The sequence below is a fragment of the Cyprinus carpio genome, chromosome B17 (genome assembly GCF_018340385.1).
Source record: "Cyprinus carpio isolate SPL01 chromosome B17, ASM1834038v1, whole genome shotgun sequence".
Classification (NCBI taxonomy): Eukaryota; Metazoa; Chordata; class Actinopteri; order Cypriniformes; family Cyprinidae; genus Cyprinus; species Cyprinus carpio.
Genome location: NC_056613.1, coordinates 13,458,783 through 13,561,774, shown reverse-complemented (window position 1 = coordinate 13,561,774; position 102,992 = coordinate 13,458,783). Strand labels below are relative to the sequence as shown.

The 102,992-nt window shown below is 37.0% G+C and overlaps 6 protein-coding genes across 16 annotated transcripts; 3 read left to right on the top strand and 3 right to left on the bottom strand.

The window, feature by feature from the left end:
• The first annotated feature begins 2,272 nt into the window (after nt 1-2,272).
• calm1a (calmodulin 1a) lies at nt 2,273-10,311 on the top strand. The gene is made up of 6 exons (XM_042742376.1): nt 2,273-2,411; nt 7,521-7,551; nt 7,752-7,895; nt 9,449-9,555; nt 9,880-10,015; nt 10,249-10,311. The coding sequence occupies exons 1-6, from the start codon at nt 2,409-2,411 to the stop codon at nt 10,275-10,277; spliced, it is 450 nt and encodes a 149-aa protein (XP_042598310.1). The 5' UTR covers nt 2,273-2,408; the 3' UTR covers nt 10,278-10,311.
• Nucleotides 10,312-20,707: 10,396 nt separating this feature from the next.
• Nucleotides 20,708-60,306, bottom strand: ttc7b (tetratricopeptide repeat domain 7B). 3 transcript variants are annotated; one of them, XM_042742369.1, is made up of 22 exons: nt 60,113-60,306; nt 58,421-58,575; nt 57,315-57,483; nt 52,632-52,765; nt 51,867-51,988; nt 48,872-48,950; nt 48,129-48,301; nt 46,373-46,436; nt 45,593-45,730; nt 44,213-44,296; nt 43,952-44,056; nt 43,686-43,803; nt 42,417-42,474; nt 42,266-42,338; nt 41,311-41,471; nt 38,860-38,976; nt 36,003-36,100; nt 34,691-34,852; nt 30,727-30,777; nt 25,862-26,002; nt 23,794-23,996; nt 20,708-22,229 (listed from the first exon to the last, which is right to left on the bottom strand). In XM_042742369.1, the coding sequence occupies exons 1-22, from the start codon at nt 60,231-60,233 to the stop codon at nt 22,008-22,010; spliced, it is 2,748 nt and encodes a 915-aa protein (XP_042598303.1). In that variant the 5' UTR covers nt 60,234-60,306; the 3' UTR covers nt 20,708-22,007. The 3 variants fall into 3 exon arrangements, with proteins under 3 accessions (XP_042598303.1, XP_042598304.1, XP_042598305.1); XM_042742370.1 differs by lacking the exon at nt 34,691-34,852; XM_042742371.1 differs by lacking the exons at nt 30,727-30,777; nt 34,691-34,852 and having other exon boundaries at nt 60,113-60,305.
• Nucleotides 60,307-61,079: 773 nt separating this feature from the next.
• Nucleotides 61,080-62,607, top strand: mrpl57 (mitochondrial ribosomal protein L57). Of its 4 annotated transcripts, none has more exons than XR_002012657.2 (2): nt 61,080-61,220; nt 62,116-62,607. XR_002012657.2 is itself a non-coding variant. In XM_042742373.1 (2 exons), exon 2 carries the CDS (start codon nt 62,148-62,150, stop codon nt 62,457-62,459), a length of 312 nt encoding a protein of 103 aa, XP_042598307.1. In that variant the 5' UTR covers nt 61,317-61,334; nt 62,116-62,147; the 3' UTR covers nt 62,460-62,607. The 4 variants fall into 4 exon arrangements, 3 of the variants coding, with proteins under 3 accessions (XP_042598307.1, XP_018932595.1, XP_042598306.1); XM_042742373.1 differs by lacking the exon at nt 61,080-61,220 and adding an exon at nt 61,317-61,334; XM_019077050.2 differs by lacking the exon at nt 61,080-61,220 and adding an exon at nt 61,523-61,649.
• A 633-nt stretch (nt 62,608-63,240) lies between these two features.
• Nucleotides 63,241-75,049, top strand: fam149b1 (family with sequence similarity 149 member B1). Its single transcript, XM_042742374.1, has 16 exons — nt 63,241-63,719; nt 64,122-64,241; nt 64,381-64,528; nt 64,672-64,814; nt 65,136-65,249; nt 65,342-65,500; nt 65,605-65,783; nt 67,144-67,286; nt 68,230-68,298; nt 68,753-68,910; nt 69,957-70,157; nt 70,257-70,380; nt 71,072-71,197; nt 71,304-71,385; nt 71,477-71,614; nt 73,031-75,049. The coding sequence occupies exons 1-16, from the start codon at nt 63,673-63,675 to the stop codon at nt 73,096-73,098; spliced, it is 2,019 nt and encodes a 672-aa protein (XP_042598308.1). The 5' UTR covers nt 63,241-63,672; the 3' UTR covers nt 73,099-75,049.
• Nucleotides 75,050-76,089: 1,040 nt separating this feature from the next.
• ndnfl (neuron-derived neurotrophic factor, like) lies at nt 76,090-86,980 on the bottom strand. Of its 2 annotated transcripts, none has more exons than XM_042742367.1 (4): nt 86,598-86,980; nt 82,500-82,703; nt 79,536-79,660; nt 76,090-78,130 (listed from the first exon to the last, which is right to left on the bottom strand). In XM_042742367.1, exons 2-4 carry the CDS (start codon nt 82,670-82,672, stop codon nt 76,704-76,706), a joined length of 1,725 nt encoding a protein of 574 aa, XP_042598301.1. In that variant the 5' UTR covers nt 82,673-82,703; nt 86,598-86,980; the 3' UTR covers nt 76,090-76,703. The 2 variants fall into 2 exon arrangements, with proteins under 2 accessions (XP_042598301.1, XP_042598302.1); XM_042742368.1 differs by lacking the exon at nt 86,598-86,980 and adding an exon at nt 83,936-84,627.
• Nucleotides 86,981-93,760: 6,780 nt separating this feature from the next.
• Nucleotides 93,761-100,005, bottom strand: LOC109057493 (SPARC-like protein 1). 5 transcript variants are annotated; one of them, XM_019074737.2, is made up of 9 exons: nt 99,890-100,005; nt 98,983-99,067; nt 97,599-97,671; nt 97,362-97,473; nt 96,194-96,312; nt 95,922-96,076; nt 94,650-94,762; nt 94,157-94,251; nt 93,761-94,043 (listed from the first exon to the last, which is right to left on the bottom strand). In XM_019074737.2, the coding sequence occupies exons 2-9, from the start codon at nt 99,040-99,042 to the stop codon at nt 93,991-93,993; spliced, it is 780 nt and encodes a 259-aa protein (XP_018930282.1). In that variant the 5' UTR covers nt 99,043-99,067; nt 99,890-100,005; the 3' UTR covers nt 93,761-93,990. The 5 variants fall into 5 exon arrangements, with proteins under 5 accessions (XP_018930282.1, XP_018930278.1, XP_018930277.1 ...); XM_019074733.2 differs by lacking the exon at nt 99,890-100,005 and adding an exon at nt 99,798-99,880; XM_019074732.2 differs by lacking the exon at nt 99,890-100,005 and adding an exon at nt 99,699-99,770.
• Nucleotides 100,006-102,992: the final 2,987 nt, after the last annotated feature.

Sequence of the window (102,992 nt, the reverse complement as noted above, 5' to 3'; positions counted from 1 at the left end):
AGGGAACATTTCATTTAAAAGTCCGTGAAAGTGATTTTGTGCTTCTTTGGGAAGGAACAATAAAGCGACGTTCACTTGCAGAACGGAAGCTCCTGGGGGGCATATATAAGGGGTGCAGAGCCAGTGGTGATTTTGTACAACTTACTAATATAAGTTAATAATAATTAAATTAATAATAATTAATAATACAATTTGCAAACAATACTAAAGTTAATCTTTTAGCTCAAATAAGTTTTAGCATCTTTAAACCAGCTCTATTTCTTATGCGTGTTGATAAAAATATCATAACTGCTTCAGTTCACCGCGTGAGAGAATCGTTAAACTTTTCAAACTGCTTCAGCCGATTTATTTAAAGGATTTTAGGCATGACCCGTACATGAATCTAGTGTAGTTAAGACCGCTCAGGGAAAATAGTGCGAAAAAAAAATATTTTTCCTTGGCGATTAAGACATTTTAAGAATTTTTATCAAGAAGAAAGAAGTTCATCAAAAGTTAATATATTATAGTAATAGTTTTGCAAAAGTTTAGTGCATATATTTAACAAAGGATTGGTCCTAGTAAGTGAAATCTTTCATTATCACAACATCGATATACACAGTATTTGTATTTATTTATTTCACTGTTTGAAATGTTATTTATTTTTAAATCTGCGAATGTGTCCAATTGGCTTTATGTAAGACAAAGCACAGCACTTTGTGCTTACCATTGTTTTCTAGAAAACTCAATTAAACCTTAACTTTCTGGATGTGAAGGAGTCTCACGGTGAGTGTATAATATAAGATCTGATCCCGGGAGAGAAATTTAATCAGCCCTGTCCTGATCCGGGACACACTGAGCGCAATGGCTTGACGCATTGCAGGTCTAACGTAACCAATCAGAGACGCTGTTACAATCACGAGCGGATTGCAGGTCTCAGCTGGCAAATCATAAAAGCTGTGACATGCTGAGCCGAAATCTCTCTAGCGTCAACAAAGACAGAGGGCTTGATGCAATAAGTAATATTCCGACGAAAGAAACTAGTGCCTTCTAGAGAAGTAGTCCCTCAAGATGTAAAATGTTCTTAGACTACTTTTAGTACTGTGACCCTGAAAAATTATTTTACTGGATTTCGATTTGTCCTTTATTTTTATATATAGATTCTGTTATCTTAAACTAATAACTGACTTTTTAATTTGTATCTTATATTTCTAAAATGCATTCAAAAACATGTTAATCCAAATTGGTGAACAATTTGAAATAAAAAGAACTAAACGTCATGTATAATATTATATTAAAACAATTATTTTCACGTTTTATTTAATTGTTAGTGAGTTTTCAGTTTCAGAATAATTATTTTCATGTTTTATTTAATTGTTAGTGAGTTTTCAGTTTCAGAATCAAATTTAACTTTGTTCACTGGGAATTATTTGGTTAATTACGAGATCAGTGGAATGGATTTTTCTCTGTGACAAATGACTTAATTCACAATAAGGCTCAGAGTTTTTTTATACAAATGTTAAATATTTTTATTATAATCTTTCTGTACATTTAGCCATAACATTGGCACATATGCACAACAGTATTTGCTTATCACTTTTATTGTTTTAATAGTCTTATCAGGCCCCTAAATGAATTGACTTTAGATTTTGCAAAACATATTAACTGGTCGTTTGCGAGAAGAATTAGAAGTATTAGAAGAATTAGAAGTATCCCATGTTTTTATCTGTAAAATATCTTTGTATGTTTTCTTACAAAAATGAAGTGAAAATTAAAATACCGGACACATGAATTTCAGTGATTTTAATGCAATTTTTATTACAGTGTGCGCATTACATATACTGCATGTTAGTAGAACAAGTACATTGTTCATCTGTACTGCTTCATATATTGAAATTATTTAATAAGAAAATACTAATTAGGGCACTTAACTCTCATTATTAATACATAACATAACTCTTCATAAATAATATTAAACCTGTAAGTTTACATATAAAACATTTACATGCAGTATACTGTAAATATACTGTGTTTGTTCCAACCAGTGATGGAAACATTATATAGACCTACCAGAAAATATCAGATTTCATATACTTGAGCACATTTTACACATACTTGTACATGTTACATATGCATATTGCATACTACATATTATACATAATATTTCGCTAATAGCCTATATTTTTCATAAATACTTTTCCTTCTCGGGACTGAGATGGTTATGATAAGTAGGTGGGCGGGGCTTCTGACTGCTCTATGCGGAAGTGAGTGATAGGTGTCCGTACGGCGGAGGAATACAGTATTGTATATAGTACCGGATCACCTTCAATACTCTGCGAGCGACAGTCGCACGGTGGAGCTTTAAGTGAGAGCGGAGCATCGCTGCAGTCTAGTGTAGATTAACAAACCTCGTCCACTCTCCACTCTCCGATATGGTACGTATAAGCTTTTATCATGCACTACTCATTCATGAACGTGTTCATATTTTATGCATTTAACGCATTGCGGTTAATATATAGACATGACTAACCACCTGCATGCCTCTTCTGCGTTTGCGCTCGTGCAACAGCAAATTTTATTTGAAATGAATTAGACTCGGTTCTGTATTTCATTGCACCTCGCAAACGAAGGTTGCGTCTAATTATTATTTTGAACGTGTTGCAGTATTATTGATGTCATATTGCGGCAGGAAATGTTACATACGCGGTTTATTGCGGTGTAATGTGCTGGACAGATCAGTGCCCACGTTCTATTTAATAAGAAAACATTGTGCTAGCCCTTGTAATTGATATGTTTGAGACAATATTTGTTTTACTTTAGCGAATGATTTTGCTATAGACATCACTGACAGCCAATGTAGAAAATCAGGCCAGTCTGAATAAAGAGTAAAGAAAGACCTTAAAGAAAGAATTCACACAGAAAATGTCGATTCTGTCATCATTTACTCACCCCTACGTCGTTACCAATATGTAGGACTTTTTTTCTTACCTGAAGAACAATTCAAGATGTTATGACAGCCTCAGTCACCATTTACTTTAATTGTATGGAAAAAGATGCAGTGAAAGTGAACGGTCAGTCCCCTTTTTTGATTCACAGAAGAAAGATAAATATAAAAAAAAGATAAAAATGATAACAGATGTTCAATATTTGATCGAAATATTTCCTGAAATGTTCAGACTGAGATGTTGAGATGTAGGTTGTCTTGGCTATTGTTGACCATTGTTTAATTTTTGTAGAAAAAATGTTATTACATGTATTTATGACCATGTTATTTATCTTCGCTGCTCTTTTATTAGGCTTTTTAAAATTACAATCTGCATAACTGACAAATCTGTCAAAACTAAGCAGAATTAGGACCGTAAGTTAGCATTATTACTGCTTTAGGTTGGCACAAACATCATTTTGGGCTCTGTTGACTTGTTGTGAAAGTAACTGGTCTGTTTGTTGTCTGGGCTCTGGGCTTGAATGTTTCCCCTCATAAGAGCACGAAACAGAGTTCATAAATCCTACAGCTGGATAGGATACCCAATGAGAAAATAAACAAACCTTTGTTTAAATGGTGCATTTTAGCTCAAGAAAGCAAACATTGTTCGTGAAGCATGGAAAGAATGTCCTGAGTGAGTTCAACAAAGTCAATGCCGACTTAGCGAGTCCATACAAACACTTCTGCTTCAGCTTTTCCACAGCACAATGCCAGAAGGCTCAGTATAAATCATTTTTTATGGATGTTATTTAAGCCTGTGCTGTTTGGTGAGAATTATCTCAGTTCCGTGATGAACTATGAATGGCTAGTTGCTGTATGAGGTGTCTGTTTCCTCCCTCAAGTTACATCTTCAGGACCTTCCTGGCCATGTTGCAGCTCTAGTTTCGTTGTCCTGCCTGTACGGGTTATATGCCATGGGAATCAGTGAGGAAAATAATGTTTTTTCCACCCATCATGTAGAACTGTCTAGAAACAGTCTGCACTTCTTCATACGGGCCTTTCTGGAAGCTTCTCTGAAATGACAAGTCATGGTAAACCGCTTGAATGCTACTACAATAACTACACGCATATATAAGAGAGAATTTATTGGGTAACCTGGTTGCTAAATTGGCCAGATTAGCCATCAACAAATGGCTATTTCAGGTCTTGCTGTCTTCACGGTACACAGTTGGTTTGGTTCACAAGGAAGCTGCCTTCACAGTTGTGGTCATGAGTTTATATTCAGACATCTTCCTGTCTTAGGTGCTAAGTTGTGGGTATATTGGTGTTCATTTTGTGAAGAGAGACAGTTACTGGAACTAGACTCTGTAGTGTTTGCATCTGTCAGCATGTTGGTTAAGGACCTTAGGGACTCCCTGTTAACATGGTGTGAAAGTGGCAATACCACATTCATTATCGTACACTGGGCATCCCGAGCGCCTTCTCTCAGCTGCTCCTGCCGCTTGATGAGTCCTAAATCAAGGCCAGATTCCAGGCAACACTGCGCAGCGTTTTCAGATCCAGGCCAAATTCCTGGCAGTGGTGTGCGATGTTTGAAGCTTTGCTGGATGGCAAATAGCCTGGAAGGCTTCCAGTAGAGGTCCAGGATCCTGTTCTCCCCCATCAGCTGGAGAGAAGAAATTATCCTTTATGGATGGGGTCCATGGGGAATCTGCAGACGGTGCATTTTCCACATTGATTTTTTTGGGGGGAAAGAAGCTGAAATGTTTATTTAATGAACACACATTTGGATATTGTTACAGATTTTTGATTCACTTTGATTAGATTTGCTTCAACATGATTCCAATTCTGATTCAGTTTGACTCTGATTAACTTAGATGTATTTCAGGTAAAATGTCTAGTCTCTCTCTAACAATGCTGTAAATTATACAGGGCAGTGTTTCAGAGTGAGTCAGACCAGCAACTATTCATTAATTATTAAAGTCACTATAAAATCCAAATTGAAATTCTAATTTCTTATGAAATCTTGAATTGTTTATTGAAAATGATTTAGCCATGCACCTTATTATACATGCATATTATTTCAAAAAGTAAACTTTAATCAGAAACATTAATGTGTCCAACCAGGTCAGTTTTAATCCCTCCCCTCCAGCAACCTGTGACTACATGAAACTCTTTCAGCAGTTAGCAAACGACAGAGATGCAAATAAATTCCGAATGGACAAAATCAAGTTCTGCCCAACATTATTTTCTCATTCAAGAAGTAGTTTCAGTCAGATATATGTCACAATAAAGAAGAAAAGACAATTCCAATTTTCCCTTTCATGCTGCCTCTAAGAGTAATTTATTTTGGAAAAGTAAGTTACCAGAGTTCTGCGGGCACATACGGGATACTGCTGGTGCAACAGTGGATAGATGCGTCATCACTCTTGAATATCATGTAAACACTTTAGACAACAAATTTTAATGTTGAAGTCATCATAAAATGGAATTTCAACCTATCTATGTACGATATGCATGTTATTGATCTTACTATGAACGATTCATGCATGAATGCATTTGTTTCTTTTTATAAATTTTTTTTTTCATCAGAATGTCATAACTCAGTCTTCCAGTGAAACAACAGACTCCTCCGGTGACATATGCCAAACATTTCGTCCTCATACACCCTGCCCCTTTCTTATAATTGACTGCAAATTCGCATTCAGGTCTGCCTTCTTTCAATCATCCACGAAGTGGATATTTAATAATATGATTCACTCTGATGTATGTGACAATATGGATCTGTAGCGACTTTAAAAACCAGAGACTTGAATAAAGGTAAGGGACATATATTCATATTTAGGTTACATTTCAAGGGAGTTATGGACAGTATGCTAATTGGAACAACATGTGCCGAGATGCCTTACACAACACCATAGTCATAATTGTTCAGGATGGGACCTTTGTAACTCTCCAGGTTATATTTTGTCCCTATCTAGATTTAAACTCACAATCTTTATGCAAGCAGCCCTGATCTTTAATCCTCAGGCTAACAGGACCCCTAGGGAGGGACAGGCAGAAAAAAATAAACTAGATCACAAGAACAGCGAGACAGGTGAGATAATGCATCCACGCAGAGAAAGGTAAAACCTGCCATTGTGTTCGGATACGGAGAGAGGTGTTTGCACAATTAGCAGAGACGAGATGCCACTCAGATGATCAAAGAGATAGAGATATAAATGCAAACCCACGGCTGGCTGTAAACTGAGATGACCGCAGGAGCAGGTAAAGTGATGGGTCATTTTATTTAGACAGACAGACCTTAATACCTTCCTTTGATTTAGCTGTCACTCTGTGTACCTGCCGATCGACCTCTGAATACATCCTACTTTGCTTGAGTGACCTGATGGGATGCCCATTTGACTAATTTCAAATAATGGAAACGATCCCTGACCCTCAGCTTTGTAACCGTAGTGAGCTGCTGACGTTAAGCTTCTCAAAAATCGTCCTAATATCGTGCTGAGCGATACCCAATGCGGCCTGGGAGGTTGGTACAGTAACATTGGCCTGAAGGGTCAGGTGAGCTCTCTCGGGCTCCGTTGTTCATCAGCCAGACTCGCCTCTACGTGCTTCAGGTAACGTCTACTCACAAAGACCAGAATGCCTCCAAAGAGACCTGTCATCTACCCTGAGGAGGACTCTGTGTCATTATCCATGGTCTACGATCTCCTTGACCAGCAGCAGTTCTTTTATAAAGAGCTGATTGAGCTACAAGAGAGAAACTACAAGTCCTTCCTGCAGATGCTGGTGGACTCCACCAACAGCCGCATTGACAGCATGGTGCGAGATGTCCAGGATTTAAAAAACTGTCTGAAGTACTGCCGGACTGAGCTTGGGGATGTCAGGCGGCAAGGCATCCAAAACGCCAAGCGGGCCGAGTGCCTGGCAGAAGGTCTGGTGATGGTCCAAGGAGCGGTGGATGGCCTGACCTCAATGAAAAGCCCCACTGCTGAGGTCAAACCCAGGAAAGCACCAGTTAAAATGGACAGGCAAGATGTAAAGAAGACTGATGGCTGGGACAGTGAACCCAAGGCAAAGAGGCTGGTGGCTGATCTGACCGACATTCAGTTTGATGGGATAAAGGTTGCGTTATCAAGAACTTAGTTTTTTGTGTGTCTTTGAATACATGTAGCTGTTCATTGTGGCCTTTAAGGGGATGTTCATTCATTATTTTATGAATTGGAGGTCAAAGTGGTATTTTGACTTGCTTGCTGGCATTGATCAGGTTTCTTGAGTTTTCAAGCAAAAGCTTGAGTGTCAGTATCAGGAAGTGATGAATAGGGCAAATAAAGTAGACATTTTTGCTTTTGCTTTTTAAGAAAGCTTTATGAAGAACATTTAGTTTATTTTGTATATTTATTTTATGGTTAAGCTCTTCTATTCATATTTTTTTACGTTTTAGACTCTGGGTGTGCAAGTGGTTTGATCTTGATTTTGTGTTTATTGTTTCCTTCCTGACAGGACATCTGTGGTATTTTGGTTTGTTCAGTTTGTAAAGTGCTTCGCACAATAAAACAATGTGTTATAAATGTTTATGACACTCATTTACTCATCACTTTTTTTCCTCCTCCATTTCCAGGCTGACCAACTCACCGAGGAGCAAATTGCTGGTAAGCCAATCTGAGTGTGTTTGTGGTGTAAACATGCCCTGAATTAACTTAATTGTGAAGGATGAATGTCACATATTAACTACTTCCAATCAGTACACCTTCCCTTCATTCAGTCAGATGATTCAGGAAAATGGATCTTGTGAAAATTAAGTTTTATATATGTGAGGTTTTAATGCTATTTCTCGTCTGTTACCTCACAGAGTTTAAGGAGGCTTTCTCCTTGTTTGATAAGGATGGTGACGGTACCATCACAACCAAAGAGCTGGGCACAGTGATGCGCTCACTTGGGCAGAACCCCACGGAGGCTGAACTGCAGGACATGATCAACGAGGTGGATGCTGATGGTGAGTTGGATTCAGTTCAGGCTTCAGAAAGGCAACCAACAGTAATGTTATCCATCATGATATGCTATCTACACTATACTAACCTTAAGGTTAGGGTTAGGTGTTAGTATTTGTTTCAGTGTAGTGTAGGCAGTCAGCACTGTGATTCTTTAGAATCAGATACAGGGTGGGTAACTTTTTTCACACCTGCTTATATACCCCTGAAGACATAACTAACATTCTCATTTTTTAAAATGAAATATTATGTTCTTTTCATTTTATTTTTGACTATTGATATTATGCTAGGGACACCTTCCTATCCAGAACTGTTGTTCTCTGTGATTAAACGGTTATCTTGTTTTGTAATTAGCTTGTGTGCAAGCAAGCAAGCTTTCAGATAACACCAAAATGTAATACGCCTGGGAAGCTTCTCCTGTTACAGAGCTGATGTAATTAGTGTTTAGAATGCAATGGTGTCTTTACAGAGTGTCCTTTAACGTTAGTTCCATTTTAACATGTTGTTAGATCATGCAGAGTGCGCTGGGTTTCTGATATACTGATTATTTACAGATGGGATTGTGTGGTGTGGTATGGAGTCATTTTTGTAGGTCAGACAGCAGTAAAGCCGTTGAATAACAGCAGGTAATAAAGACCTCATGGAATCCTTTACATAATCCACTTTGGCAGTGGTGGCGATGGAATCAAGAGAGTGTTTGTGAAGAGCTCCAGTGAGAAGAACATGCAATGTGAAGAAAACACACACACACACACACACACACACACACGCAAGCACTTGTCTACACCCACATTGTCAGATTACACACGCAGTGTGAGCCCTGTGGGAATGGCTGTAGTAATCATTTTCACACACGCATGTACACAGGAGGATGTCATATTTGTCCCATGTAATGGAAATATCCCACCTCAGCTTGGTTAAACCTCAACGGAATGAGAAACACATTTCAGCCTGAAAAACCCAGAACAGTCAACATTCTTGTTTAGAATCAAATTAGAAATGGAAAAAAAGATAAATGGCTAATATTAAATTCTTCACTGTTGTGTCTTAATGAATTAAATATGAAAGTCTAAAAGCTAAAATGTACATTGCAACATTACAAACATTGCAACATTTACAGCATGAAAAATGCATTTTCATTTTAAGATTGCTAAAGATTACATTGAACTTTTATTATATTACTAGTGTTATAAAAACTAAACAATTACATATAAAAAAATACATATTAAAAACTCTATTACTGATATGTTTTGTGTCCCTAATTCAATTTGTTTTATCTCGCAATATAAGAAATTAAACATGACGTTCGTTCCTGTGAGCTTTCCTGTAGAGTGTTTACGGTGCATCCTGGAGAGTGTTTGCCGTGACTCTCTCAAATACTGTAGGACTAATCTAGTTCAATTAGATGACACTCAGACACACTAAATATGTGTTATTAGACCTTATTACTCCTCATTATGTTGCATTGACTGCCCTGCATTCTACGTCCTGGATAGTTCATCCGAGTTGTCGGAACATCCCGGACCAGATCTGTTTATTCTTTCTCAATTTCTTTCAGGTAATGGAACCATTGACTTTCCCGAGTTTCTGACAATGATGGCCCGGAAAATGAAAGACACAGACAGTGAGGAGGAGATCCGCGAGGCTTTCAGAGTGTTTGACAAGGTCAGTGAAGAAAAGAGAGCATTGTGGGAAGATGAAGTTTGTGAGGAGGCAGGAAAAAACAAACCAATCGTTGGAAAACTAAATAACCAGCCCTTGTTCCACAGATTCATGCCAACAGTCATTTCCACATTCAGATATCTCTCCCTGCAGGTTTACTGGGGCATAGGAAAAATCATCCTTGAACTCTGCTGCCGCCCCTTTTATCTGCATTACGCTTCCACTATACGTCATTACTGTTTTCAAAGTCACCTTCTTTGGATTTTGTGGTTTAATATTTTAACAGCATGACACGGCTGACTTTTTGATCCTGTCTGTCTGTGGCAGGATGGGAACGGCTACATCAGCGCAGCAGAGCTTCGCCACGTCATGACAAACCTGGGTGAGAAGCTAACGGATGAAGAGGTGGATGAAATGATCAGAGAAGCTGACATCGACGGCGACGGTCAGGTCAATTACGAAGGTACGATGCAGCTGTGTGCTGAGATTACCCAGAAAGGGTCACCGTTTATGCAGATTAAACATTACTTTTATAAATTGCCACTTCAATTACAATAATGTAGTTTGGATTTGGATAATGCAAGGTTATTTGCGTGTACATACAAAAAGGGAGCAGTCTGGAAACTAGTAGGCTTTGTGCTTTGTTTTGATCTTGAGCGTCATGTCTGATGTGTCCTTCTCTCTTTCTGTCCACAGAATTTGTACAAATGATGACGGCAAAGTGAAGCTCTTCTATTCTCTCCTGACCTCTTTAGAAGACAAAAAAAATCAGTCAAATGTTTTACTTACCTCTTACGCAAAAATATTCATTTATTCATACTGTTTCTGTATAGAAAAAAACTGAATGTTAAAAAAGGAAAATGTCCATATATAGAAAAAATATATATAAAAAAATAAAACAAACAAAAATGACTAAAACATAAATGACCTGCATGTACTGGTTAGTGGTCCTGTTCCCAAAGAACTGCTTAGACATCTACAAAAAGATCAATCAATTAATCCTGATATCAAACCTTCAGAAACTAAAGTAAAAGCATCTGGTGAACTGCTTAACTGGTTCCATTTGCTAGTGGCGATGTTTGGGCTGGCCAATCATCTTCTACTTCCTGTTTCTGTTCTACATGCATGCAGCTTGAGTTCAGAGCCGCTATCGGGGCGGAAACCTCAGCGATGTCTGTCGGAGCGTTCTGGGGGTGAATCTAAAAGAGGTTTGAATATGGTTTGGGGGGCGGGGCGGGATTTCGGAATCTGCATAAAGGACGAATGAATGGGACCTTTGCAGTTTGCTTCAATAACTAAATAAAGAGATATTTTTAAGAAAAATGAGCAGTTAAGAGATTTTAAACTATGTTTGGCATGTCAGGATATTCAGAGTTTTGTTTCTTTGTGCATTGTGCCCGATAGTAGGGGCGTTTAGCGGGAGGGAGTGGCTTGGGAGTTTCAGGGCGTGACCTTTCACCTTACGTGGAAGCGTTTTTCGGGTAAGGGCAATGGTGACCGTAACCATAAATGTTTTTATCTTTAGTTCTTCTCTGGGCTCTGACCGTGAGCATGTCGATTTTCTCTGGAGAGTGCAAACGAGGGCTTTCGGCCGCCAGGGGCTTGTTTCGACTGCCCACCTTCAGTTCTGTTTATGTTCATTCCAAGTTGTACATGCTCGTCTTTTGATTTTTTTTCCAATAAAAGAACATGAACTCGAAGCTCTCAACCTTGTTTGTCCTTTTTGTCATCCTCTACTGAAACGAACATTTCGGGAAGCTTTTGCAGCCAACCTACAGAAATCACCATGGCAACCGCTCTCTTTCTGTACGTCTCGGTATATATGTGTCATGTTGCATGAGCGCTGATCCATCCGAGCGCAGGCTTGAGCGCATCTGCCTTTGGGGATTTTATGGGTTGCCTGGCAACCTGGATCTGTGGCTCTGGTGGATGAGGGGGATATCAAAAACCATGTGGGAGCTGGAGAAGAGACTCTGGAGAGATGGAGAGCGTGTGTTTGCGTGTGTGTGTATGTGTGAAAATCTACAGCTGATTAGATCCACCTCCTGTAGTCAGGCAGAGTTTATCCCTACAGCAGATCTACAGTATGTTCCTTTCTTACTGGAATTATTCACTCACATTTCTCCAGTTGAAGCTTTACCATCCGATTTAACATGAGACTTTTGCAATCAATTTTCAGACTTGTTCTTAATTTACAGCTATTTAAAGCCCGAGCTCAGTGACAATGTGCTTGGGGGGTGTGGAGATGATTGTGCATCTACTATGTGCTCAGCAGTGAGAAACAGGATACAGTGACAGGCGTGTGGGAGGAGAGAGAGAGAGTGCTAACAGACCACGTCTCTCTGCCCTTCTGACTGATGAGCTGCACGTGGCCAAGCGTGTGTGTGTGTGTGTGTATTAAATGCATTACTTCATCAAAGAATGGCTGAAGGCTTCAGAAAATGTTTGGCTGAATATGTAAATTATTCTGATCGTTCGCTGCCTCTGAGATATGTCAGAATGTCTTTTCATGGTTTGGTTGCAGGCACTGGTTGGTCACACTCTCTCTGTCCTCTCAGGCTTTATGGGAAGAATCTCGGAGCTAGAACAGATAAAATGTCTCACATAAATATAGCATGTTTATCATGGCTGAATGGCACCACATAGATACAACACACACGTAGGGGGTTCATAAAGTCTGAGACCACATTGCAAATCTGGGATTTTTTAATAAACCCTAGAAATATGTTTTCAATTAAAAAAAAAAAGTATATTTAAAAATATTTCATATTTAACACTTTAGAATATCTTGAATATTAATATTCTTATATATTATTTAATATACTACAATATTTCTAGGTCACTAACGAAACGTTAATTTAAAAAAAAAAAACTTGCACTCCAATTGTTATTGTTAATTTGCAAGATTTATTTTCAAAATAGAAATACTTAAAAGATAAGCTTGCTTAATTTGCATTTTTAATCTAACAATTTTTGGGGCATTTTTAAATATTTTTTTCTGTGAAAGTCAAGCAGTTCAATCAAATCATTAATTTAAGAAATTGATTTAAAAATATTTAAAACTTAAGAATATATTTAATTGTTCAATTCAATTTATATGCTGATATAAAAAATCATAAGATAAGCATGTTCAGTGGTGTTTTTTTTTTTTTTGGCATGTTTAATCTAACCATTTTCTCAATTTGTGTAAAAGTCAAACATTGGCAGTTCAATCAAATAGTTAAAAAAGATATAATAAAAATTGCAGCTGATGTAACGTCTGCTTTGTTCATCCATTACATAATGGGATGTCAAATTAAGTCCTTAACAATGTGGGATATAATGAGCTGATAATAGTGTAACAAGTCATCCAAGTGTTTTATGCATATAAAAAATGTTAATACCGGACACAGTATCCATGAATAGACATCTATGGAAGTGCAAAACATTTATAAAGAGCTTGTTTTGGAAACAGATGAAATGTAGTACTCCAACACATCCCATTGATTCCCTATCCTCCGAATGCACAGTGAGTGGCCTGCTGTGACCTCAACTGAACACAGACAGCAAGACACACACATATATACTTAATTAGGACATATAATGCAGATCTATGTAGATCTGAGAAGTTATAGATTCAAAATCCGCAGTAATGCTGAAATGACACGCTGCAGCTTTAACTGCTCCAGGGGTCTAGTGCTGTGGCATATTCTATTCCAAACACAAGCTTACTCATGCTTGGTCGAACAGATTCTGTCAAATGCTTTTACTTCTTAGGACCCGGACCCCTCCTCCCCAGCAGTACTGAATATACGGTCTCTATCTAGTGTGTTGCTTCAAAGCACACACATGGACGACATTGTAAAGCCCTGTCGTTCATTCATTAACTCTGTATTCACACAATGCCAATAAGGTCATCTTATCCCAACGGCTCCCTCCCGACCCCTGAGCTGGCAAATCATCCGGCAGAGTATTTTTAATTTATACCTGACCGAGAGTTCAGCACCTCCTCTACAACATTAAAAGCACATGCAGCGTTCCTGCAGCCCTCCAGCTGGGCAGAGGGACGGGCTTGAGAGACTATGTGTCATGCGCTTGTATAGAACAGCTCACATTGCAACCAGGCATGTAATGTATTAGGAGCTTTTGTCATCTGTTAACACCCTGACCTGCTCAGATGAAAAGAGAGGGATCTCAACCAGGGGTACATGATGGAGGTACCGCAGGGTGTTCAATTATATAACAAGATAACCAAACGGGAGGTTTATATCTCAGTTTAACCATTAAAGTCACAATGTAATGGAAGCAGCGACAAATGTTGTGTTGTGTGACATCCCAGAACAATTATTCTATTGTTGAATAGAAAAATTGATTGATGCTTTTCTTTCTTCTAATACAATAAAATGATTTTAACTACAAATCTATATATCCTTTCAATTAATTTATATATTTTGTTTATTCACAATGTAATAAGTGGGATGATGTCAGCCAGTCATTATCAAAATAAACCATTTGATGCAAGATGCCTCTGCTTCACGTAAGAGTCCTTGATCACCTTGTCAGACTTTGAAAATGTGCTTAAAATGTACTCGCCCTCAGCCCATCCAAGATGTAGATGAGTTTGATTCTTCATTGGAACATATTTGGAGAAATTTAGCATTACATCACTTTCTCACCAATGGATCCTCTGCCGTGAATGGGTGCCGTCAGAATGATAAAACCAACCCAATGATCCACAAGTAATTCATACAACTCCAGTCCATCAATTAACATCTTGTGAAGTAAAAAAGCTATTTTTGTAAGAAACAAATCCATCGAGGCATTTTAATTTTAACTGGAGTAAGCAATATTATGTATAGAAGACTCATATTTTAGCCGGAAGCAATGATTTCAAGTTTTTTAGTTAATTTATGGACTAGTCGACTACATCGTCTGTGATGTTTTTATCAGCTGTTTGAACTCTCATTCTGATGGCACCCATTCACTGCAAAGGATCCATTGGTGAGTAAGTAATGTAATAAAAGAAACTCATCTCCAGTTTGGATGGTCTGAGGTTGAGTAGATTTTCATTTTTGGGCCTAACTATTTATTTTAAACCTTCCTAAAATCTATCCATGTTTGTCATGTTTACAACAATCTCTCAAACCCATAATTTATGATAATTAATTTTCTTTGTGTCCACTATGTTCGCTTTTCTTTATCAGTCTCATCAGTTGAGTTTCCACTGAGCACTACTGTATGCGCATTTGGCACAACTCCAGAGTGGTCTGGGAAAGACTCAAAGCTGTGTGTGTGTGTGTTTGTGTGTGTGAGAGAGAGGTGGGGAAGCCCATATGGTGGAAGAAAAATGCACAGCGGGGGGAATGAGATATGAGTGCATAACGAGTGGGCTGTTTAATATTGCAGCCATCAGCGTTTGAACTGTGTTTGTGAGGGAGTCCCTGCTGCAGTGGAACAGAGTGAGGTCATCCTACAGAAGAGGCGGGGCTTATTGATTGACAGGCTGCTCTGTGGGGTTAAATGATGCTGAAGTGAAACGCTGCATTAATATTTCACAGCACACACACATACACGCTGCGGGGCAGCAACACACTGGCCACTGAAAGATAACAGGCCTGCATTACAGTAACACGAGAAAACGAAAACATCCTCGTAAATCCTCGTAAAAGAAGAGTTTGCAGTTCACGCTTCACACACACACACATGGAGAGTAAAGGCTTTGTTGATTGATTTTGTAAAACACATCCACATTTAGAACAGGTCACACTGAACAGCATTGTTTTAAGATCTCAAAATAACTTGGATGGGGTGAGACACAGGGTATGCCATGACTGATCTATAGCTCCAGTCCTTACTCAGCCTTTGAAGGGATATTTTTTAATATTCACTCAAAATGAACATTCTGTCAATATTTACTCACCATCACATGTACCGAGTGAAAAGGAAATGGGTGTGGCTGCTGTCGAGCTCCAGAAATGACAAAAAAATACCACAAAACTACTTCAAATTATTTGTGTACTACAGTTTTATCTCCTGAAGCCATATAAGGCAAATATTTACTAATTAGTAAAACTAAAAATTGTCTCTATCACTCTAAAAACGTCATTTGTGTTGCGATCAGTTCGTGCCAGGGTTTTTTTTTGCCATTTGACATCATTTATGGAGACCCCATCCACATTTTCTATCAATGTATATTTAATTTAATTTAATTTAATCTGACAAATATTAAGATTGCACAACTATGTGCAAAAAGTGGTCTTGGGCAAATAAATAAATAAATAAATGTGACCCTGGACCACAAAACCAGTCATAAGTCGCACGGGTATATTTCTGGAAATGTATGATAGTAATTTGTATGGGTAAATCGTATGGGTCAAAATTATTGATTTTATTTTTATAAAAAAATCATTAGGATATTAAGTAAAGATATATATTTTGTAAATTTCTCACTGTAAATATATCAAAAATTCACTTTTATTAGTAATATGCATAGCTAAGAACTTCATTTGGACAACTTTAAAAGCGATTTTATCAATATTTAGATTTTTTTTGCACCCCCAGATTCCAAATATAGTTGTATCTCGGGCACATATTGTCCTATCATAACAAACCATACATCAATGGAAACCTTATTTATTCAGCCTTCAGATGATGTATAAATCTCATTTTCAAAAAACTGACCCTTATGACTGGTTTTGTGGTCCGTGGTCACAAATAAATAAATAAATACTGACAAATTCAGTGTCACACAAAATTATTATTAGGTAACATGACAGGGATGTTTATTTTATGCCTTAAATAACACCAATTAAATCACATTTGTCTTTTTTTTTTTTTTTTTATTACAAAGATTAATATGATTCATTTTCTATAGCCACACTCTATTTTGTGCATTTATTTACTCAGCTAACCAATCCCAATACTCCCTTATGTTTTGAAATGTATTTTGGTTATTAGAAAGTTTATTGATTATTCACCTCTCTGAAATTCAGTGAAAACCCTAGCAAAGACCGGTCAGATGAATTTTCCCTGGAGTCTGTCCTTCAGTGTCTCTTTGATCTATTCTCTCCATTTTCCTCTCAAGCGGTCCTTGCCAGGATGTATTCTCGTGTCAGTCTAAGTGCATTTCTTTGCTTGGTTGCTCACTTGGGCCTTTAGTTCTGCCACTTTGTAAAGCTGCTTGGAGACAATCGCCACTGTTATGCGTGCTATAAATAAAGTTAATTAACTTGAATTGAATTTTCTTTCTTTTCTTTTTTTTTAACAGAGTACAGCGAGTCCTTCCCGTAATCCCCTCTCCCTCTCTCTCTCACTGGGTGTTCCTGCTATGTCCGTCTTTTTCCCCAGTCTCCATCTGTTCCTTCTCCTCCCACGTTTCCATCCGAGGGATGGATGGATGAGGAGATTGTGAGGGTTTTGATATGTGTATGTTTGTGTTGTGTGTAGGAGGGAGGTGCTGATAGGACAGTCATCTGCTGTAACAGTTTGCTACAGACTGGACACCTCTGTGGGAAATGCATAATTTGTACCACCTTGTGTCAGCAGTCTTGAGTAGCTTCAGAGAGGAACAGCTGTAAGAATTAGTGTGTGTGTGTGTTTTGTGTTTGTTAATTTGTATTAATTAGAGAAGTTACACAATTCTTAGAGGGTAGAAGAACTTTTAGAGGAAAACAGATGCATTAATTATTTTGTTTGTAAGGAGTTACTAATATTCCTTAGAGGAAAAGTTAACTCATCAAAGCATGTGATTAATTAAACATGAAATTTTTATATTACATAGTGTGATTGCTATGTATATAATGTGTACTTAAAGTTACATTTATATATAATAATAAAATAGTAATTGAATATATGCAGTTTGTTTGGTCATTTTTAAATTAATATATGGGTGACCAAAGAAAAATAAGCAATTGTAAGACAATAAAGTACCAAAATTAGTCATTAAAAATGATAAATAAATATAAAATGCAGTTTTAAATGTATTTAATTATTAAAATCGTGTAGCTGCTGTTAAAGCATTTAATTAAATGTTTTTTAAATTGTAAGCAGCAAAAAAAGTAAATATTAATAAATTAATATGAATAAAACACAGTTCTGTGTATGTGTAGGTGTGTGTGTATTTGTGTGTTCCAGTAAAAGTAGGCTTGTGCTTATGTTTGGGTTTAAAAGATTTTATCTTTTGTGTTACCTTAAGGTTTTTGAGATTTTTTATTTTGTTTGAATCCTCATTATGAGAGAGACATTCAGTTAGGCACAGCTGGATAAAAGGCACAATACTGATCCAAATGGTAATGTAAGACTGTAAAGACCACAGATCCCATGAACTGAGCGAAGGGTCACGACCCCTGAGAATGCCCAGTGTGTGACACTGACACCAAGACTGTCACGCTTCAAAACAATGAACACCAGTTGTATGTCTCTCTCTCTCTCACATGCTCACTAATCTGCTGGTGATAGATGACACATTGCTATCATCACTCTATGTAGGGGTCACGGCTAGAGGAGTCACCATACCTTGTTTCACCGGCTCACAAACTTTCATTAAGACATGCTTTCTCTACATGTCCCAAAGCCAGTGCAAACCATGGGTGCATTATATGCTCAGCTAATGCTGTCGGGACAAATGACAGTAAATGTCCTTGAGCAATGTCAACACCCCTCACTGGGATAATCGCCAGAGAGCATGTGGACGGGCATGTGAGGAGAGAGCATATGGATCCATGAGCAATCACTATAGAGATCTTCTGGAGAAATAACTTTGTGTTAGAAAAATTTACAATAAAATGAGGTGGTATTAATTTGGTGGGGTTTGAAACATGACAGAACTTCCTTTTTTGATATACTATCTCTTTAATGACTCTAAAGGTTCTGTAAAGGTTTTGACAGGATATCAGACTCCCTGGAGTCTCTTGTATTGATTCGCTGCTCTCTGATGTGAGAACTGAGCTGGGCTGCCAATCAATGACAGGAGAAGGGCAATAATACCAATGGAACATGAGCCAATGTCCAGAGAAAGACCTCTACAGGGAAAGCTTTTTCCATATTATATACATTTATTTATGATCATATTTTATGATCACTTTCACTGAACATTTCCATTGCTTTTTACCTTACATTAAATCAATGACATTTACTGAATGTTACATTACAAACGTGACTGATTCTTGTCCGTGCAAAAGTTGCCTCATCCACTCTAGAATGTTCTGGGTGGTCACCAGGGTGTTACCATGGAGTTGCTAAGGTCTTCTGAGAGGATTTTATCCAAAGTGTTTGATAAGTGTTTGTCAGGGTGTTTTGGGTGGTTGCCAGTGTCTTGCTAAGTTTTCGGGCATTGCTAAGTGTTTGATAGGATGTTCTGTGTGGTTCCTAAGGCATTCCTAAGGTATTTTGGGTGGTTTCCAAAGTGTTAGGGTATTGTTTTGCTAAGTGTGTTTACTAGGAAAAACTGCTAAGTGTTTGTGGATTTTGTATTTTGAATGATTGCTAGGGTGTTGCTAGGGTTATGCTTAGTGTTTGTTAGTGTTTGTTATATTTGAATGATTGCTAGGGTGTTGCTAAGTGTTTGATAGGATGTCATTGGTGGATGCTATGGTGTTACTAAGTGTTAGTGTATTTTGAATGATTGCTAGGGTTATGCTTAGTGTTTGTTAGGGTCCTGTGTGTGGTTGCTAGGGTGTTGCCAAGTGTTAGTGTATTTTGAATAATTGCCAGGATGTTGCTAATTGTTTGTTAGGGTGTTGTGGGTGGTTTCCAGGGCATTACATTGGTAAGGGTATTTTGCTAAGTGGTTGTTAGAGAGCAGTCACACATTGAAGTTTAATATTTAGGGTTAGGGATGCGAATAAACCCCTAACCACAAGTATGCACACTAATAATAGTGACTGTTGCCTTAGTAAGCATCATGAATCCAGTGTCTTGTTTGGGGGTTTGATGTACAATCAGGTACCACACTGTACAATGGTCAGTGAAATCCAGCTAACACCTCTCAGCCATCTTTCAGACCTCGCTGAGGCTCTACAAGCGAAGATGATCAAAGGAAACCCCTCAGAGATACTAGCCTGTAGTGTTTACAGAAGCCAGAGGAATAATGCAGTCACTGAGGGCTCATTAGGGTTCAACATGCTCCTGACCCAGATCAAAGACCCAGCGTGTGGCTGTACTGAGCTGTTTACAATCTTCGGCTCTTTACAGCGGGAATGAGTCAAAGAAGAGGTCTCAGGAGGCGTAAACACTCTGGCAGACACTAAAATGCACCTCTTTAATAACGTCCAAACTCTTACTGCAGCTCTTTGTACGTGCCAGAATCCTCCTGGGAGTGCGGCCTGTCCCATAATGCAGCAAGCAGCAAGCGCTCATTAGTTTAAGGCAGGCCTGTAAGTGCATTAAATAATTCACTTCCTACATTTCCCACCTCACATCCTTCTTTCTCCCTGACTCCTTTTTATTAGGTCATGTCATTCATTTGCTTTTCAGAGGCGGCTGACTTCGTCCTTTCTTATTTTTCTCTGCTTGTGAGCTTTTGGACCTTCATCAATCTTTGAGAGCTTTTTAAAAGGTATTCATTCAACCACGAGTCAGGGAAACAGTGGGCTCATCTAACATACATGAACTGAGGTGAGCAGGGCATGTAAGGAAACGTGTGCAAGTGAAAAGTATGGCCAAAACATATAATTTAGTTCAATTTCATGTCATTGTGCTTTGAAATTAATTGTTTTAGAGTGCAATTCATAATGCAACAGAAGTTTGCACTATATTCCACAAAAACTGCCACAAGTAATGCTATAGGATAATTAGGACAAATGGTACTTTTGTTGGGTGATTTTTAAGGTAAGTTAATGTAAGTTATGACAGAGCTAGAGTTAAGGTGCGAGATTTCCCAAAAGATTTTGCATCGGGTTCAGTTGGCCATACAAATTTGCCACTTTGACAAACACTCTTGTTTGGTTTGAAAGTTTTTTGCCTGAGTTAATATTTTTAAAACTTGTTAGCTAAATATTACATACAGTATGGTTGCACAGACATGAAATTATCTGTATTGCCCCCTTGAGAACAAACTACGAAAAAGTCACAATTAGGAGAAAATTCTAAATTAGCCATACTACTATATTAGCAATATTATCTGTCCTCAAAAATGACTTGAAATACATGACAAAATAAGGAATAACAAACAAAAACAGATTTTTCACAATCGATCATTTATTGACATCATAAAACATTTCCAGTTGTGTTTGGCCCTGTGATTGACACTGCTAAGACTTTCAATACACACATAAAAGCTTCCTCTTTCTCGTACATAAATGAAATCACTGTGACCATTATGAATATAGTTTGCGTATCTGAGGTTTTAAAACGTCCATCTGTAACAGTCCCTCATGTTCACACACCACACACACACACACACACACACACACACACACACGGAATACATATATGTCTTCACCTGTCTAGCACACAGCCACTGGGATAAATGAACATCTAATATAACACGGCTCTGATAAATCAACAATATAAATCTCGACCTCTGAATCATGATAAATGTGGAAAAATAAACCATTGAACAAAACGAAATGTCCAAAACTAGATTTATCTTCTCTTTTAATGAGAACCAAGATAAAATATTTGCTTTTAGAGTACTTGTTCTTTTGGCATCCGTTCCATTTGCTCTAGGCGATTCTTTTGTACATACAGAATATAAACAATACAGTGTTTGATCAGAGGGGGACGTAATGTTTCTCTAGGAGTCATAACACGGTTGACACACCTGTCCTCAGGAACAACAGCCTGGAAACACAACCTTTATTACGTGTGTTTGTGTAACAGGGATCCACTGTAACAGCGTGTCAAGTATTCCATTCAAAATAAACACCCATGCACACGCCACATAGGAAGGGATATCCTGGATACCAGCACATGTAAAGGACACATGCACTCTGACCGTCCATTTAACTCACAAACACACACGGCACACATATACACACTTTTGACTGTCTCTGCACCAGTGTTATTACTGGTTCGTATGACACACAGCTACTAGAATCTCAAGATTGTATGTTTCGGGAAGCACCGTGGTTTGATGAAACCGCGGCATCAAGCACCCGCTTCACTGTGACAGCAGCTTGAAAAGGTTTCTCACTGGTCCACTTGTACTGTGGTATGAAACTGACCAATTGGAGTGCTGGAGGGGGCGGGGTTTTAGGGTGAGTGGCACCACTACTATACAGAAGCCGGTGGAAATTCTAGCACAGAAAGAAGGAAGGAATAGGAAGGGAAAAACAAAGCGAGTGAAGCAGTGTGGAGACGTGATAAACGTGTTGATTAGAGTTCGGCAGATCCACGTCTGAGAACCGATAAAAAGGTCAGAGGGGGCGGGAAAGGCATTCCAGGACAGAAGAAGAGTTTCGGTGTGTGTTTAAGGGCTGTGGTTCATGCATGACTCACGGACAGAGGTTTTGTCGGTGGTGAGCGCTCGGAGTGTCTCAGAGGGTGCGGGGAATGATGGTGAAAGGTAAGATGGGACAGCTGGCCTCCAGCTCCAGGGCAGTGAGGAAGCATTCGGTCGCGGCGGCGTCATTGCCCTGCGCTTGCAGCACTTCTCCCAGACTGTTCCACACGTCATGGGCCGTGCTGTTCACCTGCACCGCATCACGCAAAATCTTCTCCGCAAGACTGTACCTTTGCAGCTGATGCAATATCAGACCCTGAAAAAAAACAGACAAATCAAAAGAGAAAAAATACAGATGCCAGGAATTATAAGACTGAGTTCTGGATGAATTTTAATCTTCCTACTGATTTAAGAAATTGCAAATCAAATCGGACTCAAATAAAAAAATTATTTTAAGTTTATTAATTAGGTCCCTTTAAGCAATGGTATAATTACATTTTATGGTATAATAACATTATATTGTATAGTTATAAAAGAATGATCAAAATATAGATTAGTAATGACTGATCTATAATAGACAATACATAATAGATATAAAATATAATAGATATAGATCAGTGTTTGGTAACAATTTGTATAGAAAAACTGAAAAAACATACAAAAAAGTGTTCTGTCTGTTGATTTTGATACAAATGTACTATAATTAATTATATTATTTATATATTACAATATGAATAATATAATATTATTAATTATAGTTTACATAATCAGTGGTTTTTTATATTTTGTGTTTTTTTTAATGTATTATTTTTTATTATAGTTTACATATATATACATTATTAGAATGATTCCTAAAGGATGATGTAACACTGAAGACTAGTGTAATGGGTATTGGCTACTGAAAATTCAGTTTTACTATCACAGGAATGAATTACTATTATTAAATAAGTTTTAAATATATTAAACTGAAAAAAATAAAAAAATAAAATAAAATAAATAAATAATTACTATTATTAAATAAGTTTTAAATATATTAAACTGAAAAAAATAAAATAAAAAAATAAAATATTATTAAATAAGTTTTAAATATATTAAACTGAAAAAAATATTAATGTATTTTAAATTAAATGTATATTTAATTATAATTAATTTTATATATATATTTTTTTTTTTTTACGGTTTCTGTACTGTAAATACGCATTGTTCTTCATATTTGGTTTGTCAAATGTGTCAAAATGATCACAGACCTCTGTATTTCCATAAAACAATTCTATAAGAATACAGTTATCTGTTGTGTTTGTTTTGACAATGTCATAAAATTTGGTCTGAATGCACAACGTGGTATTTCTAACATATTCTTTATAGTACACAGACGGTTAATGTAGTGTGAACAGCTCTGAGAGTTCAGATGCTGTCCACTGTCCTGCTGTTACAACAGTGTCAGACACATAAACAGACACGCACACACACAAAAGAAGGTCAGAGAGGGAGAGATTTGACAGAGACAGGGGCAATACTCCCTCCTGCTGCTGTCTACTACAGGGGAGCTCCTTTATAAGACATGACATTTCTGCTTACTATTAAGACACACACAGCCGGAGACAGCAGCACTCACACTCACAGACACACACAACACACACACACACACACACTTCCTCTGACAAGTCTCCACATCCTGGATTCATTGTCTGCTAAATACTGACATGGGACGAGATCTCGCCTCCTCTCTAAATTTCAGCGTGAAGATCACACAAACACACAACCAAACGTTCCCACAAGAAGAGTAAAACCTGAAATCAACTGCATTGCTGGGAGCAATAACCATGAAAGTGTAAAACTGCAAAAGGGTTTGAGTTAGTGGATAAACAGCATGTGCTCACCAGTCTCTGCATGGTCTTGACGTGGGTGGGGCTGATGGACAGCGCCTCCTCGTACCAGCGCTTGGCCTCGTCCACATTCCCCCGCAGCTCCGCCACCTGACCCTTCATAAACAACACGTTATGGGACATGGGGAACAGGTTGGCTGCTTCCTGCGTACACGCTGTTGCCTCCGCTGCCTTTCCCATTCCAATATACACCTCCGCTGTGGAAAGACAGAGAGAGAGAAAATAAGTGATAAAGAGAAAACAGTGGAAGAAGCATTGCTGGGGTTTATTTCTTATCTGGAGTCACACAGAAAATGTGATTCTCAGACAGGCTGTTAGCTACTTCATCAGCCTTCAAACCATTTCATAGGAGACAGAGAGACTGATGGGAGACTACCGTCAGCCAACAAACTCCAGGGAAAGTGACTACTAAGCATGTTTACTCTTGACACCTTTTTCACCCTGCCAAGTCCTGCTAAGGTTCCCTCACTTGGCTCAGTGACAGTCAAGCTGTTTAAAGAATAATTAGTCTTAGTAACGGAGTTGATTGTCTTTTTCTGAGACAACAAATGAAAGGATTTTTGCAATTTTTAGCTTTTCCAATTTTACTACCAAAATGTTGTGTAATTTTATTATCATTTATATACCATTATAGTGTTTATTAATATTTTGACTTTTTAATTTATTTATATTCGCAGTTTATTTCTATTTAAATTTTTAGTTAATTTTTTATTTTTTTTTATTTTAGTAATTTAGTACTTCAACTTTAACTTTTATTTCATTTAATTTAGTTCACTTTTATTTTAGGGTCTTTCTAATTTCAATCATTTCTAACATTTCAAATGTTTTTATCAAATATTTAAATATTTCCGGTATTTATTTTAATTAACAAAAATGTTATTTTTAATAGTTTTAATATTAGTTAACAATAACATTTGTTACTGAACTAATCTGCATTTCTAAACTAATTGTTTGAATGAATGATTCAATGATCAATTCATAAAGACAGTGACCTGCTATATTTTTAATAGTTTTAGCTAACAACAGTAACACTGTTACTGTTACTGAACAAATAAGCCGTTTTGAACAAATCGATTGAGTGAGTGATTCAGTGACTTGTTCATTAAGACAGTTCAGGTTTTATATTTAAAGTATCATTTCTTTTTCAAAATGATTTAATATTTAAATATTCTAAATTGTATTTTAACACAGTAATCTCATTCTATTATTTAGGCAGTTGTACTTGCAGCGTAAATGCATTCAGGCCACCTCTGAACTGCATTAAATGGTGTAAATACAACATGCAGCTTCTGTGTCACACTGGCAGAGAACAGATGACTTGTGTTGATCCTGGTTTCATTTGATTACTAACAGCCCTATGGTGTCTAATTATTCTAATTAACTTTAGTCTTTAAAACAAATTTGACATTAAAGCATACCATTTAAAAAATTGCCCTTATAAAAGGTAAAAATACCCCTGGAAATCAATGTAAGGGGGCAAATATTGCCTCTTGATGAAAAAGATCATTTCTGTCACTGCTATGTTCTAACAACACTGCTTTTGAAAACTTGTGGAGTCAGCTATCCATGACAGGCCTAAACCAACCATGGTACCAGCAGAAAAACACTCACACACCCCTATTTACTGTGCATTCATGCTGTTCTTATCAGTACTTATTTGGCCTGGGGATCAGACCCATGACCTTGGAGCTGCTAGCAGAACTTTCCTAAACTTCAATGCATTTAATTCAGCCACATTCACAAGTAACCACAATTGCTTGTCTATTCGTAAATGCTGATTATAGACAAAGCCTCCAGATGGGAAATTTGATCCTGCTGGATATGGTTTTCCTAATGTATTTTCTTGGACAAAGGATGCTATTAATAACAAAGAGTGAGGGATAAGCTGTCCATATTTAAACGTGGTGTTCTATTACAGTTTGTTTAGAACTTAAGCTGTATTTTATTGCAAGATTACAGAATATGCCGTTTATTAAACCCAGACCCGAACAATGTAACAACAGAATGTGGGCATGACTTATGTTAAAATGATGCAAATTAGGGCTGTGGGTGAGGTTTGTACCTGCATGCAGCCAGATCTGGGCAAGGGTCATCCAAGGGTGGAGGGGTCCCTGTTTCGGAGCACTGCTCTGAAGGGAAGAGGCCACCTCAGAGAGTGCCTGCTCCACCCGTGACGCTGCTATGGAGGTTGCGTGGACGGAACCTGCAGTGGAAACATAGACAGTCAGCAAAGACTCGTACATAGGAGCTTCTCTACATATATCCACAACACTGCAGATATTAGAAGTGAAAACTTTGAAATAGAATTTTGTTCATATACACATGAAGGCCAAATAGCAGTTGATCACAGCTAGTCCCTGTTCTCAATGGTGCTATTATTGTTAACTAAAAGTAGTATTAAAACCAAAACTTTTAGAAATTGTTAATTAAATTAAAGCTGTAATAAAATGAAATATAAATATTTGATGAAAATTTATCAAAATTAACTGTTGCCTTGGCAACAAAGCAAAATAAAATAACATGCTAAATTTACTAAACCAGAAACTGAAATCAAAATAGTTTAAAGCTAAAAAATTAAAACTAATAAAAAACTATCAAGCACAACAAAATTACTACAAAAATTTGGCGCTGATAGCTTTGTAAACAAAATTACTTTGAGGTTCGAAATCAAACGCCTTGACTCAAGGAAAACCCATTAAATTTGTTAAAACTGGAAAAAAAAAATTAAAAAGCTACACAAAATTAAAACTGGAAAAAATATTAAACTAAACTCAAAAATTCTTATATATTTAACACTTGTTCTCTATATGAATTAAAACTGGAAAAAAAAAATGCTAAAGCTACAAAAATTCTAAATATTATTGTAAATTTGTTATTTTTTGTTTAACAATTTAATGTGAGACAATTTTAGGAAATGCAAGGATAAAGAAACAACATGACATGATCCAAAAATCTGTAGTCAACTCTTATTAGAATTTCCAAAAGGTGAACAATACTTTAACAAGCACACTTACACACCATTTAAACACAAACAGCATAAGATTATTAAGAGTGAATAAATTAAGCTTTGCACAAAGTGCTGGCTGCAACATGTACAGTAAATCAATTTCATATCAGAGCATCTGATCAACGCAAATGAGGCTGTGTTTTCCTGTCTGCTCAACTTGGATAAGAGTGCATTCAATTAAAAGGATAATTCACCCAAAATTACATTCTGGTTCTCATTTACAATCAATTTAAAATCGCAAATCTTTTCAAATAATACATAAAAATGATCAGATTTAAAAGAGCAATTTATTCACAAAGTGAATATTCATAATTTTCAGGGAATAACAACTATTTAGTAAAAACAGTAATACTGTGAAATGTTATTACCAAAATAAGAGTTATCCATTTGAATATATTTTAAAATGTATTTGACTCCTGCAATGAAAATTCTGAATTTTTAGCAGCCAGAAGCAAATGACTTCCTGTAGTAGAAGTAATTTGGGTTTGTAAATGTCCGAACCTTCAATTCTGGGTGAGCTATTCCTTTACCAGTTTTACCAATAAATTCCAGATTTGGCCTAAGGTCCTTTTCAATTTGCTAGACTCAGGAGATGAACTGCAGAGAATGAACTGCAGACACCACATCAGTTTCCTGAACTGGGTGAACTGAAATGAAATTGCCCCCTGCAGTTCAGCGATCACAGAGTCCCTATTTGTCTGGACGTGTGGCTGCCCGGCAGAGCTGTGGTCAGGGCATCAGTGTGGTCATTAAAGTCTCTGTCGGGGTTCAGAGGAACATACAAGGATCCTCAAGAGCCTCTATGAGTCATAGGCTGGACTTTATCGACCAGACCAGCGGGACATAAAACACATTCGGACTGAAATCGATCCCTGTACATCTCAGTTTCTTTCTCTTTAGCAATGAGCCTGTTGAGTATCCATAGCTGCTGCTCCTATGTTTAGCATTTCTATGGCGACAGTGAACAAAACCGTGGATCACAGGACCAAACACTGAGAATCTGACCCTTATCTGTACTGAATTTAAAAGGCTTCCAGGGGATCTCTTCATGAATGTCCTATACCAAGCATTTAAAAAAAAACAATCATGGAGGCCACAAGAACAACTTTAAACTGTGAAACAGAACATTAAATACACAATCAAACAGTTATTTATGGCTGTTTTAGGTTTTACCAATTTAACAATAATCTATATTTAAAGGTGGACAGTTGAAAATAGTCATGTTTCTTATTCTCATGTCGTTTTGAACCTTCATGACCTTCAGTTCTCATTTTAATCGCACTTCCTGAGACAACATGTTGTTGCATGCATTAATATACCACCGTTTAAAAGTTTGGGGTCAGTAAGAATTATGCTTTTTGAAATAAATTAACACTTTTATGTAAGGAATAATTGACGACGGGCCGTTGAATTATTAGAAAAATAATGCACCCCAGGGTGGTGATGCGGCCACGACGGGGGGTAAAAAATTCTATTATATGGCTTTAGAAAACTTGGATTTAAGCTCAAAAGTCAAATATATCCTTTTATGGTGCTTGGCAACATATGTCTGGAAGAGCAGCTTGGACATCTTGCTCAATTTCAGTTTTACAAAAGAAAGTCATACAGATTGGAACAACATGAGCAAAAGATCCTGAATTATTCATTTAAGTGTGAACTATCTGTAAGTCTCTATTAGGGCTGGACGATATGACCTAAAATCAAAATCTTGATTAATTGAACATTTTACCTCGATTATGATTAATGAACGATTATTTTATTTATTAACTTGTTTGCCCTCATAGTTCACTGCCAAGGTTTGTACTGTAAAAATACTTAACTATTAAAGGGGGGATATTCTTTCTAATGAAAGAGTGCATTTCTTTGTGGTTTGAAAATAACTGAAGGAAACAAACTATTTATGGTTATTTATTGAATATTTCGAACAATTGAATTTAAAGCACACATCTCTTGAAATGAAAACATCTTATGAAAAAAAGTCACATTTCAGTTTATATGTAAAAAAAGGGGGAAACTCTTTTTTGCATAACAATCAGGCTTGTTTTGTTTTGCAGACCTGGCAACCCTGGGGAAAGATTGAAAAATGAAATAACCGATGTGAAGAAATTATATCGGGTACAGGTTTTGAATTTCGGTTTTGATTACTTTTCGATGAATCGTCCAGCCCTAGTCGCTATTTTATTTTGAAGTAGGGGAAGCCATCAGGCCATTGAGGGGTCAAAGAGCTGCAATCACTCTGTAGGGTTAAGGTTGATGACAAGAACTTTCTAAAGGGTCAACAGCTTCACATCTCTTTTAAGCACATGCGTGTGCACACACAAACTCAGACTCCCATGATGCATCAGACCAGCCTGCAGAAAGAGCGTGACCATGGAGCTCCATGCTAGGAGTGGGAAAGCATCATCACACGCAATCACACACACAAAAAAAGCAATATGTGTTTTTAAAGAGACAGTACTTTCTTCACCAGAACCTGCTGTAAATATACAGAAAGTCTTTGGTTTGTAATGCAACTCCCCTTTTTGGCATTCCTAGAAGCTTGAGATAACAGCACGTCAGTTTTTTTTCTGCAAACAGGCACATTTAAGTTCATAATTAAGTTCAGAATCATTTACCACTATTCATTTATTTCTATTAAATGCAGGGCACATAATTTCCCAGTTACTTTCCATTGATTTTTTACAAGCTATGACTGTTTCCAGATACTGTTTCCATTGCAATTTGCAGTAAGTGAGCACCTCTCAGCACGATCATGACACCAGCGATCCCGTCCTCTTAAACGTTTCATCGCTCTGTTAACAGAGCTTGGACTTTAGAAACAGCTGCTAAATGTGAGACACTAAAGGAAATTAGAGCTTGTGCTTTACGGTCCAGAGACCTGGGTGCTATTCCATCAGATACCACACACTCAATTTATATCAAGTGACCCTAATGACAAATAATCAATATTTAAATAAAAACTTTTAAAATAATTACAGGATCAGTAAAAGTCCCTCTAAATGTGCCTGATTTCACTCATGTTTCAAATAAAATGAAACAATAATCTTAAACTGGGATTAAACTATGGACTGTCAAATGGAATTAAAAGAGCTTAAGTCTAATTTTGGATTAATGGTTAAAAATTAGAGCACATTTTAGACAAGGTCTTTGCTCTCCTGAGGCACCAAATGATTTAGATTCATTTTTAATCACAGAACACTTTTATAGGACTTGTGATAACAAGAAACAGGTAGCATGTATATTTACATACACACTACTGTTCATAAGTTTGGGGTCAGTAAGATTTTTTTGATGAAGAAATAATTTTTTTGTTCTGAAAGGATGCATTAAATTCATCAAAAGTAACAGTCGACACATTTATCAAGACTTAATGTTCATCAAAGAATCCTGAAAACAATGTGTCACAGCTTCCACAAAAATCTTACTGACCCCAAACTTTTAGACAGTAGTGTAAATAATAAACAAATGTATATAATTTGCAATACCATTAATAATAATAACAACGAATTGTATCATTAAAACTGATAAGAAGTTAGAATCCAAACACTGCTAAAAGTACCCATAAATATTTGGCTTTAAGCAGCAGTATGCGTTAAACCCTGTTTGAAAGGCCTGGAGGAACAATACTGTCTCTTTAATTATTAAGAACCGAGGCCAAATGAGTGCATTTACGTCTCTCTCCAGCACAAAGAGGCCTGGGACACAAAACGCCAGGAGAGGACACAATAAGAGGGCAAAACAAAAGGTAAGAGGCAACGAGTCCATTGAACACATTATGCTGGAGTGTGTCGGAGTGTCTTAACAGACAGGTGGTAGGTGCACTCTGCCAAGGGGGAGAAGGCCAGCGGGGCAATAAAGCAGGTGTGTGTGTGTGTGTGTTTGTGTATAGAGGCAAAGGAGTAACAGCAAGAACTACTTACAAACCCCAATAAAGGAGTCAAAACCATGAAAGAAGGCATCTGGAAGGTTGCCTTGGAAACCAAAAAGAACAACAAAAAGTGGGCAATTACTCATAAAATAATTGGAACAAAAACAACAACAACAACAACAACAACAACTACCACAACAACAGAAAGTTTACAAAAACACAGAAATATAATAGAAAATTTTTTTGATTCTGTCTGACTTTCTGTAATACCACAAACCAAAGTGTCAGGAGTCCTCCTTATGCCCTGTAAACCCTGTGTCTGTTATTCTCACGCCCTGCGGACACAGACTGGAAGGTGCACAGGTGTGTGACACTGTGTTTGGGGCTGTAAGAGTGTAAATGCAATGGTCTGGATGCACAAACACTGCACAGTGAGAAAAGTAACAGCAGAAACTGTGAATCACATGCACAGCATTACAGAAGACAGACAGAGAGGAAGACAGACGCTGTTTACACCTGGTGTTCATATCCGTCTCGGGTGGTCTGATCATTAGGGTTGGGAATCGTTAGAAATTTTCCGGTTCAGGTTCAGCCTAACGGTTCCGGTTCCATTTAAAAAACAGTGGTAAGGAAAAATGCACAATACTCAACTACTCAATGCTCAATACTGTTTATTACTTACTGTCAACATAATTTAAAGGTTGGCAATGTCAAAATTGAACATATATATTACAGTATACAAATTTTCCGGTTCCGATTCCATTTAAATGAATTATTTTTATGTTTTTTTTTTTTACCTTTTTACCTTCTTTGAATGTAGTGTTGCTGGAAGGTAGTAAGTAATGTGGAGTAAAGCTTGTCCATCAATCAGCATGTGCTTCAAAGTTGATGTTTTTTACATTATCAGTAAGATTTTGCTTTTCAAGCAGGAATAAGATGGTTGGCCAAATAGTCCCTTGAGGGCTAAGACCCTTGTTCATTTCCCTAAATTGATGAAATATAAACTGTTAAACTTATATATATATATATACACACACACACCATAAAGCCCCTATTTTACAAATAATAATGCAGTCAGGAGATGGGGTGATGCAATGAGTGGTTTCCACATTTTTAAACATTTAAAATGCATGAAAATACATATTTTCTATCACTTTGTTTATCACTCTTGAAATGACCTGTACACTAAATAATCTAACCCTCATACTTGCATAACAATAGCAGTCTATTTATTTAATGGTCCAAGTTGAAGTCAGTATGTATATTAATGTGTATATGGGACAAATATAATGTAATTTAGTGTTGGAGTGTGTTTTTAGATGTGTTTTGTTTTTAATTTTGTCAAATCGACGTGCACAGTTATCAAAGGCGCGAGTGCGTGTACAGTCGTGGGAAACATGTGTTTGGCAGTTAAAGACAAGACGCGATGCACGCGTCTGTGGAGTGCGCGTTATTAGAAACAACGTGCTCAGTAATTAAAGAGGCAGGGCAGCGTTTCTGTTATTTGGTTTATGACATCCTTTACGGGAAACGCCGAATCGTCAGAACACCTGCGCAAGGCTTCTCACAGTGCTTGGTCACGTGTCACACCAGAACCGTTTTTGGAACCGAAACTTAGAAATTAATCACGGTTCCGGTTCTTTTCAAAAAACAGAACCGGTTCCGAATAAGAACCGGTTCTCGGTTTCCAACCCTACTGATCATATGTGGACAGTGCTAAATTAAGATTCAAGTGGAGTCCAAAAACGAGAGTTTTGTAATCCTATTTGCAGTGGAAGCATTAATGCATCCTTATGTGTGTCAGACAACAGGGAAGGACCGCCTACTCACCTGTCAGTCATCCGCTGGACTACAACATTTAAACTTCGCTGGATAATTTTGACTATAAAATAACCATTTGTTGGCGGTTATGTCTGACCCCACTGTCTATTTTTCCAGTCTGACAGACTTTAGTGGACATCACTTACTATGTCAGTTAATGTTTAAAAATTCGGGGTTGATTCGGGGGTTGTTTATGAGGTTATACGTTTTATAGGACGCTATGAAATTTGTATTTTTTCCAAATTAATTTTTTACAAGCTCTTGGTGCATAAATAAAATCTGTAAAGTTGCAAAGACTAAAGTCTCAAATCCAAAGAGATATTCTTTATAAAAGTTAAGGGTCAACCACACCCCACTAAAATGGCTCTTTCTAACATTCCCCCACGTCTACATCATGATGTGGGAAGATTTGCATAATGCCGTCCAAATGTTCACGCAAAGAATGAAGGCGGAATGTTTATTCTCTCTGTTGCCGCAACTGCCATGTTGTGAAGACGCTGTGTGTTTCGTTGAAGTGAAACTTTGTTTGGCCTTCCAAAAGAGGACATGACTAGAAATCAGTGGTTAAGTTGTATTTCAACACTGTTCCAGAACAGTTCAACCCAAATATTCTGATGTGTGCTGCGCATGTTATGGAGGATGAAGACTGTTTCCTGAACCAGTAGCTTGCAATGCCTCTGTGGCACAGCGGCTGTTTCTATAAAGTTGGGCAGTTCAAACTTTGAAAGGACAGTCTGGCACTTCTGATTCACAGCCTGTAGGTACATTTTTTATATTTAAATAATTTGCCAATGATAAGTCAAACGCGAGTTCTGAGCAGTAGAGTAGGTTTGTTGTTTGTTGTTTCTCCGATCACAAATGTAGACAAGGTTTTATGTTTATGCAGTGCACGAGCAGAGCAGCTGGACTGAGTCTCGTGCTGCTGGCCTGAAAGACAGTATTGTATTGTTTGTTGGGGTGAGTTTTATTTCTGTATCTTGAGGCATTCGGCCAATCACAACGCACTGAATAGCTGGCCAATCAGACCACACCTCGTTTTTCAGAACGATGAGCTTTGTAAAAATCGACACGTTTCAGAAGGCGGGGCATAGAGGAGACACAATAATGAACATTATATGAAAAATAATGTGTTTTTTGAACCTTAAACCACATAAACACATTGCATTACACCAAATACACAAAATAATGTTCTTTTTAGCAGCATCATATGACTAAATAAAATAATTATGATAATAAAATGTGGTTTTAAATAAAATAAGGTTTTAATAATTTTGTTAGTCAATTTAATGCATCCTTGCTGAATAAAAGAATTAACAAACCCACTGAACGATACTGTATACGTCACAAAACCAGAGGCTCTCCCATAAAAATCTGATCACAAATAGCCACAGGAAATGCATGTAAATACCAGACAATCCGACCGTTTCACCCGAGACCGATGTTTGTACAATGTGTAAACAGGGCCAGAGGGAGAAAGTACCTTAGATAAAGAGAAAGGTGACAAAAGCGCAGTATGAGTGAGTTTGAGTAACACAGGATATCTACTGATGAACTCTCTCTCTCTCTCTCTCTCTTTGAAGATACGAGTGTGGATATGATCCCAGGTCTTAAACGGCTGATAAGCAAGTGTCACAGCTTCTCTGTCTTTCGTTTCCCCAGGAGCCTTTCAGTGGAGATTAAGAGCTTAGCGTCAGTCTTATGGGCCACTGGATCCCTGAACCCACACCATCACATCATCCTGCCAGCGGCATTTACAGTCTTACAACAGCCATGTACTCAACTAATGTCCTTTTACAGCTGATGCAAGCCATGACTGGACATACCATAAAAGTAGGGCGAACTCCTCTACACTTATACTCTACAAAAATACTAAATCACTTATTCACAGAATTTCTGCATCTAAGATTTTTCTCTTCACTGTACTATAAACAAGAAAAAACTAGTGCCTGATAGTATTCAAAGACGGAAGTCTACAAAAAGAGGTCTTTAAAACCCAAACACAGATTCAGTACCAATCCAAACTGCAGCAGGAAACAAGTCACTAAACACACTTAACCAACCTCCAAATGAACTGCGCTGGGAGGCAGGGTTATGCAGGCAGAGCAGTGCGGTTAGAGGCAGGGGATTGGCTAGTGAGAGGAGACTCATGCCAGGCTATTGGCTGAAAAACACACACAAGGTGCACAGTCAATTACTGGTGGAGGAGAAGCGTCGGCGGGGGGCGTGGTCACAGAAAGCATGGCTACTGCGCCTCTGGGTGGATTCGGTCTTGGGTGGAGATGAAGAATAGAAGGATGAAAGAGGAAAAAGAGTAGATACAGGTTCTGACCCCGAGAAGGAGGAAGAGGCATGAGAGGCTAGGAATAAAAAAAAAATGAGATAGTAAAAAGGATGTGATATAAAAAAAAAGAAAAAAAAAAAATATTGGGAAAACAGAGTATTGAGAAAAAAAAATCAATGGCAGTGAATACATAATGAAAAAGACATAATAATTAGGGCTGTCATAGGGAAGTGTTAATTTAACATGAAAAAAGTAAAAAAAAAAGCCTTTTTAACTCCTGACCTGTATGTAAATTCTAGAAAGTTAAATAAAATGAAGTTACAAAGTAAATAAAAATACATTGTAACACATTGATAGCCATAGAAATAATGAAAAAAGTAATAAATAAATAAAAATACAAAAAATAACCAGAACTGAACAGCTGGAACAGAAAGATAAGGTTGTAAAGAAAATGGGTAACTGCTGAATCACAGAAGCAAGATGACGTTTACTGTCTGCATACACAGCACAGAAACCATCCACTATCACTGCTGTGCAAACACAGCAAATCAACACCTGCACTCATCTCAGCCCTCTTTATCTAATTACTCTATTCGCTGCACAAAATACTGGGAAAATTCATGTAAATTTAGCTGTAACAGAAATGAGACAAAGCAGTTTTTCATTCAAGGCCCATTGTTATTTTAGGAATTAAAGGGGTTAAACCACAATCTTTTCTTACGTTGAGGAATAATAGCATCCTTTCCTTCTAAATCACCTTACCAGGACTTGGCAGTTGCTTAACACCAAATAGTGTTTTGACGTCATAAACCCAAGCTTTTGCAGCTAAGTTTCAACTAATGTTCTTTTTGGACTGCAAAAAGAAGAGCTCTAAAGTATAAATAAAGTATGTATTCATAGAAAAAAAAAATTCATGATATGACCCATCTACAAGAATAACAGCAATAGAAATACAAAAAATAAAAGTATATAACAAAGTGCATTAACCCATCATCTTATTAGGCCATTCACTCGAAATCAAATCTGTGAGTTTGAGAGAGAAAGAGAGAGATACATATGCAGGAAATACAGATAAAATGACAGCAAAGCTGATGTCCGTTGTCACTGTAATGCAAACTCACCAAAAAGGGTAGGGCAAAAAAGCTGTTACCACCACAATTATACAGATATAGATATGTGGAGCTTAATTTATGTGTGTGTGTGTGTGTGTGTGTGTGCGCGCTCACCTGTCTCTGCATCACTGAAGTCTGGTAGTGTCATGGCGTTCAGCTGGCGACGGTCAGCAACAGCTCTGTCTAACAGACTGCTCCCCCTCCCAGAATCACTACACACACACACACAGAGAGAAGACGAGAAGCAAGTGGCAATTAAGACGTTAAAATTAGAGAATGAGTTAAGCACTCAGACAGGCGACGTGATACTTGCACATCAATACACACAGAATGATGAAACCCTCAGAAATTTCACTCAGCATCTCATGGCACACTGCTATTGCACACATAACCACAATGCTTCTGCAACACTATTCATCTGAAAAGGAGTATAGAAATAACTGCAAGTATGCAAGAGAGAATTTTAGAAGAAAATTTGAGGAGACTTGGTGCCCAGATGCAAGGGTGTTACAGGGGGTTGTCAGGACATCACTAGGTGGTTGCTTGCATGTTGTGAATGGCTGCTAGAGTTGCTTTTTGGTCCAAATCAAAAGATCCCAAACCTAAGTCTCAATGATATGATTCATAGAAATGCCTTGGGTGTAAGTAATGTAAGTATAATGAAATTTCACACATTTTATTGTTAACCAGGTTAACCAAAAAAAAAAAAAAAAAACTCTATAGGGTCCAAAAAGTTGACATCTGTTTGTTTGTTGCCATACCAGCTCCTGTGGCTATTTTCATGGCGAGAAAATTTAGGACTAAATTATATCAGATTTTTAGAATTTATTTTCACTGAAAACTCTAAGGGCCCTATTTTAACGATCTAAACGCAAAGTGTAAAGCGCATGGCGCAGATGCACTCAGGGCGTGTCCAAATCCACTTTTGGTATTTTAACGATGCAAAAACGGTTGGCGCACCCGGGCGCATGGTCTAAACGGGTTGTCCCTATTCTGATACATGCGATGACTATCCATTATGACATGTAGGCATTTTTATATTTATATTTAATTAGCCTACAAAAAATTCTTATGCATTGCAAACCTTTAATTTTTAATATTTGGCATGTTTGTGTGCGGCTGTGCGTCCCTGTGTTTAGTAAGCAGCGCGTACGCGCGTTGTGGACCCGCCTATAATAACGCGCTCTTTAAATAACAAAGAAAAAACATTGCGCCAGACTTTAGACCAGGTTTGAGTTGGTCTATGGCGCAGTCTATTTTCAGCTCCTTAAAATAGCAATGCACCAGCAACGCGCCTGAATACACCTCTTTTTTAGACCAGCACGCCCATGGGTGCACAAATGGGCGCAAATGCATTTCCTAATTAAACGATGGCGCTGGACGGGAAAATGCGAACGGCGGCGGACTGAAACTAGCAAACACACTTGCGCTGTGCCTTGCGTCGCATTGCGCCAGATGTATGATAGGGCCCTATAACTGTATTTGGCTTATCTCTGTTAATAATTTCATCAAAAGAGTTGAAAAATTGACGTAGATGTGGACCAAAGTTGTTTTAATAGAAGTCAGTTCACTCAGTGGCCACTAGGGCTGGGAAAATAAATTGATGCATCGCGAATCGAGAAATGATTCAGCATCGATTCTGAGATTTTCCGATGCATCGCGATTCTTTCTTGAATCGATTGTGAGCTTAGTTTTGAATAGCAAATGGCACTGCATGCTTTAGAAACAGCCGTACTCTGCTTGTTTCCAAATCCTTCCAAACACACACTTGAACCTGCTGTTAAAATCTAAGCTCACAATCAATTCCAGAGGAATCGCGATGCATTCTGAAAATCTGCATCGATTTATTGTCCCAGCCCTAGTGGCCACCTTGGAAACAACAGGAATTATGTTCATTACAGATAAGCGATAATTATTTTCATGTAACATGTTATTGCTGAAAACCGATTAACGGCTATACTATTTTGTCCAAATAAAAAAAAATAAAACTAAAAAACAAAATTTAATATTTTAAATACTACAAGTGAATCGAGGCATCACTTTTTTTTTCTTTTTTAATTGAAGTTTATTGGGGTTTAAGGGTTATTATTGATATAAACAGAACAAAAAACTGAAAAAGATATAGTACGGTTTACATAAATTATTTGTGTTTTTACAGATTAACTTCAGGGTTAGATGATAGCAAAGGTAATCTAAATGAAAGAATATAAAAAATGATGCACAATTAAATATCTAATACTGATAAAAATAAAACCCAAATATCCTCTGATAATAGATATGGTACTAATACTTTGTGCATCCCTAATACCTTCTATGTAGGAATACAGTTTTTATCCATTTTAGTGTGAAAAGACTGACATTTTTCCAAAAGTGCAAGGGTAAACTTGCGTTCCAACAACATTTTAAATGGAATAAGAATCAGTTCAAATCATGTGGTCTGTCTCCGTGTCCTCATACTGTCTCTGGAGGGTACCCCAAAACCTTTGATGGAGTGGCAGCTGTTCGGGGTTCGAGGACGACTTTGCACAGAGGTTTAGGGAGGACGAGCTCCAGTGGTCCAGACACAGAGGCTCTACCCAGGGTTTGGAGGAAGGGACTCGGAATATGTGGCAGTGGCAGAGTTTGGATACAGTGTCCAGGTGCTAATTGGTCTCTGGTGGATTGTCACCAGGTACTGAGTTCAGGACAGTTTGACAGGAAGAGCTGGTGTATTCTGACAGCGGGGGGCTGGTATTCCAGCCATTAGAACGAGAGAGCGAGCGAAAGAAAGCAGGACTGAATCACAGTATGCAGCAGTGGTATGAGCCATGCTTTTATTTATTTTTAATGAAGGTGTGGTGAGCTCCTCGCAGTCAGAGAGACATGCTGTGCTGTCTTATGTGTGATGGTGTGTGCCGACACTTGAGCTTCTAGCATTCATGTGTCAACAGCTGGAGTGTGTGTGTGTGTGTGTGTGTGTGTGTGTATATACCTGGGGTTGGTGAGGTTGTAACAGGACTTCCAAATCTGCAGCATGCGTTTACAGGAGAGTAACGCCTCCTCTGGACCTCGACACAACGTCTCCAACTTCACCTTTGTGAATAATAGACTAGAGACAAAAAAAAGTTTTTATAATCACTTTCCGTTCATCAGAACATCTAATGAAGTGTTTAATAAACAGAGGAGTGTTTACTGAACACAGATAGAGATGAATAAGTCTCTTCTGCAAGCCCTTTTAAATAATTTTTTTTAAACCAAAGTCAAGATGACTCAGCCCTTTCTGCTGGAATAACTTCAAATAAACATCAACAGAGCAGATCAATCACTTGATAATACAATAAACTGAACAAGGAAAATACATCCATGAATACTGTGTTCAACTGTACAGCAATATTGCACGTGGTATGGTCTAAAACACAATTCTCTTATGTGAAGCACCTGGCCCCTGGTGTGTCCACATAGTCGAATCTGGCCCCCTTTAAAAAAGTTTGGCCACCCCTGGTCTATTGTGAATGTATGATGTATTGTATATTGCGTATTTGCGTTATATTGAGTGTTGTGTTGTGTTGTGTTGTATATTGTGCATATGTGTTGTGAAGTATAATAAACGGATAAGCCAATCATTCTTTTCATGTAATGACCATTAATGAATAAATAGCTGATTTTAGTTATTTAAATACATTTAAAATGAAACACTAAAATTCAAATCAATCATTTAAATGCTATAAGCATCAAATGCTACCTTACCTTTGGGGTCAAGAAGTACGAAATGAAATACTTTTATTCAGCAAGGATGCATTAAACTGATCAAAAGTGACAGCAAAGACATTTAAAATGTTTTAAAAGACTTCTATTTCAAATATGTGCTGTCATTTTGAACTTTCTATTCATCAAAAAGCTCCTAAAAATATATCAATATTTTCATAGAAATTGGGTTCTTCTTGAGAAGAACCAAATAAACTTCTTAGAATGATTTCTGAAGGATCACGTGACACTGAAGACTGGAGTATTAGCTGCTGAGAATTCAGTTTTATCAACATTTATAAACAAACATAATTTATAATAAATTGCAATAATATTTCACAATATTACGGTTTTTACTGTATTTTTGATCAAATAAATGCAGCCTTGGAGAGCATAAGAGACTACTTTCAAGAAGCTTAACTTGAAATGAGCACAGAATCAAATGTAATTTAAATGTAAATATAGAGAAAATGCACAATTAAATGTCAAATATTAACTAATATATTTAAAATCATTCAAATTATGTTTTGTATTATATTGAGTGCTGTTTTGTATATTTTGCATATGTGAATGGATGTTTGTGATGTATTTTATCTTGTCTAGTGTTGTTAATAAGTGCACACAGAATCCCTTAATAACACCTGTATTTCACACACATTTCTGCAGACAGCAGATCTGCTCACGTTGAGTGAAAGTCCCACCATCGAGAGTGCAGATGGGCATTTCTATAATCAGATATGGCAGCATGTGAAGAGATCTAGCTGGTGTGTGTGTGAAACAGATACCATATATAGAGACTGCTCTTCAACAGCTCACTGTCTTTACAGCTGTTAGACTCGAACTGAACCGAGATCGGTTAGAGTTTTAAACACGCGCTGCGGTCTCTGAAGGACACACTGATGGCACATTCTCATCAGCCACGCTTTCATCTCTGCTGTATTTGCACGCTACACTGCTAGGACGCCCACACAACCGCTGAATTAATCCTGTCGCGTGTGTCTGTGTGTGTGTGTGTGTGTGTGTGTGTGTGTGTGGAATAAGGAGGGCTGGATGTTCTGGTGCATTTCCTTTCAAGGCAATGAAGCAAAATGCATAGAAACACACACACAAACTGGACAAACACACAAAACCCTGCAGGGAAAACAGGGTGAAAAAGAGGGCCACAGGATTGGAGGGAAAAAAAAGCTGTTGTATTTTTTTTCTATGATGTAAGTGGCTGAAGCACACAGCCAGAAGGGCGACAACACACACACAAATACAGAGATGGAGGGGACTCCGATCAAATCGAATTAGAAGGGAATTTGTGTGGGGACTGCCCAGTGCTTCAAACATCGAACACACACACACACACATACTTCTAACTCGTCTAATTGAAGATGCCACCAGCTGATATGTACCCATCTATCCCAGCTGCTACAGCAAACACAAACATTCTCATTAGAGTGGGCACTGTGGCATGCCTCTAAATGTCTAAACACTGCCTGCCACTGTTTATGTGTGTGTACGTGTGTGTGAATGCTGTGCAAAAGAACACTGAATCATCTGACTGGTTCTCTGATCCAAGAATAACTCCTTGTCATTCTCTGATTGGCTGCTGACAACTATATCAACTCAGTGTAGTCAAAAAACACAGCTACATCTAACTACAAGCTCGAGAGGTTAGATAAAGTGTGACAGTGACTGTGAGTGTTAGACTCACATGAAGTTCTCGGGGTATTCGCTGAGGGCCATCTCGATGATGTTGAGAGCATCGTGGTAGTGTTTTTGAGCTGACAGCAGCAGGGCCAGCAGGTGCAGCGAATGAACATCATCGCCCTGCAGCTGTAACGCCTGTCGTACATAACCGAGAGCCTCTGGAATCTGACATATACACACACACACACAAGATGCTTTTATAAGCTGATTGTTTAAACGGACCGAGAGAGAAATGAGAAGGAAAAAGAACAGACTGACATCCGGGGAGAGAGACAGACTGAGAGGGACATAAAGGCAAAATAAAGTTCCCGTATTAAAAAGAATAGTGTGGCTAGGGTTGGGTGATAAATCAGTATTGATATTTATTGAACAAATATTTATTGATAATTAATTAATTAATTTGATACAACCAAGATATTTTTTTCATCCATACAATAAAAAAAGTTCTGTTCTGTTTTGCTTTAAATTAATTGTTATATTTGTATTTGACTGGTATATTTTAATTTGATTACATTAAAAAAAAAAGTTTTATTAGAATTCATTTCATTAGACTTCATTTTAATAAATTTTTATGAAATCATAAAACAGAACTCTGGGGAAAAAAGAAAACAAAATTTAGGGAAAATTAAAATAGGGCCCTAAATGAAAAGGCAGCTTAATATGTAGAATTTAGTAGTAAACCAGGAGAAGCTTTGATTACAATCATTCCTGAGGTCGAACAAACATGAGGAGTGCATGTTTTTCCTCATAAATGGTATAAAAAGAATATTGTGATAAATATCAATATCGAATGATATAGAAAAAATATTTTGATAATATTTTTGGCCTTATTGCCTGTCCTAGATGTGGCTTGAAGCAGATGAAATTAGCCACATGCAAATGCTTACAGGCATCATCTGAGAGTGAGATGTTTTCATTCTCACTACCTGTGTGCAAGCAGCAGATGTTGATTCTCCTACCTGTCGAGATACAGCCAGCTGCAGCGCCAGATAGAAAACAGCTAGGTGATCAGTGGGGGACAGACTCTGTGCCCTGAGAGAGACAGAAACAGTGTTTCATCAGTGTGCACAGTATGTGAGAGAGAGAAATTTAGGACAGTCTGAAAATCACCTCTGGAAAGCGCTCAGTGCTTTTTTCTGATACTCTTCTTGCATTCCTCGAAGAGATGCTGTAAAGACAGACGGCAGATGTGAGAAGATGGTAAGGACAAGATATCGCAAGATTTCAGATACCTTTATGTTAGAGAAAGGGCATCGCAGGATTATAGAGTGTATAACAGAGGGAAGACAACATATAGAGCATTACAGAGTGATCATTAAATTATATAATTGTCATTACATAGTGTGTTAAATAAAAAATGAGATAGATTATAAAGTATACATATATAAAAAGGTATAGAGCATGTTATAGAATGTAGAGAAAGCATATAAAGCTCTATAAAGGCATTGCATTGAAGTGTGTTATATAAGAGCAGAGACAAATCAATTACAGAAACGGTACAGAACAGTGTGGTTCCTCACATGGGCCATAGTATGAATAAAATTATTAAATTATATTTGTAAAAATGTATGAAAACTTGCTCTCCCCAAAATGCTCCCCATTAAAAAAAAACTGAAATAATAATTATTCCCCAGTAACTAATATTTTTATAGAAAAACATGCAGAATCTTGAATCTCACAGAATTTCAAAATGAATTGTGTTTAATTCATTTAATATATAAAAAAAGCAGAATTGTCATAATTACAGCAGAAATACCAGAGGAAGTATCTCGAGGGGGGCTTTGAATAATGCTAGACAATCAAAAAGGCTGACAACCATCCTCTTCATAAAATATGGAGGAACAAATAAAGCATTATAAAAGATTAAAAGTATCAGTAAAAAATAGTACATTTTGTTATAAAGGACAGAAGATGGGTAAAGAGTACTTTACACAATTATAATAATTATACAGAGGTACTGAGCAAATTTTAAAGGGTAAAGAAATACTATAGATATACAGAGAGGTACAGAGTGAGTGATACAGAATAGAGAGTTTATAAATAATAAATGGATTACAGAAAGGGTATAGAGTGTGTTATAGAGGACCATTATGGAGTGGTTTATTAAGTGCATTATATAAGGTAGTGAAAAAATAGCATAAAAGAATATTGGGAGGGTACAGAGTGTGCTAGATGGTAGAGAAAGGGTATACAGCACTATAAAGGAATTAGGGAGACAATGTAGACTGTTATAGAGAGGTACAGAGTGTATTACAGAAGACAAAACCAGGGTGTAAAGTATTATTATAAGGAAGGTATAGAGTGTGTTACAGAGGATACAGTAAAGATAATTTTATATAAGGGTATTGAAATGGTACGTTCTACTGCAGGTATGCTTACCATCTGTGGCTCTCAGACTGTAGACGAGACCGATAGCTAGATAGCCTTTGGCCCTGAATTCAGCCGCCTTCTCACCCATATCAATCACTATTTTAGCAAAGCGCTCACCTTCTTCCAGCTAAAACACACAAATACACACCCCATGTCATCACCATCTCACTGTTCGTGGACGGTCTATCAGTAATGGATTTACAGAGTCGTAAACAGGTCAGGGTCAGCTCTCCGGTTGAGCCTGTGCATATTTCCCATGATTCCTCTTTTATTACCCAGTGCAGGTTTCCAATACACAGCTTGACAGCCAGCAGTGGAATGGTGGGATCATCCGGCTTTAGTCTCATACACTCCTTCAGTACCTTCACTGCTCGAGCCGACTACACACACAAACACCAAGATAAGAGTCATTACTAGCAGAGTATTACTATATTATATCTATATATATATATATAACGGGGTGGCCTGATATTTCTAGGTTTTCTATTACTATGGGAACTCTGAGGTACATTGAACGCAGAAAATAGAACGCTAACCTTCCCAGCAGCCATTAGGGAAAGAGCGAGCTGGAACCAGAGATGAAACTCCTCAAAGGCAAACTTCATGGCTCTTTCGAGACACTGTGGAGAGGAGACATTAAGATAACCTCAGATAAGAACTGAGAACATTAATTATGACCCCCAACAGACACACACACACAAAGGTCAAACACAGAGCCAGGCCATGTCTCCTGCTGAAGATTACCCAGAGTGCCACAGGCATTCAGTGTGTCTCTGAGGCTTTGCAGTTAATCACACTAGCAGCTTAGCAGAGAGCAATTCATTGAACAATTAGATCTATATAACAAACAGCTATACAAACACACACACGACCCTGCAGAGGGCACACACAATAAATGTGACAGGCTCCTGTGGCCCTGTGATTGCACAACCATAAAATCCTTGAATATAAAAGGCACAGCAAAAGTTATGCTGAGTCCAACATTAGCAACAACAGCATGATCAACAGATGGAGACGGAAGAGAAAAATCTGCCAAGGTACACTAATGAAAACATCACACTACAAACCAACACACACACACACACACACACCAAAAATGCTTTTCTTTGCCTGCCTGTTCTGTCCTAAATAGGCCAGGCTTCTGAAAACAAACACTGAGGCTTGTCAGACGGGGCTATAGTATTGAAAAAAATAAAACATTAAGTATCAAGTTATTAATAATGCTGTTTAATTTGGACAAATTCGTGACATGCAGACTTGAGCGCTAATATTGAATCTGGGTTAGTTCTGAATACAAAAAAGCTGTATGATATAATATAATAACATGAAATCATATGTTTGATGGATAATTTTGAGCTAATATTGAATCTGGGTTAGTTCTGAATACAAAAATTGTGTGAGATACAACTATTTGAAAATCTGGAATCTGACGGTGCAAAAACATCAAATGAGGAGAAAATCACCTTTAAAGTTGTCCAAATTAAGTTCTTTGCAATGCATATTACTAATCAAAAATTAAGTAGGAAAAGACGATATATCCATTGACAGTAGGACAATTTTAAGCTTTTTTTTTGTGTATTGTTTTTTAGTTTATTTGCTAATGATTTTTGGCATAAAAGAAAAATCGATAATTTTGACTCATACAATGTTTTTTTGGCTATTGCTAAAAATATACCCCAGCGACTTAAGACTGGTTTTGTGGTCCAGGGTCACATATTATAAATAACTGAAGCAGTATTCTGGTACATGTCCACAAACTCGCATGCACACTGTTATAACCTCTAGACCAGACACAGACATAATGTAAAGTGCAGGTCTGGTCTTGTTACAACAGCAACCACACCAGGAGGTTTAACTCGTCCCGCTGAGAGAGGGAGTATTCCAGAATGTTCCCATGAGTGTGGGCAGGACCTCACCTCTGAGAGCATCTCATACTGTCCGCGTCGGCCGAGCGCGATGGTCAGCAGGTCGTACACCAGCGAGGCGCTCTGGAGGCTGATGATTCGGTCGTTATTGTGTTCGGGGATTCGACTCAACACGGCGTCTCTGTTAGCCTATGAAAAATACAGATATTAATACACACATTCCCCAAAACATACAGGATTACACTACACAAATTTTTGTTCAAAAGTTTTGGATTTTTTTTTTAATGCTTTTTAAATAAATCTCATTTGATCAAAAAGTAAAAAAAAAAAAAAAAGCAATATTGTGAAACATATTTATAATAAAATTAAAATAATGGTTTTCTATTTTAATATATTCCTGACGCCACAGCTGAATTTTCAGTTGCCTATACTACAGTCTTCAGTCTCACGTGATCCTTCAGAAATCTTTCTAATATGCTTATTTGTTGCTCAAGAAAAAAATCTTGTATTATTATCAAAGTTTTGTCTTTTTTTTTGGAAACAGTTAAACTATTTTTACAGGATTCTTTGATGTTTAGAAAGTTCAAACAGCATTTATTTAAAATATAAATCTTTTGTAACGTTATAAATATCTTTACTGACACTTTGATTAATTGAATGTGTCCTTGATAAATAAAATTATTAATTTTCATAAAAAAACCCGAAGTGTACTATGCAAGGGCTATCAATAACTGACACTACTAGTAACATTAGACACGTTTACATGTTCTCCTGTTCTGATGATTAAACCACAGCAGTTCAGAGGGTCCCCAGATCTTTACTGCTACTCACCATGGACTCGCTGATTAACAATAGGAGTAAGGCCTCCTCCGTGTTCTCCTGTGGACAAAACAAACTAGAAAGAGAGAGAAAGGCCGTCATGAATTTTTCCATCCATGACATCATGAATACAGTGACATGAAGCAAACTTCCAGGATTCTGATCAATTCATTTTTCCGCCCTGTTTTAATTTTCATGCTACATCATAACAATAAATAATTTTTTTTTTGAACAATATCCCTAAAACAGGCAAGAGTGGAAAATGATCAGCAAAATGTCTCTTTTTTTATATCATCTGGACTTAAGTAAAACATATTCAAATAATATTTTTGTAATATCTGATATATTTTGGATTTTATGAGTTGTATCTCTCAGGATACGTTGCCCATTTAGAGTATAAAAAAAGAAATCAATAATTCTATGATTTATTTGATGCAAACAAATATGGAATATTCAAAATATGCTGCATGTATAACATGTCTATAAGTGTTCTAAAATTGAGGCATAGACATTTTTGTTATTTTTAAATTTTTTAACTGTCTCATCTTTATCCTCAGGGGCCGGCAACTCCAACCCTTGAGGTCCACTGTCCTGCACGGTTTAGCGCCATCTCTAAACAATCATATAATGCAATTTATGCAACAAAACAATGTTTTTATGAAATCCTGAAGACTTTTGTCAGATTTTTCAGATGTGTTTGATCAGGGTTGCAGCTGAACGCTGCAGGATGGTGGCCCTCCAGGAGCAGGGTTGGACACCCCTGTTCTACCATAAAATGAGCTGTGTGAAACCCTGCAAGAAAAAAAACCTAGTTAAAAATGCAAAGATGTAGTAATGTAATATTATCTGTTTTACATGCAAATATTAACATTTGCACAATTTTTAAACTCAAAATAAATAGAAAGTGGACTGTGTAGAGGGGGCCTAGAGTCCAGGAAGGCCAATAAAGCTCTTCCCTAAGGGCCCCTGGCCCTGGAATGCGATTTCTACTGAGGGGGATCTGCTCTCCTTAAAGCGATTTATAACCCCCATACACCCCCCACCCCACTTCTCTGAGATTATTTTATTTTATCAAGGGGCTCCCCCTTGTATTTTATTGATTTCTGTGACTGCTGTGCATTTTTGGTATTTTTTTTTATCAAGGGGCTCCCCCTTGTATTTTCTGTGTATTTTCTACATCACCCCCACCCCCAATACCACTAAGGGGGAAAGCAAAACATACTAAAAAAGAATTCGCAATAATTTAATAACCAGAACTGGGGGTACAATTTACCTTGTGACACCATTCATTGTCATTATTGAGGATAATCCTTTTTTTATACCCTTATCATATTTCAAAAACACAAACAACATATGACTTAATTTTCTTTTTCAGCATCTCAAGACAATTTTCACAATTAATACTAATAGTTGTATTGCATTTTTTTGCTGAAAAAAGTTATATTAATATATGCCTACTTTCTACATTTTCTGAATGTCCAGCCCCATGGGCGGATGTGTTGGCTTTAGGTCAAACTGACAAAACGCGCACAGAAAATTCAAACTAAGTGATGTGACCCCCATACTCCAAACAACCTCAACTATGATAAAGATAACAGTATTGGAGGAAAAATATTTCCTTGTGCCTCCTACAAGAGAGGTGGTACACGTTGCCTGTTTTAGGGATATACATGAAACAGCGGTGCCAATAGCAAAAATTCCAGTGTTTTATATATATATATATATATATATATATACAGCATTTATTATTTTGAATAAGATGTGCTACTTTTCTCCTGAGTAGGTTCGTGGGCGGCGGCTGAGGGCGTAGTCCTTAGTGTGAGGGGTGTGTCTGAGAGGGTCGTCCAGGGGGGAGTGGTTAGGGGGGTCTTCTAGTGGGTTCCAGTAACTCTGTTCACACATGCCCCTCAGCAGGATCTCTGCAAGCTGCCTGGCGATAGTCTAAACACACACACACACACACACACACATAAACAAAGTTCTCAACCAGGGGCCGGGGCCCAATACATAAAATCCTTCAAATTAAGCTAAAAAAAAAAAAATTGAAGTCTTGGAAAACTTAGATATACGAGGGAATTATGAAAGTGGCATTTCTAGACATGGACACACGCATGCTCACGCGCGCGCGCACACACACACACACACACACACACACACATATACATATATATATACACACATATATATATATATGTATAGTTATATTATATTAAATATATTATGTCAAGCTCTAAAATATTTTATTTTAAATAATATAAACTGCAGAGAAATTGCTATATTTGTGAGTTAAAAATACATTTTAAAAACCTTCTCTTATAAATCACAAACAAGTCGAAAAGCAATTAATAATAATATAATATATTAAAAAAGAAGCTGTCACTATAGCAGAAGTAAATCTACAGAAATCTTCATGGAGGGATTTTGAATTTTGTCTTGGATAATGAGGGACCTTGGAGTCAAAAAGGTTGTAGACAGAGAAACAACACAAAGCCATAAACACACACAACGCACCATACGCAGGTTCTGAGTGGTTCTGGTCTCAACAGCTCGGAGAATCTCTCGGAAGCGGCCGACACCACGGGTCAAGTTACTGCAGCACCGGGAAATGGAGAGAAAACAGATCCAGTAATCACCTCGAGAGAGCTGAAAAAAACCTGATGGCTGACATCAATAAATTTCTCATTGACTCTTACACTTAAACTTTCTTACACAAACACATGGAAAACAAGCATGCACCCTCAAGACTGGTCAGTCCTCTGCCATGATTTAATGAGCTCAAGCATCAAGCAGTCAAACTAAAGCAGTTACTCATCAGTGGACAGGAAGTTATCAAGGCCTGTAGGGCACACTGATTACAGGAGTTCTGGATACAGATACACATACATGAATGCTGCACCTGTGAATGTGTTAGCACCTGTCAGCAACTGGGGTCGATATCCTCAGACTGTGATATTCCCACAGCCTTTTAACAAACTGACAGCACACACACACACACACACAATGAATGGGCACGTGTGTAAAAGAACAGAGAACATAGCTTCAGGCTGTGGAGGTGTGAAGTGTTGCAGGGATGGACGTGAATGCTGGGAGGAGCAGTACAGTAGTTGTGTTGAGAGAGACAGAAGTGTTGAAACAGGAATGAGAGCGAGCAAGACAGAGAGAAACAGAGCTAACAAATAAAATGGTCAATTCAACCATCAGTTTAAACAATCACATGGATTTAGCCAATTTTAAACCTATAAGTGTCTATTGTTTCCAAGTGCTGCACTTGCTAAAATCACAGTTTCACTGTTCACAACTGTGTGCCCTTAAACGTAAGTTAATGTGTGGAATTACTTTCATGAATCACATAATTTCCTCTATTTTTACATTTAGATTATTTTTACATTTTCATACAGTGTAATAATGTTGTCATGCCAAAATGCACTTTTTTTTGTTTACAGTGATTTGTCTTTTTGTTTTGTTTTTTGTTTTTAGACAAAAATATTGACTTTTGCTATCAGCCACATAAAAGAATTTCAGCTGTATTTTAATACCTTTAAAATTACTCTACAGAGTTCAGGCTGAGGACTGAACATTTGTTATCCTGTAGGAAATGCATGTTGTGTGATGTTTAAAGACATTGCCTTCAATCATTTATGAGTCTAACAGATACATTACCCACAATGCACCAATGCAGCGGTCATATTTCAAACAGATGCATTTCGAGCACTGACAGAAGCCCCACCTGCATCCATATGGAAGATCCCTCCCCAACCACACACTCACTGCACAAATAAATAATGATGGAGAGTCTCATACTGGCATGTGTAAGGCCCCCACACGTTTCATTCTAGTACTGCAAATCAGAAAAAAAGTGCACCTAACCGAACAGAACAGAACAGAGATGAAAAATGAATGGGACAGAAGATGGACAACTTGTCTCTTCTTTAATCTTCCCATGTCTTCCCTTTCCCTACTACAACAGTATGATCACTGAATAGATTGCTTACTATATCTGTTACTCTATCTCTCTACAATCAGCAGGTCTGTCAGAGTAAACAAAGTCAAATTTCAGCTGACTGGAGATTTGTCAACTTATGAGATTCCCGGAAAATGCATATACTGATAAAATGTGCACCTTAAGCTGCATTGGATACAGCTGGCAGTGCACTGGCAGTGTCTGCTACAGTTACACTACCATTCAAAAGTTTGGTTTCACTGAGATTTTTAAATGTTTTTGAAAGAAGTACCTTATGTAAAATTGAATGCAGCCTTCATGTTGAGAGCGTGCCCATGATGCTTTAAAGGCTGCTTACATAGGCAGCTAACTATGTTTTGGCTTCTGCTGCTACAATAAAAGCATGGCACTACTCTATATGAAGAGAGTGTAGGGATACGTACGAGTAGTCGTCAAACACACGGCTCCACGATGCAGAGGCCATGGTGCAGTGGGAGAGTGTGGCATCAGAACACACATAAATAACATGAAACGCACAGACATGCACAGGCTGAGAACTACAGAGGATCAATTAAGCATTTGGGGGAAAAAAGGCACACAGACAGACAGAGAATTAGTGGGCAGACAGAAAGCTCAGCAAATTCCTAGACCACTCGCTGAAGCACGCGTCTGAGGGAAAGAGGAGTGATGAGAAAAAACAATAGATGTTCACCAGAGGGAATGAGAAATGAATGGTGTTTCTAAAGGAAGCCTGTTTGGGCCGTCAATCATAATTGAGTGTTGTGCTACAGATAGGGCTGAATGGTATATTGAAAGTTATATATGCAACATATTTGAGATTATTTTGCTGGTGATATAAAGCTACACGTTTTGAATTTTATTTGACTATTTAATTTAGTCAAATAAAAATTTAGAATGTGAATCAATTCAAACTGTCAGCATCAATGATTTATTTCAAAATTTGAATTTAAAATAATTTTTTGGAATCACTGTTCAGAATATATCATCATTGCCATAACATTGCATTTCAAAAGTTTAGGGAAACAAAGAGTTTTTTTTTTTCTTCATATTTTTGAAAGAAGTCAAAAAGCTCATGGATCCATTTTTTTATCAAAAATACAGTAAAACCAGCAACACTTTGAAAGTTAAATACCATTTAAAATAAGATAATATGTCATTTATTCATGTCATGGCAAATCTGAATTTTCAGCAGAAATGGTTATTATATGCTGAATTGATGATTGGAAAAAATAATGATTTTTGGATGATCAAAAGTTCAAAAGCATTTATTTGAAATATAAATCTTTTGTAACATTATGAATGTCGCTTGTGATAAATTTAATGCATGCTTGCTGAATACAGTTATTCATTTCTTTTCCTGTATTATTTCTTTCATTAATCAATTTAAATCTAATTTGCAATATGGGCTGCTTGCACTAAATAATGTTTAAAAAAACATTTTAAAATCATGCAGCAGATATTGTCAAGACAAATATGGAAATATATATTTTCATCTATATCACCCAGCCCTAGTTCCTGAGAATATATAAGCACACAAATACTCACCCATTTTTAAAATGAATAACATGAGCCCTCTGAAGTCCTGTCTCCAGGAAGTAGCCAAGTTCCTGTTCCTGTGTGACCGGCCCGGGCTTTGGACTGCGGTTCTGAATGCCAGCACTGAGAGCCTGAAGACAGCACACAAGTCAATCAAATATTACTGTCAATCATAAATCACAACTCTTTCCTGGAAATTCAGACCAAATGACTTCAAAAGAAACAGAGTCAGACTGTTTACTATATTTAACCGGGGAACACTTTAGAGAGGACGGTGGTTTCTAACCTGAAGGTCAAACGTAAAACTTCAGCTTCACATAAAAAAATGCAGCATCAACACTGCAGCAGAACACAAGCTCTGCCGTTCTCCTCTCTTGCCATCATTCACTCTCTCTCTCTCTCTCTACGCTCCCTCCCTTCTCCACCAACGCTAAATCACAAGCAGTAAATACTGAACATTGTGCAGGGGAATGAATCTGGGCACTACGACTCCAACAAAGAGAATTAGTGGTGTGAAAACCATCTAAATGAAACATCTTCCTCTGCAAGAAAACGAACTTTGACCTGTAAAAAGCTTTAATTGTGATTTAAAGTTCACAGGTGGGACAGGAAGAGATTAGTCTCACGGATGGCTGACTCTCTCCAGCAGTACTGTGCAAATCTGTCCCGCTGCTAAGAAAATCAATGTATATTTTAATGTCTATGAGAACGTGAATAAAAAAATGTGAAAATAGAAGAAGAAAAAAAATGAAGTGAATGAATATTTGGAAATACCTTTTCTACCTCCTGAAGATAGAGAAGGGCGATGTCTCCAGACTTCTCATAACAAGTGATTATCTCCTGGTCTCGGTCTGCATTACGACTGGACAGGGATGGGGAGGCCATGGGCACTTTCTCCAGACAGAGACCTATGAACAAACAGCAGAGAGAAGAGATGACTTACACATGCCAAGAGCTAGAAAGCCACACAGAGTTGTCCTGGTGCTCTGCCACATTCAGAAAGATCATTTTTATAAAGATAATCTGAAGTGTGAAAAACAACCTCACTTGTTCCCTTTTAGAGCCATGTGGTATAGCAGTACAATAAAACAACCATCAGGAATTAAGTAAATTTAAAAAACAAAAACAAATATGTATTTGAAGAGTTCAGAAAACAAAAGTCTCTAAGTGCCATTTGAAATTTTCTTCTAAAATTAGCATTTTTCTCAGTGTTTATGTTTAGTTCTTTCACTTTAATGGAAATGAAACGAATCTATTGAAAATTTTAAACGGCACTTACAGGCTTTTGCATCTGAACTCTTCACACACACACACACACACACACACACACACACACACACACACACACACACATATTTTTTTATATATATCACATCAAGCATATTTGCAGTGTCCTAATCATGTGAACATGAAAAATAAAATAAAAAAGCATTAAAAGATTTTTTTTTTTTTTAAATTGTAAAAATGAAATCAATAAAAAATACTATAAATTACAAATTATGTTTCATTTATATGCACTTTGTCCAAATGAACTACAGAACCTCTCCTGACATTAATAAAAAATAAAAATAAAAATAGAAAAAACTGACATATGAATTACTGAATTGAATGACAGCACTTACATGTCCTAAGTGACCCAAGGCTGCATATCTGTTGCTTGAGGAATCGATTTAGTATTGATATGTATGTACCATATGGCTGTTATCATACCAAAGCCAAAATTCTGCCATCAATCAAACCCTATTTCTTTTTCATTTCTACTGAGCCACAGTATTCACTTGTGAAACTTTCAGAAGCACACAGCACTTCTGTCAATTCGAATTCAATTGACTAATGAAATACACTGTTATGGTTTGATCCTTTCTTTGAGGATATTATATTAATTCCTAAAAGTTCAAACTGAACACGTTACGCTTTGTTCGTATAATTTGAGTTTGTTTCCTTTGTTCTGGCTGGACAGAGGAAGTGAGACACTGAAATATACATGTGTGAGAAAATCAAAGACCTCAGACAAACCAGAAAAGCTTTAAATGTTTTAGCACGAGCTGATGTCTGTTCCACTGCCGTATCTCCTTCCCTCGTCTGGGTCAGCTGAGAGCCAAGTAATGCGGTAAAGATACAAGAATGGTTCCTTAGAGATGTCACACAATCTGTGGCCAATCTCGGTCTACTGGCTTCAGCTTCATCTTAAATCCCTCATAGCATGAGGAAAACAGGCCAGACTCAGCGCTCAGGTGGCTGGTAAACATGATGAGAGTTGTTTGTTTTGGCTACCGTTAGTATTGGGTTCTCCATGCAGATAAAGTTTTCATGACAGAATGGGAAACAGAAACTGTAGCCCTCCTAACTACATTTCAAACTGCTTCAATAATAGATAACGGCTTATAAACAGATATCACAGGATGAAGAAAACAGTCTGTTACTGAGACACAAAATGATTCCGAAATGAAAACGGAGCTGAATAATCCATCACAAGCAAGAAGGTAATGACGAGGCCCTGATTAAAAGTGCCCTGTGAAGTCTCAGTAAGACGGGAGGAGAACGAGAGTGGACTGATTGGCATAAAATATTAGTGAACCATAGTCACCTACACTATTATTTAAAAAAAATTTTTTTTAAGAAATTATTACTTCTACTTCAGTAAAGATGCATTAAATTGATAGCAAAGACTTTCACATTGTTACAAAATAAATTCTGTTGTTTCGAACTTTACATTCATCAAAGAATCCTGTACAAAATAATATGTACAAAATATTAAGCAGCTCATCCATTGGTAGTAATAAGAAATGTTTCTTCAGCACTAAATCAGCATATCATTATATATACAGTAATATTTCCTGCCCACTTTCCTATTTTAATAGCAATAATGTCATCAAAGGGAAGAAATGTACAAGCAACTCCATAAGGTTTTAAAAGTACTTTCAAATCTAATAATGTCAGCTGGTGGCGGGACTACCTGCAATAAGTTGTTTAGTGATAAAATGACTAGTTTGTCAGAAGGAGAAGAGATCAGGCCATTATTATTTTTTTTATTTCATCTGGTGCTGCAACAGCAGTGGTTCTCAAAGAGGGGAGCCTCAGCAAACTTCCAAGGGGCCACATGAGGCCTTAAAATAACTTAAAATAAGACAAAACAGGCATTAAATTAATCTGAAACTACTAACAATCGAGACATTTTCATCTATTAATTTAACCTCCTAAATAACTGTTTTTTTTTTCTTGTGAAAAACCAGGGTTCCCACTGTCTTGAAAAACCTGGATATGTGAGGCAGCCTAATTTTAAAAGTGTGATTTATAGTCCAGGAAAAGTCATGTAAATTAATAAAACCTTAAAATGCCTAGGGGATTTTACAATGAATATACATGTTACTAGTTATGCAAGGCTCTAAAATATTTTATAATGTAGAAAAAAATAAAACTTCAGGAAACCTTTGAGAAACCAGAAGTGGCCAAAGATTAAAATAAGTTTTGAAAGTACAAACATTGTTCTGAACGATGAAGAGCCTTGGGCTTAAAACAGTTGAGATCCACGGTCATATGGGCACAGAAATTACGCACTCTAGCTTTAAGGAAAAGTTCAATTCTGTGACAAAGGCATAGGGATTTTCTAAGGTCTTATTGTTCCACACCAATGCCCAAAGAGAAAAAAGGGGTAAAAAACTGAATAAGAGAGAGAGCGAGCGAGTGTACATGCTGTAAATCCCTTTACCATATATAGACCTGCTACACTGGAGCCCTAAACTTAATCTTAGAAGTTCTAAAAAAGGCACATTCACTTCTGTTTGGATACAGATAACATATTCATCAGAAATCTGTTCCTCTCGACTGCTGCATCCCTCTAAACACACACATGTCCCTTGACTCACAGGTTTAAAAGCCCGTTATACTAGCCAGCTCTAAGACAAGCCCCATTACCGTGACCGGCTCTTTAATGACCTGCATAACGGCTGCAGTAAATCTGAAGCCTCAGGACAGGCAGAGGGAGATTTTTATAATTTAGGACGAGGGTTTAATATACACAGGAGACGAGGCAGGAAGCGCCAGTGAGATGACACACACACATGTGTTTGTGTGTGGTAGCTAGAGCGTGATGGATGATTGGGGTCGAGGGAGGAAGCTGCCCCCCGTAAAAGTAGTTGTCAGTCACAGAAATGCTATGAGGCGATTGGATGAGCCACCCTGCAGTTTTTTCCCAGAGCCCCACAGTACCGCCGATCTGTCAGAACTCTGATCAAAGACCTCACGCTGCGGTCCTGGCAATCACATTCACTGTGCTCGGAATTAAAAGTGTGTGTGTTCAGAGCAGAGGATTTAGTAGCAAACACTTTTCTCTGCAGAGCCTCACATACAGTATTAAAGCAATACTGCCTCCCAAAGGACAAAATATAAATTGCAGGGATCCATGAAGCATCTCTGCACTGTTTTGACCAGATGAGCATAAAAAATGAAGCTAAAAATGGCATTAAAATTAAATCAATTAAAAATAAAATAAAAATGGCCTCTTTTTTACATTTTAAATGAAATTAAACAATATATTTTGTAATTATATAACTGTTAATATAATTAAATATGATATACACCACCCATAGATATTTGGTTGGTAAGATTTTTTAAAAAGTTTTTGAAAGAAGTCTCTTATACTCAACTAGGTCTCATTTACAGTATATGATCAAACATACACACACACACACCCACACACACACACAAACACACAAATACAAACACAAAATAATGATACTATATTTTTTCTTTTTTTTCAATAAATTCTATTTTAATATATTTCTAAATTTAACTGATTCCTGTTATGACAAAACTGAATTTTCAGCAGCCATTACTCCAGTCTTCAGTGTCACATGGTCCTTTAGAAATTATTCTATAATCATTCAATATGTTGATTTAGCAATAAAGAATCACTTGTTATTCTTGCAATAAAGAATCACTATGTTATTCTTGAAAACTGTCACAAGACATTGTTAATATTTTTGGAAACATTGATACAATTTTTTCAGTATTCTTTGATGAATGGAAAGTTAACAAAAACTAGATTTTTTTTACTGTCACTTCTCATCAATTGAATGCATCATTTCTAAGTAAGAGCATTCATTTCTTTAAAAAAGTGACTAATGTAATATATAGAATTTATACTGCATGAAAAGTAAAATCCCAGTGGTTAAAAAACACTTCACATTGCTGTATAATATATTGAATATTATCCTACTGCTGTGATTTTGTTTCTTTGCGCAGCATTTTGCTTTCAGTAAGGACACAAATTTGTACTTGATTGCAGAAACATGATGTTTCGGTTCTAGTAAGGCAAAACTTCATTACCAAAGCAAGTTACACAGTTTCACAGCGCATACATAAACAGTGTAACTGCAACAGCAGGCTCGGGTTTGTGCTTTCACAAAGACAGCATTTCTGTTATGTCATTTCTGAGTTACTACACTGATTATTTACCTTTGGTGGCATAGGCCTCAGCGATCATGGACAGTCTGTACACTGGAGCCCCTACCAGCTGCATCTCATCCAGATTCACACGACTGTACTGATTCAGTGCTTCCCTGTAATCACACTCCACATAACAAAGCTTAGCCATGATCAGACTGGCCTCCTGCATGTATTCAGGCTGGGAGAGAAAGAGAAGACACACCACTACACTATAGCATACTATAGTAAATCAAATATAGCACCACAATTTAATTTAATTTAAATACATAAAATACAGATAAACACCAATGACACTGGAAAGGCTCCAACCATGACTGGTTTAAAGTCTATTTTAGATTTACCTAGCACTGAATTATCCATAATCATGAACTTTTCATTCCACTACTAATCTGGTTGCCATTGACTCCCAAAGCTAATATTGTTGGGTATGATCAATTGCTTTTGGTTTTTCTCATTTAAAAATCTTTCAATAAAAGTCTGATAAATTATTACATTTAAATCTGGAAGGTAAGATATTATTCCAGACTAGGGGCCATTTTCACAGAATGTGTTTTTGCATTCTTTTGCACTGCTTTTCCATTGTTGTTAACATTCAGTAGACACTGACAGACGTGTTTGACAGTTGTGCTTACGTTCACGTCTTTTGCAGCGCCTTGTGCATGACACAGTGTTAAAATAATCTCTCTACACCTTGCATTTTTGCCCATTCCACTGACATGCATCTTGCACAAAAAAATGCATACTGTGTAAATCACTCCTCAGAATTCCTTTACACTTACCATTAATAATTTACTGAGCATTTTTAAATATAAAAATATATATTTTCTTTAATTTTGACGATGGATCAGATACATATATATATATATATATATATATATATATATATATATATATGTATATATAGTTTTATTCATTTTATTTCAGTTATTTTAGAAGATAATTTTAAACTAAATGAAAATGAATAATGTTGCTTTGGCAACTAGTTTAAATATATTTCATGTTTAATTTTATTTCAGTTTAACATTTCTTTTATTTCAAGAATTATTTTTTAAATGGTTTTAGTTTTAATCTTAGTTCACTGAACAGAAGTGATGATCCTGACAGTTCAGGCTTACCTTTAAGTTTCCCCGATCAAGTGCAGCCGTCAAGTGTTTCCGTACCTCCTGGAGGCGTGGCCGGGGCCCGCGGGGACTGGCCCCCTGCTTGATGGGGTTTTCCTTGAGGTACTGCTGGAGTTTGGCCTCCCCCAGCAGAAGCTCCCCGAGATCATCTACAAGAGAAGCAGAGGTTGAACTGGGCACCTGAAATTACGCAAATAAGCGTACATATAGACGGAAAGCAAATCATACACTAGGATAATTTCATCATAATGACAGTCAGCAAGCTCATGCACACACATTCAGAAATGTACCACTGAAAATGATGGCAACATTTTTATTACTGGGTGAACTATCCCTTTCATCTTTCTCTCCTGACTGAAAAAGTAATCGTGGAGAGTCACCACCTGCATGTCTGAACTGTAAAGTCAACACACAAACACATTTGCAGTGCAAGAGAGAAGTGCTGATTGTGAAAACAGCATTACATAAAGCCCAGATATAATCCAGTGTTACACCTGAACACATTCTTACAGGTCTTAACACATACACAGCTTTGAGAACAACCACATGTGGTTTCATCTGCTGCCCTACATGCACATCTTAAATCTTTCAGCATCTCATATGAGGTGAAACAATAATGCTGCTTATTAGTATGTACCTTTTAATGAACAGAGCAAAATGCAAAGATGTAAACATTAAAACATTTATAGACATTAAACCAACCTTTAGGACAGTCTTTTGTAATTGATAAACTTTACCCAGTCAAATACATCATCTTCCAGATGTTCACAAATGATACTGATGTAAAATATTATTTTTGTGAAATCTTTTTACTTAAATATTAAAAAAACAAAATCTGAAAATAAAAATAATAATGACTAAACACGTATCATTTATTAATAAATAATTATAATAGTATTAATTAGTATTATCATTAACAGACTTTTAAGTATAACTTTGTTATTGTTGTATATATTAAATTTTTAAAATATTTTTGATTATTATAAACAATTATTTAATCTCATTTTTACTTATAACCACTAGAATATATATATATCTGTCAATTTTACATTCACAAATGCCAACTGTAAGGCCTTTTTCAAGTTTTTTTTTTTAAAGAAATTATTTTGAAATCTGTCATTAATAAAGCATTCAAAACCTTTTGGAAATGTCCTCTAATTTTAACTTATACCTAGTAATATTTGTGTATAGTTCTTTTTCATTCTTAGAAATCTTTTATTATACATCTTTTACTTATTACTTTTTGTAGTTTTCTTTATCTGTGTGATTTAATTTGAATTAAAATGTTTAAGTTTAAATATGCACCATTCAAGTGTATCTAATGCAAAAGAGACTCCTATATTTTGACATCACATTTTGACATTGACAGTAAGTCAAATAATGACTCTCCATAAATTACTAGACTTAATACAAATATGAATTATAGAAACTATGAAGATGAATGGACACAACTGTATGGACATTTAGGAGGTGTACTGGACAGACGAACAGAGTACGTTAACACCAAAAAGGCATTAATATCACATTTCAGACACCCTAAAAAGAAAACATTCTCTCAGTGATTTGTAAATTTGTGGTTAAAGGTACAGGAATGATTGTGATATGGATTTTGCCAGCAGGCCTGAGACACACACTGTCCGAGCTAACGCGTTAGCCCGCAGCACAGAAGACAGAAATCACACACACCGTTTGAGATGAGTTTGACAGACAGCTGCCGCACGAGTTCTGGTATCTTGTCCCACTGTCCCTCTGATCGACAGCGCTCTATTTCAGTCTCTAATCGCGACCCGGACTTTCTGGCTGTCATCTTTCTACCTCCTCCTGAGTCCTGACCAAAACACGACCGGAGCCGCAGCACAGACACATCAAAGACCCGGAGAGGAGCACAAAAACATGAACTGGATTACGCTTCCGGGCCATGGTACTGAACTCTCATTGGACGGATTCCTATCACGTGACTGTTATTTTGACTTTTTTTCTCACATGAAAATTTTTATTTTAATTAAATTTGTTTTATTTACTTTTCATTATATCGCATTTATATCTGTTTGGTCAATAATGGCCTACATCAGTCAATATTTATGAATAATGACATTCAATAATCATGTGCTGTCTCTCTGTATTTGCTACTATCAATAAGCAATTTAAAATGTTTTACTTAAATCAATACTTAATTTCCATACTTAGAAATACGTTGTATAATTTACAGTCAGGTACAGTTTTTTTTTTTTTTTTTTTTTTTTCAGAATAAACAATGGCAAGTTTATATATATATATATATATATATATACATACTTCATTAAACCATTCAACTCTTCAAATAACAAACATTATCATTGTTTGTTGCCATTATCCGTTATCCAGACCCGCAATAATCTGCATGCATTAGAAAGGAAAACATAGACTGGCTAAATTAATAAATAAATGTATCAAATTGATCAGGACTGGATGGGGAAATCATAAAATCAGGGACTGAGTTCAGTGCTTCTCTACTCTCTGCAGTTTTTCTTTATCCTGTAATAAAATAATTTCAACTCAAATCAGTATTCCATGTCTCTTATTTATTTGGTAACAAGTCGTGCAATAAGCAGAATAATGCGAAGTCTCTGTCGGGTTTTATAGCCAGACACTGAATTGAACAGCTTTGTTCCTCTGGTAATCCTGATTGGAGCGCGCTGCATCGCAGCCTCCAGTGCTGTAGGTGGCGCTGCAATAATCGCACTTCTGACTTTCAGCAGCAGTGTGTCTGCGGCATGCTGGCCGGGGATTTGGACCTATTCGGACAGAAGATTGTGTAAGTTATTAAATGTCTTAATCATCATTATTGTTGTAAGAAATTGACTTATTTTTTATCGCCACGCTTTTACATTTCTGAGTAAATTTGATTTTCGTCGTCGTTGTACGAACGGTATAGTGTATTACTCGCTTACAGCCTGCATGCAAGTAACGTTATATGATGTGATGTAGGAGACATTAAAATGTGTTAAAAAGCGTATTTGAAGTGTTTAGATATTAAGATGGACATATAGCTGTATACAATATATAATTATTTGACTTTGCTTGTTTCCATTAAAAATCTTGTTGTTTTGATGTCAGTGCCATTTCAAGTCAAGGTCAGATGGTTCTCTTAGACCAGAGAGAGCTACCATCCCGCAGACTTCAGCTCCAGCACAGCTGTCTGTCATTATCAAGTAGCCCTGAACACCTTGATTAGCTGCTTCAGGTGTGTTTGATTGGGGTTGGAGCTGAAATCTGCAGAACAGTAGCGCTCCAGGAGCAGGGCTGGAGACCCTTGGCTTAGACTTTAATGAGTTTAGAAATAAATCTATATCAGATACTTCTAAACCAGATATACAGATACTAGAGCAGTTTTTAGTCGATTAAAGACATATGTATTGTTTACCAGTTTAAATACGTGATATTAATGAAGTTAGATCATATCTATTGTTTCTTATGAACTCAAACTCTAAATTCAAGGCTGAATAGCCCCAAACACTGTGCATTTACTGTACAGTCTTGTATTGTTTTCATGAGTATGTCATTTTTAATGCAATTTTAAAATAATTTTTTGTTTTGATTTGTTTTAATCAAGAATTATTTTTTGATCAATAATTTATTTTCTCATATTTTGTACTTTTCTGCTTCCTGATGTGACATTTGTAGCTGAACTGCTTTGTGATTTATTTCAGATTCACTTTTGTAACCCATCGCTGGCTGCAGGATGTTCTTGACTTTGGCGCTTTTGCGGAAGGGAATCCCAGGAAAGCAGTGGATTGGGAAGTACCGTCGACCGCGGGTAGTCACCTGGCAGATAAAACGCAATATGATTAAACGCCTGGAGCAGGAAGCAGAGAATGAATACTGGATAAGCCGGCCATTCATGACGCAGGAACAGGAGCAAGGCCACGCGGCACAGAGGCGGGAGTGGATGTGGCAACAAATCAAAGCTACACGACAAGCCAAGTTTCCTGAACACAAATACGTTGCAGACCAACTAAACCACCTGAACATCACCAAGACCTGGCCCAGCTAACCAGAACATCAAAGACTGATGCATCTCAGAGTTTGGAAAGAGGAAATTGATGAAAACCTAGGACTCTTTGTGTTTGATTTGATATTTTCTGCATCATGCATCTGTATGTTATATGTGCTGTGTTTATAAATGACTTCTGATCATCACATTCGACGACTCTTCTTCTTTTTTTTTAATTCATAATGTAGTCTTAACTGTTTTTAATATAGTAAATTCAATTCAAGTCAATTCCAAACAAATTTGTCTGTCAAAAGTAACAGAATGAAAAAAAAAAAAATCTGGGTGAATAAACTTGTCACTCTTTCGATTAGATATTTTCAATAAATCAGATTTCCTATATAATTCATTTAAAAAAATTAGACAGTTTTTCTCTCACAAACATGCCACATATTAAAACATTAATTTGTTTTAAGAAATATTACTAAATACAGTTACAAATACACTTATGATGCTATTGCTTTCATTTTGAAGTGTAAATGATATAATTGAATTATATATATATATATATATATATATATATATATATATATATATATATATATACACACACACACACACACATTTATTTATATATATATATATATATATATATATATATATATATATATATATATATATTGCATAGACCAATATATACTGACCTGTTAAGCACAAATAATTACTCCCGTGTGTACTCCTTTAATTACTCAAAACAATATAATATATGACATAATAATATAACATAATACTCCCATGCACTAGAGAGCAGTGTACACGTCATGATGGCAAACCACGTTCAAAACTTCACTTCCCACAAATCAGTGGGCGCGAGCACCTTGGTCTCCATGACAGTCTTGCTATTGTTGTTCAGTAGATAATCATGGATGGATGAAGAATACAACTGCTTTTCTGTCCATTAAAGCCTTCCTAATAAATCAGTCGACGATATGGTGGAATAATCGGATTTTTGTTTTATGTTCGCGGACTCTTTAACGTTACTCTCCTCCAGTCCACACAAGGTTTGATAGATCAGGTTCGGCCCAGCTTAGTGCTGGGTACTAACGTTACACCTTTTTCCTGTCAGCACAGCTGTGATCCAGTCTGTGAGGGTCCGACTGTTTGTGAAGCATGAGAGAGCAGCAGCGGTGGTGCAGCGGCCCTGTCCGGACACAGGAGGCTCGGAGTCGGATCACAGGCTTGATGGAGGCGATGCGCCTGTAACCGCTTCAGGAGGATGATTTCCCGATACAGCCGCCGGCCTGTATCCCACAGCCTCGAGATGTGCGTATAAATCACAGACACGATCACAAGCTGCCTACTTAGACTGCATTTTTGGTATCTTAGTTTCATAGGAAGCCAACCCACTAATGTGGACTGATAGATAGATATTTGGTTTTATCCATTAATAGAGAGACAGACTGATTTTTAAATCGAACCATAGATAGATAGTCAGGTTATCAATCCAGTTATTTGGTAGATAGATAAATAATCAAATAGAAAGAATCTTTGTATTGATCCTTAGACAGACAGACAGATAGATAGATAGATAGATAGATAGATAGATAGATAGAAAAAAACTTGGGTGGATAGAAGGACAGATCTATTGATAGATTGACTGATCGATCAGTATAAAGATTTTAGTAGTAGTGAATGCTCTTCCTCTCTCTCGGCTGGTTTTGGTAGTCGTGGTTTGTCCCGCAGCTGTCTGGACCAGCATCCTCTTCCAGAGGAGGCAGATGATGATACTGTGCATCCTTCCAGACTCCTGCATGATCTACAGGAGGACATGTCCTCATACAGCAGGTGAGTGACAGGTACAGTGTGTGTCTGTACAGGTATGTATTAATCGGACATGCTTTCATCGCTGAGTATATCGTGTGAATTGTCGCATAATATTCACTCTTTCCAATCTGACGTTCACACTCGCACTCTCTCTTTCTAGGTCTGAGGAGTCCTCTGCGTCATCCGTCAGATCAGGATGTCAGACACTCACCACAGATGACACAGCTCAGTCTTGGTCTGGTATCCATAGTTACACGGGAACTGGCATCTCTACAGAACACAGCTCTGTCTTCTCGTGGGGCTACGATGTGAGTCAAGACTTGAATTCTAAGGGGCCGTTCACACAAGATGCTTTCTAGTTATTAACTTTACACAGCGTGTTCAAAATGGGCTACTGACAGGTTCAAATTCCTCTCATTTTCCCCTCTTTCTTTCTCTCTTTTCCCTGTAGGAATTTGATAAAGCTGCCTCAAGGCAGGTCCAGCAGATGTTTGAAGAGATTGAAGAGCTGTTGTATGAGAGGAAGTGTGAAACACAGCTCAAAGGCCTGCAGGAAGAGTGTCAAGAGTGGGCTTCACGGTTCCCTCATCTACGGTACGCACTCACACACATGGACACACTCAGATCTGTGAACATCAGTGACGCCTTCGTAGTCTCTGGTTAGGGCTGCAGAATTACTCTTGTTTTAATCACGATCATGATTTCTGCATCTCTCAGTTAATTGAATACAGTAATCATCTACAGTACTTGCCCGCTAATTATTTATCCAGAATTAGCACCTAAAAGCAGTATTGGATTTCATTCAGCAACAACGAAGTAGATTTTTGAGGAAATAATTGTGATTATACGTTTAACTTTTATCATGCAGCCCAGTCTCTGGATATTAAACCTGTTTGGGGCATTTGTGTGTGACAGGATCCTGGGAACACAGCTGGTGTGTCCTACAGATGAAGGATTCCAGTGGTACGCCACACCAGCTCATGCGCCCATCCCCTCCAGTGGCGGCCAGAGCAATGAGAAAACTAATGAGTGAGTCATCTGGGGGTTGTGGATGTGTGTGTATGAAATCATTAGTGTTCTATAAAGCCTATTTTTCATGCCATTCTGTGTGTGTGTGGCAGGTTGTATGTGCAGGGTCGGAGGGCAGTTTTGTGTCGGCCCACTTTGGAGGTGACCCACCCTCATGCCATGCCCAGTAGTATCAATGGAGAAGAGTTGCCCAGGGTGATTGAGGCCGAGGGGCTGATAGAAGAGTATCTCGCCTTTGATTGCAGGGATCTGTGAGTTTGTTTGTGTGTGACAAATAGGAGTTTGTTATTAAACATCATTTGTCTGATATGTTTCTGATATTTTTGTATGATGAATGATATGTGTGTTTATCTAGGGACGAGGAATGGGAACGTCAGTATGTGAACAGACGGCGGAGGCGCTGGCTGCCCCCTGTCTCGCCTTATCGCTGTCGTCGGGAGGCGGTGCTTGATCTGCTGTTTGATGACGTGTGGTGTGAGCTCATTGGCTGGATGGAGGAGCTTGTACGTAGGCATTGGGAGGGTTTTGTGTCAGGTAGGATGAATTTTCAAATACTTGTATATTTGTTTAGCAAAAAAAAAAAAGATTTCAGTAACTTTTTATTTTGAGGTGTCCTTGTTACATGTTGCATGTACTTACTATTCTAATAATAAGAAATTATGCATAATTACATGCAAGTAACCCTAAACCAAACCCTAACCATATAGTAAGTACATGTAGTTAATTATTATTACTCAGTACTTAAATATATAATTACACTGTAACAAGAACACCTTAGAATTAAGTCTAACCAAGATTTATTATGTAATTTTTTTGTATATGTTGTCAGGAATCTTTGATGAATAGAAAGTTCAAAAGAACAGCATCTATTTGAATTTTTTTTTTTGTAATACTGTAAAAGTCTTTTTTATGTCTTTTGGTCAATTTAATGCATCAATGTTGAAAAAAAAAATTCTTAAAAAAATATACTGACTCAAAACTTTGGAATGGTAGTGTATGTTTAGCAACATCAAAAAAATATGAATGCAGATTTTAATCTGGTTACGGCAGTGAGGTTAATGCCTTTACATTATGTTTACATAATCAAAAAAAATATTAACAAATTCTGATTTATATTCTTGTGCGTTAAAACAATATATAGGGGATAGTGCACATTATCAGGGCATCACCCTGAAGGAGTTCATTTTGTAAAAATGTAAATTTGTAAAAAAGACTGTACATTGTAGAGATGCACTGATACCACTTTTTCCAGAACTAGTCCAAACTTTAATTTTAGGTACTTGCCGATACTGATTACCGATACCTGTATTTTCATTCCATTTGTAATTTAAAAAAATATTGGGTACAGAAACTAAAAGAAAATATGTTAGTTGGCTTAGTTCATTTAGCAAATAGATATTTCCTTCAGTTATTTTCACACTAATTTATGCACATTTAAATGGATTCTACAAGTTTTTGTTACTTCCATTGTTCATTTTTTTGCTCTATGGTACATCATCTTTAATTTAATAACATAAGAGCTGCTCCATGGCAGCGGCTCAGTACTTTAATCACAAGACGTTTTGCTGTAATAAAGCAGGGAACCAGTTGTTATATGTAAATCTTATAAATAAAAGTTGTAATGAACATATTTTCAGAAATATAAGTTGCGTTTTTTTCTTCTGAAATGTGCTGTGAAAGGTATATTTGCTCTCTATGAGATCACGCAACTGGTGCGCAACATTTCGTTTTTGTTCCTTGAACCGGTTCAGAGCCCCAGGCAGTGATTAAGAGAAATATAGAGTTTAGGGTAATTATTTTTGAAAGCAGCGTGTTGTGTTTGGCTGAATTAAGGATTTCAGAGAGCCATGTCAAGATGAAGAATAATCTCTCTGTTAACTTCTCTATCCATCAGATGATGAGAAGAATACCGTGGCCCTCAGCCCTGCCTGCCTTGATACCCAGAATCCTTTTCTGCTGCTGTCCAATGTCTCAACAGTGCTTCCTCCACTGTCACAGACCAGAACACAACAGCTCACAGCCAGCTTGCAGGCTCAGGTTAGTCAAATGCTTGTAGAACAGAAGGGTTCCTACTTTTCCTTCTGTGACAGATGGATGCAACATTGATTTCATCTGAAATCCCATCTCACTGATTTCAGATATCTGTAACTCTCCCATCCCCTGCCATCTGCTTGATGATATCCTCCAAAATAAATTGACAGGATTCCCACGATCTTGGAAAAGTCGTTGAGAATCTAAATTAATCGTCACATGTGTGTAGTAGATGGGTAGTTGACAAGAAAAGCTTGAGGGAAGTTGCAGTACTGCATCCAAAACTATTTGAGTTTTTATACAATGCATGCAATATTAATTGTGATAACTTGGAATTTTTGTACTTTTTAGTAATTAATTTGCCACACGACAGTACAATTTAAAATTAAGTCATAAAGGGGAAAAAATGAATAAAATAATAAAAATAACCAAAAGAAACTGCACCACGTAAAGTCCCTTATGCATTAATAAAATTCAAATAAATAAGTAAACAAAACATGGACATGTTTTGCATCAAATACTGCCCCAAAAATGTATCCTTTGCTCTAAACTATTTATATTTAGTTATAAAATTATGTAAAAAACTTACCCACTACTACCCAGAAATTGTTAACAACTGAAAGAAATGAATTTGTCTGAAGCTGTGGGAATTCTGTGTATATGCTTAGTCATTGTGAAGAGATCTTCACTGCTCTGTGTCCTCTCTGTCTTTACACACGTACATACTCAAAAATACACACAAATGCTGTATTTCACTGCTGTCAGCATTTGTCTTTCCGGCTTTTTCCCAGGCTTTTGATTCATTAACTTTTTACCTCCTTTTTTCTGTGTTTTCCTCTGTGTCCCTGTTTCTGCCTTTCTGTCCTATCATCCATCTGTCATCTGTATTCTTCCTTTCTCTTTCTATACCTCTCTATTTCTATCCCTTCCCTTCATTTTCTTTCCAAAGAGCTCAAAGTCATTAGGTTCAAAGCACAAGTCAAGACGGAAATCCAAAAAGCAGAGAAAGTCATCGACAGTATGTAACTCTACCCTGATAACAACACTTAAATAGTGAGGGCGAGCATCTGTGGACTAGTTTCTCTCTCTTTCTCCTAAACACTCATCTTTGTTTTTTTAAAACACAACTCGCTGGCCACTTTTTTTAACATCCTTTTAAACTGCCTGACTTTATTTTAAGCTTGCTTTCATTTTTAATCTTGTGGAGGTGTTTATAATGCTTGTTCCCACTCTTAGTTTTGTTTCTGTTCTGTTTGTTTAGTTTTTTCCCAGTGTCTTTTTGTCTGTTTTACACGTCATCGCATGCTGTACAGATTTGCTTTCATTTTTGCTGTAAATGTACACATATTCTGATTTTTTTTTTTTTTAATTACTGAGATATACAGACTTGGGCATTATATGACAATAAAATGAAAACACGAATTTGCTTAACTTTTTCTCTTTCCTGCTTCTCTCTGTCTCTGTTCACACAGACCAGTCGAGTACCTGTAGGTGCAACGGTTGCTCATCACAATCTCAATGACCTCATCATGATACATGGCATTCCACTGCAGCAAAGGAACCTGGGAACACTGGACCGAATAGCTCAGTATGAACACTGCAGAAAAAATAAACACAACCTTTACAAATTGTACTGTGTATATTTAGCACTGTAGTTTAGTGTTCTGTTGTTGCAGACATTGGTCTAAACTAGAGGTCAGCTGATATACTGTAGTATTTTCTCAGTACATTCAACAAGGTATGGGAGAAAACCCACTAGTGCCGCCCATAGAAAAAAACAAAAAAACAAGCAAATATACAATATCCAGGATATATTCAAAAAGCTGTTTTATGTTTCTTAATAACACAATAAATTCAACCTTTTTAAAAATAAATTGATTGATCACTTAAAAATTATAAAAATTCTAACAATTTAATTTTTTTTATTTTTATAAATACACTATTAATCACTATTGTTAATTTTTTTAAGGTCTCTTATACTCACCAACGCTGCATTTATTTGAACAAAATACAATTTTTAATTTATTTGAATTAAAAACAGGAATGCAATAATATTAGAGCTCGACCGATATTGGATTTTACCTATAACGATAGCTAGGTTGGACCACACTACCCCATACCGATTAATCAACTGATAGTTTTAAAATGGGTACTGAACGAAAACTAAAATAGTGCTTTACTATAAAATAGTGCTTTACTATATAGTACTATACTATAAAACTATCGACATGGATTTTTACAGATAACCAATAGTTCGGCAGGTACCGATTAATCGACAAAACCGATACATCGGTCGAGCTCTATCTAAATAATAATATTTCCTATTTTAATATATTTTATAGAAAGTTAAAAAAAAGAGAGAATTCTTATTTTTTTAATCAATTCATAACAAGAACCAGCTTATATTTGCTCATGTGACAGCCTAAAGTGGTTGTATCGATTGTTTTTGCATGCAACCAGCAAAGACAAAACAAAAAACTTGTCTATTTATTGTCTTTGTGTTATTTTGCAGTACTTTGTCTTTTTATTCAGACCACACTCTGGCAGAACATCAATTCTTTTTACATGCAGCTATTTTTTGTTTCTGCATGGGCTTTTTTTATTGATGGATTTTTTATTTGAATAATACTATCTTTATTTTTTTGTATATTTGTTTTTATGGGAGTAGGTGTTTAGTGGAGAAGGTTTATGTTTGTTTCCTACCAGTAAACCTCGGCCCCGTCGTGCATTGGAACAAAGCACCTCCTCTTTGACCCGCCCCCCTCAGTCGGCACGGCGACGGAACCCGCCCCCTCGCACTCTAATGCCATTGACATCCAGTGTAACACAGCCCATCACAACTGGCTCCATGGAAGAGGTGGTTAGAGGCACAAGATTGTAAGAGCACCATTCATTTCAACTCTTGTACTTCTTTGTTTTCTGAAAAGAGAGAAAAAGATTCTCTCTTGCAATAGCGTGTGTCCGTGTGTGTTTTAGGACGACCGCCAGTGATCGTTTGGCCTCACCTCCAATGCCTCTCAGTAGAAACACACTCCTCCCTCCCATTGGCACAGGAGACGCAGACCACACATACTCCGGACAGCACTCTCGGCTTATGCAGGTGCTTTTAACACACAACCAGACATTATTATGTTTAGTAGTTTCATGAGATGGGTCATCAATATTTTAAGTTGTTTCTGGAAGGGAAAAAATTTCAATTTGTAAATTGCAAATGTGTATATCTGCTAAGAAAATTATTTTGTTTAGAAGTACATACACTTCTGTTCAAATTTTTGGGATCAGTAAGAGTTTCTTTATTGTTTTTGAAAGAAGTCTCTTATCAATAATTCATTTATTTGATGAAAAATACAGTAAAAACAGTAATTTGGTGAAATATTATTACATTTTAAATGAACTGTTTTCTATTTGAATATATAATTTAGTGGCAAAAGCTACATATTCAGCATGCGTTACTCCAGTTTTAAGTGTCACATGATCATTCAGAAATCATTGCAATATACTGATTTAATGTTCAGAAATCTTTTCATTATATTTATTTTATACACAATTGTTCTAATTTATTTTTTCTGTAATTGTTTTTTGCACACGTGTGTATTTTTTTTATTTATGTAATCAAATACATTTAACAGATTTATATCGTATGAGAAATGAGAATATGCATAAATGTAATTTTAATATAAATGTAACTATTATTTTAATGTTAGTTAATGTTTATTTTATTTCAAATAACAAAAATGTTTTTTTTTAATGGTTTTAATGTTAGTTAACTATGATAACTCACCTGTTTGTAGAAGCAAAGAGGCTCCTCGAGTCGTGCGCACAGTGCAGTGACCGACGAGGGTGTCAGTCTGCAGCCCAGAGACAAACTGCACCTGCTGGATGTGTTTTCCAGACCAAACACCACACACACCTTTAGGGTGAATATCTCCCGCACATCTGTATACATTACATAAACTTCATCCTGACTCTCATCGTGTGTTTTTATTTATGTGTGTACTGATCATGGCAAAACAATCTTTGCAGTCAGACACCCCTTATCGCCGTTCATTCACTGGAATAGACAGCATCGGGCAGGGACGAACTGGCAGAGCGTCTGCTGGTGTTGGTGGGTGCATACAAACACACATGGAACATACAGATGAACATTATAATTCTATAAATTCCCCCATTGACTGTATTTGGGTGTGTGAGTGCAGATTCTCTGGGAATTGGTGTGACTGGAATCAGTTTGGGCATCAGCAGCTCCTCCTTCATAGACTCATTTTCCCATCATCCCCTTGGCCACTTCCCCATCGAGCATGAGGAGGAGCAAGATGCAAAAGCTCCGCCCCCAGGTCAGTGAGAATCTGTTTTAATGAGCTTTTTTGCTTGATTTTTAAATTTAAGGTAAAAAATAATGACTGTACAGAAAAACATAATCGTATTTTGTCATTAGAAACTATGGTAGATTTGTATTTCTTGAAGGAAACACTAGCACTAGTTTTTTGTTCTATGTAAACTTTATTTGCAGTGTGAATGTGGCTATTAATATTTAAGTTGATATCAAATTGACAATTCAGTCGAATCAATGACAATTAAATATGCAAATACTCTGCTGTTCAAATATTTTGGGATGGTATGATTTTTTTTTAATGCTTCTAAAAGAAGTCTCTTATACTCACCAAGGCTGCATTTATTTACAAGAAAATGCATTTAAAAACAGCAATATTGTGAAATACTATTACAATTTAAAATGAATATTTTCTGTTACAATATATTTTAAAATGTAATTTACTTCTGTGATGGCAAAGCCATTACACTACTTCAGTCTTCAGTGTCACATTACCAACAATTGTGCTGCTTAATATTATTGTGGAAACAATATATTATATTATATTGTTATTGTGTTTTTATTTTTCAGACTCTTTGATTTAATAGAACGTTCAAAAGAACAGAATTTATTTGAAATAGAAGCATTTTGTAAGAATGTTAAAGTGTTTGCTGTCACTTTTGATCAGTTTAATGCATCCTTGCTAAATAAAAGTGTTCATACTGACCCCAATAAAAACCATACCGACCCTAAAATTCTGAACGATAATGTAAATGCTAGAAAGCAGCCAAATAACAATGTTGCATGCTAATGCTGTCAGTTAGATTGTTAATTATAAATATATATAAAAACAAATTAAACAGATATTGAAATTAAGTTTGTTTTAGCAGAATTAATTGCATAAAAATGTGGAAAAGAAAAATATTATAGGAAATATCAGAAGCTTTGCATGCACTGTAATAAGATTTATATGCTTGGGCTTCTCATATGTGCCTCTTCTTAGTACTTTATATTTATGAATATTACATAATTTTTTACTTTAAGAATAATGATGAAAGTGTGAAATGTAGAAAGGAAGTCATTTATTATTCTGATTTATTATCAATTTATTATTTAACGTCTATGATTAATCATTAAGTACCATGCTCTAACTAAAATGAGTGCTAAAAGTCTAAACTTTTTCTTAAGATGGAACTTCCTAAACCTTACACAGATCTCACAGGAAATATTCCCTACAGACTTGCAGTACATTTGCACTACAAATACCTGTGTTTGCATTTAGAAACTCATCTTGAATATATATAAGATACTGACATGACTGGATTTAGCATAAAATGTAAACATTTTGGTGAGAAAGCAACCACTAAGAATATAAAATTACCTTTAAATGCATGAACACAGTGTTCACACTTTGTCTCTCTCTCTATCACTACACACCTAGTGTCTGTTCCAGCACGTTCCCACAACAGAGGCGGTTCGACGGCACGCAGTAGCAGACCAGGGCTCTAACACAAACACACAATCTCCATCACCTTGAACCAAACTCACCTCAGCACTGACGCAACTTTTCTTCAGTACTGACAGACACTTTATACGTCTGCTAGACTTTTGTATGACACGCCGTTTGGGCGTGGACTTTATTTATGACCGCTGTTGTCATTATTAGTAATATTGTTATTCATGTTGTTGTTTGAAATTTTCTAAAACCCTATTTTTGTATATTGGACTATTCAGCTTCATACAGCTGCCAAATACAGGAAACTGTCTTTCCCTTACATCTGTAGATGTACTGTACTGTACTGTACATGCTGTACTGTATGGAGTAACTACTTTTGGTTTTCCCTAAAGACGGCTCTATGAAGCCTACATGGAGTTTCTATGCAGGTTCATTCAAGCAGGGTATTTTAAATTGCCTGAATGTTGGCGCACCGGAGTGTTCAGGACCCTGCTGGATCGTGAGAACCTGCTGTAGAAGATTATAATATCTATATCCTAGATGGATGTTCCATTGTGATGCAATTCTAACAGTTTCATCCATGATCATGGACAATAGGTGTGTAAGACTATCTTTTAATTAAGATTATGAAGAGTCCAAAGGGTTGTAACCCTTTGTATCATGATTCCGTGATCATGTGATGTTCAATAACATTATAACATTCAAACTGACTCTAAGGTCTTAATCAGTGTAGAACCACTCTGACCTTGTTTTTCAGATGGAAACACTAATACACTGAAGTTCTGGAAGCACACCTGCAATACGAGAGCGGGCCGGTACAATAGTACAGCCTACATAATGACAGATGAAAAGAAGATTTAAAAGTTTCAGGTTTCTTATTTTAAAACCATTTGTTATTCAGAAAATAAGCCTTTGTGATGGAGCCTTAGTCCCGTGAGCCATACTTGGCAAGCGACGGACAGGATGGTGTTTATTAATTATTACATGTATAAATAGAAATGCACAGAAATACTGCAGAGTTCAGGGTTTGTTGAAATAAGCGTACTGTAAAAATCTTCTCTGTTTTTTTTTTTTTTTTCAGTTTAAAGTGGATTTTACAGGAATATTATAGGGAAATGTTTTATTTAGACTTTTAAATGGCCATTTGGTTCTTTTGGTGCCAGGAAATCCTTAAATATTCAACACTGACTGGTAAAGCACATTTTGACGTACCATTTTACTGGCAGATATTGAATGTGGCTCTTACAGGTTTGTAATGTTTATGTGGCAGCTTCACTGTAACAGCATTTATTGAAATTGTACCGACTCTAACTGAACATTTGCATTTCTCTGATTTGATTAACGTGTTGATCTCAGTGAGTGAGTATTTCTTTTAATGAACTTTTTTTCTATGTGGAGAGTAACTAAGCTCAAAGCATGTATTATGAGTGTACAGGCCATCATAATGTTTGATGATCAGAGAGATGGATTCCTCTACAGCCATACGGAAGGGATGTCACTGGAAGACATCTCTTCATACCCCAGCCTAACGCCTCCGCCTCTAAGACAGATCCAGCTATTCTTCACTCAGCTCAGCAAGGACAATCTAGAGTTGCAGAAGTTGTAGCCATATTTGACTTCTAGAGTTTCTTTGTCATTCGACAGAGATTTCTAGAGTTCCAGTAGACATTCTGCTGTCTGACCACCGAGTTTCATTGCTGCTGATTTGAGTGGGCAGATTTCAAGAGCCATGGCACCTGGATCAACACGGATGCAGATCTTTTGCAAGCAGACGTGTTTGGTGTGTGGAAATAATGGTTTATCTGCTCTAAGTCTGGTGGAGATGACCGTGCTGGATGGGAGTGTGTGTGTGTGTGTGTGTGTGTGTGTGTGTGTGTGTGTGTGTGGAGGTGACAGCTCTTGGCAGGTGTAGCACTGCTGTATCTAAGATTCCCCCTAAATGTTTACCTCTGTAACATAAATGAGAATGGCAATTGAACAATAAAGGTAATTATTTGAATAATATGGTGTCTTTAACATTACTGTACATTAATGTGGTTGTGTCTCAGTAACTATACAGCTCTTGAGTCGGCTTCAGTTGTTTTGTATGTTGGTTTCAGATACCTACAGTATAGTTCAAAACTGCCTGAAATTAGAATAACATAAGTGATTCTATTCTTATCATAGTTTACATATTTTTGCTATAGCTGTTGGATAAACAAGTGAAATTTAAAACCACAATTGCCCATATTATAAATGTAAACTATTCATAAATGATAAAAAATAAATCAAGGTTTTGATGATTATTCTGATCATTTTTGGTTTGGCTTATATTTTTGCTAAACAACAGTAGGTTAACAGTGTATTTTTGCAGTTTTCCCCTTTTAGGACATTAATCCATTGCACACACATGGTATTAATACATAAGACTTGTTTCAGTTGACTTAAAGAGGCCATGGATTCCTCTACAGCCATACGGATAATTTAACAAAACAAAAAAAATCTCTCTTACACAATCCTCATCGAACCTGAAAGACTCATTTTTCTCTTTTGTAGAATGCAAAGAATTTTGAATTAACTAGCCAAAGTTCAGAATATGATAGATCATAATGATCTAACCTGTAGAAGGCAACTAAACAAATATTTTTAGTGATTCAAAATTCCAGTCACTACATCTAACCCCCCCCCCCCCCCCCCCCCCATCTGTTTTTGGGACATCCAGCAGTAGTTCAGGGTTTGTTCCTCATTTGGCCGGCAGGGGGAGTCCCTGGAGCACTTTTGATGTGTATGGGACTGCAGCATCCAAAGTTCATCGTAAATATTTTTAATATTTAATAAGAGCTCACAATGTCTGTTTGTTATTTGTATAATCAGTATTATTAATACTAACACTTTCTTATGGTCACGGTGGTAAAAATTTGTGTACCTGTTTGCTACTAACATCTCTACACTGAATCGCTTTCACATGTATAACCTAAATTCAGTCCGTTTTATATTCAGGAACATGAACAGCCATTGCCCTTGACGAATGTCAAAGCGTGAAACATCTACAGATCATTTTCATGTCTGGTTGGTAACTGTGTTTTATTAGTACGCAGAAGCGCAGCACAACAATCACATCACAGACAGCGAAGCGAACTGCTAACTCGTTTTTCCCTGCTGCATGCTTTAGCAGAGCATAATCAACACACTGACTTCTCTCTCGACCCTCTCTCGCTTGGTGTCTTTCTCTGATACTGGTGGCAGATTGAGAGATCTGATACAGCTCTGGTTAGCACTGGTGCGCAAAGCCCTCCGGCTGTTTCTCTTGCATATTTTGGCATGGTCCTCTTTTGTGGAAGCGATGAGAGAGTTTCTGTTGTTCAGACACTCAATATTGTATAATTAATAACAGAGACGGCATCATACACAACAACAACACAAACATTAATACGGGAGTATCGTAAAGTAAATTAGTTTTTGCTGGTGTGAGCTTGGTCTCACCTCTCTTGGTATTTTGTGTGTCTGTGTGTTGGCATTATTATGTGTGTTTGTGTCTTTCAGTGGTCACATTTGACCTCCACTGCACCAGATCAAGGCCCCCCATAGTTCCCTCTCTGGCCTTACATTGGCTTCCCTGTGGCGTAATGTCTCTCCACTGAGTCCTTCTCCACTGAGAGCAAGATTCTGAGATGTCCACTCAGCATTCACTTCTGGTTCTCACCGTCTTGCTGTGGTACTTAATTGGAAGGCCCCAGCGTCTCATAAGATAAACGTCGAACACATACAGCATCCCTGGTTCCAGTTCACCGATCACCGCTGTCGTGACAGCCCGACGTGGGTTCAACTCCTGGAAATACTTACAGAGGACTCTTTCATTTGCAGGACGGGATTCTGGGTCGATGCAACGATCCGTCGAGGTTTGCTTGCTGCCAAGTGGGATCTGCCTCCGATAAACACAATAGAGACTCCGCTCTTCGGTCCCAATCCAGGCCAGAGTGACAGAGTTGCATGTCCGCAACTTGTTGAAGGACTTAATCTGTAGTGTGGCGGGAAACACTGGCACGGCTCGGCGGTGGTACGCTGATGACGCTTGCATTTTGAGACAGAACTTGGACTTGCTGGAATTGCCTTTAGGGATCGTCGATGAAGAACCTAGAGCCAAGGCCTGGAGCTGGATGAGGTACGATGGGGCACCGTGCAACCATAGCTGGGCAAGCTGATCTCCCACCTCTTGAGATGTCAAAGTTCTTCCTTTACTGGAGACGGTGACCTTGACTTTACTAGTGCTGTTGCAAGTGTGCAAGGTAAGTAGGCCATTTTGTTGCCACCCACGAGGTTTAAATCGGAACTGATCCCCCTGGAGACTGCTTGCGTCCCTGCTCAGGGTGACCCATTTGACCTGGCCTTCCCGTAAGGATGTGACAGCAGGGCGAGCCTCCTCATGCGTGCGGGCGAAAGTGCCGGTGTAGGCCACACTCGTGCCATTAACCCTGTCCACTACAAAGACGTCAAAGTAGTACTGCGTATCCGGAAGCAGGTCTGAAACCGTGCAAACGCTTTCGATGTCCCTGCACACACATCCAGGGTCCTCAAACTTGTCAGTTGTGGAAGATTCACGATTCTCGAGGGCATCCGGCTGCCGCCACCACCAGTCTTTAAGCGTTGCCCACACAATCTCCTTGCTTTGTTTGTCCCTCCTCTGTCTCTTCTGCACATTCTGTATCTCCTTTCGGATTCCCTCACGAGCAGCGCAAAGACTTCTATAGTTGTGTTTGTGGTTGACTAAGACACAATATTCGTGATGTGGCCGGTGACCATCTTTAACAACTACAGAGGAACTCGGAGCCCAGTTTAAGGTGACACTGGTCATGCCTACCCCCAGCGTGTGCACTCTGGGGTCTGACGGCAGCTCCGGGAAAGCCCCCGAGGGACCAGGACCTTCATGGAGGTACGCCGACACCTGCGTGTCCTGTTCGTTTGATTTCAGCCGCAGGATGTAGATGGACGCCACAGCGTAGGCAGGACCGGTGAAGGTGTCTACAGCATTGCCGGTGTAGGTGTAAATCCTAACTTCTCTTCCAGAACCTCTCCACCAAACCTCTGGCATGCTCTTCTTCGAGCTCCCTGCAGAAACGAAGCATTTCAGATCAAGATCAAGCATATTCAAAAGACGGCTCTAATCAAAAGAGAGCTAAAAACATTTGGGCGGCATGCACGGATAAGCCTGTTTTTCATGCAAACCATCATTACTTTTGTCGGCACACTTTTAGAGGGAACGTTTGGTAATCAAAGTGAATAATTTAAAGGTGTAGATGGGGACCCCTGAGTTCACAGTCTAAATGATTTATATGTCACTTTATGACTTTATAATGCTGCTTTGCCTGCCAGACTAACTCTTCATTTCAGAACATGCGCATGATTATGAAAGCAGAGTGCAGAAATGTAGTCACCATAAAATGCTATGCAAAATCAAATGATCAGGATTATTCTGGTACTGTTAGACTCATGAAGCAGATGTGTCTTCCAAATATTTATGAACATACTAATTGTAAAATGCTTATTGAAACACAAAACATTTAACTGTCTGGCGTTATGAGTTAAAAATATTAATTTTATTCATAATGTCAGTTGGTAACACTTTACATTAAGGTTTAATTTGTTAACATTAGTTAATGCATAAGGTATTTTGAACTAGGGTTTATTAATATTGATTGTTAATTTTACATATACAATATACATACATTTTTAACATTTATGTAGCATGCACAAATTTTAGTTAACAATGAACAACATTATATTTATAATTACAATTAAATGAATAGTTCACCCAAAAATTAGAACTTAATTTACTCACTCTCATGTCATTTTAATACTGTATGACTTTTTTCAAAATATTTTATTTAATGTTCCACAGAGAAAAAAAGAAAGTCATACAGGTTTGGAACGACATGATGCTGAGCAAATGATAATAGAATTTTCATTAACCGAGATTAATAAATGCTATTTATATGCTATATATAATTTTTTTTTTCACAGTACCTAATTCATAAACTAATGTTAACAAACAGACTCTTATTGTAAAGTGTTACATAAAATTTAAATTAGAAACAGACATCAATGTTTATCCATCCAGACTGTGCTTGCATATGTTGTATCTCTTTGTTTCTGTTTGAAAATGTTTTTCTTTCTTGTCTTCTCTCTGTCAGGGAAACAGCCTGGAGATTTGGAGATGGATAAGAGGAGAATCTTCTGTCCACAGAGGCCCTTAAGCAGCACAACAGCAGTTTTACACCTGCTAATTAAATCAGTGAGCCTCAAGCGACTGCTTCGCTTCTTCATTAAAGCCTCTGAAGGGATGTAACCCATCCGCCCTTTGGATATAAAATCCCTGAGTTGTCTGTTAGTCCTGGTTAGGTCTATGCCAGGGCTCCCCAAACACAAACACACGTACGTGTTTGCATGCATGCACAAATACACCTTCAAGCAGACACAAGTCCATGAATAAGCATATATACACAGACAAACTCACAGTGTGCTTTCTTAGGCGGTTTATCCTTCAGGGTCCGAACAGCCAAGCTCCATTCGATGGGCACTGCACAGGGGCTCACAGTAACGGACAGCAAATCGGCTTTCTTCTTTAGCGTGAAATACAGTCTGAAACACAGATCAGTATCTGTATGTATTAGACACAGCAAATATGATTTGTTTGGTCTAATTATTCATAAGAGCTCTGAAAAAATCTATTTTTATATTCCATAAATTAACCATTAATCATAAATTAATCGGTCTAACAGTCTCCTTTAACAATATGCAGCAGCCAAATTGTCTCATTAAGAGAATCTAATTCACTCTATTTGTATTCCTAATTTTTTAAACAAAAAACATGTAACTGTGCCTTAATATCTTTGAGACTTTGGGCCAGTTGCATAAACATAGCCACCATGTTAAGACTGTCTTAAGAACTATAGTTTGACCAACTTGCAGTTAGCCAAAGGGTAATCAGTCTTACTTTTTGGATTCAAATTAAACCAACCTACCTTTCTGTAACTGATTTTAAAAGGTTATGACCAGTCTTGAAGAAAACTTTTTAGAATAGCCTAAGCAGTTTATGCAACTGGCCCTTTGTATCTCACAATGTATTTATATATATATATATATATATATATATATATATATATTTATTTTACTCTAAAGCAGAAATAGACTTCCCTAAAAGACCCTCTATTGAAATTAAGCTGCAAAAATATTACAAAATCATTGGATTTCTTACATCAGAAATCCAAAGACTTTAACACATGAATGCCCACATTTATGAATAAATGCCTATTCAGTGTTCAGACACTTAATCCACTCAGTCATATTATTATTTCTAAACACCATAGTAAAGATAAGAGTAAAATATAGGAATCAATGTCCAACCAACCTTGTGCTGTGTTCATTGTTCTGAATCATTCAGAAGGATCTCAACATTAGAAATGAGTGGTTCAAGTTCAACAAGTTCAACAAAGTCCCTGATCATTTCAGTACAAACTTTACAGTTTGAGTGAAATTGCACTGTACTGTGAACATCTGGCATCTATATTGTAACTGCCAGTAAATACACTTGTGAGAAGAAGGCTGTTGCTCCTTTCTTATGTGAAGAGAGCTTTTATTTTAAATTAATAGTTTGCCCAAAAATTGCTTTTTTTGTCCATGCAATGGAATTCAATGGTCACCAAAAGTGTTCAGTTACCAGCATTCTGCAAAATATCTTCTTTTGTGTTCCACAGAAGAAAGAAGGTTTAGAACGACGTGTGTGAGAAATTTATGACTTGATGAATTTTCATATTTGGGTGAACTATCCCTTGAACTATAAGTGTCAGAGAAAGGGTGAAAAAAAAAGTTATTAAAAACTAAATGATGACTGTTTTGGAACAAAACAGTGTACTAATATTATTTAAAAATACCTCAGTGAAAAAAAAAGTTAATGCTAAAAAGTGTATGACATGACGTCTTTAAATAACATGCCGCAGAGCTTCCTTGGGGACTGTTTGACTGCTGTAGTTTGCACAAGTTGATCTGCTAATGAAGGTGAGGAGAAACAAAAGCAATGACTCCAGAATGACTGATCTCTGATAAGCTTCTATCGATCCATCGCCGTCATTTAGATATGCATCTCCACAAACCCTAATGTTTACAGATCACAGCTGATGCCAGGTGCAGCGTCACTGTAGAGTGCTCCGCTCAGGCAGGAAACACATTCACTCTCCCTCCGTGAATAACATCACACTGGGCAGAATCTGGTGAACCTCCCTCGGTGCATTCTGGTAACACCAGCCATTTGGCAACAGCCACTTCCTCTGACCTTGAAACCCTGCTTGTGCTGCTGCCTTCAGTCAGTGGTTTTCTGCATCTTTAACTGCTCATTATATTATTGCTATGGAAAGAGTCAGACATTAGATTTAAGACTCAGTGTTTGTTTAATGTGATTTGAATCTCTTATTTGCATGCCCCTGGCACACCGGCTTGGCACATTATCATAATATTGATTTCATTCTTCTGGTAATCAGGTTTAACTTTGACCTTGACAACAAAACAAAGGCTCATAGTTTTAGTTTGAGGGATTACTTGCAGGTACACTTTAGGTGTGTCCATCCTTTACCCCTTTAATGCAATTTTTAGTAAGAGTTTTGTGTGGAAGACAGTTACAATCTTTTAATATATTAATTAATTTGATTTATGATCAGCAGCTCCTGCCCTGCGGCTGTGATCATGCATTCAAACTCATTCTGTTCTCTCTCTTTCTCTCGTTCTCGCGCTCAGTCTGAAGCCTGACACCACCTCTGTTACGGGTGAGGGAGCCGTTCTCACTGTGGTTCTCACTGGCTAGTGTTGCTAATGGAAAAAGAAAGCTGCAATTTTAGCTGCTTGAATTCAATGGGTTTGATAGAGAGGAAACTGGGAAATCTGTGGCATGATTTTAAGCCCATTAACAAGAATCAAACAGATAGGAGGAAATAATTGACCCATCATTGATTTCAGAGGGTCACAAAAAGAGTTTGCGTTGCTAGTAAAATGTAGTTTAATGTCTTTTCTACAGACTGTTTACAAAGTAAATATTGTAATATACAGTGGTGACCAAAATTATTAGAACACTAGTGTTTATACCAGCTAGAAAATGGTTTTCTTTTGCTGTAGTGTATCTGTAGGAAATTTCAGTTTACATTTCCAAACATTCATTTTACTATTAATTGTAATAATCCAGTGAGATTTTTGTTTGCACAAGGAGTCTGACAACAGCCAGTGCTCCATACAGAGATCTGATCTCATCATCATCAGTCTGACTAGAATGACATGAAGAAACTGAACAAACTGAGACAGACTAAATCCAGAAGAACTGTGGCAACGTCTCCAAGATGCTTCAAGAAACCCATTTTTTTTGTGTACCTGCTTCTTATTGGAGAAATTCTTTATTGTCTTTATTTAGCCTGTGTGTGTCTAGTGTGTCTTTTACCTGCGAGTGCGTCCTTTAGGCAGATGTACAGGTGTGACCCTGTTTTCACTCAGCCATGTTGTGGGGTGTAATGTCACTTCATTTTCAGGTGCCAGGGCATGGATGGTGCCGGGACCAGAAAAGAGGGCCATGGCCATGGCCAGGCAGAGATACCAGGAGAGAGCCATCCTCATCCAACACAAACGGCCACTCACTTACACTTGCCTGGAAAACAGAGAATGTCAGTTTTAAACAAGAGGTACTGTAAGAGCTTTTATAATGGGTTTTTTTTTCAAAAACTTTTGATAGAATTGTAAGCCACTTTGGGGGGAAAAAAAGAAGCTTTAAATGTTTTTGGTATATCACTTGAAATAAGACATCCCTCTCACAGTTGTTTGCCATTTTTGTTTTTAACATTTAGAAACTGATGGTCCACTGGTTGCACACTTCACAATCTGTGCAGATGCAGTATGTCGTTCAGATATCGTTCGCCTACCACTGTTCAACTCATTTGACATACTTCCATTTGCATACTATTTATTACAGAAAAACGCATAAGCGTACAGACTGTAGTGAAAAGTTGATTTACCGTATCTTGTCTGTCAGTCAGTCAATCTATTTAGATTACAAACGGCTCATGCTTTGTCTTATGACAGCTCCAAGACAAATGAGGACATCTGGAAGTTTCAAAAGAGCTGATAATTCAGCAGAATTTTGACTTTATCTCATTTCACAAAGTGTAAATCCATCATACTTGAAACATCTGCCTTGTCCTTGATGTGAAAGTTGGAGATAAACTGCCAACTTTAAATTAAAATTAAGATTAAAATCTTCTAAAACCTGTCAAAATCCAACTCTGACGGCTGAAACTCACATTCCCGGGTTAAATCCTGGGAAGATCTGCACTTGGGGCTGATGTGTTAGATGACAGTGCTGTTATTTATCTCCCAAGGTGCTGACAAACTCACTTGTGTTGCTACCGACATTCAGCACAAAGGTTATTCATTACGGCTGACAAGCGAAGAACAGAGTTATCAGTCAATCAGTTGATTCTCACACTCCATCTGTTGTGAGGCAAAGATGAGAGAGAGAGAGAGAGAGAGAGAGAGAGAGAGAGAGAGACTCGTCCCAGCTGATGATTCATTGATAGCAGGAAACATTTGCCTTTATTCAGAGAGAATTATTTATATGAGCAAAGAAAATTTGCTATCCGTTAACACTCAGTGCTCTCTGCTTTGACACTCCACACAGAAGCCTCGCGCTGTGAGACGAGAGCGGCACTTCAGCGATGCCTGGCAAACACTCACTTGAATCTATGTCTCTATTTTTAACATGCGACATCAAATTGGTTTAACGTGGAAATATAATTCAACTCCACTCATTATGTACGAACAGCAGGCTGCTTTGGTTGTATAAAAATCCATCGACAAAAAGAACAAACCCGACCAAAACAGCACCTGGAGGTAATCTAAACACCGCCGAGCGGCGTCTGTGGGGGAGAGTTGAAGAAGTTTGAAACTCTCAGATGTTCAAGCGGTGTTTATCTGCAGCTGATGGGCCCAGTGATGTGAGTTCACGTCCCCGGGGAGAGAGAGGCTGCGATCAAAGCCGTCGTGCTGAAAAGTGTCCCCATAACAACACGCATGGTTGTCGCTGGGGAAACGTTGCCCCGTAGATCGGATGACAGGCGGTGGAGTGAACGCGCGTGAGACGCATCACCCAACCTCTGCTCTGATTATGACTGCAGAACAGGCCCTCATTAGAAACAGAAGAGAAGAAGGATGGAGGGGGTGGAAAGGAAGGATGCAAGGAAAGTGTGAAGGGAGGAGAGAGAGAGAGAAAGAGCTGGAAGCGGGGAAATGTCCAGGAAGATGAAGAGAGGGATTAAGAAAGGTGAAAAAAAGACAGTGTAGGTGAGAAAGAGAGGGTCGGAAGGGGGAAAAAATGAGGTAAAAGGGAGAGTGAAAGAGGGAGGAGCCGAACAAGGGCGTAGGAGGTGAGAGAGAAAGACGGGAGGAGGAAGGGATGGAAGCCAGGAAGTGTAGAAGAAAAATGGAAAACAAAATTGACACGTCCACATGAATACGCGAAAAAGAGCTGGATAGATTGTAGTAAAACCTCCGAGTTGATGAAACCAATGTTAGGGATAAATTCCCTCCTAAAATCAAATGAGATATAAAGAAAAATGTTGCATTCAGATTTTTTATTTTTTATTTTTTTTGCATTTGCATTTGGATTTGCATTTGCATAATTTTTGCATTGTAAAATTTCTTTTTCTTCCAAAATTCTCATTATTGTAATGCAATAATAATAATAATAATAACTACATTCTTTTAAAAGTATATAGTACTTAAATGGTATTATATATTTTACATATTTTTAACATTTGTATATTTATGTCATTAAAATACTTAGGCCTATTTGAAAGTATTCACACACAATGGTAGTGTTTGCCATATTTCATTTAATATAATTTTTTTTTTTTTTTTTTTAATTAATCAACAACAACTGTATTGTAGTAATGAGAATTGAGAATAATGGGAGTGGGATGCCTTGACAAATCATGGTAATGAGAATGTGAGGGGAATGTGCTTAATTAAAAATAATTTCATAATGCAAAAATATGAATATTGTCCTGAATAGGCTGAATTCTTAATGATTCTGTATTGAAATTATAATTTATGATGTTTTTCCATTTGATTTCCCATGTTTTTAGTACACTAGCCTGAATGCACTGTAAGTCGCTTTGGATAAAAGTGTCTGCTAAATGCATAAATGTAAATGTAAGTACACGTTCAGAAAATCTCACCCTAATTTTATTTCTCTCTTTATCTCTCAATCTCTGTTTACTGTGTTTGGTGAGCTCGTATTACTGTACACACTCTCTCTCTTGCTCTCGATTTGTTGGAGAGCTTGTTGATGGCATTGGTGGCTGTGGTGTCATGTGACACATGCTCTTTGCAGGGGTCCTGACTGCTCCCAGGGGAGACAGATATAAAGAGAGAGAGAGAAAAAAGGGAGAGAGGTGGATAGGAGAGAAGGAAAGACAGAAAAGGACTCCAAACTTGAATGGTATAGAATGAAAACTGAGAACTCATGCAAAGATGTGGGCCGTAAGGGGGGTAAATAGACAGAGATGGGCTGAGACGGAGAGAAAAAGGGTTTAGTGAAAGACTGAGGGAGATTGTGGACAGGGCAGAAATACATTATGGTCATGAACTCAGGATCTAATTGTCGACTTCAACAAGTCAAGTAACACTAATTGCTTTGTCTTTCTTTCCTTGCTTTCTCTGTCTCACTCTCAAAGTTTAATTGAATTCTATCATGGCCATGCAGTTTCAACGCTAACGCAGCAATATTATGCCCGTATTTACAGAGGATATGTTATCATAAAATTGAACAAAATTAAACTTTTTATAATTTGTATACATTTTTATATTATAATTTTAGATTCTATATTATTATATTTTTAATTCAAGATTTAAATGTCATATTTATTTAAATATTTAATACTTTTATATTATGTATAATATTAATATTATACTATTTAAAAAAAATAATGTTAGATTTATTCAAATATTTTATATTATGTTTTTAAATTTTATATTATTATTATTTTTTAACAATATTTCAATGTTATCAGATATACGCAATAAAATAAAAAACATTTTAAAACAAAACAAAACTCTCTCTCTCTTGCTAATACCATGACTATTGTTATTTTCAGATATTATGATTCAGTTTGAGTTTCATCCACACTATGAGGAGTTTGTGAGCCCTGTTCTGGATTTCCCTGAAACTGAACCACCGTCCCAAACCACAGACCTCACCGCTGTACTTATGGTCTATTTAGTGGTCAAACAGACACGAGTTAAGACACACTCATATAGAAAGGAGATGATCCCAGTCTCATGTAACAAAGTGATGGGTCAAAGAAAATAGAGATTGAAGAAAAAGGTCTCTCATATTACTAAACATTTATAATTTTTTTTCTACAAAACAACTTGCATTCAAAACAATTGAACCCATGACTTTAACGTTGATAGCACCATGCTCTCTACTAGTTGAGTCCCTGACATGTAATCACAGACACACAAACATGCAGTCACATGTACTTACCTCAGCCAGTGCTCAGGACGTTCACTCTGAAGAAAGAAGGCAGGAGAGGCGAAGAAGAGCAGAAGTAAACGGGTCTGATGTCTTCTGCACTGGTGCTCAGAGTCACAGAAACTCCCCTGTCCTGCTGGAGTCCTGAGGATAGTGGGAAAGAAAAAAAAAAGAAAAGCTCCCTCCCACCCTTCTCCTCTCCTCTTTCTCCCTTATCCTCTCTCTTCTCTCGTTTCCTCTCCTTTTCTCTCCTCTCTTCTCTCCCCCCGACCCAGATCGGTGCAGTCTGATAACTGAGGCGTGCTAGTCAAACAGACACATGCGAGTGTGGACTGTGTGTATGTGAGAGAGAGAAGAGATAGATGATGGATAGTAGGATGGAGAAAGTGTCTTGGTGAGTGCTGTCGTTGCAAGAGGGGTGGTAAGTGTGTGTGTGTGTGTGGGGGGGGGTGTAATTGCAGAGAGAATTAGGGAGGGTGTTTGGAGACGTGTGTGTGTGTGTGTGTGTGTGTGTATTTGAAGATTATATAGGGATGTGTTAATTACATTTGGGGACCCACACCAAAGATAATTTCCATTAATTCTCATAGAAACCAAAACCATAAACATCTTCATTACAAACAGTAAAATAATTAATATCCTAGATTTCTTGTTGTTTTAATTTGTCCCAAAATTGTCATTACCAGAATGCAGAAAAATATCTTTAATAAAATAAATAAATAAATAAGTAAAAAAAAAATAGTTAAATCATAGTTTAAATTTAATTTAATTTATTAGCTGTTTCACCTGTATGCAAATGTAATATATATGTGAAATATATTACATTTTCATATAGGAAACATATTGTCATATGAAAAAAAAATGTAACAATTTCATATATATAGCCCATAGAAAAATAATTTAATATGCAATATGTATGTATATGCAATACATTTTTACATGCATATAAATATATAGTTTTTTTGTATACATGTTGTTTTAATAAAGCTAAATAATAATAATAATAATATATATTGCTTACAGACAGTAGCTCCTACATACTGTATAATGCATGTAAAAAACAGCACACATATACAAATTTTATTATGGGTATTTTATATATGTAATCAACACATATGTGACATATATACTGTATGTGAAAATTATATATCACTTTGGTAACATATATGACATTATCACTGTTTATATAGGGCAATATGTATAACATTACGTATGGGCACAGATATAGATATAGATATCAGCCTATATTTATCATAAATACATAAGCGCTGAATATAAAGTCGCTCCACAGCACACACCTGAAGCGTGGGTGTGTGTGCGTTTGTGTATGTATTGTTCTAAAGGTCAAGTGCTCTTATCAGAGAGATTGAATATGTACATGTAATTGCAAGTGTTTTTCCCGAACTCGACACTGTGCCTCTCTCCTCCACACAATGCAATCTCTCCATCTTCCACCCCTCCCTCACATTCTGTCCATCCTCCACAGCAGAATGAAAAGAGCTATTTGCATTGTGTGTGTGTGTTAAGCATGTCTCCTGGGCCTTTTTGAAAGTATTCTATGGGTGCTTCAGCCATGCTGTTGAAGTAATGAGAACACTCCACCCATCTGGTCATTGTGTGCGTGCGCGTGTGTGTATGAATGTTTGTGACCCCAGATCCAGCAAGGAGCTGCATCGCTCACAAGTAAAATCCAGAGCTCATCCAAGACTTGATTTCCTTGACCAATAGATATGTCCGGCCAGTAAGAAGTGATTTTCTGTGGCAGGCCGCCATCAGTGGCTTTGGTTCAGGTCAGGACAGCAGCTCAGCGGTGACGAGAGGAACTTGATATGACTGACAATCAGAGTCCTAATGAATCTAGAATGTTCTTGATGGTCACAGTCCTGCTAAATCCATTGTGGAAAGAAGAAATTCATCCTACAAATGGTTCAGATTATATTTCATGTTGTCCTTGATCATTATATTTTGTTTGCTCTCAGCTTCAGAAAGTTTTTTGCTCTAATTAAGGAATGTGGGTTATAATGTCTAGTCATTAGTGGTGAGATGTGTAAAGTGAAACTTTTGGCCTTAGTTCAGTGATGTCTTCTTTCTAACCATCAGTTAGATAAAATCACTCTTTTCAGTAGATAAATGTGAGAAAAGGGGAATAAACTGCTGTCTTCTGTAGGCCTACACAGACAGCTGCCTATAAAGTGTGGCTCTGTCCCAAATGACAGACTTATGTGTATTTGCAGACTTGCGATTATCATTGGTTTACATGTAGTTCGTATTTAAGCTGGGAGCAACTGTTTGAATTTAAAAACATCTTGATGGATTCTTACAAACATGTAACTTTCACCTAACAAGGCATTCATTTGTCGTGTGGATTGCTTGTGGATTTTTGTGATGTTTTTATCAGTTGTTTGGACTCTCATTCTGATGGCACCCATTCACTACAGAAGATCCAATGGCGAGACAGTGATGTAATGCAAAATTTCTTCAGATCTGTTCCAATGAAGCTCTTGGAAGGTGAGGCCTGAGTGTGAGTACATTTTCAGCAAATATTAATTTTTGGATGATCTACTTATTTAAATGTAATGAATATTCATTTTACATACAGTACATTATAATGCCTAAATATATCAGGTTTTTTTTTTACATTTTATTTTTAATAATTTTTTAAGTATCAAATTTTAATATCAGCCATTTATCAGTTATCGTTATTTGTGCATCTCTATTTTACTATTAAATGAAATGCAAATATACAATATTATCATAATCAACATCTTGACATCTGCCATTTTGAAAAAAAAAAAAAAAAAAATTCAGAGCTTCATCCAATAAAGCTTGTATTGTCTGGGATGCATTTGTACAGTTATTAAAAAAAGAGTAAGGTAAATTGTTGTATAAACTTGTTAACTGCTATATTTTCTTTTGCTATAGCAGCAAGTGAGAACCCCCAAAAATTGTTTATTGTACTTTAAATTTACTAGAAGTTTACCTAACTATGACAACTTATGCTTCTGAGAACCATGGAAATATGAAAAAGATCATTTTTTTTAAATTTTTTATAGAAGGCAGCAACAGCCTTTGCATGCTTGTGATGCTATCTACATAGCATCATAAGTATGCTGCATATACTACATATACTATAAGTATATTTTAAAATGTATTTTTTAGGAAAGAATCTTATCAACTTGCCCAAAAGGTCTCTATTTTAAAATATGATGCTTTAATCGGGCCAGTGCTGAATCTTTGGGTGTTTGGAGGTGGGCCCCACACTCCTGTCCCCCCTGGAGAGCCGGGTGAGTGCTTTAAATGGGTCTGGCCCACTTCAAAATCCCTTTGAACTGCCTGAAGTCTGGCTCTCTCTGATACTGTGGGGGTTTTGAAGTTTTGATTTATAACTGATTAACCTTTTGGATTTTGCCAGAAATACTAAAAATGAAAGACATTTACATGAATGCACACGTACACCATCATCTTTCTCTTCTTCTGTGTTTCTGACTGGTGTTCTCTCGTACTCGCTCTCTCATTCTCTTTCACCAGTTAGATTTTTTTTCTACCATGCAGAATTTCTGTTCTCTTGTGTTCTTCTTAATAATTCATTCGCCATATTTGCTGGATGCTTCTGTCTCTGTAAAGCATGCACACACACACACACACACACACACACACACACACACACACTCCTACGACATATCTTTAATTAAAATAATTGAATTTTCAGGTTTTATCAATTATTTATGGCTGGTTAAAGGTTTCTCACAAATGCAGCCCATTAGTCCTATAAAGACTGTAGTGTATTAAATGCAATATTGTTCCAGTTCGGTGGTTATGACGAGAAGACCTCTGTAGCTCCCCTGCATAACACGACACTGATAGAGAAAGAGATAGAGAGAAGAGAGAAAGGAGAGAGATGTGATAGTGGTCTGTGGATAGTGATCCGAATTTTAACAGCAGATGACAAACAGTTGCCCATCTGCCCATATAAAACTGGATTCTCTCCAGGGACCCAAAAGAGAGAGAGTGTGAGAGAGTATTTGTATATGGAAATAGTATGATATCACTCTTTTGGCACATTTGGTGTTATTTTTTTTCATCTTCAGTCTACTAACTTTAGTACACTAAATCACAGTCTTTGTCATACCAATAAAGAACATTCAAATTGAAATTGCAAATAATTTAATAAATAAAATAATAATTTAATGTATTTTTACATTTTTTATTCCCATTTAAAAAATTTGTTAATTTCAACTATTTTTATTATTTTTAATATGTATTATATTTTTAGTATATAATTTTTTTGTGTGTGTGTGGGGGGGGGGGGGGGGGGGCAAATGTAAAGTTTTTGTAATGTGCATTAAAATTGAATTAGAAAAAAGTTAAAAAATCAGAAAAACAAAAATGTCAGTGATTGAGAGAAACGGTTCACTCATAAATCTTCAGCTGTCATGTTCATTGTCTTTTTAACCAATCAACATGTCACTTTCACCCAGAGTTCAGCTTGACCTCCCAGTGTGTGATGTCATGGCTGCAGCAGGTCATGGAGTCACTATGATCTCTCGTCCAATGGGAGTTTAGCGCATGACACATGTACATGATCTCATCCATACAACAGTTCCATATGGATCTGTTATTTCTGCATCTGTGTCCGTTACAAAAGCAGGTTAGCTGTCTGTGTGGCCTCAGAGAGACACTAGAGATGTGACCAGAGATGAGGTGTAAGGTTGAAACGTACGTGTGTGTGTGTGTGTGTGTGTGCTGTCACAGTCTGAAGCAGAGCATATGACAATAGATCTCTTAATGAGATAGTATGTGTGTGTGTGTGTGTGTGTCTCCTGAAACAGTTCTAGCTGATTGGGGGGGGGTCTCGAGAGAGCTGAGGGGGCCCTGATTTGACCCCAGGGGTCGTGTCTCCCCACTAGACCTCATTTCATTTAATTTTTACTGATAAAAAGACTCTATCTCTTCTTTCTTTCTGACTTGTACACACATTCATTAAAGATCTGCCAAGCTTTGAAATGTTACTGAAAATAGATCTATTATCATGCTTCTTATCTTCTTAAGCACAGACAGGACTCATTTCTGAACACATGCACACCCATAAATTAATATTCTGAGTTAAATACAAGTTAAGCTCTATTGACATTAGAATAGACAATAATTTTGACTAATAATGCAATTACAGTAGAAGTCTACTATGGGGAAAACAAATGATTGTTACATGGACTTTGATATTTTTGATATTGAACATGCATTTCTGTGATTTTTTTTTTTTTTTTACACAACTGTTCAAAAGTCTGGGGTCAGCAAGATTTTTTTTTAAAGAAATTAATGTTTATTCAGCAAGGATGCATTAAACTGATCAACGTCACAGTAAGGAATTTTACATTATTACAAAAAGTTTCAATAAAGGCTGTTCTTTTGATTTATTTTTCTATTCATCATTTTTGAACAGATGATTAAGAAAGTCATTTTTCACGGTATTCATATTCAGGTGAGCGATAACATACTGTTCATCTATCAGTTTTTATGCATTTAAAAATAAATACAGTATATATTTGAATAAATACAAACATATGTTAGCCTACATATATATATATATATATATATATATATATATATATATATATATATATATATATATATTGTTATATATATATATATATATATATTGTTATATACCGTCTGTAGCTAAGCAACTGTTTGGAGTCACAAATGCAAATGGTGCCTGTAAATCACAAAATTCTTTAAGACAGATAGTCAAGTCTGAGTGAAAACATTTACTAAGGCAACACAGGACCAAACTACTCTGCGTATTAACAACACAAGACATAATAAAAACACGGCACACATTAAACTCAAAACATAACCTCAAAATGTCACAACGCAGAATGATCACGCAACACAATGACAGATATCAAACCGCACCATAAAGCAAAACAATGCAGAAGATGCTGCCAGATGAGATGATTCTTGACTGCACTACAGCTACAGGAAACCAAACCCACTTTAAAAGCTACAAATGTAATGAGATATGACTATTCTGCTGCACTTCCTGGGGTCATATAGACATGAAAAACTCGATCTACTTGTTTTCAAATGTTGAGAATCAATTTTTCACACTTGGCAGACATGATTGGAAGCGTTTAGTGTTTGGAAAAGTGGAAGACATCAATGATGTACTGGAAGGGGAAGTTACTTTGTGGTGGGATGCCTTTTAGTTACTCTCTTCTTCTCTTTCCATCTAACAATCTCTTCCCACCCTTTATCACACCCTTCTGCAACTCTTTCTCTCTCTCTCACACCCCTCCCCCCGCCGTCTCTCTCTTTCTGATCCATTTTTCATGCTTCAGTCTATTTTCTCTCCTCCATTTGCAATGGTTTACTGTAACTTGTCCCCCTCCCTGTCCCATTCTGTGAGTGCATTACGAGATTCTCTCTCTCTTTCGGTGTCCTTGCCTTTCCCCGTCTCTCTCTGCCATATTATCTATTCCTCTCATCCCTGCTCACGTAGTCTTTTATCTCTCTCATGGGCCATCCATCTCTCTCTCCATCTCTCCTATTAAACACCACCCCTCAATTAATCTGCTCTCCATTCCTCTGTTTAAGGTTATAGCCCAATCTCTCTCTCTTTCTCTCTGCAGTAATTGCTTGTGTGATCCATGATACATGCTGCTGTCCCTTAAAAAGCCATTTTTGTTGACTAGATTGCAGCACTGAGTCACAACACACACACACACACACACACACACACACACACCCAACAGAAATATTTAGACTTTTATTATGCACCATTATTATTATATTCAATTATTATAACCCACACTTTTATAAATTTCATCCCCCACTTTTCGGGCAACAGTTATTGCGTTTTAAGTGCTTTGTTTTAAGTGCTGCAGTGTGACCAAAAAATATATATTTTTACTTTTTGGTAAAGAAAGCTTTTATTCAGCATGTATGTATTACATTGATCAAAAATGACAGTAAAGACATGTATAATGTTACAAAATATTTCTATTTTAAATAAATGCTGTTTTTTAACTTTCTATTTTTTAATCCTCAAAATATTAAGCATAACAACAGTTTTTATTCTAATGATAACAATAAGAAACATTTATAAGCAGTAAATCAGCATATTAGAATAATTTCCAAAGGATCATGTAACACTGAAGCCTGGAGTAATGGCTGCTGAAAATTCAGCTTTGACATCACATGAATAAATTACACTTTAAAATATATATCCAAATAGAAAATAGTTATTTTAAATTCTAAGAATATTTCACAATATCACTATTTTACTTTATTTTTAATCCAACAAGAATGAAAATGGCTAGCTTAGGTCTCCAGGTATCAATTATTCTAAGTTCTAGGTAAATGATAAGGTATAAAATACGATTCCACCTGGATAAAGCATCTAAATTTAAAGGTTGTTGTCTGGGACAGGACACAGCTTTGGTGAGCCCATCTTCACGGCTGTGGTAGAGAAAGGAAAAAAGGACAAGATGTGTGTGTGTGTGTGTGTGTGTGTGTTTGAACATGCTTACACATGAGAATCTCATATTCAGATGAAACAAATATAGACTTACACATGAAATCCTGAAACCAGTGTTCTGACCGGTCAACCAGACAGGATGTCCACTCCCTCAGGGTCACCTTCTTATTCTTGTTCTTGTCACATGACCTGCACACACACACACACAAATAACATACTGTTGAAATCTACAAGTGGACTCTTTTTGCCTCTGTCTCTCTTGTTTTTGATTTCTACAAGTCTCTCTCCGCTGCTATCAGCCGTAAAGGACACCACTCACATTAGAACAGTAGGAAGGCAATAAGCATTCACAGCTTTGAATGAGAGAGAGAGAGATTGAGAGGATGAGCGAGAGAAGAGAGATTGAAAGAGGATGAGAGAGAGGGGTGGGTGACATCCTGAAGGCATGTGTACTATAATCAGAAGGGTGCTGGGGAGGGTTTGCGGTAATATTATGCAAATAACAAGAAGGTCAGACAGAAGAACACATCACAAAATCACATGTGTGTGTCTATAGGCACTGGTGTCATTTTGTGTGTGTGTGTTACTGGAAGAATCTTTGAGCACAGTGCTCCAGTGGCATCCGCTTGTAGTGAAGCTTTCTCAGATCTCTCCTGCTTAACTTCCCGTCCCTGTTTCGATCCAGCAGAACAAACCTCCTCTGAAATATAAAGAGGGGAAAAAAAATAAAGGATCAGGATGCTTTTATCACAAATTCACAAATGAATAGAAAAGATGATCCCCGTTCCATTGGCTGAGATAACTTTTTATGGGTTTCTGATTAGAAAAAATAGAAAATGACTTTGAGACTTATTTATTCTCATTTAATTTTTCAATTTATTAAGGTCTTTTGAAGTACTTTACAAGTATTATATTGAATTAGCGTTCGATTAGTAAGCTAACATCTTAGCCTACAGGCTTAAAATAGAGCTGACACGTCCCAAATGAGGCCATTATACACTATGTAATTTGATTGACAGAATGAATTTTAAAAGGGTAGTGTCTTAAGGGAATGCTTGAAATGGATATTCACACTATTTATTTTTTAAATGCATGTTATTGATCTTTTTGTGCACAATTCATCCATGCATGTGTTTCATTTTTTTTTTTTTTTTTAAATGATTGTGTTTGTAAATTTTAATCAAATACTGTAACACTAGTATTTCCAAGTCCAAATTTCTCCAATCATTTCATCATCATAAACCCTGCCACTTTCTTAGGATTGAGTGCAAGCTCACATTCAGATCTGCCTCTTATCTAATCAACAACCAGTGGAATGAATTAAATCTCTGCCCTACGTTTTTTTTTCTGTTCGATAATCTGTTTCACTTGGATGTATGTCACAACACTGAGGAAAATATTTTTTTTTCCATCTTAAGGGTTTTAATATGACGTGTTGCCATTAAGTTTAGCATGATTTTCTACTACATAGATTGAAATCTTTATAGGATGTTTCAGTTATAACTCTATACAGAGTAGTTGTTATGTTTTTATCAGGGTTCCTATTTAATAATTTAAAGATAATCAATGTGCAAGTGATTAATAATGTGTATTTATACAAGTTTTTTTTTTCACTTGCTTGAAGTTTAATCTCGATACCTGCCTGGAAGCAGACGGTTAGTGTGGATGTACATGAACCAAGGGTTTATTTTGACTCTTCACGAAAACATCACAAATACAAACCGCAACAGCAACATTTGTTGTAAAGTATTTGAGTAGTGTGTGTTTTGAAAAGCAAAAATGCATGCAAAGTGTGAATGGTCTAAGGGTGGCATGTGTGTAAGTGATTTGAGTGAGTTCATTGTGTTTCTTTGTGTTACCTCTGCAAGCTGGGTTCGCTGTGTGTGTGTGAGGCAGCTTTGTGAGGGAGCGGCTGGTGTGTATCTCTCTCCCATTCTGCTGAGGAGTAGGAACCAGTCCAGCAGACGGTACGGGAACTGACCAAACTCTTCCTCAGAGCACTCAGCCTTGCTCACTGACAGAGAAACCACACGAGATAGAATGTTTTTAGACAACATCACTGGACACAGTGGTTGAATGTGCATTTAAGTGTAATTATGCTTAAAGTTTTTGTGTGTCTGTGTATGTGTACCAATACAGGCTCCACTATGTGCCTTGCCAATGCGACGTTTTTTGCGGCAGGCCTCCTTGTGAAGAAGACACTCATTGCTGTACGTCTTCCCCAAAACGCTGCACACTGGTGCCCCCTGCCTTTACAAAACAACACATACACACACAAAGTGCTTCTCGACTGGGTCTGTTCAGAGTCGAGGACAGCAGGTAACAATACTAAACACAAATAATACAATTCAACAAACCATATACTGTATTTGTGCAAAAATAGATATTTTTGTAAAAGGAACGAGGAAATGCTTTTCATATCTTTTCTTGCTGACCTCACAGGCTGTGTGTCATATAAAACTGTATACTGTTTTGGCATAAAATCATCTGTCACTTAGTAGAAGCTGCCAAATTTGGCAGATGCCAACATGGACAGGTTGGGAGACATCAAAAACATGAATACAATTACACAAGATAAAAGAAAATACAGACTGCATTAATCTCACTTGCAGTGAGGATAAAAATAGGCCTACTTTGTACCTATCAGTGTTTTGAGCAGTAAACTGGCAAGAAACAGTCAAAACAGACATTTAGAGACATTTAGAAAACCAAAGCTGTCGATTTTAAAAGTTTGAAAGTACAGTAATACAAATTAATTTCAATATATTTATTTATAGCTTTTTTATTTACTTTAATAAAAATGATCATGATAAAAAACTTACTGCGTTGGATCACCACTTCATGTAGAATGAAGTAAAGCTAATTTTACTGAATCAAGTTTAAAGCTGTTTAATAGTTTTTTTAAAAAGATGTTTAGCTACATAAGATATTGTCAGAAACTGTCTGACTGAGGTGTTTTAATAAAATGTCATATTTTTAAAACTGCATCAGCGTTTTTTAAATGTGTTAATACTGCCCTCAAGTACATCTTTTCTTTTTGTTCCCTTGCATATTGCCTTTATCTGCATTAAAGACTATGTGCACAGAACAAATATACCAGTATATGTATGGGTTGCTGGTTTGATTCCAAGGAGTCTGTGAGCCGTAAGGAGTGTCTTACGTCATTATTCTGTTCTTAATCATGACACTGAGTTCTGAGCTGCACTGTTCATGCCGCTGGCTCACTGTAAGTAGCTTGGCAATGAAATCAGCTCAGGTGTCTTGGAAAATTGTTATTAAATTGTTGGTGTGTGTCTTACCATGGGCAGATCTTTGGACACACACATTTAGGGGCGAGAACTCCCCCCTCCTTCACTACTTGGCACCAGGAACCAACAGGACTGTGACATTTCAACAACTGACAAAGGGATTCTGAAGAGGAGAAAGAAAGAAAGAGAGTGAGTTAAATAGTAAAAAGAAGAAGCAACTTTTTATACTGAATAAATAATGTACAAACCCAGTCATAAAATAAGACTGGCATTAAATAACTTTCTCACCTGGATCCACTCTGCCCAAATACGGCCTCAGCTTCTCTTCAGCCTGCCTCTGTTTACGCTGGGCTCTTCCAGCCTTACACACACAAATAAGGTCATTCACATGGGATTTGTATGTAAAAATTTATTTTTGAGTGCATTCAATAGTGTTAAAAAGTTTGGAGTGGGTAAAAAGAAGGGTCTAACGCATAGTAGGGCTGCATGTATTTGATCAAAAATACAGTTCAAACAGTAATATTGTGAAATATTATATTATAACCATTTATATGATATGTTTTCTATTGTATTTTAATATCTAATTTATATCTCTAATGGCAAAGCTGAATTTTCAGCAGCCATTATTCCATTCGAATATGCCAGTGTTTAATTTGGTGTTTTGATCTAATTTGGTGCTTCAGAATCATTTTTTATTATCAATTTTGAATAGTTGCACTGGTTTTTTGTGGATTCTTTGATAACTAGAAAGTTAAAACAAACAGCATTAATTTTGAGTTTTTTGTACTTAATCTACTGATCACTGGACTATTAATGAATCATAAACAAAACATCTACAGGCACAGTCTATAGGCAGGTAGGTCTGGCCCATCCTGGCAACCAAAACACAATATAAAAGCCTCTTATTTATATATGCTGTCTGTTAGATTCACAACTTTTATAGTAAACAGCATTGAACTGCAATGTATTTTATTTATTAGTCCTTTTCTTGATCTTTGAGATCTTCAAATACATAAGAGTATTACTGAGCATGCTTAGGGGTTGATGGATGAGAGTCATATTGCGAGAGCATGTGTGCAGAAATATGCTTTAAAAAGAGGGAGAGACACATGTAGAGAGGAATAAAGAAGCATGCACATTTACAGCAGTCTGTTAACCATTACAGCACAGTAAGCGTGAAAGCTTTTACAGTTTTTTTACAGACTTAAACTCACGCTTTCACTCACTTGTAAACTCTACCTCTCTTTTAACTTTTTTTTGTATGGATAGTATTCTATGATAAACTTCATATAAACTGTTCCACACAAGATGGAATATTTTCACTTTTAAACTGGGTAAAATTAACAATTCAAACATAAACATATTAATAAATAAGTCACTTTTTAATTTGACTTACAACTGCTTGTTAGATCCTTGTTTTAAAATGTAGTTAAACATTACAATAAAATATTCAATTATTTTCTAAATTAACAAATAGACATATTTGCACATTTAATTCATGCTATAAAATGCTATTAAATACAACAATAAAATAATACATTAATAAAGCGGCTAATTTAAATGTATTTTTAAAAATTACATTTCAGTTGCTTTTCTTAATCTAATTTATTTTTTCATATTTAAAATCAGAGCACATAAGCAACATGTTCTCAAGCAACTATAAACCACTTACCTTGACGACACCAAGGTGAAGGGTAACTGTCAAGAACAACAGATGACAGAGCAGGTGCATTTCTCACGGAAGGACGTTTGTGGATCTGAAACATGAGTTCAACAGGTGACTTTTAAAGTTTAAATCCAGCAGTTCTGACTCAGAATCTCACCCAGAATGCCCTCAGATGTATAAAAAGTTTGTTTCTCCAAACGAAAACTTTTCAGAATGAGTAAGGGAATGAGGATTGTGTTTAAAATTTAATCATTTTCTCCCAAAGATTTGAATCTTCTCGAGGATATCCTGAGAGACGTTCTTCATTTCATCAAGAAAGCACAGAACTAAAGAACAGCACACACAAGACATAAAGAAAAAACATCATCCACGTAAAGACCTGCCCTATTATATCAACCTGATATGTCAAAAAAACAAAAACAACATTCATAATAGAGAGCATAACAGATCATACTTATAAAAGGCAAGATATTAATCCTCAAAGCACAAATCTTGATCAAAGCTGATTCTGTCTGATCGCTCTTCTCTTTAAATAACTCACAGAAGTCTCAGTATTGTGTATAAGCCCCGGAGTGCTCATTAGAAGTGTGTGTGTGTAGAATGGAGTGACTGTATGTTACGGCTCAGAGCAGATAGGGTTACGCTAACAGAGCAGTGGTACTGACAGAATCACCCTTTCATTCCTTTGCTATTTCTTTTAATTGGTGTAGAATTTTTTTTACCAGAGTCTCTCCTCTCTGATCTCTCTTTCTGTGCCTATTTAATCTCTTTGCCTTCTTTTCCTACTCTTTCTATCTCTGTATTCCCAGGCAGCCACATACCTTTCCTCTCCCTCTGCCCCTCCTTCAGGTTTGTCTTGCTTCCCCCATCCTCTCTCTTCATTTGATAATCTATTTCTACCGTCTCCTCTTACCTGGCACTCCATTCCTCCATTTCCTCTCCTGCTTTTTCTGGCTTCACCTGAGAAGTCTTTAATTAGCAATCCATTAACAGCATGGATGCACACACACACACACACACACACACACATACACACACACAAACACACACACACACACACACACACACACACACACACACACACACACACACACATGCACACACTCACCTCCACTTACACATGGACTGTGAAAAACATCTAAAGATACTTTGCAAACCTGAACTCTCTCTCTTTTCTCTCCTCCTACTTTGTACTGCATTCTTCCATCTGTTTTTTTGGCCTGTAAATCTTTTTTTCTGTAAAGTAATGCCAAACTCAATGAGAACCAGAGCTCTCTCACTCTCTCTTTATCTTTTTCTCTTTCTCACACACACGCACATAAACATTAAATCGAGGGCACTGGACTGATGGCATGAGTTTAAAACTACTTTGAAATTCCAAAACAATTTTTTTTTTTCAAACTGTTGTGTATGTAATGTCATAATAATCCACAAATATTCACACTCAAGCAATCTGAAGAGTGACAGAAAACTTCATTTGTATTAATATGTTCACGTTGTTTTTCTTTGGTAAAGTTTTTGCAGGTGCTGATGTGTCTATTTTAAAGAGTTTTGATTGTAGTCACAGGCAAATACATAAATAATGTCCTCTTTGGTGTCCTGCAGCCTCAAGTATCTGACCTCTGTGACCTTTGACCTCAACATGAATCTCTTTGTCAGGACAGTTTGTTTGCCATTCATCACTTTTGCTTTTGTTTTTGTCTCATTGGTGGGAGATCTCCCACATGTTGGTTCATATGTTATTAATTTAGTATAAACAGGAAACAAACACTCCCATTATGTACACACACACACACACACACACACACACACACACACACACACACACACACACACACACACACACACACACACACACACACACACAAATAGTGAAATGCATGAAGCATGGCGTTAGAGCTCGAGCATTAGAAACAGTTGTTTGACAGCGCCATCTGGTGTTCACTGGATAAAATGTTGTTGAGATGTCAAGTCGAGTCACATTTATTTATATAGCGCTTTATATAAATATGAATTTCAGATTCCGATTGATTTAAAGCAGCTTTACTGCGATAAACAGGAGAATAACAGTGTTTATGTTCCAGAGTTAATCAATTATGAAACAACTTCAATGTCCGTTGTAAAAGAGCTCTACAAAAGCAGAAGATGATAGTCATTATTCAGCTCAAGTCAGTTCAGTGTTAATTCAGTTTAGTCAGTGGTGATGTTGCCAAATTTTGAAACAATGTAAATTTCAGTCGTTAAGCAGCTCTACAGAAGACATTATTAGACATTATAGATAATATGTGTCATTATTCATATAACTTTAGTTCAGGCAACATTTTTTTTTGGATGATTTGAGAAAATATTCCTATATTTACATTGTAGTAATATTTTAGCAAATAATGTTTTAAATCAGTATATGCTGTAAATAGCAATCTCCAGAAATTTCATAAAGCCTTTATTAAATGGAAAGGGATTGAAATGATACATGACATATTTATACAGTGCCTTGCGAAAGTATTCATACCCCTTTATTTTTTCACGTTTTGTTATGTTGCTGCCTTATGTTAAACTGCTTTAAATGACCCCCTCCCACACACATCAATCTACACTCCATAAACCATAATGACCAAGCAAAAACAGAATTGTCACAACTTCATAAATTTATATATATATATATATATATATAATAAAATTAAAAAAATTAAATAAGTGCATTGCATAAGTATTCATACCCTTGAAGAACCTTTACATCCTCTGTGCTTACAATGACCCTAATCCTGTGTGCTTAGGGTCATTGTCCTGTTGGAAGGTGAACCTTCTGCCCAGTCTGTGGTTTCTGAATGCTCTGGACTGGGTTTTCATTAAGGCTATTTCAATATTTTGGTTCACTGAGCTTTTCTTCTACTCTGACGAGTCCCTCAGTCCCTGCCACTGAAAAACAGCCCCACAGCATGAGGCTGCTAGCGGCACACTTTACTTTTGGGATGGTACTCTGCAGGGGATGAGCAGTGCTTGGTTTCCTTCAAACGTGCTTGGAATTGTGGTTCTTATGACCAGAGAATCCTGTTTCTCATAGTCTAAGGGTCCTTTAGGTGCTTTTTTGCAAATGCCAAGTGTGTTTTCATGTGTCTTCACTGAAGAGAGGATTGAGTTTGGCCACATCCGACATAAAGCCCAGATCGATGGAGTGTTGCAGTGATGTTTGTCCTTCTGTAGATTTCTCTTATCTCCACATATGATCATGGAGCTCAAATAGAGTGACCATCAGCTTCTTGGTCTGCATTCTAACAAAGGCTCTTCTACATCACTTGCTCAGTTTGGCCAGGTGGCCAGCTCTAGGAAGAGTCCTGGTTGTTTCCACTAATTGTAATGACTCTGCATATACAGGAATGGTAGTACCATGTTCAAGACCCAGAAAGGTAGTTAAAGACATTGTTAAAATAGTCCATGTGACATCAGTGGTTCAACTTTTTTATTCAAACATTTTATTAAACTATGAGAATACTTTTTATGCACAAATAAATGTGCCATGTCAGACTTCGACACATGTTCAAAAGAGTACCACGACGTATGTGTGTGCATTCCTCTGCTTGTAAACAAAGCATCAACAGCACCACACACATGCACACAAAAAGTATTCTCGTAGCTTTATATAATATAGGGTTGAACCACTGATGTCACATTGACTATTTTAATGATGTCCTTACTACCTTTCTGGCCTTGAACGTGGTAGTTGTGTTGCTGTCTATGGAGGGTCAAAAAGGATTTCTTGGATTTCATAAAAAATATCTTAATTTGTGTTCCGAAGATGAATTAACCTCTTACGGGTTTGGAGTAATTAATGACAGAATTTTCATTTCTGGGTAAACTAACCATTTCAATTCCATCAGTATATATCAGTACATAGCCTTGTATGCATATGAGTGAACCCATGGGATTTTTGGCAGGACAAAAAGTGCTACATTTCTATTGCTAAAAATGTTGGCAGCATCTGTCTTTTATACTTTCACAATCTTAGGCTGTTTGAAATG

What these genes read in the sequence shown, in the direction of transcription:
- calm1a (XM_042742376.1), top strand. An exon ending in CAACGAGGTGGATGCTGATG is followed by an intron (nt 7,896 to 9,448) that starts GTGAGTTGGATT and finishes AATTTCTTTCAG; the next exon opens with GTAATGGAACCATTGACTTT. An exon ending in CGGTCAGGTCAATTACGAAG is followed by an intron (nt 10,016 to 10,248) that starts GTACGATGCAGC and finishes TTCTGTCCACAG; the next exon opens with AATTTGTACAAATGATGACG.
- ttc7b (XM_042742369.1), bottom strand. Translation starts at nt 60,233, where the DNA reads ATGACAGCCAGAAAGTCCGGGTCGCGATTAGAGACTGAAATAGAGCGC. An exon ending in CGAACCTACTCAGGAGAAAA is followed by an intron (nt 46,437 to 48,128) that starts GTAGCACATCTT and finishes CTCTCTTTCTAG; the next exon opens with TTTGTTTTGTCCACAGGAGA. An exon ending in CCCTAATGGCTGCTGGGAAG is followed by an intron (nt 44,057 to 44,212) that starts GTTAGCGTTCTA and finishes TTGTGTGTGTAG; the next exon opens with TCGGCTCGAGCAGTGAAGGT.
- mrpl57 (XM_042742373.1), top strand. Translation starts at nt 62,148, where the DNA reads ATGTTCTTGACTTTGGCGCTTTTGCGGAAGGGAATCCCAGGAAAGCAG.
- fam149b1 (XM_042742374.1), top strand. Translation starts at nt 63,673, where the DNA reads ATGATTTCCCGATACAGCCGCCGGCCTGTATCCCACAGCCTCGAGAT. An exon ending in GTATCCCACAGCCTCGAGAT is followed by an intron (nt 63,720 to 64,121) that starts GTGCGTATAAAT and finishes TGGTTTTGGTAG; the next exon opens with TCGTGGTTTGTCCCGCAGCT. An exon ending in AGCACTCTCGGCTTATGCAG is followed by an intron (nt 70,381 to 71,071) that starts GTGCTTTTAACA and finishes ACCTGTTTGTAG; the next exon opens with AAGCAAAGAGGCTCCTCGAG.
- ndnfl (XM_042742367.1), bottom strand. Translation starts at nt 82,672, where the DNA reads ATGAGGATGGCTCTCTCCTGGTATCTCTGCCTGGCCATGGCCATGGCC. An exon ending in CCTAAAGGACGCACTCGCAG is followed by an intron (nt 79,661 to 82,499) that starts GTAAAAGACACA and finishes TCTGTGTTTCAG; the next exon opens with ACTGTATTTCACGCTAAAGA. An exon ending in ACCGCCTAAGAAAGCACACT is followed by an intron (nt 78,131 to 79,535) that starts GTGAGTTTGTCT and finishes TCGTTTCTGCAG; the next exon opens with GGAGCTCGAAGAAGAGCATG.
- LOC109057493 (XM_019074737.2), bottom strand. Translation starts at nt 99,042, where the DNA reads ATGCACCTGCTCTGTCATCTGTTGTTCTTGACAGTTACCCTTCACCTT. An exon ending in AGCGAACCCAGCTTGCAGAG is followed by an intron (nt 94,763 to 95,921) that starts GTAACACAAAGA and finishes TTTATATTTCAG; the next exon opens with AGGAGGTTTGTTCTGCTGGA. An exon ending in CTGGTTTCAGGATTTCATGT is followed by an intron (nt 94,044 to 94,156) that starts GTAAGTCTATAT and finishes TCTCTACCACAG; the next exon opens with CCGTGAAGATGGGCTCACCA.